This window comes from Lissotriton vulgaris, chromosome 3_1 (assembly GCF_964263255.1).
Source record: "Lissotriton vulgaris chromosome 3_1, aLisVul1.2, whole genome shotgun sequence".
In the NCBI taxonomy this organism is placed as follows: Eukaryota; Metazoa; Chordata; class Amphibia; order Caudata; family Salamandridae; genus Lissotriton; species Lissotriton vulgaris.
Genome location: NC_141689.1, coordinates 1882471463 through 1882615641, shown reverse-complemented (window position 1 = coordinate 1882615641; position 144179 = coordinate 1882471463).

Sequence of the window (144179 nt, the reverse complement as noted above, 5' to 3'; positions counted from 1 at the left end):
TGAGAACCATCTCCTGCTCAACACTTCCAAAACTGAATTCCTTCTCATCTCGCCTCAGACCCACATCCCTAAGCCAAACCTTTGGTTGAATCAACTCACGGCTTCCAACTGCACCCCCCACATTATAGACTCAGCCGAATTTTTGGGAATTACCCTGGACAAGCACCTGAACATGAAGAATCATATCAGCAAAGTGTGTAAGGGAACAACTCACTTGATGAGGACTTTTAGGAATATCAAACCATTCATTCCGCAACTTGATTTCAAGCACGTGGTCCAAGCGTTTGTCTTACCGAGATTAGTTTATGGCAGCGCTACGCTCTGTGGCCTCCCCAAACACACCCTGGCTCCTCTAAGGGCATCACTGAACGCTGCGGCTAGACTGGTTACAGGTACCAAACGAAATGTGCATACATCCCCAGTCCTAAATTCTCTCAAATGGTTCCCCTTCGAAGCTCAAATCGAGTTAAAGATTGCGGTTCTGGAGCACAAACCCTTCACTTCAAAACCACCAGGGATCTATCGCAAAAGCTTGAATTATCCTGTGGTGGTAGAGCCTCTAGAAGCACTAACACTTTCCTCCTGAAACCACAAATCTTTAACAAAAAGAGAACTTGCCATCGAGCCTTCTCCGGCGCCTCTCCAAAGATTTGGAACTCTCTGCCACCGGAAGTACGCAGAATCTCCTCAACGACTGACTTCAAACTGGAAGTCAAAAGATTCCTAATGAACAAATTCCTACCTTAATGTGGCTAGGCTCACCTGCTCAAAGCCATTGCCCCTACAATCACTTAACCATCATTGGATATTCTTTACTGCGTAATATTTCCCCCCTGTAGTCCGATATTTACCTGTTTATTGTATTACTCTCCTTTGACCCATTTGTAGTGCAATTATGCGATTATTCTTGTTTCTAATTGTACCTGATGTTGTTATTGCATTTATTACCTTCCTTCCATCCTTCCGTAAAGCGCCTTGATATCTTTTGGGATCTTGTTCGTGCAATATAAAACTTTATAAGTAAATATTGCCCTGACTATTTCAGTGTGAGTTTTATCAATAAAGTGATCATCATCGTCATCACAGGTCACAATATTGTTGAACAGTTAATCAGTGCTGGTCAAATTTTCTCTCTTTGGAATTCCATGAAAATAGATACATTAATGTAGCAAAACCTAGCCATTGGTAAGGGGCAGGCGTAGGAGAAAGCATACATTGAAGGTGTAATAGAGTTGTAGGACGAGTGAAATATTCTGCTATGGTACTTCACGGTGTAGAAGTCCAATTAAGCTCAGTAATTACAATGGAACTCCAGGATGGGGCACAGTAGCACTGCACCACTTCAGCAAAGGTGGACACATCCACTAAGTAGTCTTAGAATATCTGCCTTGAGTTGAGTTGACGTCTCGTACGTGGGTTGACATCTTGTACTAGTCTTACCTGCGTACAGTGAAGGATTTTCACCTCCACTCCATGTTAGTACAGGAGAGTACAGATCAAAGCAAGCAGAGCAATGGTGGTTTTCTTTAATCCAGCTCAATTAATGACTCAGGTGTTCTACAAATAAATTTTTCACGGTGTTGTAGGGATTGGCCATCTTTTGCTAAAAGTCATTGAGTCACTGGTTGCACCTTCAATTTGTGTGGTGTGTACGATGTTGTCCCGGAGCTTAGGAATTTAACCCCTTTGACGCGGGTGACAAAGCCAGCTCGTCATGGGCATTACCTGCGCTACGCGAACGACGAGCTGGCTTTGTCACAAAAGCCGCGATTTTCAAAATTCAGCGCACAGCGGGAAAACCCTCTAGTGCGCATGCGGTTAAATAAATCCACCATTTACTCCACCACACACACAACTATGAAGTCTATGGTTTAATACCTTACACAGCATTCGTTACACTTTCCAACTGAACTAACTGAGTGGTTTAAAGTAATTGGATAAATCAGAAAATTCACAATTGGGCACACAAGCGTAATATATTTTAATTTATAAACAAGCACAACACTTGAATGAGTGAATGATGGATGGCACAGGGCTCATAATATTTGCATTCTTTACTTGAAAGTGACAGCAACAGCAGGGAGCTATTTCAAGAAGCCAGCATTATTTTGTTTTTGGAGCAAACGTGAGAACGTGTCTGTGTGCAGGTCAATGTGCCCGTGACAAAATAGCAATGTCAATTAAAATGGTCATAGACTGTACTATAACCATACAAAGAACATTCTCTGCAATTATTAGACTAGGTTTGGTTAGATTTCAAACACGCTTTTTGATTTACAGGACATTCTGTAATCCAACCGTTTTATAACTAATTCAACTCAGATTCATCAAAGATTATGTCCAATGCAGCTAGCTCGCAAACATGCCATGTGGTATCCTATCCCAGGTAAGTATTCACAATAGTGCATGGAGGGCAGCACTGAATCGATAAATACAGCTCATGTATCGAGCTCTACAGTAATTTGCAAAAACAGGAAGGTAAATGTAAATTCATTTTAATGAGACCTAAGTCAGTTCCACTGGCCCAGGATCATAGGAAGAAGCACAATTGTTGAGCAGGCGCCCGCACAGCTGCAAAAGAGATTAGGATCATATGTAAACACCCTCTGAAACCCATTCATTGAAATGGCACTGCTGCACTTAATGTATTAGCCGGCTTAGCAGGAGTTTCTAAGTGGAGCCACCTCTTTAGGCACAATCCTCATCGTAAATGGTAAACTGGTCTATGTGGCCCTCTCCCAGTGAGGTGATTAGATTGCATAACAATAGAAGGCTTGCTAGCACCATTGATCCAATTATACAAACGGCTTTCGCTGATCCCAGTGTCTGCCAGTTACCTTCCTACTTGGTCGCATTTAAGAGGTTTCAAGAATGCCACGCTGCCTAGATAAATAAGAGGAAACAACAATAGAGAGTATGTCAGGCGGAAGAAGAAAAGGCAGCAGTCGAAAGGCAACGTAACCGAGATATTTATAAGGTACGTGGATTTTGCATTGTTGTAGAAATTTGAATATGAAGTCTGCTGCTATGTAACTGGGATTTCGGTGACTGTTTTAAGGGGAGTTATGGATAAAACGATGGTTGCCAACATGTTATCGGTAGTGGAATCAGCAGAATCGCCTCCGACTTTGCGCACGAAAAGGCTGCACACGGTTTCATCTGAGTGAGCGCAACTGTTGAATATACTCTCTCCTGCAAAAACGAAATGCATCATGAATTAAGATTAACACAACCCACGTTTAAAAGGAGCCATTTGAGCAGACAAGAATGCCATTTGTGAAAAATACATCTCAGAACAGCTAATTATCAAATTTGCCAGATGGAAAGGCAATTTGTGGTATATTTGGAACATGCACTTAATGTCGTTTTTACCAAGAACAAACGTCCACACACATCCTGGAACAGAACCGTCCTTGCTCGTTGGTTTGTGTAACTGACTTTTTGGCAGATATGAGTAGTTGACTTATGAAAACAACATATTGTTTTGTTTTTATGTTGGCATGAAAGGCAGCTCTGTCATCTTTGCTACATTATGGGCGATTTAGTTAAAGAGAGGTTACGTGTACATTCGCTCTTTGCAAGAGACCATTCAACAAAACGCAAAGTATGAGAGCGTCCCTCATGGTATGATTCTGTAAATATTTCAAAATAAATGGTACAGGATAGGCAGGATTCGATAGATCAAACTATTATTTTGAAAATCAGTACCCACCCCATTCTTAATTGGTGAACCTAGATCTTTCTTTGCCCTCTTCATGCTCTTTTCTGCCTTTCATCTTCAAGGGCGTACGTACAGGTAAAAGAGCCAAATCTAGGACACCCTTGACAGAGCCTCGGACTTGTGTTTGAGGAGTTAATGTCTTGCCGCAAAAAATAGCTCCATCTGGATTGGGTGATCAGCGTGACAGAACTGCCCCTCATGGATCATGGGATCCTTCTGCATATCCAGGTCATGGGCAAAGCAGGAGCTTATTTTAGACTCTGAACAATTGTGGTATCTCCTAGGTTCCAAACTACATAAGAGATTAAGTAAAGAGGAGCAGCACCCCAACATTAGAACTATTATGAAAGAGCAAGCTGTTTCTGTAGTGTCCCTGCTTCTCGGTCAAAAAATACAAATATTTATCTCAGGGCAAAACATAAAGTCCCATCTGATGCTTTTGCATAAACTCACACATATACAAAATAGGCACGCTTGATTTTAAGGAAATTGTATAGCTATATTGGCAAGAAGTTGTGTGCTCTGCTAAGCGCTTCGAAGGTGTGGGGTTGGCCTTCACCTTCCAGCTGTCTTGGGTGTGAGATGCCTCTCTCTATCCATGTTTCTAGTTGGAGACATTGGCCGTTGTATTTGATCTTACTGTTGGCCCATAGGGATTCCCATTTGGAGTTCCTTATTCTATTCTCCATCTTTGTCAATTTTTAGCAGGGCATTTTTCGTATTTTTGAGGATAGGGTTGGAGGCCTGCGCCAGCTTATTCGCTGTCAGGAGAACCAGAGGGTTGGGGTTGTTTAGTATGGCTCGCTCTACTAGTAGCCATCTAAGGTGTAGGGTTGTGGGGGTGTTAGCCATGCAGGGCATTGTTTTGCTAAAAATGCAGTCTGGTATGATCTAAAGTCTGCTAGGTTTACTCCTCCCAGTGTCTTGTCGAGTCTTAGTTTTTTTATGCTTATGCGAGCCCTCTCCCCCCGCCATAAGAAATTGGTGATTAGTGTATCTACTCTGCGGAGGAAGTCTTCAGTTAGTACCACAGGAAGCATGCTCACCAGATAGTTAATCATCGTGGTAATCATCATCCTGATTGTCTCTACCCTGCCCCACCATGTTATAAACTTGGGGGACCAGGACTCTAGGAGTGACATTATTTTCTCTAGCAGTCTTTTTTCATATTCATTGAGTGTGGTCATGAGGTCATTGCCGAACTGTATACCCAAGTATTTGATGTAGCCCTTCTGCCAGGTGAGTCCTGATCCACCCAACGACTCTCTTGTGGTGTGGATGTTACACTCTCCCTGGAAACCATCATCTAGAGGGATGTGGAATGCGCTCGATACATTCCTAGAAACAAATGATCCACCGTGAACCCACCAACGCCCCCTTTTAAAGGGGCAGACCACCCAACGCTGACCCCAACCCAGGCTAAGCATAGACCCAAACAACACTTCTTGCACACTAACTCTCCTCTTCTTTACTTTCTTTCTACACTTCTCTAGCTTTATTCTAACCTCGCCAGCATTACAGAGGTCTCCAGAGGGATAACTTAAAAAGCACAAGTTGGACTGTTGTTAACAGCAAACAAGCTAATATATAACTATTGCCCTTGTGTGATTTTCTGTGTGAAGAAATGTAATGCTCAACTGAGACTCTCAACTGAATTACGAATGTACTGTGTTTTGTACAAAAGTTAAAAAAATTAAAAATAAAATAGAACTTAAAAAAAACAAAATAGGCACGCTTAGTGACAACTTCTCCAACCAACCAAAGGCTATATTACAAGGGGCAAATGAATGCATGCGATTCATGGAGCACAAAGAGTGATACAGACACCCTGCCAATCTACTTTGATGAAAATAATATAACAACTATGCTAATTCTTACAACACCCAAGCAGACTGTTAACTGGGAATTTGAACACAAATTGGCAGAGGTCCCAAATTTGTGAAGTGAACACTATGAAGCTATGTTCTCATTCTGATAATGACCAGTGCTTAAGCTTAGAAAGTGTGTACATTCTAAGTGTAAATTAAATGCAAGTAGTGTGCCAACAGTACTGACTGTACCACCCACTTAAGTAGCATTTCAAACATGTCTCTCGCCAGCCACCGCAGCCTGCATGTGCAGTTTTTAAACTGCAATTCGACCTGGCAAATAAACCTTTTGCCAGGTCTACACCTTCGATTTTAATACATATATGTTACCTAGGGTATACCTTGAACAGGCCATAGAGCAGTGTGCAGTGTATTTTAAAAGTACAACATATAGTTTTAAGTTTTACATGTCCTGGCAGTAAAAAACTCTTAAATTAGTTTTTTAACTACTGCAAGGCCTACTTCTCTTAAAGGATAACATTAGAGTTACCTTATTACTTTTAATAAGCTGTAGCCTCCAATTGGGAATAGGTGGGCAAGTCAAATTTGGTGTCTAAAGAATTGTAAATAAAAGTCCTCTTTTATGGTAAAGTCAGATTTGTAATCACAATTCAGAAAATGCCACTTTTAGAAAGTCAGGTGAGAAAACTAGGACAATAGTCTTAGACTTCAGGTGCACAACCAATATCTACTCAAAAGAATGTTCTTCATCTTCATTCACAAGTGATCAGATATCTCAAATACATTATCAAAAATGAAAATCCAAAGACCACATTCAAATGTATACAAAGTCCATCATGAAGTACTCTCTAGAAGGATGACTGTAGCTCATTCAAATTTTTATTGAGTAGGCTTGTGCATACCCCGGGGCCAAACTTCATTCACATGCGTTGAATGATAATAGTATGAGTCACACGAGTTTTAACCAAATCCCAATGCATTTTGGGCATAAACAGCTTCCCTTCATCAGGGGAATCTACAAATAAATCATTTGAGCTAAGCTATGTTTTAAACTATTGTCTTAACTAGGTTTTAAGAATGTGTTACTAATGCTTTTATATAATATTGTGTATCTGAGATTTCTTTTTTTTCTTTATGCTGTGTACGATCATGTTATTGGTCGAACAATAAATACAATAAATGAGTATAATATCAGAATGCATTCTCAGTGAACTTTACGCATATACGTCCATGAGGAGAACATTTGGAAAGTAAAAATTGTACAAAAAGATTATAAAAAATTATAGCCAGAAATATTAGTGCCTGAGCTCATCATGTTGAAGAATGTATGAGCCCCAAAATGAGAAAAAAGGAAAAAAAGGAGAAAGAAGGCCTAAACCAAGATCATAAAGCCTTCACCAAGCGTGGATCCGATGTGGTAAGAACAGAAAACCATAGTGTGACACCAGCTATCGAGGTCCAAGAAGGAACCTAAATTTACATGCGGATGTGATGATACACCTAGCCAAATGGTTCTATCCCAAAGAAAAGCATGCAACCTTAAAAGTAAGCAGAGTGCACATTAAAAAACCACGAAGTGACAGCTGTCAAACACAATTACCTTGAGCCTACAATAGGAGATGACTGAGAATAATCCGAAAAGTTTCAAAGCGTGATGACCGCAATACACAAAGAACAAGCCTTGGCATAGCCAATAGGTCTCGCATTTGGGACCTTATAAGTGTTTATCCATGCAACAGTTGATGTAGTTGCACCAAGGATATTGTGCTGCATAACTATATACTTATAAGGTCCCAAAGGTGAGGCCTATTGGCTTTGCCAATACTTCTTTCCCTTTCTAGTTATAGTAATTTGTAAGTCTGAGCAGCTTGACCAATCCCATGTACACGCTCCCTGCCGTTGGTGGCCAATCCAAGCTCAGCTTTTGTTGGCAATGCGAAATCCGGAAGGGGGAGGGGTGGGGAGCAATAACAAAAGCATTTCAGTACTGACAATTTTAAGTGTCTGTGCAAGCTTTGCCTGTTTCTAATTTTATTGCTTCGGGAATTGACTCCTTGTTGTTTCTTTTGTGTTAGAATTCCACCATTTTTTTAATCACACTACATGTTGTGCTACTTTAGAAGCCTTGCAACGGGGCCATTTGATTGGTTACATTACCAGCACAGTTGCAGCAACCTCCAAGCAGTGGGATATTCAAGTTTAGTAAATGTTGTTCTATGTAAGCAGCTGGGAAAATCTCTGGCTGTGTGACTATGACATAAGACACAATCTGAAAAACGAGTATTTCTTTCTGCTGCTTTTAATTTATGTGTTTTTTCTGTGGCTGGTAATGAAATATGGGGCAACTAAAAAGCGGAACTGCTAAGGACTTTTGCATACCTGTGAAGCGTTCAGCTGTACTCGCTTGGTTAAACATATCTTTATAATTCGTTGTCCTTGACGTTCCAGTGTTCCTCAGAATTGGTCTGTTTTTCTCGTATGCCGTTGGGCGTTACTATTTTTAACATCTGGGTATCACACTATGGGGAGAGATTCAATTGAGGAAGACAGAGGCCAGAATCAAAAATTCAATAAAATAATAACAAGTTTACCTCTGACACCATAAATCATACAATGATTTTTGTCTGTCGCAGAAGTCCCTTTAATTGACTCTGCAAATTCTTTTTATTTTGTTGTATATTTCATCAATCAGCTTTATATCGTTTTAGGTTTCCCTTCACCTAGTGCAGTTAGAAAGCATTTGTGTCTTACACAAACATGTCTCACATCATACGTATTTACATAACCACAGATTGTTTAATAATTAATAACCAATACATACTAGACATATATCAAACATTTACATTAATACAAAAAACACATTCAGTTGTAAATACAATCTTTCCCGCTAACATAGCTTCTAGTTTTAAAGAGATGTCCTGCTTTAACTGTGCCAGAACTATATCACTGAAAAAAGCAACTGCCTTTCAGTGACTGGCGTGTGACCTCACACGCCAGTTGGGACGGACGGAGCAAGTAATCCATCGGCTCACACCTGAACGCTTGCTGTTAACCCCGAAAACCAACCGGAGCCAGAGAAAACAGGCGACCGGCAAGAATTGGTTTCCGGAATCTGAGAATAATAATAAGATCCAGCACCGTCACCATTTCTGACAAAACCGTAAAGTCATCTCTAACTCACGGTGGCCCCCCATACCACCCCAAGGCAGTGACTTTTGTCCTGTCATGGCACAGCAATTACAGAGATAGATTTTATGATGTCCTACATGATACACACCCAGCACTGAAGAAGACCTTAATCTTATTAATGGTCCAATCTTTCTAAGGCCGAAACACGTCGGCACTATTTAGGGGCCCAGAGTACAAGAAACTTTATAAGGAATGCTGTTTGAGGAATGCTGTTTGAATTCGGCAAGTAGAGCCCAATGCTTTGGACTCACAAAGACAAAATTGTAAAACAGCCTCGGGCCCCCATCAGGACCTTAACCATAGATCGATGCACAGAACAGAATAGGACATAGTTCTGGCACGGTTAAAGCAGGACATCTCTTTAAAACTAGAAGCTATGGGCCACCTATTAAATCAGCTATCAAAGCATATATATATATATATATATATATATATATATATATATATATATATATATATATATATATATATATATATATTTCAGTATACACATATTTAATGAATTAAGGCACACACACATTCGAGAGAGGCTCTTAGTCATAGTCATACACGTTGACGCATTAAGTCAACAGCCGTTTTAAAAACAAAACGCTTTGTTCTCAGCCCCATCCTGATGTAGCCTCTCTTAGGCAGTGTTTGGTTTGTGCTGGCCGGCTGCCAAACAAAAACAATTACGTGTAATAATAGCAAAATTAAGAGCCGAGTTTTACTGTTTTACAGCGGGGAACAAGACATATGTGGGGACCCTGCTGGACTGCACAAAGCACGACTGGGCGCCTTCCAGGTACGGCCGGTTGAATTCTATCTACTACAAGAGGGTAAGAGTGGGTTATAGTAAGCCTGTCTTAGTTTGGCAAATGTTATACAAATGTTTAATGTAGTGGGTCCGTGCAGAAACCTCTGCAAGGACCCAAACACTGCTGTATACTGCCCGATGAGCAGAGAACAACACACACTTTACACCGAATGTGTTACATTATTCCCACAAGTACAAATAAAGAGCTACAAAGAAGAGAGGATGGGGTGGAATGGGAAAAGCAGATGGTAAACTGAGATGCAGCAAGAACAGAACAGATAAGGAGAGTAATGGAGGACGAGAGAAAGAAATGCCAGAAAAGGTGCAAGAGTGAAGGGAGAGTAATAAAAAAAAAAGGCCTTTACGATTACAAGGGAAACAAGCATGGGAGTTGTGGGCACGCACACACAGAAAGGAAAATAAAAAGCACACGAGAGGTGTGCACATGCGCGGTGGCAGCAGCAAAAGTGAAAGTGATTGCACGCGCACCATGACGAAGGAGGAAAGCGAGAGGGCGCCTCGGCTTGTCATTGTGTGAGTAACCTCACGCTCTATGCCAGCCAAAAAGCTGTGGTAGGACTTTTAAAAGCCCACTTACTAAATATATAGCAGTGTAATGCATGCGCTGGTTCAGGCGAGACCGAAAAATGCAATGTCTCAAACTGTGGTTAACGTGCAAGTAAATGACTAAGAAACTCTACAAGGAGAATAGTGTGAATAAAACTCACTAGAACTCTGTGCAGGATTTTTTTCTGGTCAGAAATCCAAAGTTAAAGACTTTATGGACACTATATAGGGGGGGATGTTGCAAGTTATAAAGTAGTGAAAAACCGGGGGAAATTGGGCGGAAGCCTCCTTTGGTGATTGTAAGAATGTTTTTTTCCTCTTCTTCTTTTCTTCTTTTTCTTCCTCTTAGCTGGCATCTGGAATTTCTCCCCGAAATATGGTGATAACAGTTTACGTTTCAATGTCAATTGCCAGGAGGGGGGGGGGACACGGCACTCCATATATTGCAGGGACTAATGGTCCCTGGGCCTCATAAGGTGGGAAGAAAGGGTGGGTTGGTGGGAGGGTTGGGGTTGGTGGTATGACGGGGTGGGGAATGGGTTGGGCCCGGGACCTTGGTGGAGGTGGGTGAAAAAGACAGCAGCAGACAGAAATGGTTTAAAGCAGATAAGCCCTATAAGAATGAAAACACGCGAAAGTGGTTGCAAGGTATTCGAATTCAAGAAAATCGAATGTCTTATTTTGAATCTGTTTTTTTTTAATACTGCTTATGGATAGGAAAATAAAGATTTGCACATTAAATATATGCGGCCTTAATGAACCAAAGAAACAACAAGTTTTAGCTAAAATAGTGCAAATACTGCATATTGATATACTGTGTTTGCAGGAAACGCATGTTGCTTGGGCCAATAGAGGGTATTTCAGAAATTTGGGGATGGAGCTGGTAGTATGCTCTAAACAGACGGGTATTAAAAGAGGGGTTGCGATACTAAAAAAAAAAGGGGGTCGGGGAGTGTGTTAAAACTGCAGCTGACAAATGGGGACGCTGGGCTATTTCCGAGTTCAGGATTGGCCAAAACAAGTTTGCACTTTATTTATTTTATTTATTTTATTTAGAGTCTTGTTAAGCGCAGGAATTCGATCTCCGAAGAGATATCTCCGCGCTGTGTTGTACTGAGGAAGTGGAAGCAAGAGGAATATGTGACTTAACTAGGTTACTGGGTGGGGAACAGGTACGTTTTCAGATATTTTCTGAAGGTGGTAAGATTGGAGTTCTGTCTTATGAAAGGGGGTAATGAATTCCATAGAGTGGGACCTCTAAATGCTAGGGCTCGGCCTCCCTGTCTTTCTCTTCTGATCCTAGGGATTTGCAGCAGGGCTTGATTTTCAGATCTTAAGGATCTGCCTGGCTGATACAGTTGGAAGATTTCATTTAGGTACCTAGGGCCAGTACCGTACAAGCATTTGTGGATGGTACAACAAATCTTGAAAAGCACTCTCTGGCGAATTGGGAGCCAGTGTAGCTTGCTCAGTAGAGGATGTGAGGGAGATCTCGCAGGGGCATTAAGGATCAATCTAGCAGCAGTGTTCTGAACAACCTGCAATCTCTTTAGCTGTTCTATATTAGCGGATATGAGCAATCCATTACAATAGTCTACCCTACTCATGACTAGAGTTTGTACGAGTGTTCTCCGGTGATGGTCAGCTAGATATGGGAACACCCTTCTGAGTAGGCCAATGACTCTCATGCAGGTTCCTGTAACCTGTGTGGCATGGTCTTTTAATACCAGGGATTGATCTAACTTAACGCCCAGATTTTTCACGCTTTCCTTAGGACAAGGAGCTGTGCCCAATTCTGGGGGCCACCACTCAGGTGTCCAGAGGAGTGGTGCGTTCCCAAAAAGCATGACCTCCGTCTTGCCCACATTACACTGTAGGCAATTGGAGGTCATCCATCCAGCAATGGCTCTCATTCCAGCAGCAAAGGAATTCCTTATTGTAGGGGTCATGTTTTGGAATGGGAACAACAGCTGGGTGTCGTCTGCATAGGATATTGGTATGAACCCAAATTTCCTTGCGACCTTCGCCAGGGGGGCCACATATACATTAAATAATGTGGGGCTTAGGCATGAGCCCTGTGGAACCCCCTTGGTGAGCTCTCTAGAGATGGAGTAGTGAGAGCCCAGGCGAACATTTTGGGATCGGTTGGAAATTAAGCTTTTCAACCAAGAAAGAGCAGTTCCTTGCACTCCTACTCCCTCCAGACAATCTTTCCCGCTAACATAGCTTCTAGTTTTAAAGAGATGTCCTGCTTTAACTGTGCCAGAACTATATCACTGAAAAAAGCAACTGCCTTTCAGTGACTGGCGTGTGACGTCACACGCCAGTTGGGACGGACGGAGCAAGTAATCCATCGGCTCACACCTGAACGCTTGCTGTTAACCCCGAAAACCAACCGGAGCCAGAGAAAACAGGCGACCGGCAAGAATTAGTTTCCGGAATCTGAGAATAATAATAAGATCCAGCACCGTCACCATTTCTGACAAAACCGTAAAGTCATCTCTAACTCACGGTGGCCCCCCATACCACCCCAAGGCAGTGACTTTTGTCCTGTCATGGCACAGCAATTACAGAGATAGATTTTATGATGTCCTACATGATACAACCCCAGCACTGAAGAAGACCTTAATCTTATTAATGGTCCAATCTTTCTAAGGCCGAAACACGTCGGCACTATTTAGGGGCCCAGAGTACAAGAAACTTTATAAGGAATGCTGTTTGAGGAATGCTGTTTGAATTCGGCAAGTAGAGCCCAATGCTTTGGACTCACAAAGACAAAATTGTAAAACAGCCTCGGGCCCCCATCAGGACCTTAACCATAGATCGATGCACAGAACAGAATAGGACATAGTTCTGGCACGGTTAAAGCAGGACATCTCTTTAAAACTAGAAGCTATGGGCCACCTATTAAATCAGCTATCAAAGCATATATATATATATATATATATATATATATATATATATATATATATATATATATATATATATATATATATATATATATATATATATATATATTTCAGTATACACATATTTAATGAATTAAGGCACACACACATTCGAGAGAGGCTCTTAGTCATAGTCATACACGTTGACGCATTAAGTCAACAGCCGTTTTAAAAACAAAACGCTTTGTTCTCAGCCCCATCCTGATGTAGCCTCTCTTAGGCAGTGTTTGGTTTGTGCTGGCCGGCTGCCAAACAAAAACAATTACGTGTAATAATAGCAAAATTAAGAGCCGAGTTTTACTGTTTTACAGCGGGGAACAAGACATATGTGGGGACCCTGCTGGACTGCACAAAGCACGACTGGGCGCCTTCCAGGTACGGCCGGTTGAATTCTATCTACTACAAGAGGGTAAGAGTGGGTTATAGTAAGCCTGTCTTAGTTTGGCAAATGTTATACAAATGTTTAATGTAGTGGGTCCGTGCAGAAACCTCTGCAAGGACCCAAACACTGCTGTATACTGCCCGATGAGCAGAGAACAACACACACTTTACACCGAATGTGTTACATTATTCCCACAAGTACAAATAAAGAGCTACAAAGAAGAGAGGATGGGGTGGAATGGGAAAAGCAGATGGTAAACTGAGATGCAGCAAGAACAGAACAGATAAGGAGAGTAATGGAGGACGAGAGAAAGAAATGCCAGAAAAGGTGCAAGAGTGAAGGGAGAGTAATAAAAAAAAAAGGCCTTTACGATTACAAGGGAAACAAGCATGGGAGTTGTGGGCACGCACACACAGAAAGGAAAATAAAAAGCACACGAGAGGTGTGCACATGCGCGGTGGCAGCAGCAAAAGTGAAAGTGATTGCACGCGCACCATGACGAAGGAGGAAAGCGAGAGGGCGCCTCGGCTTGTCATTGTGTGAGTAACCTCACGCTCTATGCCAGCCAAAAAGCTGTGGTAGGACTTTTAAAAGCCCACTTACTAAATATATAGCAGTGTAATGCATGCGCTGGTTCAGGCGAGACCGAAAAATGCAATGTCTCAAACTGTGGTTAACGTGCAAGTAAATGACTAAGAAACTCTACAAGGAGAATAGTGTGAATAAAACTCACTAGAACTCTGTGCAGGATTTTTTTCTGGTCAGAAATCCAAGCTAAAGACTATATGGACATTATATAGGGGGGGATGTTGCAAGTTATAAAGTAGTGAAAAACCGGGGGAAATTGGGCGGAAGCCTCCTTTGGTGATTGTAAGAATGTTTTTTTCCTCTTCTTCTTTTCTTCTTTTTCTTCCTCTTAGCTGGCATCTGGAATTTCTCCCCGAAATATGGTGATAACAGTTTACGTTTCAATGTCAATTGCCAGGAGGGGGGGGGGACACGGCACTCCATATATTGCAGGGACTAATGGTCCCTGGGCCTCATAAGGTGGGAAGAAAGGGTGGGTTGGTGGGAGGGTTGGGGTTGGTGGTATGACGGGGTGGGGAATGGGTTGGGCCCGGGACCTTGGTGGAGGTGGGTGAAAAAGACAGCAGCAGACAGAAATGGTTTAAAGCAGATAAGCCCTATAAGAATGAAAACACGCGAAAGTGGTTGCAAGGTATTCGAATTCAAGAAAATCGAATGTCTTATTTTGAATCTGTTTTTTTTTAATACTGCTTATGGATAGGAAAATAAAGATTTGCACATTAAATATATGCGGCCTTAATGAACCAAAGAAACAACAAGTTTTAGCTAAAATAGTGCAAATACTGCATATTGATATACTGTGTTTGCAGGAAACGCATGTTGCTTGGGCCAATAGAGGGTATTTCAGAAATTTGGGGATGGAGCTGGTAGTATGCTCTAAACAGACGGGTATTAAAAGAGGGGTTGCGATACTTAAAAAAAAGGGGGTCGGGGAGTGTGTTAAAACTGCAGCTGACAAATGGGGACGCTGGGCTATTTCCGAGTTCAGGATTGGCCAAAACAAGTTTGCACTTTATTTATTTTATTTATTTTATTTAGAGTCTTGTTAAGCGCAGGAATTCGATCTCCGAAGAGATATCTCCGCGCTGTGTTGTACTGAGGAAGTGGAAGCAAGAGGAATATGTGACTTAACTAGGTTACTGGGTGGGGAACGGGTACGTTTTCAGATATTTTCTGAAGGTGGTAAGATTGGAGTTCTGTCTTATGAAAGGGGGTAATGAATTCCATAGAGTGGGACCTCTAAATGCTAGGGCTTGGCCTCCCTGTCTTTCTCTTCTGATCCTAGGGATTTGCAGCAGGGCTTGATTTTCAGATCTTAAGGATCTGCCTGGCTGATACAGTTGGAAGATTTCATTTAGGTACCTAGGGCCAGTACCGTACAAGCATTTGTGGATGGTACAACAAATCTTGAAAAGCACTCTCTGGCGAATTGGGAGCCAGTGTAGCTTGCTCAGTAGAGGATGTGAGGGAGATCTCGCAGGGGCATTAAGGATCAATCTAGCAGCAGTGTTCTGAACAACCTGCAATCTCTTTAGCTGTTCTATATTAGCGGATATGAGCAATCCGTTACAATAGTCTACCCTACTCATGACTAGAGTTTGTACGAGTGTTCTCCGGTGATGGTCAGCTAGATATGGGAACACCCTTCTGAGTAGGCCAATGACTCTCATGCAGGTTCCTGTAACCTGTGTGGCATGGTCTTTTAATACCAGGGATTGATCTAACTTAACGCCCAGATTTTTCACGCTTTCCTTAGGACAAGGAGCTGTGCCCAATTCTGGGGGCCACCACTCAGGTGTCCAGAGGAGTGGTGCGTTCCCAAAAAGCATGACCTCCGTCTTGCCCACATTACACTGTAGGCAATTGGAGGTCATCCATCCAGCAATGGCTCTCATTCCAGCAGCAAAGGAATTCCTTATTGTAGGGGTCATGTTTTGGAATGGGAACAACAGCTGGGTGTCGTCTGCATAGGATATTGGTATGAACCCAAATTTCCTTGCGACCTTCGCCAGGGGGGCCACATATACATTAAATAATGTGGGGCTTAGGCATGAGCCCTGTGGAACCCCCTTGGTGAGCTCTCTAGAGATGGAGTAGTGAGAGCCCAGGCGAACATTTTGGGATCGGTTGGAAATGAAGCTTTTCAACCAAGAAAGAGCAGTTCCTTGCACTCCTACTCCCTCCAGACGACTGATCATGGTGTCATGAGACACCGTGTCGAAGGCAGCGGACAAATCTAATAGCACCAGAATCATAGAACCTCCTCCATCCTGTGCCATTCGGATGGTATTGGTCACGGAAAGGAGAGCTGATTCTGTGCTATGATTTAGTCTGAACCCAGATTGAGAGGGGTCCAGACCGTCCGCTGCCTCGATGAATTTAGAGAGATGAATGTTAACGTGTCTCTCAGTCATCTTACTGATGTGCGGTAGGAGGGATATGGGACGCAGATTATTGAGATCTGACCAAGGTAGCGTGGTGTTTTTACGAATGGGGTTCACGATCGCCATTTTCCAGTCGTGGGGAATTCTACCTTCCCTAAGGGAGATATTGATCAGTGCTCTAAGGCTTGGGGCAAGAATGCTGCCCAATGACACAGCCACCGATGCTGGTAATAAGTCATTCGGTGATCCGGATTTAATTGATTTAAGGAGCACTTCTACTTCAGCATGACTAATTTCTGGAATTGAGGTCAGAGTGGGCCCACATATTCCATTTTGGATTGGTTCATCTTTGAGACTGTCTATATTATCTCTATTGTTATAAGAGGTTTTGGTGATTTTATCATAGATTAGGTCTATTTTTTTTTCAAAAAACATAGAAATGTCATCGCATAAGTTTTGATTGAAATCATCTGGGCTCTCACAAGCCAAAGGCTTGACAAAGGATTGTATGACTCTGAACAGTTCCCGAGTGGAGTTTCCTGCCTCCGTAATTTGGGAGTCAAGTTTATTCCTCCGAGCTTTCCTTATGTTTTTAAGGTAGTTGGAGTGGGCTTCTGAATAAAGAGTTTTACTCATTGGAGTGTGGGTTTTCCTCCATTTTTTCTCTAAATTCCTGCATCGCTGTTTTTCGACTCTCAATTCCTCAGTATACCAAATTTCTGATTTTGGTCTAATACGTTGTTTGTGTAATTCTAGTGGTGCAATTTGGTCAATGGCCTTTAATAGTGTTTTGTTAAATTTGGCCAAACCACTTTCAATGTTATCTTCTTCAAGATAGTTGGGTTCTTTCCATATATGTTGAAGTGCATCAGGGGTTATTTTGTGCCATTTTCTTTTCCATGTGGGTGGAAGGGTTTTTTGGATCCGAGGGTGTGATCCAAATAATTGAAAGGGCAGTAGGTAATGGTCTGACCAATAAACAGAGGTTGGTGAGCTACAAGTTAGCCTAGGACAGTTAGTTAAAATTAGGTCTAGTGTGTGGCCTCCTATATGTGTTGGGCCATTGTTTTGGATTTTTAGTCCTAAACTGGATAAATCATCCAGTAGGGATGTGGCATCGGAATTATTAGAGACATCAACATGAATGTTGAAATCTCCAAGGAGAATAAGATCTTCATTGGCTCTAAGGTATGGGGCCAGTAATTCCATAAGATTTAGAGAGAAATCCTGACAGGAGCCAGGAGGGCGATATAATAGTTCCCCTTTCCAGTGTGACTTGAGGGAGGAGGAGAATCTTTGTAATGTTTATGGGCCAAATTTGGATGATGCAGAACTTTTTAATTTACTGAATGTTGAATTGGCACAGTGGACGCTGCCAGTGTTAATGTGCGGGGATCTTAATATCAATCTTGAAGCAGGAGTGAATGTTAGATTTAATCATGTCTATACTGGAAGAAAGAAGCTAGTTTATAATGCTCTCCGGGGCGGGGGCGTGGCTTGAGCGCCGATGGTGATGGCGGCGTGAGCCCAGAGCTCCGTGCCTCTTCCCCTCAAAGATCCTGAAGAACTCGGCGGAGAGCCCGCGTGAGCCCCGGCGCTGCACGAGTACACGTGGTGTCCCCGGAGAGGCGGAGTGTGAGCGGCTGCGGAGGCTGTTTCGGTGAGCACGGCCGCCAAACATCGAGGCTGCCGGAGCGAAGGAAGGAAGACGGCACTCAAGATGGCGGCCGCGACGGAGCCCTGTGAGCTCGGGGTTTGGCCGGCTGCCCACACTGCCGTGGAGCTCTGATCGGGCGCAGCCGCCGACCTCGGGCATCCTGCGGCGGACCCCCCTGGGGCAGGAGAACTTCCCTTACACTGTGGGCTGCGGCTGGCATAGCGGGGAGGCCCGGCTGCGGTCGTGACGCAGAAGAAGGCGCTGTGAGAGGCGGCCGCCCGGACGTGCCTCTGCTGGCGGAGCTAAGAGGCTGCGTCCTATGCCGGGAGAGCTGGCGGAGCGGAAGTCTGAACCGGGCCCCCAGCCGAGCACGGAGGTGAGCGGGGAGGAACTGTGCAGCGGACCGGGGGAGGGGAGACGCTGATTCGGACGTCCCCGACCCACCAGCGCTAGTGGAGCCCCTTCAGGGAGGCTTGATTTCACTGAGGGGACCGGGCGGTGTAGCCCGAGGAGCTGCGGAGTTGCCCCAGCAGTGCCAGGCTCCCTGAGGCACGACAGAGCAGGCGCTGCAGCCGTGGCGGGGAGGGGTTGACTGTCACGGCTCCCAGAGGACGCGCAACAAGGAGGATCGGTGGAGAGCCCTGATCTCCCCCCTCCCCCGAGCCACGGCGGCAAGCGCAGGAGGAGTGCAGTGATTGCGCAGCAGGACCGCGTAGTTGCTTGGAGCTAGACTCACTGCGGAGGCCCGGGGGGGGGCACCGGCCATCGGACGGTCGCCGGAGACTAGGCCCTGCCAAAATGGGGAAGCCGAGAGCTAAGGCGGAGGGGGCGGCGACATCGGATGTAGCGGAGGGTGACCCTATTGAGCCAACGGACCTGCAGCGATTGCAGGATCGCATCTTGGACGCCATAACAGCCACGCGCGACACGCTCCATAATGACATAGCGCAAGTAGCTTCGGGGCTAGGCCTGCTCCGGGCGGATCACGACAAACTGAAGGACAGGGTCAAGGACACTGAAACCGCGCTTAAAGACCTGACGCCCGCACAAAAAGTGCTGGAGAGCAAACTTACGGAGGCCCTGGACCGCATTCACACCCTGGAGAAGCGAGCGGAAGACGCGGAAAATAGGAGCCGGCGCAGCAATGTTCGGATCGTGGGCGTGCCAGAGACGGAGGGGGTAACGGACATGGTGGCATATCTTGGTGAGTGGCTGAAAACAGTGGTGGCACCGGAAGGAGTATCGCCATTCTTCACACTGGAGCGTGCCCACAGGGTCCCGTCTGGACCTCCTAAGCCGTGGCTCCCACCCAGACCGATCATAGCCAAGTTGCTCCATTACAGGGACAGAGACCTGCTCCTGCAAAAAGCCCGGGAGGATGGACCATTTCAGATTGCGAACAGCAAGGTCACGCTCTTCCCTGATTTCACCTTTGAGACGCAGAAGCAGCGGGCCTCCTTCCTGACAATTAAAAAGGAAATGCGAACTGAGGGGATTTCCTATTCCTTGCTCTTCCCGGCCAGGCTCCGGGTGGTGGTGGACGACAAGACACTTTTTTTCCACGCAGCAGCGGACGCTTGGGACTGGTGGGAAACATACAAGGCAGGAACTGATGGCGCCAAGGCACAGGAGAAAAAAGAGAAAAGGAACGAGAGCGCTCGACTGCAGGGCTACGGAAATCGAAAAGGCTGAGGAAACGGAAGCAGGGGAAGCACGGACCAACGGCCTCCCAGAGTGACGCTGAACGAAAGGCCGCATTGCTTGAGGTGGAGAAGTTGGGGCGGGCTGGAAGCCCCGGCTCTAAACGTGGTACGGATTCGGACATGCATATATTGGCTTCGGGGTCGGAATCGGACCTCTCAGGTATTCATCGTGCGAAGGGCCACTGGTGACGCCGCAGACGGCGGAAGAGATCCTGAATGTTTGAACTGCCTGTGGTGAACAATGGGTAATGTTTGGGGCGCTAGGCGGCGACCCATAGCTCCACGCACACGAGGGCCGGGGAACACCACGGGGCTCGGAACCGGACTACTTCGGGGAATTGGGGAAGAGGTGAGGGGGCGGGCGGCGCAGCTCCCTTCTGGACGAGGCCGCGCTCCGTAGGCCCTTAAGGCACCCACGGCTGCGGCCGTGTAGTAGCAACCTGGGTCATTCAGGTGCGGGTGTTTGGATGGGGACTGATATCTCGATATTGGGGCCTGTTCTGGGGGAGGGGGGGGTTCCACAGTTGGGGTTTGTTTGCTCTCTTTAAAGTCATTGACCCTGGGTGAGCCAAGGGACGGACAGTTGGGAGGTTTTGTTTTGTTAGGGGGGGGTACCACCACCGTCGAGGTGCAGGCACTGAAGAGAGAATTCCGACAGGGTCATTGGGACTATGGCTAGTGCGAACCATTTGAATTGCATAACCTGGAACGTGCGGGGGCTACACACTATGCAGTGTAGACACAAAGTCCATGCCTTTTTAGTGCGGAGGGGGGTGCACATTGCACTGCTGCAGGAAACGCATCTCATGAAGCAGGAGGGGACAGCGCTACAGAGGAGGTGGAGGGGCCAGATCTATCACACCTGTTATTCAGCCTATGCAAGGGGAGTACTGATTTGGATTAGAGCAGGCACACCATTCCAACTCACGCGCCAATGGGTAGATCAGGAGGGGAGATATGTGGTGGTGGAAGGGAAGCTGGGGGGTAGAGATATTGTGCTGGCTAGTATATATGCCCCGAACACCGACCAACTGGCTTTCTTTGCGAGACTATCAGGGATGCTGGCTCACTCCCTGGCGGGCCCGGTCCTGCTGGGAGGTGACTTTAACTCCATAGCTGACCCCTCCTTGGATAGGTCCCACCCCCACTGCAGGATTCCCCGGTGCACAGACTGTCTAGAGGTAGAAGGGAGTGGCAGGAGAGCTGGGAATTCACAGATGTATGGCGAGGGCAGCACCCGACTGACCGGGATTACTCCTTCTTCTCTGGGCTGCACGATCTGCATGTCCGATTAGACGCGATACTGTGCTCCCGGAGTGTACTGTCGTCCGTCACTGGGTCGGAATACCTATCGAGAACGATCTCGGACCACAATCCACTCTTGGTTCGACTGGCGTGGGTAGCTGAGAGGCCCAGGGTCCCGACCTGGAAATTGAAGCCCGAGACTCTGGAGGACCCCCTACTTGGGGCGGCCCTGGAGGAGGGGATGGCCTTGTATTTCGCGGAGAACGAGAGGACGGCGGCCACTAGGGCCACAGAATGGGACGCCTTTAAAGTGGTGATGAGGGGTCTCTGTATCACGGAGTACGTAGGCACGAGGAAGGTGTTGCTAGGCGATCTGGATAAGGTGGATGCCAAGCTGAGGGAGGCAGAAAGGAGGCGGCCCGGTCACCCGGATCTCCAGGAGGGGCTTTGCTCGGCTAGGGAGGCTGTGGCGATCGAAGTGGAGCGGCTTCGGGCCTTTGATTATAAACGTTATGTGCTGCGATCCCATGTCGACGGTGATAAATCGGGCACCCTTCTTGCCTGGCTCTCGAACCCCACTAAGCGCTGCTCTCCTATACTGCAACTACAGGATGCAGCTGGCCTAGTGCAACACACTCAGCTGGGCATAGTTGATGGATTTCAAAAATATTATGAGGGCCTGTATAGGAGTACCCCAGGCGACCGGGGGGGACCAGCCGAGACCTTTTTGGACAGCCTGCCCTGCAGCGGCTGGAGGAGGAACAGGCGAAAGAGCTGGGGTCGGACATCGAACTAGGGGAGATTAGGAAGGCAGTGCGGAACATGGCTCGCAACAAATCGCCGGGGACAGACGGGCTGCCCATAGAGTTCTACAGTAAATATCTGGACATCTTGGCGCCGCGGCTCCTGATAGTTTACAGAGAAGCCAAGGCTGCCGGCCGCCTCCCGCAGTCCATGCGGGAAGCACTTGTGGTGCCACTACTGAAGCCCGGCAGGGAAAGCAGTGACCCCGCGTCTTATCAGCCGCTCTCTATGCTCACCGTCGATTATAAGATCTTGAGCTCTATCCTGGCGGCGAGGCTCCTGCCGCACATGCCGGGACTGGTGCACGAAGACCAGAACGGGTTCATACCGACCCGTAACACCACGATCAACATTAGGCGACTTGTCCGCCTCATGGACGGACTGGAGGGGGAGGTCGGATCTGAGTTGGTCCTCTCTGTTGATATCGAAAAAGCTTTCGACAGCCTGGAGTGGGACTATCTCTATGCGGTCATGGAACGATTTGGTTTGGGAACCGGCTATATCCAATGGACACGGGTTCTATACGCGGAGGCAGTAGCAAGGGTACGAGTTGGGGGGGCGGTATCCCACCGCTATCCAGTAGAAAGGGGCACCCGTCAGGGTTGCTCCCTGTCCCCTCTTCTATTTGCGCTGGCTATCGAGCCCCTAGCGGCTGAGGCCCGGACGGGGCAGCACTTTCTCGGGGTACGTGCAAGAGATGGGCAGCAGTTCATCTCATTATATGCTGATGATTTGCTGCTCTTCCTAAACGACGGGGCTGCAGATCTAGTGGGCACAGAGGCACTACTGGAACGGTTCGGAGCATTGTCGGGTTTGAGGGTTAATTGGCCCAAGACGAGCTTGTTCCCGCTACGAGAGGGAACTGCTCGGCCGAACCCCCGGCCGGCACTAGCCTGGGAGCCTGCCTGCATTAAATATCTGGGGGTCCATATTTACCACAAGGCGGCGGACTTGCTCGAGGGTAACCTAGGGCGATGCGTGCGAGGACTGAAGGGCTGTATGTCCTTCTGGGCCACGTTGCCACTCTCAGTGGCAGGCAGAATCTCCTTGTTGAAGATGGTTGCCCTACCGCGGTTATTGTACTACTTTCGCACGCTCCCAGTCTGGATACCTAGCTCCTTCTTCCGGCAGCTCCAATCCCTGATTACAGCGTTTATCTGGGGAGCTGGGCGGTGTAGGGTGGCGCTGGCAACGCTCTCCCGCCCGAAGGATGAGGGGGGACTGGCGGTGCCGGACTACGAGCTTTACTATTTGGCGGCCCAACTGCAGGTCTTCACGCAGGAGGTGGCGCGAGTATATCTGGGCCCGAAACACAGGAGGCTGCAGGGAACGCCCCGCCATGTATTGGCGTATATCACCCTTCGACAGCGGATTGACGGTCGAGACTTATCATTGGAACAACGCACATACCGTCAATGTTGGAATAGAGTCCAGAAGAGGACGGGAATTCGGCGCTTGTATGTCCCAGAGATCCCTCTGGGCATGCTAACGGCATTGCCGCATGGAGGTGACTGGTCGCACCTACAGCGATGGGAGGAGGCGGGTGTGCAGATGGTAGGGGATCTTTACGAAAATGGAACGTTACTCCGGTTCCAAGAACTGCTAGAACGCTTCGACCTCCCGAGAGGGGGATATTTACTTCACGCGGCAGTGAGCAGGGCAATACAGACCCACTGGGGCACGGGGCTAGAGGAACCTGAGACGGCAGCAGCGTGCCAATACACCATGATGTCGGCGGGTACAATTAAGGCGGTGACGTGCCTCTACAGTACACGTCGTTGAAGGCCAAGTGGGAGGTGGACCTGGGTAAGGAAATCCCTGACACGACGTGGGCGCAGCTAGTACGCAGGGCTCGCAACAGTACGAGAAACGCTAAGTTTCAACTTATCCACTACTACATACTACATAGGGCGTACATGACCCCGGGGAGGATTAAGAGGTACTTTGGAATGATAGAGGCGACCTGCCCCCGTTGTCCGGGAGAGGGGGTTGAATTGATGCACATGCTGTGGGCGTGCCCGGCCCTTCAGGAATATTGGCAGGCCATAGGTGACACCTTGAACGAGGTAACTGACAATCTATTCGAATTTGGCCCGGCGGAGTGTCTCTTGCATTGGTTTCCTCATACCCCCAAAAATAAACTCACGTCCAAGTTTATAGATATGGGGTTGATGGTGGCTAAACGGGAGATCACTAGGCACTGGAAGGCGAGGGTGGGCCCGACTCCCAGGCGATGGCTGCAAGAATTTTTGAAATGGGCGACTGCGGACAGCACATACAGGTACCAGTTAGCGCGCAGGACCCCTAGCCAGGGAGCGACTGAGACAGCGACATCATGGGAAGTGATGGTGCAGGCCCTTAGAGATAGCAAGGAGGATGAGGTGGATGAGGCCCCCGATGCGGAAAGGGGGGAGAGGTAAGCTGACGAGCCAGCGGCAGCATGAGTACATAATCGACAAAGAACGCACCCTAGAAACGTAGGAATGATCAATGCTAAGGCCCTTAGACAGGTGGTGGGGGGGAGGAGGGGTTGGGGGAGATTACCGGTTTTAGTTCAGGGGGTGGGGGTTGGGACTCATCGCGTTGGTTAGATGAGGCACAAAAAGTAGTCATGCACATACTCCTGTAGTTAACTACTCCTGCACCTTTAGCATCAGGCATGGGGGAGCCACGAACTTATTGCCGCCCGACCCCCGGGTTGTTGGCATGCAGGCTGTGTATGAGGCAACAGGAACTATTTCGCAACGGCTCAATGATTACTGTGATGCATATCTGTGCTTTGGCCTGTTTTGGCGTGACTGCAATAAAAATTATTTAAAAAAAAAAAAAAATAATGCTCTCCGGGGCCTGATTTTGGATCACGGCCTGCACGATGTGTGGAATTCAAAACATTCCAGCGATCCTGGTTTCACCTTTTTTTCCGCCCCTCACTCAAAATTTGTCCGTTAAGATTATTTTTTTACCTCATCTGTATTGTTGGCCAAAGTTAAAAATGAGATTCACCCCAAATTAGTTTCGGATCACAATCCGATTACACTAGATTTGGTTATAGACACAGCTGAAAAAGTGGAGTTCCAACAGTGGTCCTTTGATAGAAAATTGCTTTTGGATGAGGAGTACCTGCAGTTCATAGCTAAAATAATTCAGGAATTCTTTGTTATTAATAAAGGCACGGCCGCACAGGAGATAGTCTGGGACGCGTTTAAATCAGTAGTACGTGGAGAAACCCTTAGCTTCTCTAAATTTAAGCGGAAAAGGATGTGGATTAAACACCGACAGGAGTTTGATCAGGTCTATATTGCCGAGAAGAAGCTGGCAGAGTTAATAAGGCAAGGTGCAGAAGCAGACACAGTACAAGTGGTCCAAAGGGATCTTACTATAAAAAGGGCTAATGCCTATGCCATCATTGGCGATCAAATTGCTGAAAAGTATGTACAATACAAGGAAACAGCATATGAGTTTGGAGAAAAAACGGGTAGAGTGCTGGCAAAAAGGGCAAGGGAGAAAGCTGGTTATAGTGATATCCCTAGAATTATAAAGTTAAAGGGGGTTCTGCAAGAGACCAAGGAAGGCGTCTTGTCGTCTTTACAAGAATTTTATCAGTCGTTATATAGCGATGAGACCAGTCGGGTGGAAGCTGATGAATACTTAAAGGATGTGATTTCTGCAACATTGTCGAAAGCTCAAAAAACTATATTGTTGGCACCGCCAGATTGGTGTGAAATTGAACTAGCAATATTGGGCTTGGCCATGGGCAAGGCTATGGGTCCGGATAATATCCCTATGGAATTTTATAGGACCTTTAGGAACATGATGAAAACGGAATTGGTAGAAGTATGTCATCAAACCTTTTTGGAGATGGCCCCTCAGTCATTGTCAAATGCTACGATTGTTGTGTTCAAAAAGAAAGGCAAAAAGGACACTGAAATGGGGTCTTATAGACCCATTTCATTATTAAACTCAGATAGTAAAATGTATTCTAAACTTATAGCTAATAGGTTAAATGACATGATGCCAGGCTTAGTCTCTCTAAGACTAGAGGCACCACAGATCCTATAAGGCGGATAATTTCTTTATTGGACTGGGCACAGGGCACTAACGCCCCTGTCGGTGTGGCCCTGTTGGACGCTTAAAAAGCGTTCGACAGGGTCTCATGGAGTTTTATGTGGTCTGTTCTTGCAAGGAAGAGGTTTTCGCCGGAATTTGTCAGAGCTATTCAGACATTGTACTCAAATCCATCTGCTGTTATTAGGGTTTCCGGGAAAACATCAGGGAAGGTATTGATAGCAAGGGGGACGAGACAGGGTTGTCCCTGTTCCCCCCTGCTGTTTGCACTATATATTGTTCCGTTTATCGTCACCTTGGAGAGGAATAGTTTAATTAAACCCGTGCAGTTACTTAACCTTGATTTTAAAGTCTGCGCGTATGCAGACGACATCGCGATATTGACATCAGATATCAGCACTGCATTACCTAATATTATAGCGGAAGCTGAAAAGTTCGGCCGGTTATCCGGTTATAAATTAAACGTTGGAAAGACACAATTTATTCACTCAGAGACCGCACGTCGAGAGAACATTAAGTTTGTAAAGGAGGCAATTTATTTAGGCAAAAAAATTACAACTAATATGGAGGATATTATTCCTGAAAACTTGGATCCAGTCATAATCTCTTCTAATAAAATATTAGATAGAATAAACAACCTAAAGCTCTCACTCTTTGGTCGTAGCAATGTTTTAAAAATGCTCCTTTTTCCTACGTTTTTGTATTTATTTCGGGCTATCCCCTTTCTTATACCCAATTCTTACTTTTCCCGAATGGAGAGAATGTGCTCGCGATTTCTTTGGGGGTACCACCGGGCTCGGAGAGCATTTAAGAGATGTACACTGCCCCGAGAGAGAGGAGGCTGGGGTATCCCAAATTTTCAGATGTATCATTGAATTGCGATATTACAGCATATGGGTTTTCTTATTTTACCAGAAGATCCAACTGAAGACTTTGCTGCCCCATCTATCTATGAGATGTTACTAGGTGCTGAGGCAAAACAATGTTTAAATCGTATTATTGAACCAAGTTATTATTTAAAAAAAAAAAATTAAGATTCTTTATTCTGCATATGTCATTTGGAGGACAACTAAAAGAAGATTAGGAATTGGTCCAAATATTAACTTATATACTCCTATCCAAAATTGCTCTATTTTACCAGACATATTTAATGATCAGGTGATGTCGAGGTGGCAAAACTCGGGGATCCGCAAATTAGGGGATCTGTTTCAGGGCAATCATTTTGCTTCTTTTGATCATTTAAGGGAGGTGTATAGGCTGCAACGTACAGATTTTTTTAAATACCTCCAAGTGCGTAGTTTTTGCGAACAGAAAATATCAAAGAACCTGATTGTACTAGGAACATTTTTGATTTTTTGAGGCTATTGAAGATAGGCAAAAAATGGGGTTTCTGTATCAATTATTGCGGGAGAAGATAGTGGACGATTTAGAAGCCAGGGAAGCAAAATGGCAAAACAAATTAAGCACTGAGTGTGTCGATTTGGAGAGAAGTATAGAAATGGCCACTAATCTATTACTGAATGGATCATTGATAAGTCACCATTTTATGTCTGTTTTCGAGCTGTACTACACGCCAAGCAAATTGGCTAAATGGAATTCTGGGAGAGGAACAAACTGTAACCGTTGTGGCTTATACGCAGCCGATGCTGCCCATATGTTTTTTTTGTCCTAAATTGTTTCAGTTTATATCTGAAGTAGAGTCTTATTTGAATAATAACCTGGTCATTTTAGTAAACTTAACGGCACCACTGGTTATTTTTGGATGTGAAGAGTGCAATATTTATAAGATTTCAGTTGCTGAGGAAGGCTTTATTTTATATGTATGGCTGTATATCGCTCATGTATTACATTTCAATGGTTAGACGAGGGATCACCAAACTTTTTTAAGTGGCAAACCAAAATACTGTCTATCTACTATCTTGAGACTGCACTTTACAAAATCAAGGGCATAAGGAAGAAAACCTTTGGATATAAATTATGGTCTCCTATCACTAATTGGATAGCATCTTAAGGGAACTTACTAAATATCTCTGTTATTGAATTGTATTTGTTATTCCTTTTTCCCCCTTTTCTTTTTTGGTTTTGGAAATTTGTTTAGCCTAAAGTGTCCCTATGATGTAAGTTTATGAACGTTCTCAGAACAAAGCTGGGGTATGTTTATTGATATGTAAGATGTCTCCTTCTCTATTATTGTTCTCCTTATTTTTTGTCTGTTTGCTGTCATAAAATTCAATAAAAAAGAAGAAGAACAGAACAGATAAGGAGAGTAATGGAGGACGAGAGAAAGAAATGCCAGAAAAGGTGCAAGAGTGAAGGGAGAGCAATAAAAAAAAAGTCATTTACGATTACAAGGGAAACAAGCATGGGAGTTGTGGGCACGCACACGCTGAAAGGAAATAAAAAAGCACACGAGTGGTGTGCGCATGCGCGGCGGCAGCAGCAAAAGTGAAAGTGATTGCACGCGCACCATGACGAAGGAGGAAAGCGAGAGGGCGCCTCTACTCGTCATTGTGTGCGTAACCGCACGCTCTATGCCAACCAAAAAGCTGTGGTATGACTTTTAAAAGCCCACTTACTAAATATATAGCAGTGTAATGCATGCGCTGGTTCAGGCGAGACCTAAAAATGCAGTGTCTCAAACTGTGGTTAACGTGCAAGTAAATGACTAAGAAACTCTACTAGGAGAATAGTGTGAATAAAACTCACCAGAACTCTGTGCAGGAATGAACACAAATTCCAACCACTGCAAAGCACGCTCGCAATAACCAAAACAGAACTGGTAACACCCAATGCTGCAAAGCCATGACAGGCGCGGTCAGTGCAGAATGAGATGACCACTCTACACAAAAAGAAACAGAGTGCCTTTCAATATGAAGAAGTAATGGTTTAAACACTCTAAAAAGAGTACTGTGTGGATGAAACTTACTAGAACTTAGTGCAGGACTAAATGCAAAGTCTAACCACTGCCAGGCACACAAGTGATATTCAACATGGAAACAACAAATCCCAGTGCTGTTAAACCATGATAAACACCATCAGTGATACAACACTGATCTGAGCATGCACGTGCACGTGTTTACTACCGGAACGTTAAACCCCGAGCGAGGAACCGCCCAGTGCTAATTTAAAGGCGCAGTGCATGCATGTAAACAAAAAGGTCAGCAATAAAGAGAACAAGAGAAAAAAATAGAAAAGAGAAAAGGATCATGAGCAATAACCACTATCACCATGAATGAAAAAACTCAATGAATATGAGCAACGATCTTGGTAAATTAAATATAAAAAATAAGCATGTGTGATAATGTGCCCAACAGTACAGCTATGCCAGTGAAGTATGACAGGGTGCAGAAACACCAGCGTTTAACAAACTCAGAGGTGCACAGTATCACATACAATGTTGATAAAAATACATATCAGCGAAAATACACAATACAAACCCAAATGGCGACATCGAATCATGAAGTGACGATGAGCAAGTTCCATTAAATAGGACCCCAGATCCTGTGAAATAATGTTGTAACTAATACTATCTTAATGCATAATACTCAAACATTGATAATCTTGGGTGACAGCTACTTGCTAATACAAGGGTCCGTTGGACAGAAAGTGGCGATGTCAGAAACATTACTGAATCACGGATGGTGGCTAACATCAGTGTGACCCATCCATGCTGTGAACAGGTTATGATGACACCTATTGGACATAATGTGTAGCACAGGTCCATTATAAAAAAACAAATCCTGGCTCGTATAACAGATAAAACATGCAGTATGTTGCCCTAAAATACGCTTGGAAAACAACATGATCATGAGAACAAATGGTAGCTCACATACAGGATGAAACATACTTTGGTTAGCAAAAATTAAGACCAAATGACACAAAATGTTGTATGTGCAATAAATGAAAACAAGTTACTGGCTAGAGTTAACAGCATAATATCATGGGCACCTGATTAGGTGTAGCTGATTACTCCCAGACAGTGAGGCAAAGGAGACATAGGAGGTATCAAAATGGGCTGCTCTAAGTTAATGACGGGGAGGAGCTGTCGCCTACCACACTTGCACAGCACAAAGGCTCTGTTTGAGCATTCTCACAAAGGGTTCAACACTAGTCCATTGTGACCCCAGACAAGCTGTGGCTAGGGCAGGGAGGAATGGAATGCCTGACAGCTCAGGGGGGTGGAGACCTCTAAAAGATTTCTTCCCTTGAAAGAGAGTAAATAAATAATGGACCTTATACACCAACTCTTCAGTATACTTCTGGATCTGTGGACTCTGCCAGGAAGACGTGCTTCTGTGCTGCTGAATTTACTGGCATACTGCTGCTCTGAATGACTGCTGCCCTGCTTCCTCTTGCCTGGGGGAGAAGGACTAGACATTTACCTGTAGAACTCAGTGAGTCCTACCCTGCCAAGTGGTGCTAACCCAGTCCTGGACCTTTGGGCCTGATGGTGCTCTGCCAGTCCACCTGTGGATCCAGCAGAACCAGCGCATCTCCTCTGCTACATGGTGCAACTCGAGCAGCAACTATGCATTAACTCTGCTGTGTGGAGTTTCTTGGCACATGCCCTCACATCACAAGCTTCTCGTCGATGGGATCCTTGATGATGATGCAGGACCTTGCATCTCCTTGGAACATCTCATCGCCTCAGCTGGGCAATGCATCCTTGATGCTGGACTTCACATCGCAAGCCCTTGTCGATGGTATCCTTGATGATGACTCAGGATTTTGCACCACAGCATAACAGCTCCTTGGAACTGATGCATCACCACAGCTGTGCAACGCATCCTATTGCAGGACTCTGCACTCTTCGCAAGCAGGATTTAAGGTGCTTTTGTCCAGCGGGCATAGCTAGGTTCCTGATGCCGGTCAACATTCCATTGTGGTCGGCCTGACTTGCGACTTTGTCCTGGTCTAGCACAACCAGACATCCACATTTGACACTTTGTGTTTTTGGGCACTATATTCACTTGAAATGTTCAAAATGGTATAACTCCGGTGTGATTTATTGGGTTTTTTGTTGTTTGTCTTGATGTTGTGAAATTTTTCATGTGTTGTGTTTTCACTTTATTATTGTTTGAAGTGGTGCATGAATACTTTACACATTGCATCCAAGTTAAGCTTGACTGTTCTGTGCAAAGCTGTCAGAGGGTTGCACACAGGTTCTTTTTGGGTTTTCTTTTGCCTAGCCCTGACATGGATTGTGGTTTCTGCTTGAATAGGGGTTCACTCACTTCAATCAGTAACCCAATTTCTTACATAGATGAAGTAATATTTTAATATCCCAGAGTTGCTTACTGAGGTCATCCACTGAATGCCACAATAAATGTCAAAACCCCAGGTGGCATCATTAAACAAAACAACATTTTAAAATGCCTCTTTGTACATGTTTGCAACTTTAAGAAGCAAATAGGGCTCAGTTTTAGAATCCCTAAATTCTATGACAATGGGCGGGCTGAGTCAATTTACCAACTTGACACAGGTAATCTGGCAGATTGTAACCCATGAACCACATACTTGAGGATGGTGCATACAAGACAATGATTAGTCCTGTGACACTACATGATTATCTGTTGTGTTAGTGAATTACAAAAGTCCCAAAATATTTTTACCATGAATAGGCACATTCAAGAAATACATGCAACTGTTTAAAAGACTTTTTTCAAATTAATTTACTATTCTAGTGCAGATTATATAAATAGATGTGACAATAAAAATGAATGCCATTAAAGTGACTAAAAAATACAATATTCAAGAGAATTGGCACATTTTGATGGTATTTTAAATTTCATTCAATCAAATGATGAAATCAGCCTATGGTAATCAATTCCTTCCTTGCCATCCTTAGCTAAACTTAAGCATCCAAAGCGCATTTTTAAGTTTCTTAGATGGCCTCAAGGCAACCTACTTTAGCTGAACAGCCACATTGTTTGCAGTTATCTTCAATACCCAGAGAACATTACTCTCTGGTTCAGTTAGGGAATTCCCAAGCTTATCAGGGCCTGGCTCCAAGTAGCCAATGGCCATCGCTGTGAGCTTCCTGCTGCACAGCTTGCGCAAAGCTTCCAGGAAGTTGTTTAGATGTCTCTCTTCCAAATATATGTCTATATCGGGCTCAAATACACTTTTCTGATTATTAAGTAAAAATAAGACCTCATGATGAATGATGTTAAACGCAAGAATGAATTCTGTTGCATACACAACACATTTTATCACAGATTATAAATCCAATAATACATAAGCATGAATAGCTGGTGAGCTATCAGCATATAATGATGCAAACATTGTATATTGTACAAGTGCATTTAATACTAAATGAAGCAAGCAATCATAAATGAGAAATATGTGTAGGAAATTGGGTTACTGGTTTAGGGGGTAAAACCCTACTCAAGTAGCAACCACAATCTCTGTCAGGGATAAACACACGCAAACCCAAAATTAACCTGTTTTCAACCCTCTTGTAGCATGGCAAAAAAGCAGTCAGGCTTCACTTAGAGACAAGGTGTAAAGTATTTTTGCAGCACTTCAAAAAGGAATAAAGTGAAACAAGAGAAGAAAAATCCCACACCTCTATAGAAAATGTAGAAAAAAATTGTATAAATTATTTGAGACCAAAATGCGAAAAATCTAATCAGTAGGACCAGAGATATGAAATTATAACGATTTAGATGCAAATAGTGTTTAGAAGGACAAAGCGGCATTTGTAGCTAGCTAATTGCACCGGACCAGGACAAAGTCACAAGTACAGGCCAACCATGATGGAGTGTGTGCCGGATGCAGGTTCCAAGTTTGGCCTGCTAAACAACTTATCTTAAATCCTGGTTTGCGGAGTGCTGTGAGATCATTTGTCATAGATGCGCTGCGCAGCAGTGGATCTGAAGAAGCTGTGGGGCTGTGATGTGGAGTCCTGCGCTGTCATTGAGGATGCTGCTGATGAGGAGCTTGCGATTCTAATGCTTGCGTAGAGGATGTGTCTCACAGCAACGGTTCCGAAGAAGCTGCATGTCTGCGGTGTGAAGTCTGCGTCATCTTCGAAGATGCCGTTGGAGAGGAGCTTGCATGGTGAAGGCCTGCACTTGAGGATACGTTGCGCAGCCGTAGTAGTTCTGTGAAGGTTCTAGGCTGTGATGTGAGGTCCTGCATCAGGGATGCGCCGCACATCGGCAGTGCTGAATTAGAACTGCGAGGAAACGAGTTGCACTGTGTTGGTTCTGCCAACAGGACCACAGCTGAGCTGGCAGAACACCTTCAGACTCCCTTCCCAGGGTCCAGGACTGGGGTGATACCACTTGGGGGTACGACTCACAGCAAACAGAACTAAGGTGCTGAATTCAAGGTAATTTGAGTCTTTTCTTTCCCTGAGGGTCCGCTCTGGAGGCCAGCCGTTGGAAACACTCTGTGGGTGGTCAGTTCAAGATTAAGGTCCAGTCCTTTTCACTCAGGCAAAAGGACAGCAGACCAGTAGAGCAGCACTCCTTCTTGCAGAGCGGCACAGCAGTCCACCTTTAACAGGTCAAGTGGTGTACTGAAGAGTTTAGTCTGTGGGCCCATTATTAATCTCTGATGCTCACCTTGCAGTAAGAGAAGGTTCTTGAGGTTCCCACCCCCAGAGGTGCTTGGAATTTCCTTCCTTCTTGTCCTGGACCCAGCTTGTCTGGGGCCACAAAAGACTAGCGCCCACCTCTTTGTGAATGCGCTCAGGCAGAGCCTTTGTGATGTGCAAGTGTGGTAGGTGACAGCTCCTCCCCTCATCAAGTCAGAGATGGCGAATCCTGCCAACACCTATTCCCCTTTGCCTCACTGCCAGGAAGCAATACACAAAGGACAACTGCGAGCTACACCTAGTCATGCGACCCAGATACAGGCTGCAGGCACAAATAGGACAAGAAAATGCCAATTTTGTAAAAGTGAACATTTCAGAATTGTGACTTAAAATCCAATTTTATCATTAGATAGGATTTTACATTACATTTTTTTAGATACCAAACTCAACATTTCTACTTGCTCCCAATTGAAAGTTAGCACTTAAGAAATGTAATAATGTAACTCAAAGCTATCCTATGGGAGAGGTAGGCCTTGCAGTAGTGAAAAATTAATGTAAGAGTTTTTCAATACCAGGACATGTAAAAGTTTAAAGTATATGCCCAACTTTTTGAATGTGTATGGCCTAGGGCTAAATTATATGTCTTGAAAAGGAAGGTTTAGTTAGGCCTTTCAGCGGGTTTACTTTGTCAAGTCGAAATGACAGTTTAGACTGCACATGCAGGTTGTAATGGTAGGATGGGTTTTAAAAGGCTACTTAAGTGGGTTGCACAATGAATGCTGCAGATCCACTATGTAGCATTTAATTTACAATGCCTAGGTACAAGTAATACCACTTTACTAGGGACTTATGATGGAGCAAGGTTTCGCACATAAAGAGACTTGCTCGGATTCAACCCTCTCGAAATAACACATAATGCACTAATAAACATGTTTAGTATTACTAATAATGCACCACACGACATTTCTACTATCTAGGGGAAGAAAACCTAATCTGCCACCTCACTGTGGGGTTTACCACCAATTATAGGCCACTACAAATGCCAATCCTGCTCAGTGTGTGATCTTACCCTCAACACTAAGGAATTTGTCATGAGTGACCATACATACCAACTCAAACAATTCTCCAACTGCCACACATCCAACGTGATTTATGACATCCGTTGCCCCTCCAATTTACTGTATATCGGCCAAACCACTCAAATGATAAAGCAACGTATTTCTGAACATAAAAGCTGAATTAGATGTAACATCGAGACAGCTCCACTAGTCTCACCGAAATGGTGTGGCATGTCATCGACCACCTGGTACTTCCCCTCCATGGCAGTAATCTGCAATTGCTTCTGAATAATTGTGAGTGCCGTTGGATCTCACATTGTGACTTTGTCAATAATGGTCTTAACACACTTGATGAATGGAACACGACGATTTCTGTACATTGATTTTGCTTTTGAACCTCTTTGCAGTTATTCCTATATCCCTCACTCCATCCATACAACTGTGTATATATATTCATTATAATTTACTTTTTGTTGATCCCTGCAAATTCATTTGTGATGTAACATGTAATTGTAGTATCCTCTCATTTCTCTTTCCCCTTCCATTCCAGCCGGCCCCATCCTGCACCCCTCTTACCCCCCCCCCCACTCCCAAACCTCACTCCACTTTTCCCCTCCTCCTCTTCCCAATCACTGAAATGCAGCTATATTCATTATAATTTACTTTTTGTTGATGCCTGCAATTTCATTTGTGATGTAACATGTAATTGTAGTATCCTCTCATTTCTCTTTCCCCTTCCATTCCAGCCGGACCATCCTGCACCCCTCTTACCCCCACTCCCAAACCTCCCTCCACTTTTCCCCTCCTCCTCTTCCCAATCACTGAAATGCAGCTTATAAGATATACAGTATCCTGTTTTGATACCATGTCATGGCAATACCTGTAAACGTATTTACACTAACTATCAATGGATCATTCTGCCATTATCTTACTTGCTTTTGTTAACAATATAATGCAATCAAGTACGTTTAATGATGCCATGTCATAATAATACATTTAACCTACTCAACCTTTTCACTCAACAAGTCTGACTATCACCATCTGTCATTACTTGGTTCCAATTATTTATTTGTTTTGCTGTAAACCGTATGGTAACATTGACACACATTTCACTCATGGTTCCCTTCATTACTCATCTGTCTCGCAATCTTACTATTGGCACTGTGCTCTTTCTTGTCCCCCTGGGGCACCTCACACGGTAGTTCCCTCTCATACTAGTATCATGTGCACAAGTGACCCCGCCCTGTATTTCTTCTTCTGGCCCACTCTCGCCAGCTTTACACAGCACTTCTGGTTGACTCACAGGGCGCTTGACTCACCTGTCTTGCTTGCATGCCTTGAATTACCCCGCATGCCTATAAGGACAACGTGACCCCACCGAGGACCGCTGGCTATGCCGCAATGAGGTATATTTGCCCCACCCCATCCACATCCCCACCTTTTTCTTGGGAACTACCCACCAATGCGTTCCTCTCCTAATATCGCCCTTCCCCCTTCTTTCAGGTCTGATTACTGCGGACCCAGGTACATCGTACCACGTTTCTTCAACACAGACTTTCTCTGTCTGATTCCTCAAGTTCCTCAGGTAACTACTTCGCCACTGTCCCTGTCTTCGCTTAATATCTGCACCAGTTATTCTGGCTTGTTTCTCCACACAGCTACCCATTCATAGCACCCACCAGTGGTCCCTTTCTGGACCCTTCACTTCGCCTTCGCCATTGGGCTTTCCCTCGTCTGGATTAATTCACAACTACCATCAAAGGTAGTTATTTCTCCTTTTCTTTTCCCTCCTGCTCATTGAATCATTCAATCATTTATTGGTTTCCAGGGCCTCATTTCTCTTTTCTCCTTTGTACAACACTATACTGAAATCAGTAACCATTGTCCTGATGATGACCTGGAATTGAACAGGTCAAAACACCGTTGACTACTCAGTGTAAACCTTCGATTTGTCGTGGTCAACCAAATCAAATTTCCTACCTTGTATATAATTTTCATTGTATTAATGACCACTCAATTATTTGTATATTTTGCATTTCGTCGTTCACGCTGTTTTCTCACTCCTGTTTCACTGTGCCGATCACCGCCACTAGTACACTTGTGTTTTTTGGTTACTCATATAAATTGTACTGTAGTGCTGCTGCGATAAAGCATGTCAAGTTGCATTAGTCAAGCCATGAGTCTAACAGTTCATGATTGATGCCAGCCAACATATATTTTTCATGGAGCTTCGTTTGCATGGGTCTCTGTAGAGAAGGGGAGCCAACATTTTTAGCAGCAGCACTCAGTTGTAAGGGAAACTCAGAGCGCAAAAAACACAACCACACCAGTATTGAATATCAGAGTATCAAAGCATACATGTCCTACCATATCATCTACAACATGCTTTACAATGTCGGCCTAATAATTGAATTGTTTTGCTTTGTGCAAATTTACATAATAAACAGTTCAATATGCATGCACAGCGTACCAGGGGGCATATTACCAAGCAATAGCGATAATTATCGCTATTGCTTGGTTAGAGACAAAAATTTACCGCAGAGCTGCGGCGATTTTTATCGCAGATAAACCTTGGTATTACCAAGGTTTATCGCAAATGCGATAAAAATCGGCCGCAATGCATGAATATCGCTGAAAAGTAAGCAATATTCATGCATTACCGAGCTAATCCTCTTAGCCATGTTATCCACCTCCCATTGGATAACATGGCTAAGAACTGCTATGGGCAGGTGTTAGCTTTTGGAGATATTCGCGCTTAGCGCGAATATCTCCAAAAGTTGGTATAGGAGATGGCGATGTTAGAGACTGTTTCCAGTCGCTAACATCTTGGCACGCCCACCTTGCATGTCATTAGTGAAAAATATCACTGACATGCAAAGCGGGGCCCAAGATGGTCGCAATCTCCTACTAGCTGTCGCTAACTGATGTTAGCGACAGCTAGGTAATAGGGAGATAATTTTATCTCCGCTTTCTTGGCTTTTAAAGACAAAAAAGCGGAGATAAACCCCCTTGATAATATGCCCCCAGATTTTTTAAAAAAGGGGCCACTCTTGGCAATAAGAGCAGCCCCTTACACACTGAAACTGAAAGGTAGAGTACAATAGCAATCCTGGGTGGCGCAGAAGTGCAGCACTGCCGCATATGGAGTGTTGGTCATGAATGTAAGCAAATAGGCTAAACATAGCAGATGAAATGAAGTGCCCGTGAAGAATTAACAACAATGTTTTGGACGTTTATCAAGAAATGCAGCACCGAAGCTGCATACTTAAAAATAAAGTTCAGCATGCCACGCTGCAACAATTACAATTAAAGATAAAGCGCTTCAACAATTATAACAAGACCACACACAACGTAGCCCCTTCTACACAATACCATCTTGCATGTTAATAAAGAGTTACCCCACACAGCACAAAAGCAATAAAAGAATAGGGAAACTGTACTAAGTCTGTGCTGCTGAATGAAAAAACGGAAGTGTTATACATGTGATGCAGAACCAATTAGGAAGCAGCAAAGAAGACCTACACTAGCATATTGTAAGCAGCATGCAAGATTAGACTCATATAGTCAAAATAACATGTCTTGCAGCAGCACCTGTGCGCTGCCAGGCTCGACCTAAAGACTGCGCTTGTATGCATATTTGCAATACACGTAGTACAATTTTGTTCTGTTAACCTATGACATAGCCATTGAGCTCTGGGGTGGAGATCAAATCAAAAGTGTTTTATTGGTTGTCAGGTTGCATCAAGTATTAATAATAATAATGTGTAATAAAATAGTATCCATGGTAAAGTTTAAGATTTAAAAAGTTCTACAAAAACTAATTTGAATTAGCAAAGTATGACATGCATATTTGTAACCATATGAACACTGTTAAATACCACACTTTGTAAAATGGATTAGCCGCTGAAGGCAGACAGTGAAGATGAAACAAAACAATGATAAGCAACACGTGCCAATGGTACGAAATAGTCAAGAGTGAGGGAAAGGGAAAACATAGCAAATTACACCAATAACACGCTGAGATGCTCGAAAGTGTAGGTGTGTGTGAATACAGTGGGGATCAAGAAAAATAGATGGGGCACTCCTCCTTTACAATAGACTTAGAGTGGTCAATTAATATTATTTTCAGGACGATGCATGGACAGTGACTTGTGCAGGCATTAGAAGAATGTTGCAAATTATTGGGGAAAATCCACCTGTAAACCTGATTCAAATTCTCCAGTAAATAATGTTTAGTCCCGTATCTGTCAAATGGTACAGACTGAAACATGTTAGCCAATAGCATATGTTCTCCCTTAATTTACTTGGTCAGTTGTTGTAACGACCGGATTTTCGGACCAGATAGAATCAGACTAGAGCACCACTAACCCAGCCGAAACGTAACCATCTCCCTCCTCAGGACCTACTTACAAAAGGCACCTGTGTACCTACCTAAGGATGGGGAATTAGCAATATACAAGCTTAGATCTTCTACAACACCACACTCATACTTTATAGTCTTGCGGCAACAAGGGCCCAGACTAGACTACCCTGAGGCAGTTCCGATTATCTACCATTACACACTGGTAACCACCAGTGCTCACACAAGCCACAATCTGGTGGGTATACACACTGACCACAATCAGTGCTCTCGCAAGCCACAATCTGGTGGGTATATTACTTACACAAGCCACAATCTGGTGGGTATACACACTGACCACAATCAGTGCTCTCGCAAGCCACAATCTGGTGGGTATATTACTTACACAAGCCACAATCCTGTGGGTATACACACTGACCTCTATCAGTGCTCTCGTTACACACCAGGTCCTCCTGGTGCTCTCGCAAGCCCCAATCCTGTGGGTATGACGCCGCTACACAACGACGATCACTTTCCTATGAATACCTTCTCCATATTGGGGAACTCTCTCTCTCTCTCCTACTGGGATAATACAATGTTATTGATTATGGAACAGATAGATAGATCGATCCTCTCCCACACAAGAATGGCCTAATTACACTGTGTAAAGGTTATTCCCTATTTCGAGTGCTCCCTTGCTCAGTTACCATTTACCTGGATGGGAGTTGCATCCGTTCACATAACAGCATCTGACTAGAAGAAAGGTTAACTTTATCATAAGAAAGCAACGATTACACATTAGTTCACTAAGAACTGGGGTATCTTTATTTATTAATAACATCAACCATATAACACTACAATATTACACATAGCCTGAAAAGCAAAAGGAAAGGTTAGAATGTGTGTGCACACTAATAAGAAAGGGTGGACGTCACCTTATGAGTATGAAGTCTGGACTCGGTAGTCATCTGGGTTCCCTTCTCGTCTGTGTCTTGGCTCGTCTTGGGATCACCCCTGCAGTCACGGGTACACGTCTGCACCGTTATGCTCTGTCTCCTTCGTTCTCCTCCAAGTCACTGGAACCTTCTTCCTATTCTCTGTCTCGTCAACTGCTCTCTCTCTCTCTCTGCTTTGCACTACTTCTCTCTCCTCTCAATCACGGACTGTCTTCACTTTTCAGGTTCGATCTTATAAATCGGTTTCTACCACTCTGGTATTCGATCTCTCTCCTAACTGCTTCACTCTATATGCTCTGATCTTAATGTCAAAGCTCATCAGCTGCTCCAACTAAAATAACTTCAATCTTTCTAAGAGAGTATTAGCTTCTCTGTCTTTCTCGGACTTCAAGATGGCGACTGTCTGCCTTAAGATGATTAATCGCAATGATGCTAACGGCTAGCTGCCGCCTACGAACTGACTGACTCACTACCTCATGCTTTCACTAATATTGAACCTTGTTCATGCATGGAAAGTTACGGCCAGTAACCTGCCGCCCACCAAATTCTTGTACCTCCCCGTACCAAGGACACGTTCTCAGCCGGCAGGCCTGATGTTATGTCTTCGATACAAAGAAAAATACAGTTCTTCGATAAGGGCCAGCCAGAGCCGGTTCTCTCCAAGCGAACAACACCTCATAACTAAAACATTACATTTGACCTAGAAGCATCTCAAGCTGCCGAGGCAGAAAGAAAGATGGAGTCTCTCCCGTTCGAGGCCTACAAGGCCCGAAATAAGCATAACTCCATCAGAAATATACTAGCACTCTTACAAAAGGACGGATTAATACTAATACTAAGGAATCTATCCCTTAACATAAGTTTATAAGCCCTAGAATAAAAGAAAGGGTAGGAGATTGCATCAAACACCTTGTAAATAGGCACGGTCTAAGGTTCTAGTCCTCCTATTAGAATGATAGCAGACTAAAGTCACCTTCAATCACCTTCACTCACGGAAAAGGGGCAAAAAGTCGGTCAGAACACTTGTATATTGTTTATTTCTCTCAGTCATTCTTACTCACAATCCATCCTTCAATCCGTCCTCTTCCCACTTTCAGCCTACCTTCTGCTCTTCCTCTTTTCCACTCTGTTTATCTCCAACCCTTTGATCTCTGTTTTTATTTCTTTATTTCCTTCTCCTCTCTACTAGCTTCTTTCTCCTTTGCGTTGATCTTTCTCCCTCCCTGTCACCTCCATCTCCCTAATTTGGTCTTCTGTTCCTCCCTTTCTAGATCTCCATTTCACTCCTTGTCCCCATCTTCCTCATTCTGTGTCATTCTTTTTTCTCAGATGAGGGAAAATATGAAGTCCTGTATTATCTTTTTCAGGACTTAAGGAAGAAGTAGCCAAGCCCTGCGACCTCAGTACTCATTTACAAGGTTCCCTTGGAACAGTTCTTTGGGGCCCTTCTCTTGTCAACACATAAGTGGGGGAGACAACATCCAAACTATTTTCTGACTAATTTCACACAGACGTCTGCCCAACTCTCATGTGGACATCAGTCTTGTACTCCATCCAGGTAGGTTGTTCCAAAGTAAACCACCACCTCACCACCTTTATCAAATCTACTGGAAGCTGGAGCCGTGAAACTCCTTCACTCAAGTGGCATAATTCCTGCACCATTGCACTAGGGCTCGCAGAGCCATTAATGTGTTATGGGTTTGGATGGGATCTAACAGGAAGATACTGTATGAGAAATCAAATGTTTGAACCCCAGGACACAGAATATTCCTGGGTTCAGATCTACTATGTCAGTGGACAGGCATGCTCTTTTAAGCACCCCTAACTAATAATGATTAAGATATTTATGTTTTATCGATGCAGGATGCTGATGTCCCTACAGAAAAAAAGCAATACCCTTGTTGTTAGGTTGTGTTGTCCACTTATTGCCTGAACATTTACTCCTGGGTATTGACAACCACAGATCTGGAAAAACTTTCAGGCCCAGACCATAACCAATTGATATAAAAGAATCCCCATTTCAGTCTTTGGATTGTGAAACCCAAAATCCGAAATCCAGGAAAGCCTGCAGCGAAAGACCACTTGCCCTAGTAAAGAGAAGGGGGATGGGAGCACACTGCTGCACCTCCCAGCACAGTTTGCCCCTTTGCATCCTGGTAAATGCAGTTCAATATACATGCTTACTTGATGTTTTGCAGAGTGTTTCACCAAAGTTGATGAAGGTTAGTGCTGTTAATCTTTAGACAAATGTGTTTCTGGATTTTATCTTTCATCAGTAGAGATAAAACGAAATTCATCTGGGGTTTGCTGAGAAAGCTGCCACATTCCTCTCAGGTCTCTGTACCTCTCCCTGGCGCACAGGTGCATCTCCAAGTGCTCGTCAGCTCAGAGGCTCAAGGAAGCCTTTTCAAACAGAAGGGGGATGGGAGCACACTGCTTCACCTCCCAGCACAGTTCGCCCCTTTGCATCTTGGTAATTGCAGTTCAATGTATATGCTTACTTGAAGTTGTGCAGAGTGTTTCACCAAAGTTTGTGCAGGTTAGTGCTGTTAATCTCTAGACACATGTGTTGCCCCAGTAAAGGATAGAGTCATGATCACTGGGCAGGAACCTTCTACTCCACCTCCTAAAATTTCAGAAACAGAGAAGGACAAATGAGGGGAGCCTAATCAAAATTTCCAGGCAGCCCTGGCAGAAGATCCCATCCCCACTCAAGCTGCAACACGTCTCGGATCCGAAAAAAGCCTTCACAGGTAGGCCCTTATTTTCTATCAGAAAAAGGGCTATTGTTCATGAAGTTACCACAAGCAAGATAAAAATAAATTCTTATTTCTATTCCTTTTTAGAACCCTAGTGACGCAGTCAGTACATGGCAATAAGAGAAATGTCATAAGGGTGGGGAAGCACCACACAATACTTCAAGAACAATTTGCCTTGGTGTATGAGGCCGTCAGTTATCAAAACCCATCCTCTTACTGTAAATCACTTCTTCCCTTATCTGATACTGGTATTCCCTTTTATCATATAAGACTTGACATTGTGGGACTTCTGTTACCCTATTCTAATGGACATATTGTAGGCATTATTTATCCTGGTGTTGTTCCTCTTAAGAACAACAACCATTGCCAAGGACAATGATCAAGTTCTTTTCTCGGGTTGGGTTCCAAAGGAGATTCAAAGAGATCAAGGTAATCTAACAATACATGACAAACGGTGCCAAGTTGTTACCTTTAATCTTATTTGCCATGCATTGCAGTCCCCAAAGTATTACTTTGGGGCAGAAAACCTAGACCCCTCTTGGATACAGCTAGGAAGAAGTTGATGATGTAAGACAGTATGGAGAGACCACTTCTGAAATCAAATCAAGGTTAGGGAAATCGCAACTCGTAATATAGAACAGGCCCAGGTCTATTAGAAAAAGATATTTATAATCATAAGTAAACTCAGAGTTTCATCTAGGAGAAAAGTCCTTTCCCTCATCCCAACATCAAATTACTGATTACTGTCCAGTAGCAAAAGACGATATATTATTTATAAAACAAAATACACCAGTCAGATTAATTTTACAATATCTTTTACTCTGTGGAAACTGTTGTTCCACAGTAAAAAAAGAATGCTTTGCCGTGTAAGGGTCTCCTGAAGCATTGACTTAATATTGTTTGTGAAGCAATTTTCTTCTCTTTTTGCATCATACCACTCTAGCTTGCTTCTCGCACCAAAAGACAACCATTTTTTAATTCGCCCTTAGGTCCTTGCAACACTTTTCATTCCATACAATTCATAGGGCATACTTCCTTTCTCATTTCCCTTCCTCCACTTTGCCTTATTTGCAAGGCATAGGAGTGTAGGTTTCCTGCTGTCATCTTTTGAGTTTCTCTATAGCAGTGGGTGTACCTCAAGTAGTTCTGTGTAGTGTAATACCACAGAATTACTTAAGAATTCCATGAGATTACGTGGAATTATGCAAGAGTCATTCTGTGTTTAATGCAGGTTCATAGTGCAAAAATACACCCTAGCATCAAAAACAAACACAAAGATTTATTTTGCACTCAGAAATGCTAAATACAGCAGACCATAAATAGGCTCTTGGGGTAGAAATTTCCCCGAACTTGCTCCTGGCATTTAGCACTATTTTATGTGTGCAAAGTGCACCCTTGCATCCAAAATAGATGTGAGGGTGCATTTTGTGTTAAGAAATAGTGCTAAATGCAGCAGAACAAGAATAGCGAGTGCCAGCGGCCACAAGCCCTCGCCAACCATGCTCTCATGTTAGGATTTTACCCCCAAATTACTCTTGATTACATGAGCAGAAGTGATCACGTTATTACTGGTAACTCCATATCAAAATGTAACGTGGAGAGCTAGATGACGCCTGTCAGGGCCGGTCCTAGGATAATCGAAGCCCTGGGCAAAAGGGAATGTGCGAGGCCCCTGAAATTTACATAAGTGACACCTTCTGATCTCGGGAAGCTGCTTTGTGCAGACTCCACCTGGGCCACAGCTCCTCCTTGCAGCCCGCCAAGCACCTCTTGTACTGCCCATTTCGGACTGAAGGTGTGAGAATTGCTTAGAGGCTGAGTTAAACCTGTGTGGGCTAAAGTGCTGACAATGGGCGCCCTGCAGAGTCCCAGAATGGGCAGCCTGAGAGCTGTACCCCTCCCCTAGGCCTTCCCACAACATCCCTTAGAGGCCCCAGGAGGGGGCAACCGTCCCATGAGCCCAATTATAGAGAGAAGCATTTCTTTTACGCCAAGGGTACACGATGACCGGTGGGGTGTTGCCATTGTGCGGGCCCCATCCTAGCAGGCAGAGTCCAAGGCCCTGGGCAGGTGCCCACACTGCCAATGCCTAGCGCCGGCCCTGACGCCTATGTAGCAAGCCATGTCCGCCACACCTCCCTGCTCCAGCCATTTCGTGACTGTAGACAGTGGAAGAGAGAAAGAATTGAGGAGGCAAGCAACGGAACAAAGCTAGTAGGCTCTGTGGCATATGGGGATTATTTTGCTGGCATACACCAGTCTGGAGGCTTGGCTCCAGTACGGCAGAGGTCCCGGAGACCCTCACCTTAGGAGTTAGCATTTTCTGGACGCCCATACACGCACTACGGACAGTCAATCGTGCGCTTCTTCAGCATCTGCTGCTGTAGGAATTGCCTGGAAGAAGTCTGAAAGCTGGCAAGGAATGACTCGAATCTGGGGTGGCTCCTGTTCAGCATGGCCCTCTCAGCCTCGGAAAAAGAGACTGGAGGACATGGCAGGAACTAAATCTGAGACCCGGGGCCAGATACTAAGATGGCAGTACCACCTGTTGGCTGACTCACCCCCCTCAGTGCTACTGAGCTTTCCCTGCCACTAATTGGTGAGATTGTCACCACAACACCATCAGGCGGTCTGCAGTCTCCATCCACATAGACTGGTGCAGTACCAAAGAATCTGCCAAATCCAGTGCATAATTAAACAGAGGGGCTTGTGACTCGCTCTTTGGGGGATGCCGGAAATTGTTATAAAATCCCTTAAGAAGGAATAAGCACTTGCCCAGAAGACGCTCTGCAGACAAGTATGAGGCAAAGTAATGTTGAGGAGGCTGTTCTAGGACGGTTGCAAAAGGGGCTCTAGTCTGACACTACAAAGTGGGTGGCTTCTGCCTGTTTGCCTAGGGAAAACAAGGTCAAGGCTATCGAAAGTAATGCAAGTAATGTCTCACTGGAGGATCCCCTTATGGGTCCACAGGAATCCCAGTTTGGCTTAGATATGGCCCACTCTGCATTGGACGAGGGAGATACTCAAGCCGCTGCTGGGTCCCCTGATCAGGGGATACGTTTTTCTACCTAACAGCAGCAATATGTCTGAAGAGGGCAATGCCTCAGGGCCAGTTTCAGTAGTGCTCCTGGAGAGCCAGTCACAACTGCAAGGTGTAGGAAATCGCACAGAAAGCATAAAGAGAGGAGCTCAAATGGGTGGTCAGGATATGATTCTGACGTGAATGTCATACACAAAGTAAACTGGGATAACACTGCAACTCAACAGGTATCCCTGAATAAAGAAATGGGATGGACTTGCCAGGGGACAAGTCTCAGGGTGTAACCACAAACCACCCCTAGGCTTCAGCTGAGCCCTCTTTTGGCTTTTCCTCCACTCTATAAAATAACAGCAAGAGGAATCCCACAGCAACATCAGGGCCTTCATGTTGGTTCTCCTGAAAGGCTTGCGAATAGTTGGGTTATATCAACCAATTTCATAATTCTGAAGAAATTTATAGTGCACTGCAATGCAAAAAGAACACTTGATGGGAAGAATTCAGAACAATGGCATAAATTAACCCCAGTACAGAGATCTGGGCCTAAATCCACAGTTTATTTGCTCCCCGTGCCATTCCTGTTTGAACCCAGCCATATGCAAATCAGTCTTGACCCTGCTCCCTATGGGAACAGTCCAGGCCAAACTGCCAGGCCAGGTCATGCCTGGACTGGAAACAAGTATCCTAGGACCCATTTCAGGGTTTCACCCCTCATCAGCCAGGCTAGCTTGACTCCAGTGGCATGGTTACAACAAAAAGGTTGTGCTGTTCCTCTTAGGTGAGAGACGGTGCATGGAGAATTAGGGGAATCCAATATGTTGGATTGTAATGCCCTCACACACTCTGTCAGGTGTCATGTTTCATCATCGGGCTGCTCCTTGTCAATACCCGATGGGCTCCTTATAGTAGGGGCACTTTGACGGAGTGGCATGTTGCCATGATTTCGCTATGCAGTCAACACCTGCAACTGCAACTGCCAACTACCGTTGCACATCACGTGCAGTCAGGTACTCTAGCAACATGCTTTAATACCCCTGATAAAACCCACCCCTGTCCCGTGCATCCTGCACGCCATAAGTGTACGTATGGAAAGTGTGTTATGACTCTACCTGACGTATACTATGTATCATTGATATCACGGGTATTGTGTACATGCAAATCATGCCAAGTATGGCTGGTATCTGTATTACATTATTTGTTTTAAATCATTATGTCTTGGTTACATTTTGTACATATTTGTGAGGTAAAACGGTAATGTGCGCTTTACACAATAATGTATACTTTGGAAATACAGCAGCGCCTGCTTTTTGTCCCCTTTTTGCTGGGAAAATTAAGATTGGAATGATGAGACGCTGTACGTTGGTTGTGCGCTAACTGCAACTGCCTTCTTGGGTGAGGCCATGCTATAAATAGCCACACCCAAGTTCTAGAAGGAGCTTAGCCTTCCATAAACGCTCGATGAAACAACTGGCCACGGAATTACTTACCTGATTTTCAACGCGACTCACCGTTCCTGAAAAAGAAAAAGACATTGTGAAAACTAAGTGAACAATTTCTTTACCCTAAAGCGCCCATCGCAAGACAGCTGAACTTTGAGAGTTAAAGACAATTTCTAGAACACTTTTTTATGAAAGAAAAGCACTTAAGAGACTTAAAAAACGTTGGTCAAAACATAAAAGGACATTATTTAGTTGTTGTTTGTTTGCTACAGTATATTTTCCACAGAAGTACATGATGGAACAAGTAAATTGGGGAAAGTGCAAGAAAGTGATTAAAGGCAATACTGTATTGAGTAATTACTAGAGTAAAAGAATACGAGGCATGTAAAGGAAATTAATAACATGATTTCATGTTCTTTATTGTTGACTCACAGGAGATGTTACAGAACAAGGTATAAGACTGCACTTCTCGACGACAACACCTAACAACACCCCCCAAGTATGAATAGATGCCATCACAAGACTTCAAGAACTCTACGCCAAACTTCTTAAGATTGCAAGTAGGACACATATTGTTTAGTACAAAACTCATTGAGGAAAAAGACTTGGAAAGTTGTTATAACTTCCTTTGACACGTTATGAAACCGTGTTTAATCCCTACCTGTTGCCTCGTAGGTCGACAACAGGAAGACGCCAGCGCCCAGTATTCAGCCCTCCTCCCTTTAAAGCATGCACAGTTTACAAGGTAGGCTACAGGGATGTTAGCTCATAGCGTCTCTGCAAAACTACAATCAAGCACCCTACAGGTAAGAGTGCTTGTCTGACCTTGACACATGGAGAGTACTGGTACAACGTCCGGGCATTCCTGTCCCACTTAAGGGGACAAATGCAAAAAAAAAATTGATGGACAGAGTGAGGAACAATGTCATACATTAATCACAGTACAGATATCTGGGCCTAAATCCATTGTTTTTTTGCTACCCATGCCATTCCAGTTTGAACCCAGCCATATGCAAATCAGTTTTGACCCTGCTCCCTATGGAAACAGTCAAACCCCAACTGCCAGGCCAGGTCCTCCCTGGACTGGAACAAGAATCCTAGGACTGGTTTGGGGGTTTCAACCCTCATCAGCCAAGCTAGCTTGACTCCAGTATCATGGAGAGCAACAGATCCATGTCTGGGCATACCCATCCGACTCGGGGTGACAAATGCAAATAGAACAATTGATGGACAGAATGCAGAACAATTTCATAGATTCAGCCCACTACAGAGATCTGGGCCGAAATCCATTGGTTTGTTTGCTCCCCATGCCATTCCAGTTTGAACCCAGCCATATGCAAATCAATCTTGACCCTGCTCCCTGTGGGAACAGTCCAGCCCGAACTGCCAGACCAGGTCCTCCCTGAACTGGAAACAAGCATCCTAAGACGGTTTCTGGGTTTCACCCCTCATCAGCCAGGCTAGCTTGACTCCAGTGGCATGGAGAGCACAGGACCCACGCCTGGGCATACCTGTCTCACTCGGGGTGATGAATGCAAAAACAACAATTGATGGACAGAATGCAGAACAATATCATGCATTCACCCCAGTACAGAGATCTGTGCCTAAATCCATAATTTCTTTGCTCCCTATCTGTGTGTCTTTTGCTAGTACTCTGCAATGTTCATTCTTCACTATAAACCAGATTTTGTATAGTTATTTATCCTATTGAAAATCAGCACAAGTCATTAGAGTAGCTAGATTGTATATGCAGATTTTTAGGTTGAAGCCAAACACCCACATGTTTGTGATTGATATTTCAACTACTTGAGAGAACCCTCTAGCAATGACTTGAAGAACTATATTCCCCTATTGCACTTTCAGTATGCATGAAACACACCTACAAACTCAAAGATATAGCTTAAACACCCCGAAACATAAACAGCCAAAATAAGTTATCTAACTATACTTCTGCTTTCCAGAGAATAAAAGTTCCTATAAATAGTAGGGTGCGATTACAAACTTTAAAAAAATCAAGAAATATCTTGAAATTTGTAATTTTTACTCATTATTATAAACCAGCTTTGGCATATAATTAATCCTATGTAAAACAAGTGCAAATTATTAGAATAGCAAAAGTAAGTATGCAAAGGTACATACCAATGCCACGCCCCCTTGAGTTTGGGCAGGTCATTTGAAGCAGTTGCATCTGACTTGAGCCAGACTTCTATTAACATCATGTGGAACTGCAGTCTCATGAAAATATTTCAATGCTTTATAAAAAATATTTCATTGCTTTTGTAGTGGACATGTGAGGGGCAAGGAGTAAACACTAGCGCAACTGCAGCCTCATGTACACATGTTAATGTTTTTGACTTGTGAGGAACTCTTAGCAACAACTTGTAGAACTGCAGCTTCAAGAAAGAATTTTAGTGCTTTTGTTTGCAACTTTTGAGGTATGCCTAGTGATAGCTATTGGAGTTACAGCTTAAATAATTTGCATTTGGATTGTGAAGAGCACCTAGTAACACCTAGTAACGACTAGCCGAACTGCAGATTTTTGTAAACATTTCAATGCTTTTGCATTTGACTTGTGAGGGACGCTTAATCCCTACAGGTGGAACTACAGCTTGATGTAAGAATTTCAGTGCTTTTGAATTTGACTTATGAGGGACACCTAGTAATGACTTGTGGAACAGCATCTTCACATAAAGCTTTCAATGCTTTTGCATCTTACTCAATAGCAAAACTTAGTAGTAACTAGTGAAACTGCAGCTTCATGTAAATATTTCGTTACTTTTGCATTTGAATTGTGAAGGACACCAAGTAACGACATGTGGAACTGCACAATGCTTTTGTATATGACTCAATAGGGCCTTGAGGAACTGCAGCTCTGGGTAAAAAGTTTGAAGATTTAGTATTTGACTTGAGAAGCACTTTTACTTACGACTTGAGGAATTGCAGGTTTGAGTATGCATATACACACGCACACACGCACGTACGCACCTACACAGACACATACACTTACACATACACACACACACACACACAAACACGTTTCATAGTAAGCAAGACATTTATTGAAAGTTATGATTTTGATTCATCAACATATGCATATTTATTTATTTTATTGAAATCAATCCCCATATATTTGAGTAGCAAAAGTAGATGTGTACATTTTAAAGGGAAAATGCAGAATCGTTCCCTGGAATTTCATGTGCATCAGGTCCATATTTTTTTGTTTTCAGAATCTGCTGCACTAGGGGTTTGTTTGTTTGTTTGTTTGTTGGAAACAAAAAAAGTGGAGAAGTGGGAGCAGTAAACAAGCTCAACAATACTTAAGTGTCTTCAAAGGAGTCACTGGAGTGATGGCTCCACTCAGGGCACAGAGATCCCTGTTTATGTTGTAGGGTGGATGGTTATCCACCAGGGGAGTAAAGGGCATTTAATCTTGATCAAGCTGTTTCTGAATGAAAAAAATGCTTCAATGTATGTACAAATGCCAAATTAGGATTTGGTAACTTGTTGCCGAATTGCAATTAGTTTTAGTCATTCGGTATTTGTAAGGGGCGTGTTTAAGATGTCCCTTCCAAATACCAAATTACATTACTCAATTAGGTAATCGCTATTCCTAAGATCTGTACAAATAGCCCCAACTTATGCCCATTGTTTTTCAACTGCCCTTTTTAATACCAAGTTCTTTTCAATGCAGTAGTTTCCCTATTGCATCTACCTGGGCTAGAATGGTATCTTCATAACAAGAGAAACGGAAATGGAAATAAAATAATCTGTTTAGGTGTTTAGGTGTTTTCTGGCTGCTCAAATGGCATTCTAAGTGATTTATGTAAATTCAAAAGAAGGTTTGAGTGAGGAAGCAAAATCGTTTTACATACCCTTTCCCCAAAAAATGTTCTATACCACCCATATCCTCAAATTAGATATAGGGTTCGTGCAGAGAGCCGCCTTTGCTTTCAGAAGACCTCTGCTCGGTCTGCGTCTGGCTATGTCAGCCAAAAGGTTCCCATGTCCTATCAGAACAATACATTTTGTTGACATTTAATAGCATTTATTTGAAAGTCCAGCATTTGTGGATAATATGCTGCAGCACACATATTTGGTTGATGATTTAGTGACTAGCAAGAAAAGTCCCCTTCCACAGAACTAATGGGGCCGTTTGAGCAATATGTTTATATTAAATTGATAGAGATTTGAAGAACGCTGCATTCAGCTGGACTTGAACACAGAATTTCATTACAAGACCGGAGGCTACATTATGCATATTTCCTTTAATGCTGTCCAAGCAGCCTGTTGTACCGGTATTCTGGTTGTGGGCACTTTGATTGTAATGTTCTATCCACCATTCTAGTGTTGCTATGCTCCTTGTATTGTTTGTGCTTCTATACTCTCAGTTTTCCCCTGACTGCAGTACGGACACCAATGTATTCTCTGCGCTCTGAATATGTATTCTCTGCGCTCTGAAGGAAGCATCGTTATGGATACATTCTTCTTGTGAATATGGATTTGTGACTACAACACAGCTGCATACATCATAAAGCACAAAAGTTCCAGAATAAAACATTGACAAAAGATAAAAGGCATGAGACCATAACAATCCGCCTCTTTTAAAAGCGGCTCCAAGCAGTTAAGTTCATTTATAATATCCCTACTGTAATTTTGTAACACTGCTTATTTATTACGTAATACTGTATCCCACCACTTTTTATACTGCTTATCTGTTATTGGTTTTGCACTCTACTGTTCTTTCTTAACCCCATTTGGGGCCGTCACCCCCCCTCTACCTCTCTCCTTTCGTTTAACACAATCTCCAATTTACGGATATTGCCTCTCTCCCCGTTACTCATTCTTCCTTTCACGTTTTGCCTCAGTGCTAAACTCGGGGGGAGAGCCCTACCTCCGATCGTCAGCTCTTCCCCCCTTTTTTCGCCCCTATGCCCTTTCACTCCCCCACACCCTCACCTGTACCAGATTCTAGCTCCAGGATATTTATGATGCGCTATGCTTATCCGCTTCCTCTATGACTCATGCGGCCTTCCCCATGCCTCTGTCTTTTCAGAGAGTGCCGCTTTAGAGGAGCGCACCTTAGCAACAAGCTTGTCGCGTCCCCTCATTGCCAAGGTGCTTTAATTTCCTCTTCTAAGGCGAGATCTGGCTGAATTGGGCGCTCGAGCACTTTGACAGTTAATCTACCGTTAATCTACCTCCGACCAGCTGATTTCACCTGTTCTTTGCTGCATTTTAAAGTGCTATTGATTGCCCTTTCTATTATCTTTTATACTATCCTAAAAACAGCAGGTTACAACCCTTTTTAAATTTAGTACTGACTGTGGCTATATATATTTTACCGGCTGTCTAAACATAAAGCCCCCCTCCCATTAACCCCCGACCTATTAACTCCTTGTTTATAATCCTTAAAAAATATATATATATATAAAAAGGGGAGCATAACCTTTCTAAAGAAATAATAATAATAAAATCAGACAGACATTTCACTATGTCTGATATTGATTCTGATGAGGCTATCTCCCACATACCTAATATTGATAACGAGGCATTTAAAAGTTTGATACATAAAGGAATGAGATCCTGTATGTTGGAGACGTGTCCAAAGTTGATGCTTCTAAAAGATCACTTCCCTCTGAAGAGGATGATGTCATTGAAAACCAATATAACCCAACCAATGATGATGTCATTGAAGTAAGGGAGAAAAGACTTAGAAAAAATAAGAATATTGTTCAAACAGCCCTCAAGAGCACTGAAGGTCCTAGCACCTCAACTTTTATGGGAGGTCATTGCACCTCAAACACACTTGGTGTCCTTGGCGGGACGACTCTTAATGGTGTCCTCAGTGGCACAAACTATCAGGGTGTCCCTAGCGGCACAAGATATCGAAGTGCTCACAAAATTGATCTCCAGTTTGTAGACCACGATTTTCAAGATGATAATGCCTCTGATCTTCCAGATGAATATATTCTGGAACTGGATGAAGATGACCAGGAATTTTATTCTCAACCTTTTGAAAGTGAGCTCCCTTCTTCATCTTCTAAAGATAAAATCGTAGATCCCCTAGGTGAGAAGATTTTCTCACCCCTCAATCTGAAAACATCCTAGGAGTTCAGAGTGGTTTCCCCATGAATACATGAGTACATTTATTAAAAAAAGGATATGGTACCCTCTGGAGAGAGATACTCGAAACCTACTAAGAGCTGAATGCTCCAGACCTTCTATAGATGAGAAGGTCTGCCGAACTCCAAACCTCGACCCTGAACTTATTAAATATCACTTTAAACTCGGGAGAGACCAGAGAAAAGGGATGTAGAGGTCCCTTAAGAGCTGCCAAGACCGAGTCCTTGACATCCTGGGCCCACTGGCCAGGATTATTGATACAGCCAAACATAGCCACATAAGCAGAACACCCCTCAAAGTTATTAAGGGTCTCAGTCAGAGAGCCTTCATACTATTGGGGAATGCCAATGCCAGCCTCAATTCGGAAAGGAGAAGAGTAGTTCTTACTAAAATCTCTCCTAAATTGAGTGATCTGACTGACAAAGAGCCCTCTCTCAACCCCAAAGGACTCCTGTTTGGTGAGGATATTATCAAGACACTTGGCAAATATGTGTCTACCTTTACTGCTCTGGACAAAGCCCATCAAAACATGAAAAGGGTTTTCAACCCAATAACCTTTTTGGTAGGGCCGGAAGAAGGGGCCTTTCTTCTGGCCACTTCAATCGCAGGCCCTACTCCAGATCCAGAGGAAACGGCGGAAGAGGTTACCAACCCTCTAATACCCCTCAGTTCTACCCACAAAGAGGAAGAGGATTTTGTTCACGAAGCTTCAGATCACGTGGAGCATCCAACGATAACATTCTTCAAAGTGAGTACGATTTCACCTTGTCCTCCCCTTTATTTTTCCCCAAAAGTAGAAGGCAGACTCATGTTCTTTTTTCACAATTGGAAATTAATTACTCAAGACCCTTGGGTTCTGAACACAGTAAGGGTATTCATGATAGACTTTATAGAGACCCCCTCTCAAACTTTTTTCCCCAGAGATATTCCTCTCACTTTAGATCAAGAAAAACTAATAGAGGAAGAGATATCCTCCATGCTTCAGAAGGCAATTATAGAGGTTCCCATGGAGACTTTAAGGTTTGTAAGCACTCTCTTCCTCGTCGAGAAAAAAGAAAAAGGTTGGAGACCCGTCATAAATTTAAGGGATCTCAACAAATATCATGTGTACAGGCACTTCAAGATGGAGGGCATCCATCTTCTGTGAGATTTACTACTAGAAGGAGACTGGCTAATCAAACTGGACCTAAAGAGTGTCTATTTTACCATCCCTATGGCCAAAGATCACCAACACTTTCTTCAATTTATGTGGAAAAATCACATTTTCCAATTCCAAGCTCTCTCCTTCGGCCTCTCCTCAGCACCATGGTGTTTCACCAAAGGGATGAGATCAGTCACATCTTCCCTGAGGGAAAAAAGGTATTTGCATGATCATTTATCTAGACAACATGCTTATTCTATCACAAGACCATTCTCAGATCATCCAAGACCTGTGGACTGTAATAAACCTAGAGAATCTAGGCTTCATCATAAAAAGAGGGAAGTCCATACTATCCCCCTCCAGAACCATGGAATTTTGAGGATTTACCATAGATACCTTGAAATGCCTTCTTCTGCTACCTCCAAACAAAATATCCAAAATCAGGAAAGAGATAAGACACGTCTTGAAACAAGAGAACTTATTCTTGAGGGAACTAGCATGGTTACTAGGCCTCCTTTCTTCTTCAATCCAGGCTATCTTTCCGGGTCCCCTAAATGATCGCGCTCTTCAGAGAATAAAAGCAAGAGCTCTTCGTTCTGGCCTTTGGTACAGGGATCGTATTGCCCTGGACCCGGAGGCTAGACTAGAACTGACCTGGTGGTTGGAGAATTTAGATGCTTGGAACGGAAAAGCAATTTTTGGTTCAGCACCAGAGTTTGTGTTAGAATCCAATGTGAGCCTTCATGGATGGGGAGCCTGTCTCCTAGATCAGAACACATGCGGTGTTTGGTCTCAAGAGAAATCCTCACACCACATAAACCTTTTAGGCCTCACCGCCGGTCTGTATGCTCTGATGAGCTTCAAACACTCCCTTTAAGGCAGATCTGTCATTCTGAAAATGTACAACATATCCGCAGTTGCCTATATAAGTTGGCTAGGTGGAACACAATCTGCAGACCTCTCGAATCTAGCCAGAAAAAGTTGGATGTTCTATCTGGAACACAAGATATCCCTAATGGTCGAATATCTTACAGGCAAAACAAACATATCAGCCGATTGGAACTCAAGGTTCCTCTTGGACCACAGCGATTGGAAGCTCAACGTATCTGTCTTCAATTCTCTCAACAATTTTTTGGGTCCTTTGGAAATAGATCTCTTTGCCAGCAGATTAACTTTCCAACTGGAAAATTATTACAGCTGGATGCCAGACCCGGTGCTCTAGCAGTAAACACTTTTCTTCATTGCTGGAAGGGGAGCAACGCTTATGTCTTTCCCCCCTTTGCAATGATTCAGAGGTTTCTTCAGAAAGTGAGACATTAACGATGCTCAATTGTCCTAATCACTCCCTTCTGGCCATCTCAGGATTGGTTCCCCACCACCGTAGAACTGGCTTACAACCTTCCCTTCCTGATTCCTCCCCTAGTGGATCTTCTTACAGACATAGACGGACAAATTCACCCCCTAGTTCTTACAGGGAATGTGAACCTTCTTGCCTGGAGAGTGTCAGGAGATCCAATGATCTTGCAGGCCTTTTGTCAACAGCTTCAACTCTCCTCAGGGAATCTTGGGCCCCAGGTACACACTACCGATATAACAGCATTTGGAAATTATGGGTACGTTGGTGCTTGGAAAGGAACCTGGATTCCGTGGAGGCACCTATCGTTCACATCGTTAATTTCAGTGTAGAACAATTCTAAAGGGGCCTTAGCTATAGATCGATCAATTGTTATAGATCAGTGGGACATTCTCTCGTCAATGGTAAGTCAATCAGTAAAAATACAATTATTTGTAGGGTCCTCAAAAGTATTAGACTCAAGAGACTTCCTAAACCTAGATATCAGTCTCTATGGGATGTTAAGTTGATTCTTGATCTTTTCTCTAACTGGCCTGATAAGACTCATTTGAATAGGAAAAACCTATCCATCAAACTTGCCACTTTGCTTTGTCTTATATCTTGTCATAGAGTCTCTGACTTTAAAGCTCTTGAAATCTCAAATAGATCCTACAATATGTTTGGTGTCAAATTTGATTTATTTAGAAGAACCGAGACTATGTCTGATTCTATATTTACCCACGCTTTGCAAAAAACTTTGTGTTGTGGACTGTATGAAAGAATACGACTGCAGAGTGAATGCTCATCCTTTTGGTGTAAATCAGTTACTTATCTCCTTCATTAAACCTCTAAAATCTATTACTTCTGCTTCTATTGCTAGTTGGGTTAAAATTGCTATGAATTTGGTGGCTGTTGATTTAAATATCTACGCTCATGCAATCAGAGGTGCTATGGCCACTAAGTCCTTCTGGTCTGGATGACATCCTTAAAGCTGCCGACTGGTCTAATGCTAGAACTTTTGCTCTGCATTATTGTAAACCAATTTCTAATAGGTCTGATGTGGTCTTACAAAGTTACCAACATGCATAATATAGCCACCGGTCTCGTAATGAAATTGCGATTCTCCTATTACCATGACTAGAGAATCTGGATTTTATTAAAGACACGAAGGCTAACATTATCTCTCCCTTCCTTTCCCTCGGATGTTTTAAGCTTACAGTGTTTATATTTACTCTAAGATTTCGGATGTAATTTACATTGAAGGTTTTCCAACTTTGAATTGTTATACCTTGTTTGATTACATCTTTTGCCACCTCATTTTAGCATGTTTTATTCTGGAGTTACTTGTATCTTTCTTTCTCTTTCAGATAATCTCTCTTAACTTCAGGATTTTTGACCTTTGGCTCATCCATCATCCTGCCTTTCTTCGTTTGAAGATGACCTTAAAGAATCTTTTGCTGTTTGGACTCTAGTTCTTTGGATCTTATCCTGTTCTACACTGCATTTAAAAGATGCAGATTGTTATGGTCTCATGCCTTTTATCTTATGTCAATGTTCTATTCTGGAACTTTTGTGCTTTATGATGTATGCGGCCGCTTGGACTGCATTAAAAGAAATATGCATAATGTTAGCCTCCGTGTCTTTAATGAAGTCCATATTCTCTAGTCATGGTAATAGGAGAATCGCAATTTTCAGTTGATATCAGTGAAGTTGTTAGGTATTTACATGGAAGCATAATGACAAGGACTTGATTTACTGAACCTAACCATGTAATTGAACATTCTTTCTCATATCGCATTGATAATTTGTATGCAATTTATATCAAAATTGTTTATTACGGTTCACTGTTCATGAAATGTGGATACATCTCTTTTACTATAGAGAGCATATGTGGATATTTTTGCATACGTTTTGTGTTTGAAGGTGTGATTATATAAAAAACAGGAAGGTAAATCAAGAGAGGAAGTATATTCTCATGTTTTGTTTATAACTGCTATGTTAAACTTCAGTCCAAGAAGGGCGTATCCAGTAGAGATATTTGGGCTGTCCCCTGACTATGTAGTTAAGTCCTTTAAATCAGCAGTTCTTAACCTGTGGTCAGGGGATTCTAGAGAGTCTGCCGCGCATACACATGGGGTCCACAGCTGCTTAGAAATTAAATATTATCAACAGATTAATACAGTGTATAAAAATAAAGAAGCAAAATTGAAAATTTGAATAAGTAAATGTGAAGCAGTTTGAAACTGGAGGCTAAGAATTAAGTTGGTGTCCTCACATTGATTCGTGGGAGACATGCAAATGCATTAAACAGAAATGCTATTGACGTTAGGTGGCCTCAGTTGAATTTAGAAAAGCCCCAACTTCATTTATATTCGTTTGTGAAGTAAATGAAATATTTAATCATTTGTGTATTTGTTTGACAAAAGTTATTTTCTGTGTTTTTGTGTTTTGAGGTTCAAATGATCGAAATTGTTTAGCTGAGGTCCCTGGCTTCCATTAATGACCTAGTGGGGGTATCCGGATTCCAGTGATGATTAAGTGGGGGTCCACAGAAGTTAAAAGTTTAAGAACCAATGCTTTAGTTTGTTGCATGTTAATACATTTCATGTGGCTTGCCTGAAAATCTGCCATGTGTCCTTACTGGTCCTATGTTAGACACTTCTGGTTTGTAGCCTTATGTTCTTGACTTTGATTAAAATGTATCTTTTTGAAAAAGGCAGTGTGACTGTATCAAACCACTTATCAGGACAAAGTAACCAAACAACCTCGTTGTTTGTTTACTGTACATTATTACGTTATTGCAACTGATGAAATTTGTAACGCAATATTCCTCTGTTATAGCGCTCTGATACCTACAGGTCTAGCCAGCGCTTTATAATCATTTTGATGTACCTTCTAATGCAACATTACCCTGGTTATACGCTCGGATTCCTCTGGTTCTAGATAGCGCTCTATAACAGTCGCAAATCAAATAAACGAAACACTCTATTTTCCTGAACTGTGAGATCTAAGGTACATGGCTGATGACCGGTGGAGCTGCTTGACAGCTAATGAGTAGATTGGCCCTGGTTTCCCCCTTGACCTGTCACCTACCCAGCCGGACATTGGGCATAGTTCTTCCTCGCCTCCCCCTATTACTCCTTCCTCCCCTCCCACCTACGAATGATTGAAACATTGTTTATGTGCACTGTACCTTACTATGCTCTGGTATCTGATTTAACTTGTAATGCAACAATCCTAAATGTGAAGCGCTCTGATACCCTCTTAGGTCATGTTTGCGCTATATAAAACTTTATAAATAAATAAATTTCTGCTATAATCCTATTTAATGTTATTCATCAGCTGACTTTTCTTACAGGACAGAAGCCTTATGTTTCTTCAAATGAGCGGCTATTGAAAATCCTACTAACTTAATTGATCTATGGTGTCTCTGATTTCGACAACCAGTTTCCTGGGACATTTATTTATTTATAATGTTATATTTACTTATAATCATAAAAATTGCAACAGCTACCCACATAGGGTTTCCTGAGGCTAATCAAGAAGGTAAGGTGACATAGCGGCTGTTTAAAATAACCACTTCAAAATAACAGATGAGGGACAAATGCTGAACCAATCAAAAACTCACCCTCAGTCACAGATCTGGGTTAAATCCTTAGTTTTTGGCACACCACAACATTCCAGTTTAGACCCAGCCTTATGCAAATTGGTCTTGACCCTGCTCCTCATGGTAACAGTCCATTCTAGATCCTTCCTGGTCCGAAGCAAGCATACTGGGACTGGTTTGGGGGTTTTACCCCTCATCAGCCATGCTAGCTTGAATCTGGTGGCATAGTGAGCAAAGGACTCATGTCTAAACATACCCTTTCCACTTAGGGTGACAAATGCAAAAAAAACAGATGATGGACGGAATGCTGAACCAATCAAACAGTCACCCTCAGTCGCAGATCTGGATTCAATCCATCATTCTTTTGCACACCTCACCATTCCAGTTTAGACTCACTCATATGTAAATCAGTCTTCACCCTGCTCCCCATGGGAACTGCCAGGCCAGGTCCTCCCTGAACAAGAAGCAAGCATCCTGGGACCTGTTTCAGGGTTTCACCCCTCAACAGCCATCCTAGGTCAAATCTGGTGGCATAGTGAGCAAGGGACCCATGTCAGGGCACACCTTTCCAACTGAGGGCAACACATGCAAAAAGAACAGATGATGGACAGAATGCTAAACCAATCAAACATTCACCCCCATCATAGATCTGGGTTAAATCCATTACTTTTTTACACTTTGCACGCCTCGCCGTTCCAATTTAGACCCCGTCATATGAAAATAAGTTTTGACCCTGCTCCCCATGTTAACATTCCAGCCTGAACTGCCAGGCCAGGTTCTCCCTGGACCAGAAGCAAGCATCATGGGACCGGTGTCACCCCTTATCAGCCAGGCTAGCATGTATCTGGTGGCGTAGGGAGGATCTGGCCTGGCAGTTCAGCCTGGACTGTTCCCCTGAGGAGCAGGGTCAAGTCTGATAAGCATATGGTTGGGTCCAAACTGGTTTGGCACTGTGAGCAAAAGAACAATGGATTAAATTCTAGATATCTTGACTGGGGGTGAGTGGTTGACAAGTTTCAGCACTCCATAGGTCATCTTGTTGTATTTACTGTGTTCGCCCTAAGTGACCAAGTGTATGCCGAGACATGGGTCCCTTGCTGAATAAGCCACTGCATTCAAGCTGATAAGGGGTGATACCCCGAAACCGGTCCCAGGATTCCTGTTTCCGGTCCATTGAGGACCTGGCCTGGAAGTTCGAGCTGAGCTGTTCCGGTGAGAGCAGGGTCAAGACTGATTTGCATATGACTGGATCCAAACTGGGGTGGCAAAGTGAGCAAAAGAACAATGGAATAAACTCAGATCTCTTGACAGAGTGGAAGTGGTTGAAAAGTTTCAGCACTCCATCCATCATCTTGTTGTGTTGACTGTGTTCGCCCTAAGTGACCAAGTGTATGCCCCGAAGTGGGTCCCTTGCTCGCAATTCAACTGGATTCAAGCTAGCCTGGCTGCTGAGGGGTGATACCCTGAAACCCATACCAGGATGCTTGCTTTGGTCAGATCCATTGTTCTTTTGCTCACCATGCCACCCCAGTGTAGACCCAGCCATATGCATATCAGTCTTTTCTTCAAAGCCTGAGGCTATCAATTGCATATTTCATCCTATGTTTTTATGCTGATTCGAGTCATAACAACATGACACGTACTCAATACTCACAATTTCCAATGTAGCGTATCTCATATACTACTATTAGTGGAATTGCTAATTTAAGTGACATCTTGTAGGTCTACACAGTCGCTTGAGCATGGACTGTGACTCGTCTATCTTATATGGGCAAGTTGAAGAAGGTACTTCCATTGCAAGCATCCTTAAATCGTATGTTTATTGTCCGCTCAAAGCTCCGAGCCAATTTCACCCAAATGGAAGACTCCTTGGTCTCACCACCTAAAACAGCTGATTCTTCATCTATTGCCAATGTTTCCTCTGCAGTCAATAAAGCATCAACTAAATGTTTGAAAAAGGATCCCCCTTATCCACTGAAGCAATCCTCATCTGTCTCCATTGATCTTCTTTTGGAGGAAACCTGTGCCCTGCGACCATTTGTCAAAGAGATACATTCCAAAATACAAATCCTAATGGATGGGTGGGAAAAATTAGAAGAAAGAGTTAACAAGGTTGAACATAACGTTGAAGCGCTAGGTGCATCTTACGTTGAAGTTGAAGCTTTTCATTCCCAACTTACATCTCTACAAAAAAAGTTGAAAACCTTAAAAACAGAAACAGACTAAATAACCTTTGTATATATGGCTTATCAGAAGGCACAGAGGGGCCTGACCCTATTTATTTCTTTAAAAAATTCTTGCAGCCTATACTAACCTTACCTGAGGACACTAGTCTCAATATTCAACATGCTCATTGATTGGGCCCACCGCATCCAACATCCTCAGGCACGAAAAGACTGAGAGGAGTCACATTGTATTTTCTGGAATACACAGATCTTCTCAAGGTATTATCAGCAGTTAGTCTCCTGAAACGTTTAATTCTCAGAAAACCAATTGTTTTTTTTTTCACAAGACTATGCTACATCCACAGTGGACAGATGCAAAGAGTTCCTTGCCATGCGACCAGAGCTACGTTCTGTTTGAGCACAGTTTGGATTATTTCACCCCTGCTTGTTTAAGGTCCCGCTTAACAACAATACCATGACTTACAAAGATCCAACAAGGCTGAAGAGCTTCCTCAAAACACAATGCCCAGAACGGATGGACACTTCCAGTACACACTATAAATTAACCTTTTTATTTTGTCCACTTACGTAAGTTTCAAATATTAAGTATGTTGCTTTACTTGCAGGAGTATACTTTGGAGTCTGTGGCAGTAAACTGGATTGTATGTTTTCATTAACTTTTCCATTTCAGGTTGTAATTTTGTAACATTTATTTTCAGAATATGAAATGCCATGATATATCTTGATAATACTGATCAATTCTTCTTTCCACAGGTTCCAATCGTGTGTGCCTGACCTGTTCGTCTTGTATGTTGTTTACATCCTAAAGTCTCCCTTGCTTTACCTCATGGAGTCTGGACGCGTCATCGTTCCATGTGGTCTCGTCGCCCCATCCCTTCATTGTTTTGACTTTTATGTAAGTATGGTCTTTTATCTTCTAATATTCTCTATAGTTTTCACTTGTTCGTCTGTATTCCTGTTTTCTTCTTTCTATCATGCATTATTTTATCATATACCTCTTTTTCCATTCTTGTTTCTCTATTTTCCCTATCTTTTCTATTTTCTCAAAATTGTTGTTATAGTTTGTGCCTTTCTACTTATTATAAAGTTCACTCAAATGGTTTTTATAGTTCATATCTTAGTGTTTATTACATGCTTTATATTTCATAATATGTAGAGTTATACTGGTTCATTTCATATTTCATTACCTTTATTGCATTTATGTTTTTGAAAATTGTCACTTGGAATGTCAGAGGCTTAAATTCCCCTATTAAGAGACAGAGAGTTTTGTCCCAACTTTCCAAGCTAGATGCTAGTATCGCCTTATTACAAGAACCACATCTTACAGAGAGTGAATCACTTAAACATAAAAGGAGTTGGGTTGGTGAAATCTTCTTTTCCCTATGAGATGGTAATTGAAATGGTGTTTTAACTCTGTCTCATAAAGCATTGAACACCAAACTCATTTCTCAAGAGTCTGACACGGAGGGTAGATGGCTTATCACCAACTTATTGTTGGGCAAAACTCCATTATCGGCGTGACTGGTAGGGCCTTAGCCTGGGTGGCCTCCTTTCTTAGCGAGCGAACCTTTCAAGTTTTCTCCCCTAAGGCGGCATCAGCAGTCTGTTCATCAGCGCGGGGTGTCCCCCAGGGGTCCATACTCAGCCCCCTATTATTCAATCTTTATGTAAAACCCTTGGCTAACATCGTAGAGCAGGCGGGGCTGACCCTGTTCTCTTACGCTGATGACACCCAGATCGTCTTCTCCCTATCAGGGCGAGACGAGAATAACCCCTCTGCACTAAAGTCGGGCCTCATTCTTGTGGCGGACTGGATGCAGAGGAACTGTCTCAAACTGAATGGGGAGAAGACAGAGGTGGTCATTCTGGGAAAAAATAAGAACCTCTGGGGCCCTCAGCATTGGCCAAATGAGATGGGTGCACTTCCTGTACCCACACATGCTGTACGTAACTTGGGCGTTCAAATTGACGACAAGTTAACAATGAAGCAGCAGGCCACTAAGGTCGCAGCAACCTGTTTTTCTACTCTCAGGTGGCTACAAAAGATCTTATGGATGCTTCCCATTCCTTCCCGTAGAACGGTTGTCCAGGCATTGATAACATCTCGCCTGGACTATGGCAACATACTATATTTGGGTGCTGATGTAGCCACTGTTAAAATATTGCAGGTTGTACAAAATGCAGCCGCGCGACTCTTGAAGAATGTCCCTAGAAGAACTTCTGCATTATCTGCCTTGCATGATCTTCATTGGTTGAAGATCTCCAGCCGCATAAAGTTTAAGGCATTATGCTACATGTTTAGGATCAAGCAAGGCATTGCACCTACTTACTTACAAAAACTGGTGCAACTTTACAGGCCCAAACGTACCTTACGATCCTCGGAAATTGGCAATTTCTCTAAAACCAAGATTTAAGCTGGCAAGGATGGGGGGGACGTTCCTTCTCCTATCTTGGTCCCAAATATTGGAATGCCCTGCCCACTGCCCTTAAATTAGAGACCAGTCTTCTTCGTTTTCGCAGAGCACTGAAAACGCTGTTGTTCACATAAGTAGTTGGTTCCTGTATGCTGGCTATCTGATATCTTCTTCGCCAGTCTGTCCCTAGCGCCGGGAAACCCACTGTGGGTAGCTGTGCGCGGTAAAAGTTTAAATAAATAAATAAATTATCCCAGCTCAACATATATGCCCCTACCAGCGGTGATGTTTTGTTTTGAACTCATATCTCTCAATTACTCCTAAAATATTCATCAGAGAATTTCCTCCTCACTGGATATTGTAATCTAGTGATGGATCCTTTTATTGACCAAAATTCAAACTCTCCCTGTATTGCAAATACAACACATAAAGCTTTTTTATGTACTAATAAACAATGGAATTTAATAGATGCCTGGCGACTTTGTAATCCGTCCTTCAGAGAATATTAATTTTTCTCTCCCCTGCATCAAACACAATTAAGAATAGATCATATTTTCATCTCACACAATATAGCCCAATCCCTACGTTCAGCTGACAAAGGCCCTCTACTTATCTCCAATCACGCTCCTGCTTTGATTCAATTGGATATTTTACAACAACCAACACAACCGAAAAGGTGGCATTTTATTAATTCTCTGCTTCTTGACCCTAATTTCACCACCTCCTTTATTTCCTTCTTCCATGATTATTTTCAACCTAATCTAATGGGTGATATTCCCTTTCATACAATTTGGGATACTTTTAAAGCTAATGTCCGAGATGATGTTATCAGATTTGTATCAAATAAACGCAAAATGTTCCGCACTCTACATACCGCACTCCTCACTAAGATTAAAAAACGTGAACACTCTTTTTTACACCTCCAGGTCAAAGGATTGTCTCAAAGATCTTATCAACGCAAAGATTTCTTTTAATGAAACTTTTACTGAACATGCATACCTATATTTATTCAAGACTACGGCAAAGTACTATGGTGGCCCAAACAGATCAGGCAAATTACTGCCCAACTATCTTAAGACTAAGCAACAGAAGCTTCACACTGATTCTATTATCGATGATAACCAAAACCCAACACACAAGGATCCAAAAATACTCCAAGAATTTGTAAATGTTTATACCTCTTTTTACCACCAGAAAACCTACCTTCAGATGAAGATCTTTCACAATATTTCTCCACATCCAAAAACAAACTAGCTCCCAAACAAATTTAGACCTTTTGGAAATTACACAAGTAGAATTGCTAACTCCATAAAAGACTCTTAAAAAAGATAAAGCTTCAGGGCCCGATGACTTTACTGTTGATTTTTATTTGTACTTTGCCCAAATGCTTCTCCCTCACTTGCATGTTCTTGTTTCTTCTTTCATAACTTCCTGTCACTCCTCGGGCTCCTTTTCGGAGGCCTTGATATGCCTAATACTAAAAGATGACAAAGATTTACGATATTGCAAACAATATAGACCTATATCCCTAGTGAATTTGGATTAAAAACTTTTTTCAAAAACATTAGCCCTACGACTAGAACCACACCTTCCCCTGTTGCTTGGCAAAGAACAATCAGGCTTTGTCAAAGGTCGTAACATCACAGACAATACACATTTATTCTCTGACATCCTGTCCAAGTCGACACACTACTCAGACGCACTAGCAGCAATTGTCCTTGATGCTGAAAAAGTCTTTTATAGGGTATATTGGCCATTCATCTTTCATGCCATTAAATGGTTTGGATATGGACCGAAAATTACCTCCTTAATTGCTCTAATCTATTCTGAACCCAGAGCTGCTATCTTTATTAATGGTCTCACATCTTCCTACTGCAGTCGTAAAAGATGGGTGCGTCAGGGTTGTCCCCTATCCCCTTTTCTCTTTAACATGGCATTGGAACATTTTTTGTGCAGAATTTGCCAAAATCACTCTATAACAGGCTTTATGTCTAGTTCTGAGCACATTAAATTGGCAGTTTACGCTGATGACATCTTAGTGTTTCTTTCTCAACCACAATCCTCACTTACAGTATTCTTAAATGAGGTGGAAGCCTACGGATTGGTTTCTGGTTATAAATTGAATAGTGGGAAATGCGAGATATTACCCATAACCAAATTCACTTTTAATTACGACTTTAAGATATCTAATTTCACTTGGAATTCTAAGCACATAAAATACCTTGGTTTATGGTTCTCTCCTTCTGTGAAGACATCCATCTCTCTTAACTTGAATAAGTGTATAGACAAACTTAAAACACACTGCAAAATGGCATCCCCTTCACCTTTCTTGGTGGGGTCGCTTAGAAAACAATTAAAATGATGCTTACCCCCATAATACTCTACATTATATCTAATATACCAATATCCATTCCAGTTAAACTTTTACATAAGATCAATTATATCTTGATATCTTTCTTATGGAATACTAAATGATCAATAATGGCATTACAGAAACTGCAAAGGCCAAAATCAGATGGTGGTGTGAACTTTCCCCATGTCTTTAAATATCATAAAGCTTTCCAGTTAAGGCAATTCTCGAATTGTATTTCGGACCATTCAACAGACCAGCCACTACGGGTTGATTTGGAAACCTCAATTTTAGCCTCGTTTTCATTTCAGGAATATCTTTCATTTACCCATAAGCCACAAAGAACTTCTACCACAATATTCAAACAGTTTTGTAAGTTATTAGATGCTACCCTTTGTCTCCTCCTGCATGACCTAGATACATTTCTTAAGTCCACAATCTGGCAGAATACACTTATTCTCATTAACAATAAACCTGTATACTGGAAGGTGTAGAGAAATATAGGTTTACTTAGGGTACATCATCTATTTGACCCTGGCGCACATATACAATATACACAGTTGCAGGCCCTTTATCATTTACCTTCTTCTTTTCAACCTACATTTTCAATTTTACAAGATGCAATACTTAGACCCTCTGCTAAATTTACAACTATGCCTTCCTCGCCCTCCCAATCTGAACATACATGGCACAATCTCTTACGCATACATCCCAAAGCTTCTACCATGTATTCTTGCTTAGTGAACCCTCTCATGAATCAGGACAAAACCAAAATAGAACTTTCCTGGGAAAATGAATTGGAAATAGTCTGGCCTGTTTCTCTATGGAACAAAATTTGGTTACAAGTCAGGAAATCATCTAGAGCGGCAAGCACAACACAAACAATTATTTTCATATATAACAGATAATTTTTCACACCAGCACATAAGCACAAGATACATAATACAAATCCCGCTACTTGTTGGACATGCTCTTAAGATAATGCAGATTTGAAATATATGCTTTTTACAGGCCCACATGTATTTACATTTTGTGGACAGGTTTGGTCCCAAATTAATACCATCTTTCACACTAAAGCTCCCCTATCTTGTACGAACCTTTTTAGGTCTCGGCTAAAAGACGCGCGTAAGCGCGTCTCCGCCGAGATCTTATGTCAGGGACGATGCTTCCCAGGAGACAGGGTCTGTCGCGCGCTTTGCCTCTCTGGAGGCGATTTCCGCTGGCCACGCGCTCGCGAACGCGCTCAGCTGCTGTCTCCTGGGAAGCAGCTACACCACACGCGCATGCGCAGAAACAGCGACAGACACACACGAGCGCTCATGCACGCACGCACCCACACATACAGCGAACCCAGCGTCGCATGCATACACACACACACACACACGTGCACCGAGCATCCCCCCCACCCCTCCGTTGTCGCACCCCTCCCCTCCGCCGTCGCACCCCGCCCCCCACCCCTCCGCCGTCGCGCACACACACACGCAGACATACAGGCATTCTCTCCCCCCCCCCCCCGCTCCGCTCACCGGTCAAAGGCCCTCCGGACACGCAGACATACAGGCATTCTCTCTCCCCCCCCCCCCCCCCCTCCGCTCCGCTCACCGGTCAAAGGCCCTCCGACCGCGGGGCTCTCCCTCGGTGCTCCTCCAGGCACTCCGTGGGCGCGGGCTTCACAAAACGGAAGTCCCGCCCCACGATAGGTTTCGTTTTCTCAGTCCCGCCCCACGTTAGGTTTCGCTTGCAGCTCGTTGGGTATAAAAGCTTGTCGATCCAAGTGTGTGTGTATTGCAGATGTTATCCCTTTTTACAACAAACCTTGACCTCACCAGAGATTCGTAATTGTCCAAACATTCCTCTATCTTGGTTAGTTTTTGTGTAATAGGAGATAGCAAGGTAGTTAAAATACTCTCAAATGTCTTCCACTGTTCTAAATCACAGTTCGAGTTAATACCATTTCCCGCTGCATAATTGGTATCACCATCAACCAAATCGGCATTAATTATAGGACTGCCCTCCTCGGGTGAGACACTGTCACGGGTTTTGTTCGACCTTGCCACTTTTGCTCTACAAGGCTCTACAAGGCCTTTGTGGTCCTCCTCCCCGCTTCCTTTTTACTGCCGGTTCCAGAGTTAATCATTTGGTAGAGGTTTTTTTATTTGGGGATGTGGCAGATGCACGTGTAGAGACGCTGGCTGTAATGTTACTTTGGGTCAGTGGCGATTTTGGGGAATCCTCTAGTGTTCCAAGGGGATATGGAACTTCAACGCCAACCTCAATATTAGTCGATGGTATAATAATGATTACATCTTGATGAGCTGGCGAGCGAGCTGTAGCTATAGTCCCTAGGGAAGATCTCCTATTTAATAACTGGACCAGAGACAACAGATGCTCGGTACAGAGGTCCCCTAAGAATAAACTGATCAAGCGTCCCCACCACGCTGCCACCATGAGAAGTACCTAGGTATTTCCTTTCCTGTTTGCTCATCTTTAATAACTTAAGTGAACTTAAGCCAACTGGTAATGCAGAGTAGTGAGTAGTGAGTGCAGAGTGGTAATGCAGAGTAGTGAGTGCAGAGTAGTGAGTGCAGAGCAGTGAGTGCAGAGCAGTGAGTGCAGAGCAGTGAGTGCAGAGCAGTGAGTGTAGAGTAGTGAGTGCAGAGTAGTGAGTGCAGAGTAGTGAGTGCAGAGTAGTGAGTGCAGAGTGGTAATGCAGAGTAGTGAGTGCAGAGTAGTGAGTGCAGAGTAGTGAGTGCAGAGTAGTGAGTGCAGAGTGCAGAGTAGTGAGTGCAGAGTAGTGAGTGCAGAGTAGTGAGTGCAGAGTGCAGAGTAGTGAGTGCAGAGTAGTGAGTGCAGAGTAGTGAGTGCAGAGTAGTGAGTGCAGAGTAGTGAGTGCAGAGTGCAGAGTAGTGAGTGCAGAGTGCAGAGTAGTGAGTGCAGAGTGCAGAGTAGTGAGTGCTGAGTGCAGACTAGTGAGTGCAGAGTAGTGAGTGCAGAGTAGTGAGTGCAGAGTAGTGAGTGCAGAGTAGTGAGTGCAGAGTAGTGAGTGCAGAGTGCAGAGTAGTGAGTGCAGAGTGCAGAGTAGTGAGTGCAGAGTGCAGAGTGCAGAGTAGTGAGTGCAGAGTGCAGAGTAGTGAGTGCAGAGTGCAGAGTAGTGAGTGCCGAGTGCAGAGTAGTGAGTGCAGAGTAGTGAGTTCAGAGTAGTGAGTGCAGAGTAGTGAGTGCAGAGTAGTGAGTGCAGAGTAGTGAGTGCAGAGTAGTGAGTGCAGAGTGCAGAGTAGTGAGTGCAGAGTAGTGAGTGCAGAGTGCAGAGTAGTGAGTGCAGAGTGCAGAGTAGTGAGTGCAGAGTAGTGAGTGCAGAGTAGTGAGTGCAGAGTAGTGAGTGCAGAGTAGTGAGTGCAGAGTAGTGAGTGCAGAGTAGTGAGTGCAGAGTGCAGAGTAGTGAGTGCAGAGTGCAGAGTAGTGAGTGCAGAGTGCAGAGTGCAGAGTAGTGAGTGCAGAGTGCAGAGTAGTGAGTGCAGAGTGCAGAGTAGTGAGTGCCGAGTGCAGAGTAGTGAGTGCAGAGTAGTGAGTTCAGAGTAGTGAGTGCAGAGTAGTGAGTGCAGAGTAGTGAGTGCAGAGTAGTGAGTGCAGAGTAGTGAGTGCAGAGTGCAGAGTAGTGAGTGCAGAGTAGTGAGTGCAGAGTGCAGAGTAGTGAGTGCAGAGTGCAGAGTAGTGAGTGCAGAGTAGTGAGTGCAGAGTAGTGAGTGCAGAGTAGTGAGTGCAGAGTAGTGAGTGCAGAGTAGTGAGTGCAGAGTAGTGAGTGCAGAGTGCAGAGTAGTGAGTGCAGAGTGCAGAGTAGTGAGTGCAGAGTGCAGAGTGCAGAGTAGTGAGTGCAGAGTGCAGAGTAGTGAGTGCAGAGTGCAGAGTAGTGAGTGCCGAGTGCAGAGTAGTGAGTGCAGAGTAGTGAGTTCAGAGTAGTGAGTGCAGAGTAGTGAGTGCAGAGTAGTGAGTGCAGAGTAGTGAGTGCAGAGTAGTGAGTGCAGAGTGCAGAGTAGTGAGTGCAGAGTAGTGAGTGCAGAGTGCAGAGTAGTGAGTGCAGAGTGCAGAGTAGTGAGTGCAGAGTAGTGAGTGCAGAGTAGTGAGTGCAGAGTAGTGAGTGCAGAGTAGTGAGTGCAGAGTGCAGAGTAGTGAGTGCAGAGTGCAGAGTAGTGAGTGCAGAGTGCAGAGTAGTGAGTGCAGAGTGCAGAGTAGTGAGTGCAGAGTGCAAAGTAGTGAGTGCAGAGTAGTGAGTGCAGAGTAGTGAGTGCAGAGTGCAGAGTAGTGAGTGCAGAGTAGTGAGTGCAGAGTAGTGAGTGCAGAGTAGTGAGTGCAGAGTAGTGAGTGCAGAGTAGTGAGTGTGCAGAGTAGTGAGTGCAGAGTAGTGAGTGTGCAGAGCAGTGAGTGCAGGTGCAGAGTGGTGTGTATTGGCAATGTAAATGACAATGCCATTTATTTATGATTTAAAGAAAAAAAAGAAATGTCATGAGCAATGCCAATTGCTCTACCTTTAATGATGCCGAGACCATTGCATTGCAAATGCTTGTTTTAGGAAGCCTATCTACAGACTGGGATAGCAGACATTCACAGAAAAAACGTGTAGATTTGTTATTAGCAGTTGCCTTTCAGCAGATAACAAAAAAATGGAAGGACGCTTCTAAACTGTCTTATCTAGCTTGGTGGTATGCTGTTTGTCATAATCATCAGCTCTCGTATATCCCATATCTCTTGCTAAAAAGCTATTACAATTATGGTGTCCTATTACCCATTTCTCAGATGACAATGCAAAGACATCCTCTTCCCCTACCTCATTAATACAAGAAGTTACTAAGCCTCCTTGACTTCCTACACTTTCACTATGACATAGTTTCTTTTACAATTTCAGCAATATGTATAGGATTGTATATTTTTAACAAGCATTCTTATGTTATAACTTTTATGAGCCAGATATTTGTACTTTGACTGTATTTATACTCCTTATTATATTCTCTATACCATTTCAACTGTAATTGTATATCATCAATATTGTTATCTCTTTTTATTGTATCAATGCAATATGTCATGGATACTTGTACGAAGCACTGTTACTATTATTTTATTGAATTTCTTAAATAAACCTATTCCTGAAATTTAAAGGAATGTCTTAGGAAGACCGATAAAGTAGTTGGAGGGCAAATGCACAAATGGTCAAGATCACACCCGTTTACCTGTCCTATCTGAGCAAGGTTTAGATTTTTTTAATATAAGAACTGATCACAAAACCTATTGAATTTCTAACATTGTAAATCCAACACTTGTCATAGGACTCCTCAGTTTGAAGGTTTGTAGGAGACTAGAGGACATGGCCATCCTAAGTCAAACTGAAACTAATTGTGATTTAGGTGGGGAGAGGTTAACAGTACTAGAAGTGTGTTGACATGGGCAATGAGGAAACCACTTATAATCGAAACATGAACAAGTGGCTGGATCGAAGATGCTTACCTTGAATTGCTGCTGTGTTGCTGCCCCAACCTGGCCAGCAATCAACGTCACCTGTTAGCCCCTTTGTGCTGGGAGAATGGCCTCAGGCATTGCAGAGAAGCTTTGGACCTGTGTTTCTCCACCAACACACCTCAGACCATGGCAAGTCTGGGGAAATTCTTGGACATTATATGATCCCCACTGCAAATCACAGCAACAGGGTAAGAACTGCCCAGACACTGAAGAGAAGCACCAGTTAAAGTCTCCCTAGATACTTCTGGTTGGCCGGGGACACCTGCAGATGTAGATCAAACCTCATGCAGAGTGATTCTGAGGTGTGAATACCCATACTCCTTCCAGCTTAAGCACTTTACATCTGAAACAAAACTAGCCAAGGTGACAATTGACAAGAAATAAGACATTTTAATTTTAGTAATGAATGGACTGGCGTAGGCTTACGAAACTCCCAGATGGCCAAGTTCAAAAGCAAGAAGGGTTCACGATCAGTAGGGCTAGGGTTCACGCGTTTTGTATAATAATAAGGAAGTTTAGGTTACTCTCAATCAATCCAGGAAAGGTTTATTTGACTGCATTTTTTAACAATCATAAAAGCTAAAAACATTCATAAAAATACATGCAATTCCTAATGTTATACATAGAAAAGTAAAAAAAATATAGAGTTCAATATAAACTTAAAAACAACAGTGATAAGAATTAATCTAAAACATGGCGATTTGCCCATTCTATAATAATTCATCATAGTTATAAATCATAACATATCATACTTTGTCTAAAATGCAGTAATTCCTTCAGGAACATTGCCATGCGCCAAGCTACATATTCGTTCTCCAAGAACTGGAGTTTGACCAAGGCCGGGCAGCATTACCTTAGCCCCAGTTGTTTTAAAAGTGGAAGAATGCACACTTTCCTTAATGCTATATAAAATTTACATAATAAAACTATGTGTATGGTGAACTGCTCAGCCTGATTGTCACACGGAGAGGGTTGCAATGTCCGTGACCAATCATTCTTTCTTGGAAAAGTCACTAATTTATGAACAGTACCCAGCCCGAACCAAGTTAAAAGCTGCCTATCAAAATCATCCAGTACAAATGTTAAATGTGGTTCAATGTTAAAAGAGGTTAAAATTAATTGATGTTGTTTTACGCTAGGCTTTAAAATCTCTTCTGACATTCTTAATGTGCCCAGGTGCTGGAGACTCTCCTTTCTTAATTTCTGACTGGGGATGTCTTGCATTGATTTTGGGTCGGTAAAATATTCTGCGTGCTGTAGATCGGTCATAAAATTACGCATGTACCTACCCCAAGGAATTTTTAAAACCCCCTCTAATTTCAGGCAGTCTTGCAGTATCTCTCTATTTAACTTGGTTTCCTCCTTTAGACAAATCCTATGCCACAGCAAGATGGGCTCTGGGCTCAAGTTTCATGAGATCAGAAATAAACGGAAGACCCAGCTCGTCATGGCAAGCAAAGGAAGGGGTACTAGCTGGGACTGATAGAAGATATCTTAAACATGAATTTTCCACCACTTGAATCGGGTGGACAGTAACACAACCCCAAACTCTCGCCCCATACATTGCTGAAGTAATACATTTGGCTTTATATATCTGAATTAGCTCTGCTAGGGGTGTCCTGCCTAGCTTCTTAGAAAAGGAGGTGGGGCAGCTGTTGTCTTTGCAAAAAACAACTTTTTTGTTAATAGTGCTTGAGCCCATGAATCACTTTGAGTAAATAGGATACCAAGGTACAACTCTTGGTTGTAGCTAACTGCTGCCCGTCCACATACATGCCCCTTGGCCTTATTCTACTCCCACCGCAGTTCATAATGTATGTCTGCAACTTTTTAATTGAGATAACTATATCCTTCATAAAGTCTATTAAGCTGTCCAGGGCCCTCTGCAGACCAATTTGAGTTCTACATATTAGTACTGCGTCATCTGCATAAAGGAGAGCAGGTATGAGTCGGCCACCTACTAAGGGGAAATCCTGATTATTCCTGAGCAGTGCTTGTTCCAATTCATTAATATACAGGTTAAAAAGAAAGGGGACCAGTAGGCAACCTTGTTTGACCCGCCATCTAATAGGAAAAGAGGCTGTGCGCTCATCCCTATACCAAAGCGCACATTAGCTGAGGCACCACTATACAAGTATCATAGGAAAAGGATAATATGGAGGTCCATCCCTTCAACATCAAGGATCTCCCACAGTCTGCCGTGTCTCACAGAGTCGAAGGCTGCTGTGAGATGCACGAATGCCAAAAATGAGGTGCCCTTCTTTACTCTGAAGTATTTCCCCACAAGTAATGCAAGGTTTACACTCTGCTCAATTGTTCCAAGAGCCTCTCGGAAGCAATACAGTATTACAGTATATCTGATAGGACCTGACTATCTTCTGCCCATAAATGGAGGCGATCCAGTATTACTCGGCCCGCATCTTTTACCAAGGAGTCCAGCAGCGAAATAGGCCGGTAACATCCGAGGTCATTACGGTCCCCTTTTTAAAATATTGGAACTATTATCGATTCCCGCCAGGTCTTTGGCATCTCGTCCTCACAACTGGCATTAAAAACCTGGGTTACTATAGGCCCCCAAAGAGCAATGTTTGACTTAAACAAGTTCACAGGTACTCCATCAGGGCCAGGAGCTTTGCCTTCCTTGCTCCCTGCAATTACTCTCTCCACCTCCTCCAAAGTGAATTTCAGGTCTGCTTTATCCACCTTCTCTCTTGGGATAGCAGGGTAAGTTACATTAGTGAGCTCCTGCCCGTCATAAATCTTTTAGTAGTGTCTAACCAGCATTCCTCAGGTATGGCGATTTCTATTGAGGGACCCCCCTGTTGGTTGTAAGAATGGAGTTTTCACTGCAAGCCAAAAGGTGGCACTGTCTTTCTGTCGTGCCGCCCTATGAAGGGATTCCAAGGCTTCTCTTCTCAAAGAGCATTTTCTTTCATTGAGGGCCAACCTGTAATCTGCTCTTGCCTTCTTAACATTGTTGTTGGTTCTGGGCTGCCTATGTAGCTCATTTTTGAGGTTGGTATAAGCTTGCGTGCATTGTTTGTCGAACCACCCATGGCTCTTAACTTTATTCCGATGTTGGACGAGTAATAACTCCCTTACCCCGGCTGATAATGTCTGAAACTAAGCTAATATGCTATTTGGTGGTGCTGACTCACTTAAACAGGTGTTGAAAGAGGTTTTATACTTAATTACTAGTTTTTTTCATAACTGCTTCAGAATCGACCCTAGACCACCACAATGTGTAACCATTCAATGTATCCAGTTTTACAGTTCCTGGGTTCCAGTTCGAACCAGAGCTGGAGTCCTAAAAGTTAAGACTACACAATCTCCATCTATGGACTTTTTAAAATTACCTACCCAACCAATAACCATCTGAACCTCTGGGAATAGCGGGTTTGTAATACCTGTTCTGCCACTGAGTAAATGCAAAGACTTATTCCTAAGTGACGACCAAAGGCCCAACTCCCCCGCTAACAGGTGGGGAACATTGGCTAATACGATCATGTATGGTCTTGCTTCGGGAGGAAGGTGCAAATTAATACGGTCAGCTAAGTGACCCCTAGTAAGGTTCTGGTGTCTTGAGTCACTTATGGTCTGAACTCCTGTTTATAATTATCCCTGGCAGGGAGGATCTCTTTTTGTGTATTTCGCGCCTTCTCGCTTCCTTCATTCAGACCCTGTACAGGCTGTGGCATCACCCTTCATCAGCCTGGAATCCAGTGGTGTAGTGAGCACAGGACCCACGTCTTGACATACGCTGCCCACTTAGGGTGGCATATACAAAAGAAACAATTGATGGATGGAATGCTGGATAATGCAAACATTCACCCCTAGTCACATGGATCTGGGTTAAATCCGTCATTCGTTTGCTCATTGCACCACCCCAGTTTGGACCCAGCCACTAGTAGCATTTAATTTACAGGCCTCTGGTGCAGGTGTACCATATACTAGGGACGTATGCATAAATTGAATGTGGCAATCACATTTAAACAAGTTTACCAGGTTTAAAAGGGAGAGCACAATGAATATACAATTTTACCAGCTATAAAAGGGGGAGCACAAGCACTTTACAACTGGTTAGCAGCGGTAAAGTGTGCAGAGTCTTATGGCTAACAAAATACAGGTTCAGCAAAAGAAGGCAAAACTTTGGGGTAAAGTCACACAAAAGATGGTCATTTCCAACAGACACCATTTACTTTTTTTTAATGAATGGATCCAAGAAAGTATACAACACTTGGATCGTAAATAATAAAGCTGAAAGTTTTCTTTCACAAATCACTTCTTGCAATGCAGAGCAGCCCAGCAGCAAATGCAGTTAGGCCCTCCAAAAAAGCAACATTAAACAACAATAATTCTATTGAAAGGACCGTGAGGGGTGGTTAAGCAAGGCGGTGGGGGTGAGGTAGTAACAGAGGTGCTTGAGCCTGGGCCCAAGGGAGAAAAAAGATAGATTATGAAAACATAGAACAGTCATGCATTGGTGGTGAAAGCAATTGACAAGACTGGGGGTGGGAATAAGGAATGTGCATGTAGAGAGTTGTTTGGTGGAGGAAAGCAGCACATGAGGGAGAGAATGAAGAAACACTGGAATCTCATGGAGTACAGAAATAAAAGGGAAAATTTAGTTATTTGATTGTTCTGAGCTGGGATGGTGCAGTGAGCTAAAAAACGGTGATGGATCAAGCCCTGATCTCTTGACTGGGTAAGAGTATTCTGCATCATTCAGAAACTCTGTTCCAAAATCGTTATTTGATTGTGAACAGTGTACAGATCCAGGTAATCCAATCAGAAGAACAGAAAAGAAGCTCTAACCCCACTCTAAGTTTTTGGTATGATTCACAAGAGATCTTTCACACATATCAACACAAAAGGATGATGGACGGATTGCTGAACATTGTCATACATCCACCCCCAGTCACAGTTATGGGTTAAATCCATTGTTTTTGTGCTCACCATTCACCATGCCACCCCAGTTCGGACCCAGCCATATGAAAATCAGTCTTGACCATGCTCCTCATGGGACCAGTCCAGCCCTAACTGATAAGCCAGGTCCTCCCTAGACTGGAAAACAAGCATCCTGGGACATCTTTCGGGGTATCACCCCATATCAGCCAGATTAGCTTGAAACCAGCGGCATAGTGAGCACGGGACCCACTTGGCTAGATCAAAACTGGAATGGCGTGATGAGCAAAAAAATACCATGGATTTTGGCCTAGATCCCCGTACTGGGGGTGAGTGTTTGACATTGTTCAGCATTCCATTCATCATTTGTTCTTTTTGTGTTTGTCACACTAAGTGGGATGGGTATGCCCAGACATGGGTCCCTTGCTCACCACATCACTGGAGTCAAGCTATTCTGGCTGATGAGGGGTGATACCCCAAAACCGGCCATAGGATGCTTGTTTCTGGTCCTGGGAGGACCTGGCCTGGCAGTTCTGTCTTGAGAGTTCCCATAGGGAGCGGGGTCAAGACTGATTTGCATATGGCTGGGTCTAAACAAGAACGGCATGGTGTACAAAAAACGATGGATTTAGGGCCAGAACTCTGTACTGGAGGTGAGTGTTTGACATTGTTCAGCATTCCATTCATCAAGCATTTGTCTTTCACAAACAGACATTTAAAATCTGTCCTCTATACCAGACTTAAACACATGAAAAGGCAGATACCTTCAAATGTACAGCTAGATGTAAACGAGATGGAATGTGTGTGTTAGACGGACCGGGAGGGTCGGCCGAGGATAAGGGGAGAGGTCTCCGGGGAGAGCCGTCTCCAGCGATCGTACAGACAAGTAACTTCCCCCCCACAGACGGACACCACACAAGGGTAAAGTTCAACGAGACTTTATAGGCAATTCTCTAAGTACGTTGGAATGGTACAAGGAGGTCTGGACTCAGGGGTCCCCTCGATTCTGGTCTCAGGTTTGGGAAAAAGGGTAGCGGGACAGTCTTGTTATCAAAAAGGTGGAAATAGCTCTCAATCCTCGAGCTCGGCGTTCTAGATGATCGGGCCGCGGCGGAGCCAGCAGGTCCCGAGATGGACGAAGGAAACGACGGTCCGCGGCGGAGCCAGCAGGTCCCGATGAGATGATGGTTGCAAACGGTCCGCGGCCACGCCAGCAGGTCCCGACGACGATGGAGGATCGGAAGGTTACGAAGGTTGTGGCAGCGCCAGCAGGCAAGACAAAGGTGCACAAGGCAGAGCTACGGCAGCGCCGGTAGTCCGTCAAGGATGAGTTCTTCTTTGCGTCTCTCGACTCCAAGATACAACTGCCCTCCTGCTCTGGAGCTGCCCCAGTTATAGGACTGATGTTCTTTGATGTCCGGACCCTCGCACCTGGAGGTCGGGAGGTCCGGGATGAGGGTGTCCCGACACCCAGCAGGGGGGTGGAGCCAGCGCCCGGGGAGGCGATGGCCGGGCGGCACTTGGCGGGGGAGAGCCATTGACACCTCTTTCTCCCATTGACTTGCCAAGTAGCCCGCTCACCTCCTGGGTGGATGGTGGTGCCGGGATGTCTGAGGCCTGGCTAGGCCCAGGGTTGAGGTCGATCGGGGGCCAGGCGGCCTCGTGGTGGAGTGTCCAAGATGGCGTCCCGGATGGGCGCGCGGGCCAGCAGTGGATCGGGCCCACGAGGTCGATATGTTCGAAGGCAGGGGTCCCTGAGGGGACGGAGGACGTGCAATGGTGGTGTGTGGTACTTGCGTGACCGGGCTCGGGCCTGGTCGGGCCGGGGGAGAGCGGCCCTTCATGTGGCCTGTCCAACATGCGTCCCCCCCAGCTGAAGGCGGGGAGAGTTACCCATCCTCTTGGGGACTCTCCTCGTCGAGGCGGAAAAACCGGGACAGGCCATCCGCGTTGGTGTGATCTGGCCCAGGCCGGTGTTCAACAGTGAAGTCCATCCCTTGTAGGGAGATGGACCAACGTAGTAACTTCGGGTTTTCCCCCCGCATCTGCATCAGCCACTGCAGGGGTCGGTGGTCGGTCTGCACCCGAAAGTGTGTGCCAAAGAGGTAGGGCCGGAGCTTCTTGAGGGCCCATACCACAGCGAAGGCCTCCCTCTCTATGGTGCTCCATCGTTGTTCTCGTGGTAGGAGTCGTCTGCTGATGAAGGCCACTGGCTGATCCAGGCCTTCGGTGTTCACTTGAGACAGGACTGCCCCAATGCCATGGTCGGAGGCATCCGTCTGGACGACGAACTCCCTGCTGTAGTCGGGGGCCTGGAGCACAGGGGCGGAACACATGGCGGCTTTCAATTGTTCGAATGCTGTTTGACAATCTGCGGTCCAGTTGACTTTCTTGGGTTGATTTTTGGACGTGAGTTCTGTGAGGGGCCCCACTATAGTACCATAGTCTTTCACAAACCTTCGGTAATAGCCCGTGAGGCCCAGGAAGGCTCGTACCTCGGTCTGGGTGATGGGGGGCTGCCAGGACTGGATGGCGGCAATTTTGAGCTGCAGAGGGGCCACCAGGCCGTTTCCCACCTGGTGTCCGAGGTAGGTTACAGACCCTTGACCAACTTGACATTTGCTGGCCTTGATCGTGAGGCCAGCTCGCTGAAGGGCTTGTAGCACTGCTTGGAGGTGGTGGAGGTGCTCGGGCCAATGGTGGCTGTATACAGCGATGTCGTCTAGGTAGGCGGCGCTGAACCCTTCGAGCCCCGCCAGGACCTGATTGACGAGCCGCTGGAATGTTGCGGGAGCATTCTTCATGCCGAAGGGCATGACCTTGAAATGGTAATGGCCATCGGGGGTGGAAAAGGCAGAACGTTCTTGGGCCCGGGGTGTGAGGCCGATTTGCCAGTAGCCCGCCGTCAGGTCGAAAATACTGAGGTAGCGGGCAGCTCCCATGCGGTCAATTAGTTCATCTGCCCGGGGGATGGGATGTGCGTCTGTTCGGGTGACCGCATTCAAGCCCCGGTAGTCAACGCAGAACCGGAGTTCCGGTGTGGTGCCTGGTGCGGCCGCTTTGGGGACCAGTACTACAGGGCTGGCCCAGGGGCTGTCTGAGGGTTCGATGACCCCGAGCGCGAGCATTTTTGCTACCTCTTCCTGGACGCAGGCCCGTACCCGATCTGGCACGCGGTAGGCCCGGTGGCGGATAGGGGGACTGTCCCCCGTGTCCACATCGTGCACACACCAGGAAGTGACACCTGGGGTGAGGGAGAACAGGCTGGCGAACTGTGATAGGAGGACTCGACACTCCTGGCGTTGCTCTCGGGTGAGGGCCTCTGAGAGTCGGACCCCATCCACGGAGCCGTCTTTCTCCCGAGTCCGTAGGAGGTCAGGGAGGGGCTCGGAGTCTTCTTCAGCCCCATTGTCTGTGGCCATCAGGAGGCTGAGTTCTGAACGCACAAAGTGGGGCTTCAGTCTGTTAGCGTGGAGGACCCGGAGGGGGTTCCGGGAAGATTCCATGTCGATGAGATAGGTGGCAGGACCCTTGCGCTCGACTACTTTGAAGGGCCCTGTCCACTTGTCTTGCAGGGCGCAGGGTTCGGTGGGGGACATAACCCATACCTGTTGCCCAGGTTCAAATTCGATGGAGGAGGCATTCCGGTCATACCACTTTTTCATGTCCTCTTGACTGGCCTCTAGGTTGGCTTTTGCCAGCTCTCTGAACCGCCGGGTCTGGTTGCGGAGGGTTAGGAGGTACCGGAAGACATCTGGTGGGTTCTTGAGAGGGGGCATCTCCCAGCCTTCCTTGACTAGGCTGAGCGGCCCCCGTACTGGGTGTCCATACAGCAGTTCAAACGGGCTGAAGCCCAGGGACTTCTGGGGGACCTCTCGATATGCGAAGAGGAGGCACGGCAGCAGCACATCCCACTGGCGACGGAGGGGCTCTTCCAACCCCCCGATCATCCCTTTGAGCGTGCGGTTGAACCGCTCAACGAGTCCGTTTCCTTGAGGGTGATAGGGGGTCGTGAATCGGTAGGTAACCCCGCACTGTTGCCAGAGGGACTTCATATATTTAGAAATAAAGTTCGTGCCTCTGTCGCTGACGACTTCTCGGGGGAAGCCCACACGGGAGAAGATCCCCATTAGAGCCCGGCCGACTACCGGGGCTGTCACCGTTCGCAGGGGGACAGCCTCGGGGTAGCGGGTGGCGTGGTCCACTAGCACCAGGATGAATCGATGGCCTTGTTTTGTACGCGGGTCCAGGGGCCCCACGATGTCGATCCCGACCCTCTCGAACGGGGTGGTGACCACGGGAAAAGGTTGCAGGGGGGCTTTTAGTTTGCGGCCGCTCTTTCCACTGGCTTGGCACGTGGGGCAAGATCGGCAATGCTGGTGTACATCGTTCCTCATTTTGGGCCAGAAGAAGTGGGTCACCAGACGACTGTAGGTTTTATCTTGACCCAGGTGTCCCGCCAGGGGGACGTCGTGGGCCAGGTTTAGCAGAAAGTCTCTAAAACGGAGGGGCACCACTAGTACTCGGCTGGCCCCCAGCTCCGCGATTCTTTGCTCACTGTACAGCAGATCATTGTCCCAGTAGATCCAGTGTGTTCCGGAGGTATCCCCTGCGCTTTGGGCGAGTGCTTGCTGGCGGAGTCCCTCGAGGGAGGGATAGGTCTTCTGTTCTTGGCGAAATTGTTCTTGCGTGGGCCCCCCTCTTGAGGCCACTGGTCGAGGTTAGCGAGGTTTGGAGGTTGAGCTGGTTCTGGAGGGACGTCACGGTCGGTGGTTTCGGCCGGGGCGACCGGAGGCGGCGGTGCCGGCCATTCGGGTTCCTCTGGGCGGGGGTTGGCACGGGCGGCCATAGACCGGGTGGTGACACACGCCCAGTCCGGGACGCCTAACATCCCCAGGTGTTCTCTTCGTTCCACGGCTGCCCACGGAGAGCTTTCAAGGTCATTCCCCAGGAGGCAGTCTACGGGGGCATCGTCTCGGACCGTTACCTTCAACATGCCGGTGACCCCTCCCCATTCGAAGGGGACGCAGGCCATCCGGCACAGACTTTCCGAGTTATCGGCGGAACGTACAGGGCAGAGAATGTTTGGTAGATACTGTTCTGGGGTCACCAGGTGACAGCGGACGGCTGTTACACTGGCCCCGGTGTCACGAAGGGCTTCGGCCCGGCGTCCATTGATGCTCACCCATTGGCTGTACTTCTGGGTGTTAGCGGGTAGGGGGACCCGCGGGACCATGTCTTTCCCCCCTAAGCAGGCTAGAGCCATGGCGGCTGGCTCCCATTCTTGATGTTCCTGTTCATATTCCTCTTGTTCCTCTGAGATCTGTTCCTCCCCCAGAGCAGCAGCGGCTTCTTGGCGGGGTCTTGGGCTCTGGTACTGGGGGCAGTTTGGGTCGTTTGCATAGTGGCCGACTCGTTGGCATCGATGGCACGTAACATTGGCTCGGTATCCCGGTCGCGCCGGGGTGCTGCCCCGGTTGGCCGGGGGGGTGGTGCTGGTAGCGGGGGCGACCGGGGCGTTGTCTCTTCCTCATCCTTGGCCCCCTCCTCCTCCTCGGGGACGGTGCTGACCATTGTTGTTCCGGTTCTGTTCGTAGGATCCATTCCGGCCCACTCTGGTGATTTCCCACCGGTCAGCTTCGGCTGCGAGCTGCCGGGGATCCGTTAACTTGCTGTCGAGGAGGTGCTGGCGGAGTTCAATGAAGCAGTTGTTCGACAGGTGCTCCCATACCATAAGATTGAACAGTTGTTCGTAGGTTGTGACCTTGCTTCCTTTGATCCAGCCCTCGAAGGCTCGGCTAAAATAGTTTACATAGTCCACCCAAGTTGTACCCGGGATGCGGGTGCAGTCTCGGAACCTCTGACGGTACATCTCGGGTGTGAGGCCATAGCGCGTGAGGAGTGCAGCTTTCATATGGTCATAGGAGGTCATCTGGTGGTCCGGGAGCTGTAGCAGGGCGTCGCGGCCCTCATTGAGGAATCTCCCCCATAGACCGGCTCCCCAATCGCTTCTATCGATCCGGTGTGCAGTCATAGCGATTTCATAGGCCTTAAACCATTGCTGGATGTCGTCCTCTCGGAAGTATTCTCGAACGACATCCTTGGGGATGTGTACCTTTTTCTCTGTTGCCCCTGGGGTGTGGGGTTGCTCGGACACCCCTACTTCTTTATTCTGCTTGCGTAGGTCGATCTCAGCTAGTTTTCGCTCGTGTTCATATGCCAGTCTCTTTTCCTCGAGCTCCCTTTGTCTCTGTTTCTCCTCTCTTTCTTCTCGGAGACGCAGGTGCTCTAAGTTGATTTTTTGTTCGGCCAACTTAAGTTCAATGTCCATTTTGAGCCGGGCCATTTCCAGCTCGTGTAGTCGGGTTTTTTCTCGTTCCTGGATCTCGTCTTGCGAGAGACCCGTTCTTCGCTCTTCAGGGGCCGTGGTGGTTTTTGCTGCGATGCTTTGATCAGGGGTTCCGGCAGCCCCGGTTTCTGCCCAAGATTCCAGGGCATGCTTAAAATCGTCTTTGGTACTTAGTCCGGTGGTAGCGATACCTAGTTCGATGCAGAATTGTTTTAGTTCACGATGGCTGTACTCGTCCAATTTCTCCATCTGGAATTTCTCGGTTGCTCCGCTTTCTTTAGTCGTCATCGTGATTTCGTCGTGGGGTAAGCTACTCTCTGTACGATTATGCGGTGATTCGGATCGCGCCGCTGGCCACCAATGTTAGACGGACCGGGAGGGTCGGCCGAGGATAAGGGGAGAGGTCTCCGGGGAGAGCCGTCTCCAGCGATCGTACAGACAAGTAACTTCCCCCCCACAGACGGACACCACACAAGGGTAAAGTTCAACGAGACTTTATAGGCAATTCTCTAAGTACGTTGGAATGGTACAAGGAGGTCTGGACTCAGGGGTCCCCTCGATTCTGGTCTCAGGTTTGGGAAAAAGGGTAGCGGGACAGTCTTGTTATCAAAAAGGTGGAAATAGCTCTCAATCCTCGAGCTCGGCGTTCTAGATGATCGGGCCGCGGCGGAGCCAGCAGGTCCCGAGATGGACGAAGGAAACGACGGTCCGCGGCGGAGCCAGCAGGTCCCGATGAGATGATGGTTGCAAACGGTCCGCGGCCACGCCAGCAGGTCCCGACGACGATGGAGGATCGGAAGGTTACGAAGGTTGTGGCAGCGCCAGCAGGCAAGACAAAGGTGCACAAGGCAGAGCTACGGCAGCGCCGGTAGTCCGTCAAGGATGAGTTCTTCTTTGCGTCTCTCGACTCCAAGATACAACTGCCCTCCTGCTCTGGAGCTGCCCCAGTTATAGGACTGATGTTCTTTGATGTCCGGACCCTCGCACCTGGAGGTCGGGAGGTCCGGGATGAGGGTGTCCCGACACCCAGCAGGGGGGTGGAGCCAGCGCCCGGGGAGGCGATGGCCGGGCGGCACTTGGCGGGGGAGAGCCATCGACACCTCTTTCTCCCATTGACTTGCCAAGTAGCCCGCTCACCTCCTGGGTGGATGGTGGTGCCGGGATGTCTGAGGCCTGGCTAGGCCCAGGGTTGAGGTCGATCGGGGGCCAGGCGGCCTCGTGGTGGAGTGTCCAAGATGGCGTCCCGGATGGGCGCGCGGGCCAGCAGTGGATCGGGCCCACGAGGTCGATATGTTCGAAGGCAGGGGTCCCTGAGGGGACGGAGGACGTGCAATGGTGGTGTGTGGTACTTGCGTGACCGGGCTCGGGCCTGGTCGGGCCGGGGGAGAGCGGCCCTTCATGTGGCCTGTCCAACAGTGTGGATGGTAAAAACACACCCATTACTCACTAGAATATTTGATATACAATACTCAAGATAATACTTGGGTCCCACACTTTAGGCATTTTATAGCGGCACTGATAAAACATAGGTGTTCTCCACATGGCAGATTGGAAACTGCTACTGCTGTGTACCTTGTTACTGCAAGTTCGCCCTACAATCCGGGGTGTTTCAATTTTCAGCCCACCCCATGTCACTTGAAAAGTTTGCCAGGCAATAAAAATCACCTTACCGAAGGCACACCCTACCTGCAACTGACCATCAATCAATATTTACTCTCCCCATTCTGTTTTTGGGAAAAGACAGTAAGCCTTCAAGAAAACGGTCAGACGAAACACAAGTAAAATCTTGAAAATTACAGTTTGATGTGCACCGGACATTTCTTTTATTACATTGAGTGTGGTCACTTTTCTTTTTATGCTCTCTTTGTGCTTTATAGGTAGCAAGGGTGCAGCCTGATATAGCACCCACATATATGAAATTTGAAAATGTATGTTATTTTTTGTCCTCATTTACATTGCCAAACACCGGCCTGGATGTTTGGTTACATTTGACCACTGCTACCAATGGAAATAGATACAGGCTCAAGTCACTGTTATTATAGAAGCGATGGTATAGAGATATTGCAACAGTATTCTGTTTTTAGTAAGTTCTTATTGTTGCATTCAATTGCACTGACTTTTTTTAAAAAAAGTTTAAGACCTGAAATACATACAGGAAAAAAGATCTGCTTGTTTACAAGCCCCAAGCACTGCCGATACGTCACTTTTTATGACGCACCGGTGGCGTAGTGTGCTGCCCTATATTTAGAAGGACACATAAATCCACCCTGCATTAGTTTTCGTATCTATGTAAATACGGCCCCTTTTCACTGACCACTTTGCGTGAAAGGGGCGTTCCATGGGTGTTGCTGTGGTATGTTCCCATGCAACACCCATGGAACCTGACACATTCCCAGATTTACGAGAAATCATAAACCTGTGAATGCGTGAGAATAATACGCCTTCCCAGGGGAGGGGTAGGGAGGTGCAACACAGATGAATGCTTTCATTTCACCTCTTTTTTTCCTCTTTCTATGCGTGCTGGATTATGCAGCTCTCATAGAAAGAGGAAACACCTCCTATGATTGTTTTTGTGCAGGAAGGTGTTCCTTCCTGCACAAACAAATCTCCCCACAATGCAGGCACTGTGGTGCAAGGGTGCCTGCATCGGCATATAGCAGCCAATTGTGCGCCAGCACAGGGGGAGCAAAGGGATCCATCATATTGTTGTAGATATGACGCATCCCTGTGCTTTTAAAGTGACTCAGTGCCGGGCAGCAAAATGGCTTGCAGCACCGCACTAATTCACTTTCTCATAAATAAGGGCCTAGGTTTTTGGGTCATGAACTCTACAGTTTTAAAGAGGAGGAAAACATCGGACACGTTGGAAACCTTCTGGAAAGTTCTGTTATGATAAACAATTTTAATTGCGAAGGTCACAAATTATCTTCCTTCCTCTCCCAGTTTATTAGATCCAATCTATTGATTTCCATCTAAATTAGAAGTAATAATTTGGAACAATTTGATATCCAGATCTTTATTCTCCTTTAATCTATGACCGATATTGCTCTCACTACATCCTTTCTTCTTTTCACCTCTCATCTCCTTACAACCTCTTTTGCCCTTCTCACCTCTTTACTCCTCTCAGCTTCCCGTTCCCTCTTCTATTCACGTATTTCTTCATCTATGGAGGTGTAACTAAGGGTCACCACACCTCATTTGGTTACCCACTCTCAATTTTTGCAATACTCCATATCTCAGGTCCCATGTTTCTACTCCCACCTTCCATATTCAAAGAAATCTCTCACTTGGGCTTTTCTGCTATCAACTATCCCACACCTATGTGCTATTGTCCTCCTCCGCACCGCAACCCCTTTTTAATTTATCTTGCATTTTCCTGTATCCTAGAATTGTCTCTTACCTTTTTTTCTAGCTCCACTCCTACTCTCCCGATTACATTTCTGACTCTTATCCAGTTAATCCTATTTCCTGCCGCCACTAGTCTCCGACTATTTCTATCTCAACAAAATCCCTTCTTTCTGGATCCCTCACATGCTCATAGGCTGCTTAGAATCTATCATACCAGTTACCCTGAGCCATCTCCTGAATCAAACTTGGTGAAGATGATTCCATCTGCCCATTGGACAGGGGATGAATCTTCTTATTAGTTTGGACAACTAATGCGTCTCATTAATAGAGCTAGATCACTCTGGTTCACATGACACATCCAAACCACTCACTCTGAGCTTCCTATTACTGATTATCATATTTATCATAATTCTGAACTACTTGAGCTATATTTATGCTCGTGACACTCCCGGATTTCCCATGTTTATTACATAATTGCAGGACATCTGTTATTTGCTCATAATTCTTTTCATGACTATCTCCTCCACCTTTGGATATGTGGCACATACAGAAGCTCTCATATTTAATAGGATGAATCAAGTTTCCTCCACAGTTTTGCTTCAGTGCTGTTCAGCATTCCAATGGCCTCCCACCATTTTATAATGACACCAACAGCAACTTGTTCCTAAGACCTGCTTGGAACATTATCCCAACATAAGCATGCCTTTCTTTACAACAAGGGCATGCTTGCCCTCATTGACTGTCATGACTCCTAGAAACTTTCAGACCTATCAAATCCTTTACTGACTGCATTGCTAACATATGTGCGGCTGCTTAGTCGGGCACTTGAGGCCTCAGAGAGGCAAGCCCCAAATGTTTTACTCGGTTTTCCTCATTTTAAATGTAGCTGCTTCTTTCGTATTAAATAGCACTTATTGAACAGCAGATAATAGTGGGTAGTGTTTGCACTGATGGTTCTCCTTTTATTCACTTGATGACTGGAGACGCCATTTTAAAAAGCGTCTCTCTCAGTTGTTAGACCAAGTGGACCTTTGCAACCATTAGGCCTGCGAACTCGCCATCTGACTCCAATGTGTGCCTAGATAGCATACTGTTCTGCAGCCCCCTGGGTCCTGCTTCCTTATCCTTAAATGCTTCATTTTTCGAGCTTACAAATTCCCCCACAGACCTGCAGTGCTGGAAAGATCCATTGTCGGGAAACCCTGCACTTCTATCCTCTAAATGTACAATTTCAAATCTATAAATTAAGACCCCTATAAACCATGCCCAGTACAATTGGCAGAGGCTATCATTTCCAGTTAAAATGTTTCATTTTAAGTCCATTGTATTGCACTACAAATTCTTGCAAAAGAAAAACACTCTAGGGATTTAACAATGGATTTCCCAAAACTGCCATCATCTTGCAGTGACTCGTCCATTGTGGAAATATGAGTCTCAAGTAGTTTATGCAGAGGTAAAAGCATTGTTCGTTTCCCGTTTCAGTGTTCGGTCTGTTGTGTACTACGTGTTTATAAAGTGCTTTATTCCTGTTGGATATTATACAACAGGAAATATGTGATATGCTATCTTCTTTGGTCGAAGATAAATAATGCATTTCATTTTAAGGTCATTGTTATTTAGGAACTAAAAATAATTTACATTCACCGCGACATACTGGAGTTATTTGACCTTTGAATAGGAAACCCATTGTTATACACAAGCACCTCTATCATGATTTCAATTGCAAAGGGACGTCAGAAAACTAATTAGCAAAACACTGAGGAACAGTGAGTGGCTAAGAGCACAATCATCTGCGGTTCTATGTAGTCTCTGTTTCTAGCAGAACACTGAATAGAAGTCTGGAACACAAGTGCCTCTACTGAGGCCAGGAGGAAAGTTTCATTTTGAATTTGTAAAATGACGGGGTACTGCTGTGAACAGTCTTTTTTTCAGGGCAGCAGATCCAGATGAGAAGTATGAAGAAGTTAACAATGTCTTTGACTCTAAAGTTGAAAGGGTCCAAGCGCTTCTGCTGTCTCTGTCTAGCTTCGCCTGTCCTGCAATGACCAGAAAATATCCAGAACTACTGGTCTCTGCAGAAATATATTAAACTGAACTGTTCTGCATTATTTCCAGTTGTAAGCTTACTTTTCCAGCGTTATCAATCTTTCCCTTAAACAAGGAGTGTTTTCAGATCGACTAAAAGTGGTTACATTTTCACTACTCTTAAAAAACCCTGCTTACCTTAAAGATCTTAGAAATCCCTACCAAGCTATCAGTGCTACCCTTTCTCACAAACATTTTGGAAAGCTGTGTGAATAACCAATTGAAACATTTTGATGCTGACAACAATCTCCTACATTATTTCTATTGTGATTTCAGTATTTAATCATCACCTTGCAAATTTTTGATGACTCCTATTATTTTGGACAACATGGAATCAGTGTTTGCTGATGCTTCTGGACCTATCTGCAGCCTCTAATATTTTCAACCATGATATCCTTATATGCACTTTAAAGGAAGGCATAGGTTTTGAATGCTGATATAACTCCTACATAACCGATCAATTCCAAATGACCAAATGTATCATTTGGTCTCCACCCCTGCCTAATTCCACTGCATTCCTCAGGGAACCGTTTTGGCCCCTGCTCTGTTTATTCTTTATCTCAAACCTTTGGGTGACATTATTAAGAGGGTTTGGCATCTTCTTTTAAAACAAATATGCTGATGACACCATCTTTATCTGAATATCTCTTCTAATTCTGCTTTGGTAGCGTTGACTCTTTTCAACATGCAATCTTGGATGACTTTTTTTATTGATGGCAACAAAGTGCAAAATGCAGATAATTGCGATTCTCCTATTAACATGACCAGAAAATATGGATTTCATTAAAGACACGGAGGCTAACATTATGCATTAATCTTTTAATGCAGTCACAAGCAGCCGCACTTACATCATAAGCAAAACAGTTCTAGAATGCAGTGACAGCAACTAATAAAAGGCATGAGCAACAACAGAGCTGCCTCTTTTAAATGGAACAAAGCAACAAAGTTCATAAGGTTGAGATGCAACTTGGTCTTGAGAGCGAAGAAAATACTGAATTAGGAGGAAGGAAACGAAGAGAGGAGGATTAGAGGAGATGAGGACAATCCATTAGGTTGAGTTATCTGAAAAGAAGAATGAAAAAGTTAAAAAGGTTCAAACCTTAAGTAGTAAAGTCAGAAAAAATGCATACAGTAAACAGTAAAGAAACAAATGCAAATGATCAACAATATATAAATAGATACTCCGTCCAAGGGAGGGACGGGTGGAATAATGTTAGCCTCAGTGTCTTTAAGGAAATCCAGATTCTCTGGTCAGGTTAATAGGAAAATCGCTATTTCATTACAAGACAGGAGGCTACATTATGCATGTTGGTAGCCTTGAAGCACAACATCGGACATATGTTCAATAGGTTTACAATAATGACAAGCAAAAGTGAAGCATTGGACCAATCAGCCGCTTTAAGGATATCATCTACCTTCCCACCAGACCAGAAGGTTTTACTAGCCATAGCACCTCTGAGAGAGTGGGCTTGGAATTTAGAAAGGTCAATACCAGCGCAGTTCTTAGCTAATTTGACCCATTTAGCAATGGAACAAGAAGAGACTGGCTTCAATGGTTTAACAAATGAAATAGGATGTTGATTAGCATCCTGAGGGCGAAGGTCTCTCCTTCTGGAATCATATTCTTTCATACAATCAACAACACAAAGTTTTCTGCAGTAATCAAAACGAGGGTAAAAAATAGAATGTGACATAGTTTTAGTTCTTCTAAGGATTTCAAACTTAACACCATACATGTCATAACATCTATTAGAAATATCAAGTGATTTAACATCAGATACCCTACGACAAGAGATCAAACATAAGAGAGTAGCAAGTTTAATGGAAAGGTATTTCCTATTAAGGAAAGGATTATCAGGCCATGAAGAAAAAGGTCTAGGATAAGTCTAACATCCCACAAGGATTGGTATTTGGGTCTAGGATGTCTTCTTAGTATAATAGTTTTCAGAACTCTACAAATGATAACATTCTCATCTACCCTCTTACCGTTGACGAGACAACGTCCAGCAGGGTATACACCTGTTACAACGCAACTTTTACAACTACCTACCATTACAACGCAACTTTTACAACGCATACCATTACAACGCATTGCGCTGGGGGGCGCTCTAGGATAGGGAATAAGTTTAATTTACTATCCAACACCTTCCCTAGTGTCCACGGGGACTGGAGTTGGAATAGTAAATTATACTTACCACTATCCAGCACCTCTAAGCGCTATGCGTTGTAATGGTATGCGTTGTAATGGTCGCGTTGTAATGGTAGGTAGTTGTAATGGTATGCGTTGTAACGTCATACATCCGTCCAGCAGAGATGCAATTAATGGATCTATAGGAGAGGGCATTGTCAAATAATTCAACAAGAAAATTAACTATGCTGACAATAGGAGCCTCCTCTGGATCCAGGTTCCTCTCCATGCACCAACAAAACCATTTTCTCCAAATGCTATTGTACCTGTAATGTTTCCCTGGTGCCCAGGACTCTCCGAAGATAGTGAGAACTGATGACGAAAGTCCAAACAACTTGTTAGATTGCCTGACACTTTCCAAGCAAGAAGGTTCAAATTCCCTGAAAGGATTAGGTGGTGATCGTCTCCGTTTGCGTTTGAAACCAGATCTTTCGTTGCAGGAATTAGGAAGGGGATGTCGCAAGACAGTTCCAGGGTTGTTGGGAACCATGCCTGAGAAGGCCAGAAGGGAGTTATCAGAACCAAGAAGCACTGGTCTTGTCTCACTTTCTGCTGAACCCTCCGGATCATGGGAAAGGGAGGGAAGGCGTAAACTAGAAGGTGAGACCAGGACTAGAGAAAGGTGCTCACCGCAAGAGCGCCCGGGTCCGGCATCCAGCTGAAGTACTTCGGCAGTTGGAAAGTCAATCTGCTCGCAAATCTGCTGACAAAATTTGACTTTCCCTGGAGATAATCTGCCTTCAGGGAAAGGTTGTGTTCTAAACAAAACATCCAGAGTTTCTTGGCTAAATTGGAGGGGTCTGCTGATCTGGCCCCGCCATGGCGGTTGATATAGGAGACTGCGGAGATGTTGTCTATTTTGGGGACAACAGATCTGCCCTGCAGTGAGTGTTTGAAGCTCATTAGGGCATATAAACTGTCCGTAAATTCCCAAAAATGTATATGGTGGGGGGATTTCGCATGAGACCAAATACCACCCGTGTTTTGGTCGATGAGGCGAGCACCCCAACCGTGAAGGCTGGCGTCTGACTCCAGGACAAAATCCGGAGTTGAGCCGAAGATAGCTCTCCCATTCCATGCATCCAAATTGTCCAGCCACCAGGAGAGTTCCGACCTGGCCTGCTGATCTAGGGTTACAAAGTCTCCATACCAAAGACCAGACCTGAGGGCTTGGGCTTTTATTCTCTGGAGAGCACAGTAATTCAGTGGCCCCGGAAAGATGGCTTGAATAGAGGAAGAGAGTAAACCCAGAAGCCTGGCTAATTCCCAAAGAGTTAGAGATTGTATTTTTGAACAAATCTGATCTCTTTGCGAATCTTGGCGATCTTCTTGTTGGGAAGAAGAAGAAGGCACTTCGAGGTATCTACGGTGAACCCGAGGGATTCTAGTGATTTTGAGGGGGTAAGAATAGATTTTTCCCAATTTATAATGAAGCTGAGACTCTCTATAAGATTCATGGTAGTCTTGAGGTCTTCCAAAAGTTGAGAGTGGAGTTGGGACATGATAAGGATATCGTCTAGATAGATAATTAATCAAATGCCTCTTTCTCTCAGGAGAGAGACAATAGTTCTCATGATCTTGGTGAAGCACCAAGGCGCAGATGAGAGCCCAAAAGGGAGGGCCTGAAATTGAAAAAGATGATTGTCCAGGATGAATTAAAGAAAGGGCTGCTGTTCTTCGGCCATAGGGATGGTAAAGTAAGCGTCCTTTAGATCTAACTTGACCAACCTGTCTCCTTGTAGAAGGAGGTCTCTGAGGAGATGAATACCGTCCATTTTGAAGTGTCTGTAGACCACATACTTGTTTACCTCTCATAGGTTTATAACTGGTCTCCAATCTTTTTCCTTTTTTTTGAACCAGGAAAAGGTTGCCCACGAATCTCATTAGAGACCAGGGCACTTCTACAATAGCGCCTTTTTGAAGCATGGAGGAGATTTCCTCTTTGACATTCTCTTGATGTTCTGTTGATTTAATCAAGGGTTTGGGCGTGTGTGTTTGGGAAGGAAGATCTATAAAGTCTATTTTGAAACCTTGAACAGTCTCCAGAACCCACCGACCTTGAGTTAAAGATTTCCAAGCGTGATAAAAGTAATTGAGTCTGCCTCCGACCTTGGGAGGGGAAGAAGATAGAGGAAGACTTACTTGGACGGTTGCTGTTGGGAGCTCCATGGGAGGAGTAACCTCTGTTTCAAGAGCCTCTGCCTCTTTGTCGGTAGAGCTGGCGGTTAGAAGGGTAAAATCCTCTGCCTGATGATCATCTGCCTCTGAAGGATGAGAAGGGCCGGTAGTTGGGCCGGACGGAAGAACAGCCCCTTCTTCCAGCCTGTCCAAAAACATTACTGTTGAAGACGCGCCTCATATTGCTATGGGCCTTGTCTAGGGCAGTAAAGGTGGAAACGTATTTTCCTATGGATTTAATCATGTCCTCACCAAAAAGGAAGACTTTGAGGTTTTGTGAGGGCTCTTTCTCAGCTAAATCACCCAGTTTAGGATTGATTTTTATTAAGGATGGTCTTCCTCTTTTCAATGTTGAGACTTGAGTTTCCATTACCAAGCAAGCAAAAAAATGGCCCTTTGGCTCCAACCTCTGATGAGGTTGATGTTGAGAAGGGAGTTGGAGATATAGGAATCTTCGGCTAAATCCAAAATCTTGGTGAGGGGGTCGAGAATGTCAAGGAGATGATCTTGGCAGTTCTTGAGGGCTTTTTCAAGGCCCTTCCTAGGGTCTTTACCTAGTTTAAATAAAAATGTTATCAAATCAGGGTCAAGGTTCGGGGTCTGATAGACCTTCTCTTGAATGGAGGGCCTCGGACATTCTGACCAAAGAGTGTTACACGTTTCCCTCTCAGGGGAATTTCTGAGCCATCTGGTGATACATTTTGAAACATGATCTTGGGGAAACCATTTGGAACTATTGGGGTTGGAGATGTTGAGGGGAGAGAACATTTCTCCACCCAGGGGGTCAAGGATAGCATCTTTAAGGGAGGGGGAAGAGTCAAGCTCAAATTGATTATTGAAGCTGAGATCTTCATTGTTCAGGTCAAGGAAAAACCCGTCATATGGAATATAGAAGACTTCATCCTCATCAGAGTTGGTACCTGCATCATCGTGGGCACTATTGTAATTCATGTCGCTAGGGACACCCATCAAGTTTGTGCCACTACAGACATCCATCCTATTTGTGTCGCGAGAGACACCTGTATCTTTTGAGGTGCGTGGGCCTCCCAACAAGTTTGAGATGCTGCGACCTCCCAAGTCAATTGAGGTTCCATGACCTTCCATACTGCCTTCGCAGTGTTTGGACTTCTTACTGCTCTTGGTGTGTAAGAATTGAGGATCACAAGGAGAGGTGTCATCATGTTCAAGAAGAAAGGGTCTCTTAGATGACATAACCACCTTTAGCGTATCCATCTTGCAGGACCTCATTTCTTTCTGTAGGAAGTTTTTAAAAGAGTCACTTGTGTGATTAGGGGAACTGGCAATGGCATAGTCGGACTCCATGTCAGACATAACAGGCACTTAGAAGAGAAAGATACTGTTGTTGGATATGGACTTATGAACAACAGGTAAGTAAGGGTTAGATTAACAACAAAAATAAGTGCTGAAGACCTATTTATTTATTTTTTATATATTTTTTATAATTTTTAGGTTTTTAGCAGGAGATTTATGGGTTAATAAACTGACATGTGCTAGGTATATATTTATAAATAATTTTTTTACTGACCACAAGGGCGACCCTAGAACAAGAACCAGCGGTAACATACACTATAATCCAAACAAAGGTTCTCGAGCTACATTAACATACTTAAAACTAGAAGAGAATAAAAAACTCTATATAGCAAAAAAAGTGAAAGAGAAAGCCTATTAATGTCCCAATGTCACAAAGAACCATGTACATGGATAGTTACATAAATGAGTTTAATGAAAAACACAATGGGCGCTCAAACAATTATACTCATACTATACATGAAAAGGACATAAACATGTGTAAAATCAAAAAACAGGGGCAGAGAAAAATAAACATATAACAATAAACATAGTACACAATCCAAAAAGAATGTCATCTCTGATTTGAGCCATGTTAGAGGCGTTTCAACCCGAAATTGCTTTAAGGGTCATCATCAGGACAATGAGCTTCAAGAGTTAAAGCGACCACTTGATTGAGTTCTTAACAATCTTTCTGCATGTAGCAGGACTCTTCCCCTATCCCACCAAGAGACTTTTCTTCTAAAAGGTTTAGAGGGGAGACCTGTCAATGTATAAAATCCCACTAAATGGATAATATTTTATAATAAAATTGAAATCAAGAAAATCTTGCTAAGGCAATATGGAGCCAGAATCTCAAAATCTTTTGAAGTCACTGAGGAGTCAGATAATTCATAAATTCAGAACCTTGTGTGCTCTTATCGCGTCCTCCTTCAAACAGCTGGCTCTTTGTGTTTTTCATTAAATTCATGTATGTAACTATCCATGTACATGGTTCTTTGTGATATTGTGACATTCACTGGCTTTCTCTTTAACTTTTTTTGCCATATATATTCTCTTCTAGTGGTTAAGAATGTTAATGTAGCTTGAGAACCTTTGTTTGGATTACAGGGTATATATTTATGACTTTAAAGCCAGCACCAGTAAGGGTTAATAAAATGGTAGTAAAAGCTGTCTTCCCAATAAAGTTTGTTTATGCTTTTCCCTTTTTTTATGGGAATCAGTAAGGACCCTTTATTACGTGAGGAGAAACAGTATCGGTAAGATCTCCGGCTGCAGCTGGGGAGTGCGTATAACTGACGTGCTCGAACCAGCCGCTGCCGGAGAATTAAAGGAAAGGCCTTAGGCAAGCGGGGGACGCGACGCCACCGTTGCCAAGGGCCATTCCTTGTTAGGAAGGGGAAAGATGCGCTTCCGAAGATGGAGCGAGTGAGCACGTCTTATGAACGGTAAAGCCTATAAAGGCTGAACAAAACTAAAAAGTGGGTTGAATAAAGACAAGGAACAAGAATGAAGAAGGAGGCGTTATTGAAGGCAGATTGTAGGCTAGAGCGAGTGCGGGCCCACCCAAAAGCACTTTGGTGAGGAAAGGGGGGTGGGATCGTACTCGACGACCGTAAATTGGAAGTCGAGGGAGGGGGAGGAAAGGGTTGTCGGGAAAACCGGAGATTCAGAATGAACAGAGAGGTATTGTAAAGCACAATAAATAACAATCAGAAATCATTATTAATCAATATTAAAGATATCAGGTAAAAGCATTTAGCATAATAGATAAAGGTAAAGGAATATAAGTAGAGAGCAAGGGAAAGTAACTTATCTGCTTGCGAGCAGCTTTTAAAAGAGGCAGCTCTGTTGTTGCTCATGCCTTTTATTAGTTGTTGTCACTGCATTCTAGAACTGTTTTGCTTATGATGTAAGTGCGGTTGCTTGTGACTGCATTAAAAGATTAATGCATAATGTAGCCTTCTGTCTTGTAATGACATTTATGCTATCTAGGGTTATCTTTTTTTGCAATGGGAAATGGAACTGTGAAATGTCTAATGTTCGGGCCAAAATGACCTTAAGTGTGTATGGTGTCTTTAAGTTTGCATCTAAATTAGGGGATCCCCGTATTAAAGACATAGTCTATATCTATTAAGCTAGATGCACCTCTGTTGCATTATATGGGGCAGGTGTATGGGGACACCACCCAAGTTACGATTTGAAAACGGAGGAAAACTCCTTTTTAAAAAAGCTTTTATATCTGCTGTCTTCAGCTTCCTCTGAACTAATCCATCGTGAAGTGAAGCTTAATTATCTGTCAAACTTAATTGCAATGATACCCCTACTGTTAAGGAGATCCATATGGTCAAAAGAGGAGACCACATTTACTAAATCAAATAATAATGACTGCCTGCAATTAGATAATTGTCTTAAGATCCCCTGGTTTAAATATTTTGTTAATATCTATAGAGAATTATTCAATCAGATGATCCTGGAAAATCCAAATGATGTATCAGGGATGTCTAAACAGGAGATAAAGAGTACTTTCCTGTATCATAAGAAGGAATGCAGGCTGAGATCAGTAGGGAAGCAAGCCACGTACCAGCTCTACAACCTGCATATTGGTGCCTACGGCTTTCAAACGTATTTATCACTTGTTACGAGACCTTCCCACCGCTATGTTTTAACAAGAATGAGGCTGGGTCTTGCCCACCATTTAGTAGTGTTCCCTACAATGAAACAGGTTCCAGTCTCCCCATGCCCATGTGATGGGCACACTAAGCAGAGCACCTTGCACTTTTTACTTTTATGTGATCTGTATTTGAATTTTAGAATTGTTTATCTTAAACCATTGTTTAAAAAATATGATGCCAAATCCACTAATGCTGCTATGAGCCTACTGTTTATGCTAAGAGAACCGGAAATTTGTTTTTATACCGCAACTTTTATTTTAAGTTCAATTAAAGCTAGGAAAAGTATGATGGTCTAATGAAATGTTGTTCTGAAATTGTATCGAATAGAATTTCCAGTTGTTTATGATGAATTTGAGAAGTGGAGCTGCGACCTGCCTTCCCAAGTTTGGGGATGGTCCTATTAATAGATCACTTTGCACATTCTAAGATATGTAACCTGATCTTGACCCCTATAACTGTTTACGCCACTCAATTCTTTATGAAATGCTGCTATCACTTTACTGTTTACACAAAGAGAATCAATGTTGTGCCATCTATTTTAAGTTTATTTCGCTGGGAATTGTACGACGTTTTAAGGAAATAATGGAAAGTCAGAAGCAAACCCTAAATTAACCTGTGTTCAACCCTTTGCACAGAGAGGTCAGGCTTAACTTAGAGGCAATGTTTAAAGTATTTATGCAGCACTTCAAACCGTAATAACATGAAATACCATAAAAGAAGGAACCATCATTCACATCAGAAGAACAGAGTGATGTTTAATAAAACAAGATCAAAACAACAAAAATCCAATCAGTAGAACCGGAGATATGCAAGTTTATAGATTTCCATGCAAATCGCGCTAAAAAGCACAAAAGGGCAACTGTGGATATCTGGTCGCGCCAGGACAAACTCACAAGTTCAGGCCAACCACGATGGAGCATGAGTCGGCTGCAGGGACCCAGTTAGGCCCACTGAACAAGAGTACCTTAACTCTTGCTTTTGGAGAACTGAGAGCTCTAGCGTAGAGAATGCGTCACGCAGCCGGGGCGATGTGAGTTTGGTGCTGGAGATGTATTCTACAGCTTCAGTTCCGGGGAGTTGTGAGGCTGCGATGTGAGGTCAAGGATGCCATCAACAAGGGGATTACAATGCAAAGTCCAGTGTCAAAGATGCATTGTAAAACGACTGGTTCCACAGAAGTTGAGGTGCTTGCTATGCAGAGTCCTGTGACATCCTCGAGGATACCATTGATGAGGGGCTTGCGATGCAAGGGCCTGTGTCAAGGATGCATTGTGCAGCGCTGGTTCCAATGATGCTGTGAGCTGCGGCAGCTACGTGAAGTCCTTGCAGCAGGAAAGTCCACACAGCAGAGGTGATCCATCGAATCTGCTCAGGGTTGTGTCGCACAACAGAGGAGATTTGTCGGTTCTGCTGAGCTTATATATGGGCTGACAGATCACTTGCAGGCCCACTTTCAAGAGTCCAGGACTGGGGTAGCACCACCTGACAAGGTAGGACTCTTAGGTGCATAGCCCAGGTGCAAGTTACAAGAGACTAGCCCTTGAGTCACTCTGGTAGTCCTTGGTACAGGTTGCAGGTCCGGTTCTTTTCACCCCAGCAAGAGGGAAGCAGGCCAGCACTGCAAGACAGCAGTCCTTCTTCCTTGCAGTGCCTTCCACCGCTCAAGAAGTTTATCGAAGAGTTGGGTCTAGGGGTCCAATATTTATACCTGGTGTCTACTTTGAAGTAGAGGAAGCCTCTACAGGTTTCAACCACCCTGAGGTGTCAGGAATCCCCTTCCTCCCTGTCCCAGATCCAGCCTGTCTGGGGTCACAATAGATCAGTGACAAACCTTTTGTGAGAGTTCTCAGGCAGAGCCTTTGTGATGTACAAATGTGGTAGCTGACAGCTCCCATCCTTTGTTAACGCAGAGTGGCCCATTTTTCTTTCCTTTGTCTGACTGTCTGGGAGCAATATACAAAGTCCAACTGCCAACTACACCTCGTCATGTTACCCAGGATCAGGCCACAGGCACCACATGGTTAGGACAAGAAAAGGCCAGCTTTCTAAAAGTGGCATTTTCAGAATAGTGACTAAATCCAGACTTTATTATTAAACAGTGCTTTTACAATTCTTGAGAAATCAAACTGAGCATGTCTACCTGCTCCCATTTGGAATTTACAGCTTCCTAAATGTAATAAGGTAACTCCAATGTTATCCTATGGGATACACATTCCTTGCAGTAGTTATAAAGGGATTATGTTTTTTTTTACTACCAGAGCAAATACAAGGAGATGATGGACAGAGACGTCTGAAACTTTTCAGACACTCACCCCCAGTCATAGATCTGGGTTGAATCCATCATCATTCGTTAGCTCACTTTGTCTGTTCCATATTTTTTTCTTTCTTACACATCTTGTACCCAGTCTTGTGGTGTCCTGCCCACGAGCGTGCTGAGAGACACTGGAGATGGGGAGCTTCTCAGCCAGATTGGTAAGAGTGTTAGTCAGGATGGGTTTGTAGGTGATAGGTTTGTGTGTGATTCAGCAGGCTTTGAAAGTGGAGCAGCTAGCAAGGGGAGCCAGTAGATTTCCATTAGGCTAAGGTGATGTGGTAATATTTCTCCAGGCCATGGATTAGGCTGTCTGAGGAGCAGATTTCTTCCATATGAGAGGTATGAAGCTCTGTATAAATTCTATGGTCTAATACAGTATATAGAGGTGTGATTTAGAAATGACATAAACCACCATACTATTGGCAACAATAAAAATATGCAAAAACATCTTGATATTATATCCACTGAATTGATCTGATCCTTACACACATCTAGATAGAGATGTCTACCACAACATACATTGACGTATATGGAATTCATTGAAAGCCAATATGTGCAACAGAGTGTTGCCCAACACCAGCCATTTGTCATGGACCACAGTGATATACATATAGTAATGCACAGCTTGCACTGACATTTTATTGAGCCCATGAGTTATCTTTAACAACACTTGTTAAATCACCTTCTAGTTTGTAGGTGTTATGTTTCCTTGGTTAGGTGAGATGCAAGACACTCTTTCCTTATCCGGAGCATAAGCCTCCAGCTCGCCTCCGTACAGCCCACCCAAGTACATTAGAAGCTTTTGATTTGCTGAATTAATATATGTAGCAACATTGAAACATATGTATTCAAGAAGAAAATGTGTCTATTTTTAGAAATCATAAGGTGAAGTTTGGAGAAAAATAGCTGAATTTTCAAAAATATTTTATGGATATTTGAGTGATAAATTCATTGGGGAGATATATTACTAATATTATTACCTTTTTTTACATTACTGCTAGCATCCTTGCCTGATTCACTATGGTGATCACTGCTGGTAATCTTGCATATGGTGGTTACTACTGTAATATTGCCTCATGTGGTCGATATTGCAATACTATTAGTAGCTCAGGATGATGCTCATTGAACATAAATAGCTCTTATTATAGAAATAGTTGGAGATCCCTGACCTAGCATAAGACATTCATCAGTAGGTCCATGATCACTTCATTTTAAGAATTCAAGACAGGTGAAAACCTCCACAAGCACTTTAGGGATTAAGCCACTTTTTGACCAAGCAATTGTGTATTGTAATATCTATTGAAAATAATAACGTCCAACCTCCTTGTTGATGGCTAACCATAATGAATCATGCAAAGGCATTGGATACATCAGTATGTACATAAATGGCCAAACAGAGGGATCTAGTCTGACAAGTTAAGTGCAGTTTTCTAACCGGAGTCATTACCATTGTGTCTCAGATAACCGGAAAAAAAGCAAGTCATGTTTTAATCATTTTTAAATGAAATTCATTGGTTCTTTAAATGTTGACATACTCTGGTCTTATAAGTGTTCCCTTCACTTTTAATGTTGTGAGTGAAGAACAACTCAATCCTTCGACTTTCAGCATACTAGTGATCACAGATTCCCATGCAGAGTAGGTCTTGTATTGTTAGGTGTGTGAAACGCCTTGATAGACACTTACTAGGCATTTAGGCCATTAATACTTAGTATGTTAAACCAGTTAACAAGATGGATTAATAAAGACAGTATTGAACATGAAGGCTCTCAACATGGTCCTAATATGAGATATAGCCTGCATCTGTGAACATTACCATGGAGCATCAGCAAAATAGGAAGGATGTTCACAGTATAGGACCAGCTGTACAAAAGAGTTTTGTGATTGCAAAGACAAAAATTTGAAGAATCACAGGCTTTGAAAATGCAAAACACAGGGCACAAAGCAGTTGGTTTACAAAAACACTGACTGATTTGCAACCCGACCAATAGGTCCTTAGTTGTTTTCTGTGATGTTCAAGGCATTTTATTCAATTCTTTAAATAGACGGTGATGTTCCAAATTACCATTGTGGCGTACATTTGTATATTATCAATGAGGTAGTAGCCACAGCTTCATCTCTTACATTAATCTGTGCCAATTCCATTTCCTGACAATAATGAAAAACAATCTGCCTCAAAGAGATTATGCAATTGACAAGATCATTTGTCTTTGGATCATCTTGTAGGGATTAAAGAGTCTATGTTATTCTTTTTCTTAAGTGCATTAATTAAAGTTTATTTCAGAATTCTATCTGATAATGAATCTTTCTGTAAATAAACATTGGTAAAGCCACACTGAGTAAGTTAAGTTGTTAAGTAGTGCTTTGCATGACAGTTAGTAGTAGATGGCCTTTCCCTGTTAGAGCTCTATGTTATCCACGTGCCCCCATCCAGCTCTTGAATGGCTCACAGATGGTGCCTTCTTCCGGGCATGTGAGCAGACCAAGCCTCCAGCCTGATACCCTGTTCTCAGTGCCAGGCATTGTATCACGGCGGCCGCCTTATGCTGTGGCCTATGCCTGGTAGCTGCTCATGACGGTAACAAATTACCAGTAGGGAGATGTCCCACCGACATCACCACAAGGCCTACTCTGTATTCAGCTTGCTGATTAATCAGGAGGTCCTGATTGATCATCTTAGCCCGTTTCTCCAGCGGCCGTTTGAGGCGGGATAGGCACCATGCAAGAAGGCGATCAAGGTGATAGGGCCAAGGATTTTGAGGTCCACCATGAGCAACCAGCACTATGGGGCCCAACACCCACCTAGGGACCACAATGGTGAAACCTGGGGCAAGAGCGGGATTAATATTACAGGTGCCTCAGGGCCCATCCCTCCCTAAGATAGGCACCCACCTCTCCCGCATATGTGCCCAACCTCCTCAATGCTAATTCAGTTCCAGGGGATCACACCAAGGGATTCTGGTTGGGAGTGCTCCCTACCCACTGGGGGGCTTGAATGTTGTTTCCTGTCTGTTATCTATAAGACATAAAAGACTCTTTCATACCTCCCTTTATCCAACACTCTGTTACCCTCTAATCTTGAATAGACTGTTGTTCTGGGAAACAGTTAACTCATCCTTCCTAGAAAAGGAGAAGGTTCCCGAAATTACATCTCATGTCAGTAGTAAGGCATGGGTTGCACATTTCTCTAGTATTTTTAACCCAGGAAATGTAACTACAACGGATTTCGGAGATCTAGGTATCTGGCCAATTTTACCCCTAAATATCACATTAGCGGAGGTAGAACAAGGAATTAACAGCAGCAAGGGAGGGAAAGCACCTGGCCCGGATGGTGTTCCAATAGATGTTTATAAAGCCATACCTGCTCTCTGGGGCCCCAAATTAAATTGAGTTTTTAATGCCGCTGTAATGGAAGGAGCCCCCTCTATGTGGGGCGAATTAATAATTATTCCCATATTTAAGAAAGGGAACAGATCTGAAGCTAAAAACTACCGGCGGATTTCTCTGTTAGATTCGTCAATCAAAATTATGAGTAGGGTCCTACTTGTTAAGTTAGAGGAGTGGGCTGAGGAAAATGGGATTTTAACACAGTCCCAATATGGTTTTAGGAAAGGGCAGGGAACCCTTGAACAGTGCATTAATTTGGATTTAATATTTGGAAAATATACACGTGCAAAGCAAGGGTCCCTTTTCCTATGCTTCGCTGACCATAGCAGCGCATCTGATTTAGTGGATCATGCCTTGTTATGGCCGATTTTACTAGGTCTTGGTCACCCAGAGACTATTATTTTCTTTTTAGCAAGGCTTGATGAAAAATTATTAACATCCGTGCGGTATGGCCAAAGGGGTGAGTATACCCCCAAATTTGAGGTTAAATCAGTCATCCGGCAAGGCTGCATCCTTGCTCCACTGCTCTTTACACTTTTCATAAATGAACTAATGAAGTAGACGCAGCACTCAAACTGTAAAGTTGGATGCACCTCAGGCGGAGGGTCAAGACGTGCCGGTTCTGCTTTATGCAGATGATGCCGTACTTTTATCGAGAACACCTATAGGCCTACAGAGGTTAATAGATAAGTTTGTTGACTTTAATAAGGGTAGAAAGTTGCAGATCAATAAGACTAAAACTTATACTATGATTTGTGGCTCGAGGCCCGGGAGAACTAAATTCTTTTTAGTAGAAGGACAGAAAATCCAAATAGTAGACAAGTTCTGTTATCTAGGGATAACTTTTTCTGATAACGGTAAATGGTCGCAGGAAACGATGAATGTTAGGTCCAAATTGGTAAAAAGTGTGCACAGGGTTTTTAGGTTTGCTGCCAAACTAGGGGACCACCGAATTAAAGATATGCTGCACATTTATCAATTGAGATGTACCTCAATCACACTTAATGGTGCGGGGGTATGGGGTCATCACTACCATGGTGATTTGCAAAATGTGGAAAATAAGTTTCCTAAAAAGCTGCTCTGTTTCCCCGCTTGTGCGTCTTCCGATTTAATACATAGCGAAGTGAGGATTAATTACCTGACAGACCTAATTTGGTTAAGACCATTGCTGATATGGAGATCTATATGGGTGAAAGAAGAGACCACATTCAATAGAAGCATTATTAAAGATTGTCTCCAACTAGTTAATTGTTTAAAGATTCCATGGCTTCACTACATAGTACAAACTTTCAAGGATCTATTTAATATAAATATCTTGGAAAACCCCATTGGAGCAAAAGAAATTTCTAAAACTGAATTGAAAAATACGTTTTTGCGGGAGAAAAAACATGAACGTCAAAAAAGGAACGGGCATTTAACAACTTGCCAGTTCTATTACTCATATTTAGAAACTGGGGGATTCCAAGCATATTTAGTCAGGTAACTAGATCATCACATCGATTGTTCTCACAAGAATGAGATTAGGCCTCGTCCATCACCTGGTAGCATTTCCCTGTGTAAAAAAGTTTCCGGCTTCTCCCTGCCCATGTGATGGACATACAAAACAGAGCACTTTGCACTTTCTCCTTATATGTGATTTGTATTTGAACCTCCGTATTGTTTTCCTTAAACCATTGTTTAAAACATATCGCACTTTAACTATGAATGCTGGTATGATTCTGCTGTTTACAATGCGAGAGCCCGATATTTGTTTTTAAACTGCGACATATATTTTAAGATCAATTGATGTAAGGAAAAGTATGTTGTTTCAAACTGTATCAATAGTTAAGATTGTATTCCATTGATTTAATGAATTGTATAGGCTTTTAACAATGTTTTAAATGTGATTTTATGGTTGCTTTATCTGAACCGAATAAAGCTTATTAAGTTGAATTGAATAGACTGACTGTAAGGACGAGGGTACATATTGTTGACATGTCCTGTGAGCAGTGCCCCCCTCTAAGTATGGGCGGAAATTTTGTTCCGCTCGCGGAATTAGCGAATTTTTGGCAATTTCGCTATCCGCAAATCATGATTAATTGCCCAAAAATCCGCCATTCGTGAGTTGGCGGATTTTTTTTCTTGTTCATGCTTCAAAAATACAATCTTGCGCGTGCGGCATTGACTTACCATGATTCTGCGTTCCCTGATGAGTTTTCCTCCCTATTCGCGTGCTCTGCGAGATTTTGGTAGCTGGCCGAGCAACGCCGCGATCGCGAACAATTCATTGCGACCCAAAACAGGAAATTGCAAACGCGAACACGTCATTGCGACCCGAAACAGGAAAAAGGCATCGCCAGCAGGCTGGTTAAGTGGAAACAATATGTTCACGACCATTGCGACTGCATGCGCAAGTTCTCGTTCCCGAACTGGTAAAAAAATCTCGCGAACTCGCAAAAAAAAAATTCACAAGCTTGCGGAATTTGGCGGATTTTTGCGAATCGCAATTACGAATTCGCGCAAATTCGCGTATCCCGAATTCGCAAATTCCGCCCATGCTTACCCCCTCCACCAGAACTCTGGGGTATTACATTCCAGGAGGAGATGCGGAGTGGGTACCCCTGCTCTTGTTGGTAAGATATCACACCTGGTTGTGTAGAGGCCTACACAATAGCACCTTACGTAAGTGGCAACATTTTAGTTGGGCATGGATTCTGATGGAGATAATCTAAACGTATCAACTGACTCGTTCTCTGCATTGTCTAATTGTTATAAATAGTTTTTCATGTTGACAGAGGTATGCACCCTGTCCAAGCAGGAACCACAATTCTAGTCAGGGTAACTCAGGTACACACCCTTAATTAACTAGTGCTCACCCCCTCATAGATTGGCACAACGCAGTCAGGTTTAACTTAAGAGCAAATGTGTACAGTATTTGTGCATTACTTCAAACAGCAAAACAGTGCAAACACCACACAAAAGAGACCACATCTGGTTAGAACAATATAGCTTAATTTGATTAACAAAGTAAGACCAAAAAAACAAAAATCCAAAAAGTAGAACCGTAGTTATGAATTTTTAAAGAATATCTTGAAATGTTGTGCTTAAAAAAGCCAACTGAGGCTATCTGGTTGCGCTAGACCAGGTCAAATCCAGACGTTAAGGCCAACTGCGATGATGCACAGGTCAGATACAAGATCCAGCTTTGGTCCACTGTAAAAGGCTGACCACAACGGAATGTAGGTCGGATACAGGGACCAGCCTTTGCCCGCTGAAACAGTATCTTGATTCGCTGTTGTGTTAATGTTGAGGATGGGATGCGAGGAGCAAAGGAGGTGATGCGTCAGTGCCGATCCTGGGGATGTAGGTGATGCATTGACTCCGAGCCATGCAAAGTCAAAGATGCGTTGGAAATGAAGGCAATGCGCAGCACCATTGGCGATGCAATGCACTCGATTCTCGCAGCAGTGGGAATGCATCAACGGCGAGAGAGATATGCCGTTCCAGGTGGCGCAACAGTGTTGCTGCGTGGAATTCTGCTGGAATAGCACTCTATACCCACTTGGCAGGGCAGGACTCCCTGTTGGGAGAGTCCAGGTCCTATAGCATGGTTGTAGAGGGACTGGGAGTCTTTTGTGTCCCTGAGACTTCAACAGGAGGCAAGCAGACAACACCTTGGAGTCACTCTGGGTTCAAGTGGTGGAATTCCAGTACTTCTCACTCAGGCAATGAGGGCAACAGGCAGGTCAGCACAGCAGAGTGGCAGTCCTTCTTCCTGGCAGAGTATCCACAGGTCCATAAGTGTACTGAGTTTGTAGGGTCAGAAGTCCAGTTCGTATAATTAGTTGTGCCTTTGAAGTGGGGGGGGACTTCAAAGAGGGACTTTGAAGTGCACAGAGATCCACGCTTCCTGGTCTGGCTCCAGACTCACTACAGGGGGTGAAGCAGTCCTTGTGTGGGGGCAGCACCCTGCCGATTCAGGTGTGCCCAGTTCCTCTCTCCCATCCTTCCCAGGATGTCCCATCAGGATGTGGATGACTCTTCGGTCACACATGAGCTCCCTTTATGTGTGATAGTTCAGAAGGAATACACAAGACCCAGCTGTCAACCACTCCAGACCTATTTTGCAGACAGGCAGCAGTAACACATGGCTAAGAGCAGAAAAATGCCAACTTCCAGAAAAGTGGCATTTTTAAAGTTTTAATCATAAATTCAACTTTGCCATCAAATAGGATTTATTAATACTAGTCCATAGGTACCAAACATGACAGATCTATTCTCTCTCAAACAGGAATTTTGACTTATTAGATCTAATAAGAACTCCCAAATGTTGACATATGAAAGGGGTGGCCCACACAGTAGTGAAAAAATTATTTTTGGGTTTTCACTACCAGGACATGTACAAAAGTACATGTACTACCTTTTGGTAACACAGCACCCTGCCCTATGGGCTACCTAAGGCCTACCTTAGGAGTGACCTAAAAGGGGAGTTTGAAGCTTGGCAAGGGGTTTTTAAATGCCAAGTCGACATGGTAGTAAAACTGCACACACATGCTCTCCAGTAGTAGACCCAGGACATGTTTAAAGGGCTACTTAAGTTGGTGGCACAATCAGTGCTTCAGGCCACTAGTGGCATTTAATGTACAGGCCCTGGGCACACACTGTGTACTTTACTAGGTACCTATAAGTACATTAAATATGCCAATTGTGAATAAATCAATGTCTCTACTAGACTCAGAGAATCCTGACTTCTTCTTCATTTCAGAGACATGGCCCCACAAATCTTCACAACCTGACATCTCCGTAGCCCTCCCTCATGATTATCAGCTGACTAGACTGGATAGAAAGGATACAAGAGGTGGTGGGATAGCTATCACCTTTAGAACAAACACTAAATTAAATGCCTTAGAGTCCTACTAGGCAGAATGAGGTGAAATCTGTATTTTCACAATAGAGAGCACCAGCAAGAAATCCTGGAGAGGTGCACTTCTCTATCGGCCCCTGGGAAACAGAGCCCACTTTTCCAGCAACCTAATAGAGGCAATCGCACCGCACGTCCTGGCCGCTGACAACTTTCTCTTACTAGGTGATTTTAACTATCACAGAGAACTCCTATTTTACCCTCATTCAAATGATCTTACCTCCAGTTTAAAAACTTTAGGTCTAAATCAACTGGTGATAGGTCCCACCCAAAGCGCTGATCACACCTTAGACCTACTATTCACAAACTCCCCCCAAATAAAGATTGACCAACTACTTCCAGTCCTATATTCCGACCACTATGTAATAAGATTCCATATTCACAAAATACCGACTGAACCTCACCCTACGAAAAAATCTACATTAAGTAGGTCCTGGAATAAGATCAATTTAGAGTCCTTCTCTGCACACTTTGTCCCCCTTTCCCCGTCGGAACTGGCCCAACCCAATGAAGCAGCCAAGTGTCTTGAACAATCCATTTACCACGACTCTAGACATAATTGCTCCTAGGGAAAGAATCAAATGTCCAAACAAACTCTCCGATGGATTAAACCCAGATCTGTGACTGGGGGTGAATGTTTTGCCATTATGCAACATTCTGTCCATCATCTTGTATGTTTTGCAAACAAACTCTCCCCCTGGTTTTCTCCAGACCTAAAAATTGATAAGCTCACTATTAGGAAGGCAGAACGCAAATAGAGACAAACAAAAGATGCAACTGACAGACAGCACTACAAAACAACACACTGGCTCTATATGGATCATATAGCCACAGCCAAAAAAGATTATTTAGGCAACAGAATAGGCCAGGACACCAACTCTCACAAAGAGCTGTACAAGATTGTGAATGAATTCACCAACCCCCCTCCTGCGAACTACCGCACATCGCTTCCAAGGAGTGGGTAGACTCTCTTTCATCCTTTTTTGTAAAAAAGATAAATAACATTCACAAACTCTTTCCACAACTGACTGACACACTACCAATGAATGAAATGAAATGAAATGAGTCTTATAATGCGCAACTAAGCCCGAGGGCGTCAAGGCGCCTAACAAAAAAGTATAAACAAATGAAAAGTATCTACGGGTACGCCTTTGCGAACAACCAGGTTTTCAGTGCTTTTCGAAAAGCGGGGACGGAAGCCTGAGATTTTATGTTGCATGGAAGAGTATTCCATAACTTAAGGGCAATTGAAGAAAAGGCCCTTCCACCCCATCTACTCTTACGGAAGCGAGGGACCACCAGCAGGTTCTTAGTGGAGGAGCGTAGAGGTCTGCTTGAAACATAAGGTAGCAAACGTTTCTTGACCCCCCCCCCGCACCCTTCCCAGAGAGTGCACTGTGGGTCAGGCAGAGCATTTTGAAAGTGATCCTCGCTTCAATGGGAAGCCAGTGTAAAGCCTTCCTGGCTGCCGTTGATGAAGCCAATCTAGGAGCGTCAAGAACAAATTTGGCTGCCGCATTTCGAGCGGTCTGAAGATGTTGTATTAGGCTCTTATTCATGCCGATGTATAGGGCGTTACAATAATCCAGTCGCGATGCGACAAGTGCTACCGCCACTTGCTTCCGCGCCTGAGGGGACAGATAGTGTTTTATTTTGTGGAGTATTTTAGTAATGCCCCAACAGGTGGCGACAGTTCTATTAACCAGCAGGGTCATGGAGAGGGCAGGTTCAATCAGCACCCCCAAGTTCTGCGCTGATCCCGAAGGAGTGGGACATGACCCCAACGAGGACGGCCACCATTCAGGTGACCAGATGTTGTTGTTAGAGCCAAACACCAAGATCTCAGTCTTTTCCCGTTCAACTCTAGAGAATTGTAAATCATCCACAGGGACACTGCTTGCATGCAGTTCCTAAAGTTGGCTGGGGACGGGTCACCAGAGTGGGAGAAGAACACCAAGATCTGAGTGTCGTCCCCATAGGAGACTACCTCCATCCCGAACGATCTAATTAGCCTGGCAAGTGGAGTCACGTAGATGTTAAACAGGGTCGGACTTAGTGCCAACCCCTGTGGGACCCCACATTGCACAGGTAGGGATGGAGATAGAAACTCTCCCAGCTTGACCCTCTGTACCCTCTGGTCTAAGAAGGAGGCCAGCAGATTCAAAGCGGCCCCTTCCACCCCTATCTCCCTCAGGCGAGATGTTAAAACCGAGGGAGATAGGGTATCGAAGGCGGCTGTGAGGTCCAGAAGGACCAGGACGTGGAATGTCCCTGGTCTACCTCCATATGGATGTTATTCAGTACGACCGTGAGGGCTGACTCGGTGCTATGGTGTCTCCTGAAGCCATGTCCGGATTGGTCTAAGAGACCCGAGGAGTCAAGAAATGCCGCCAGATGATGATTCAGATGCGTCTCCCGCATCTTTGCCGGCGCAGGAAGCAAAGAAATAGGGCGGTAATTCTTAAACACCTCGGGATCTAGAGTAGGCTTCTTTAGAAGTGACGTAACCACCGCGCTCTTCCATTGGGATGGAAAGATGCCCTCTCTCATGGCCCTATTCATGATATCAAGCAGGGGGGGGAGAAGGGGGTCTGTGCACTCCTTCAGGACTTTCAAGGGGCAGGGATCTAATGGAGATCCCGACCTCGTCTTATTTAAGAGCAGGTCAAGCTCCTGATGGGACAGCAATGGAAACTCTGACAGATTTTTAGAGGTGTTGGAAGAGATCTCCTCCATAACAGGAGAAAAAGGGACAGGCGGGGTAGCAGATCACAAAAGAGAGACACACTGAGAACCCCCCCCCCCCCAGCATGCCAACTCCCTCCGAGAATTTCACGCAGTCACAGAGGAAGAAGTATCTTCCACCCTAAACCAGATGAAATCCGGTTCACCGACCGACCCTGACTCTTCCCAGATTCTATCTAAAATTGGACCTGTCCTTCTCCCCAATCTAACCAAAATCTTTAATCATTCGCTATCGCAATTCACAGTACCTTCACTCTGGAAAGAGGCCATAGTCAGACCCATCCTGAAAAAGCAGACACCCGACTCCAAACAGCTTTCTAACTACCGACCAATCTCTCTCCTACCCCTGTTTGGTAGAATCATGGAATAATTTGGTCAATAGCCAACTATCTAAAAACCTAGAAAGCAATAACCTGCTGGACCCATCTCAATCGGGGTTTCGGGCATTCCACAGCTCCGAAACTGCCTTATTAGAGATGGTCAATAACATCAGGCTCTCTCTTGATGCCAGACAATCTTCCATCCTGGTCTTACTTGATCTATTGGCGGCTTTTGACACCATCTCTCATGGCATCCTTTTGGATCGCCTATGGGAGTTTGGTGTTGAGGGCTCCACACTGAACTGGCTCAAGAGCTACCTGACGGACCGATCATCCAAGGTCCAAATAGGAGACTTTTCCTCCAAGAGCCAGCCAATTGACAAGGGCGTCCCACAGAGATCCATCTTAAGCCCTACAATTTTTAATTTGAATGTGTCTCCCTTAGTCAAGATAATCAAAATCTATGGCATGACACGCAATTACTAATAACCCTAGGACCCGATCCCACCGACACTAAACAAAGATTCAAACATTGCATGACGGCCATAAATAACTGGATGACAATCAACCATCTTCTACTCAATGCTAGCAAAACAGAAATCATGCTATTTAGTGCTGCACAGAAACTATGGACAAACGACTGGTGGACCCCCTCTCTGGGTCCTTACCCCTTCCCAAGACGGCAGCCCGCAACCTTGGAGTGATAATAGATTACAAACTCTCCATGTCGGACCATATTAATAATATAGTCCGCACTAGCTATGGTGTAATGCGCAGTCTTAAGAAAATCTTCAAATGGATTCCTTTATCCTCCCGCATACCCCTAGTACAGGGACTAATCATTAGTCGCTTGGACTATGGAAACTCATTGCTTGCATCCACAAATGAACAGGATCTAGCAAAATTCCAAGTCCTGCAGAATACTGCAGCCAGGCTGCTCCTAAACCTCCCCTCCCCCACTCACCCTCGGCGCCCAGTATGAAGACCCTCTAGTGGCTCTCCATCAGAAAGCGGATTAATTTCAAACTCTGTTGTCTTGTACACAAAACACACTAACCAGTAAGAACCCTTTGTTCCACCAGCAAACAACTCCTAAAGGTACCTAAGGTCCGCACAGTCAGGAACACTGGTAGATCCTTTTCCAGAATTGCTCTTGAAATATGGAACACACTGCCTTTACATCTCCGATTTGAAATCGATCACAAGAAATTCTGCAGATCCCTTAAAACCTGGCTTTTCTAGCACTGTCGCTCACCAAGTCTGGTCTCCTCAAGCCCGCCAGTTCAGCACCCTGTGACTAATTATAGATTATGCACTACGCCACCAACAAAATAGAGACTACATCTTGGCAGCCAAAAAGCTAACTGAACCTTTTTGTATTGATGGAAGTTATATCTCTTTCTCTGCATACATTTTTGCAGCTACCAATTTCAAGCGCAAGATGTTTCTAGCTCTCTGCAGTCATTTGAAGTGAAAAGATATTAACTAGGGCCAAATAGAACCTGCACGAATGGAAGTGAAAATTAATGGGAAACGCAGTAGTCAGGAGGTAATACAATGGACACCACTGTTGGTGACCCATTGGCACTTCTGAACCAGGAGGATCTCCTCCCCTCCTGGGAGACCCCTAGATATCACCCCAGGCACCTCCGTTCAGGGGTATCACTGAGGAGAGAATTGGATCAAGCTGGTCTGCATCAAGTGGTGGAAATACCACACAAGGACAGAGACAAATCAAGGTCTCCCCAGAAGCAGGGAGTGAGCAGCGCCAGAAAGGAGAGACCGGAACATATCCATTGCCTGCTTGTCCTTTTTGGTTCATTGTGTAGTGATGATGTTCCTCACATATTGCTCTCTTTCCACATTAAATTCTATTTATGCCAGGTCAACTTCTTGTGCCATGTCTTCCACTTTCCTTGTATGCCCCATATAGTCTCTATAAGCAAACCCACTAGGGATCCAGTCCCGGATGGGCACATTAGACTGAACTGTTCTGGGTCCGGGCAGTGGGTGGTTTGTCTTGTCCCATGACTGTCCTGAGTGTCTGAACCTCAGCCCTGAATGCTCCGATATATTTCCATGGTCCCCATGCTGAGTTATACAGGGCCTATTCCCACCTGCATGAACCTTATCTTCTTATCTTATCTTATTGTTTTGGTAAAGCGCTACAGCTGCCCCGGCAATGAGGCGTCCCGGCGCTGGAACCCAGATCAGATCCTGAGCGTGGAGAGTCCATGAACAAAGGGAGGTTTACAGGCAAGGGAATAGAAAAGTTTTCACTGCTTTCCGGAAAGCAGATAGGTTATCTATCGAGCGAATATGATGTGGTAGTTCATTCCACATCTTGGCTCCCAGGAACCTAAAGGAGCGGCCGCCCATGCGGCAAAGTTTTATGCGTGGGACACAAAGAAGGTTTTGGTTGGAAGATCTTAAGTTCCGTGACGGCGCATAGGGAGTGAGAAGGGGTTGAAGCAGAGAGGGGGTGTTAAGTTTGAGAATTTTGAAGGTCATGATGAGGGTCTTGAACTTGATTCTGGAGTCAACAGGGAGCCAGTGCAGTTTTCTGATGGTTGCTCTGGCTGAGCATCTGCGGGGAAGGCCGACCAAAGTTCTAGCGGCCGAGTTCTGCACACGTTGGAGTCGTGCTAACTCACATTTATTGGCGCCAAGAAGGAGTACATTGGCATAGTCTAGACGCGAGAGGATGGTGGCTTGGATGATGAGTTGGCGGGTCTTTGCGTCGAAGAAGCCTAGCATGTGGCTAAGGCTTCTCAGTAAGCCAATGCAGGTGCCGGCAACTTTCTTGGTGTGGGCTCGAAAGTTGAGTGAGTCGTCCATCCAGACACCCAAGTTTTTCACTAGGGTTTTGGGGGGAGGGATGGTACCAAGGGAGGATGGCCACCAGTGCTCACTCCAAAGGCTGGTGTTTTTGCCAAGGAGAAGCACCTCTGTTTTTCCGCCATTAAGTTGGAAACAGTTCGTGGTCATCCATTGGGCGACCGCAGAGAGTCCATTTTTGAAGTTAGAGGAAAAGTAGGAAGGACCGTCTGAGAGGGCGATGGCCAGTTGTGTATCGTCAGTGTACGATACCAATGTCAAGCCCCATTCTTTGGCCACTGCCGCCAGAGGCTGAACATAGAGATTGAAAAGAGAGGGGCTTAACGCAGAGCCCTGCGGGACTCCCTGTTCAATAGGGTGGGGTTTAGATAGGAAGGGGGGGGGGCAGAAACGCGAAAGGACCTATTCTCAAGGAAGGATCTGAACCACTCCAAGGCATGACCAGTTACTCCAAAGGTCTCCAGACGCTTAAGAAGGATGACATGGGATACCGTGTCAAATGCCGCGCTGAGATCCAGAAGGATCAGCGCAGCACTTTGACCGGCATCCAGGATCGTCCGGAGGTGCTCTGTGGTGGCTAAGAGAGCAGACTCAGTGCTATGGCCAGGTCTGAACCCATTTTGTGATGGGTCCAGAATGTTGTTTTTGACCATATGCTGGGATAGAGTGCTGTTGACATGCGCTTCAGCGAGTTTGGAAAGCCATGGAAGCAGGGAGATTGGACGAAAATTCTCCGGTTTAGATGGATCTAGGGTGGGTTTCTTGATGATAGGCAAAACCCACGCTTGCTTCCAGGCAGATGGTACACACGCTGTAGTAAAGGAGAGGTTCAGGATGGCGGTTAATGCTGGTAGGAAGAAGTTGAGTGACTCTAGGAATTGAGCCGGGCGCATGGGGTCTGCGGGGGAGCCAGATTTGACTTTATTGCATAGTCTGATGAGGATGTCTTTGGAGATTTCTGGGATGCAGGTCAAGGTCGAGTAGCTAGGAGAAGCAGAAGGAATGCTGATAGTATTAGGGTCGTGCTGGGGGAAGGAGGTGTATATTTTCTGTACCTTGTCAACGAAGAACTTGGCAAGTTCTTCGCATTGTTGCTCAGAGGAAATAGTAGGGAGGGGTGTTTTGCTGCTCTGTAGTTCTTGTACGAGTTTGAAGATTTCTTTCGCGGGGGTGGGACTAGATTCAATTTTGTCGGCGTAGAAGGCGGTCCGTGCAGCACGGATGGCTTTGTGATACGTTTTCTGTAACAGAAGGTATTTGGTTTTGTCTTCTTTGTTGTATTCCCTACGCCAGAGGCGTTCTGCCTTTTTACACTCTTTCCGTAGATTTTTGAGTGTGTCGTTATACCAGGGGTTAGATGGCGAGTTACGACCTTTTGTCCATTTTTCAGGGATGAGACTGTCTAGTCCGCCCGTAATCCACTCGTGAAACGAGCTATAGTTAGCGTTGATGTCAGAGTTGGAGTCAAGATGGAAATTCCCTAGTGTCTTGTGTAGGTCCTCTTGAGAGAGTTTATGCCATGGTCTTTTTAGACGGCTGGTCGATGCCGTATTGTGCCTGCTTTTGTTGACCGGAAAGGCCAATTTAATAAGGGAGTGATCTGTCCATCCCATAGGAAGGGGTGGCTCTGAGGTGAGTTCTTCTAAGTTAGAGAAGACTGGGTCTAGGATGTGACCACCTAGGTGAGTTGAAGTGGAGATGAGGGGGTTGAGTTGTAGTGCAGAGAGGTCTGCAAGGAGTGTTTTGATCGTGGGGTCGTTAAGTGGATCAAAATGGAGATTAAGGTCTCCCAGAATAGTAAAATTGGGGTTTTTGGTTATTAAAGAGGTTGTTGACTCAAGGAGGGCCTCGATGAATTTTGAAGAGGGGCCAGGTGGGCGGTAGATGTAGAGACCCGACACGGTGAAGTTGGGAGTTATGATAATTTTGAAGTTGGCGCATTCAGAGTCTGACAGATCTTCCTTGACAAAAGAACAGGAGAGTGTTTTTTTGTAGATTATAGCGAGACCACCTCCTCTACCCTCTCTGTTGATGGCCGACATCAAGTAGTCGTCTGGTAGCGTAAGATTGGGAATGGTGGAGATGCCATCGCGAAGCCATGTTTCACATAGGAAGAGGATATCTGGATTTTCATCCAGTATAAGAGTGTTGACCTCAAGATGGTGTTTGGCTAGTGATCTAACATTGAGGTGGAGTATCGTGATGGAGGTGGTTTTGTCCGGACCTAGAAGCTGTTGGATGGCGTGGGGTTTGGTAGTGGAGAAACTGCAGGTTTGGCATTGTAGGCAGGTGAAGCCGGGCTTACCTGTAATGTTAGCGCAAGATTTTCCGGGGTTCCAGCTATGAAGCGTCTCACTATCGTAGGCAAGGGGTGGTGATGGAATTAGGCCAGGGGGTCTGGTGAGAGGCGATGACTTGGCGATGACGGGCGCAGACGGGCTTGCCTTAGGCGCTCCCGCTGCGCTCGTCCGCTGCGCTTCCTATACAGGCACATATCAAGGAAAAGAGGGGGTGTGGCCTGAAGGGGGCGGAGTCAGCGCGCACGCCTGGGAGATTGGCGGCAGCTGAGAAGCGCGAGGTGGGCGCGTCAGCTCAAGGGCAGCTGTGCGCTGAGAGCAGTGAAGGCGCTTAGGTGAGTGTTGTTTTTCTTAAACCTAAGATGGTAGGCCACGGTGAGTCCAGCTCCATACCAATAATTCTTATCATCACATCTCCTTTCAGGAGCAGATGGGGTAGTGTCCCAGCACCAATGGTACGGGATTGAGTCCAAACCGAAAGTTCAGAGAAATATGTTCCCTGTGGTCCATAGCCCACTCTACCCTCACTAGGTATTCATCACTCCTGCAAGTCTCAAATGTTCCCTCCCTCCCTCACAGTAGCATATCACTAACCAACCATTTATTGGGTGGAACCTGCCCCTTACAGCTATCAGGGAAAGCACTAACTAGTTTGGCACATCATTCCCCTCCTCCTTCACAACCTCTGTGGGCTTGATAACACACACTTTCTTCCCTTTTCCGGGTGGGTCACCTGCTTCCTCTATTTTGGGTCTCCACTAGTCATCTCCAGATTATACCACATACTGTCACATGTTGCCCATGCCATTGACCCTGATTTCAATGAATATAAATAGTATGTCGAGCCACATCAAACGGAAGAAAATCCTGCATTACCTCCATTTGAAACATGCAAATATTGCCCTGTTGCAGAAGACCCATCTATCTCAGGCAGAATCATCAAAACTCAAAAAGGGAATGGGTTGGCACAGTCATCAGCAATGGCAGATCAGCCAATAATCAAGGAGATGTCTTGTCCTAGAGGAGTTGCTTGAACAAAATGCAGAGTGGTGTCGTGTAGTTCCTATAAGACCTATACAGGATACAGGATCCGCGCATTCGGTGTCAGACTGATTCTATACACCCCCGTTATGTTGGCGTTCTGTATCAGCTAGCTCACACTGCCACTACAATCTCCTCTTACCAAGGAGAGAATAGTTCTTGGCAACCATCGAACATGACATCCCTGATCCCTCAGGATCGTGGAAACAATATACTACTTTTCACTGAGTCACTCGTGCTTACTTAGTCTCAGAGAGATACATAGAATAAACGGTCTGGACATTTTCATTAAGTATTTATTGAACAGTTGTTATTCTGGTGTAAAATAGATGAACTGCAACAACCATTAAGAGATAAATGATTAGAAGCACTGTGAAAGTAAATGGATGGTAAAGTTCTACCATTTTGCAATATTCATGAATACATACGAGTATATAAAATGCATGATCATAAAAAGATGCGTACTCCTACAATGCCTCCCTAACTAGATGTACCTAAGTGTACCTAGCATGTGTGTAAGTGTTACGGCAAGAATCCCTCTAGGATAAAGCCAACCCCATTACTTGAAGTGAGAGACGGTGGGACCCCGTCCTGGTCTCAGGTTGGACACCCTTCAAAGGATGTTAGACCACTGCGAGCTGGAGTGTCTGCATGCAGGAACCTCAGCGTCTTCACGTCAGTGGTTTGGCCGGAAAGTCCTGGTCTCCTCTATCTGTCTTAGCAAGATGTGTTGTATATATACCCAAAGGTCTTCCCAGGGGTCCTACCTCGCTGTATTACTTTGTTGGACTTAGGATGAAGTTGTGAATATACAAAGATATTATACAGGAGATGGTAGTCCTGCTGTGCTTGCAAGAATCCAATGGGATTTCAAACTAAGGAAACCCCTTTCTTCTGAATGCAATGTCGGATCTAGGTAAAAGTTGAGTCCCTATAAACCGTTCTCTATGCAATGTAGGAGAGAATACAGGTGAAGGGTTACGATGTTACCTGGGCCTACATTACGGTACCTATCTGGAATATACCACCCACTCCTCTACCAACTGGACAACATAGTTATATTCTAAATGTACTATTAGGCTGACTAGGTACTGGTATGCAAATAACTGCAGTAAAACAATAGCTGTGTTAAAAAATGTTTAAAAAATTCTAAAAAAATCTTTATAAAGGAAATTGTCACTTAAGCCATAGCTCTAATGTGTCCCTAGGTGTAGTTTGAACTACTACAATCGTTTGAAAGAAATGCATGCACATGAAAAGTGTCAATTTATTTTGGAGTTCCAATTTTTATTTGTTTTCAAAAAGTCGAATTTCTCCCAGCACACGACAGGCCAAATGAGTCAAATGTTTATGCTTCCTGGCGGGAAGACGCAATATTATCGTTGCCTGCCTCCGTAGATGACGGTTCCTGTAACACCTCTCAGATTATGTCAATTGAGCACAGATGATTTTCCTTACTGTCCACAGCCGATGCTGGGGCAGCCTGTGCGCCATCCAAGGCCTTAGTGTCAGAGGATGAGCCAATGTCCATACCAACAGGAGCCGATACTACCTGTGGTGGCTCCAGGCATGCTGCCATCAACACTGGGATATGATGGGGACACAGCAGAACATGGGCCTTTACCGAGTCCAGTAAAGCATCAACGTCCGGTTGCCCACATGATGGGAGTGTCAGACAGAGATCCAACACACAGTCTTCTCCGCAAAACAGGCATCGGAGGACAGGTAAGATGCAGTCCATCCAGACCGGTCTAAATGACAAGAACCAAGAAGAACTTTGTTCCCATAGACGGGGTGTGCCCATATGTTGTACCATGCGATCATAGTATTTTCGCTCCAGTGGTGCTGTTTCCATCTCCTTGATGAAAATTACGACCAGGATACCTGCTATAAGGAACAGGATCAGCGGAAGTCCTCCAAAAATGCTTCCTAATACAGAGTGTATAAAGTTTGGTATAACTTCGAGTACCGTCTGAAAGGTGCTTATTAGTCCTGAACGTATGGTCTTAAATAGGTGGACAATGCCCTTCGTATCAGACATATTAAAGATACTATTTACCATTTCTGCGAAATGGAAGGGACAGTTTGTACAATATGAGGGCCTGTATTTCAGCTAAGGGCCTTGCGATCTGGAGATCAAACGTTTTTTGAGCGGAGGTTAAGGGCACTGTCTTCTGTAGAAGCATGGCTTTCATTCTGCTCAAAGTATCAAACCGTATTAAAGAAACATTTAGTGAAGGCCATAACGGCTCCTCCCTGACTATAGCAAGTAACACTGGAGTTCACGATTACCAGATATGTGATGCCCGGAAGCATCCCACAGCAACCTTGATCGTTCAGCATCAGGTAACTCCCATTTAAGAAAGTAACCTGGACACTGGAGTAATCACGTCTGCCGGGGTACCCTTCAAGTGACAGGATAAGTTTGCTACTGAACCATTGCAGGCCCCATGCAGTAATATATCCTAGCATATGAGTGAACCACTTAAAGCGCTCTCACAGTTTATACCACTTAGAAACACTTCTTGATCCCCACTCCGGCATCAAAATCTGTATGGTAATTCCCAAGATTCCTAGATAAATTCCCTACCCATTTCCTCATATCTGCCTGTCTGCTTTTGTTCTAGGCTGTATTGAAACTGGAAAGTTTTGACCTGTAGAGTTATATGGCCATGGATTAACCATTCTTTGGACATTGACTCTGCCACTGTAAAAGCTAATCTGTCCAGTTTTTCAATACTCAGCATTGTATATTTTGCTCCCCTTTGTGCCATTTGCATCTGTTTTTCTGTTAGATTGTATGCAGACGTACTGTTGATGAAAGGCACATAGCCTGCACACAAAGATTTCAGCGTCCCGCTCAATAATATAATAGAATGCAATTGTGATTGCCCATGCTGTAGTACAGACAGATCCTGTTCTAGTATAACTATAGCAGAAGATACAATGTTGCCCAGTGAATATGTCCTGGAGGTTAACGTAGTCATAACATTGTCAACTAGGGCTAATGCTTTTTCTAAGTTAATCCTATCTATATCCCGTAGTCTCTCCGCTGTTTCTTGTTGGGATATTTTTTAGATTTCATTATAGACAGCATATAAGAAACGTTTTAGAATTGGCTTTCTGATAAAAAAAATCCCAAATGTCCACATCCTATGTAAGTAAGGATAATTGTAGTTTCACCTGTGTCAGTGTTGAGGTTTTTAGCCGATCGAGCCATAACTTCCCAACACTGTATGACGTCACTACTGCTGGATGTTCTCTTTGTACATAGCGAGGGTCTGGTCTGTGAATACTAAGCCCTTTGGCTTTACCCTAGAATCTTTCCTGACATACATTGGTGTCTGTGGGCCAAATCAACCATCCCTTCCAATTGGGATCGGACCTATTGTATTGCATGATGTCCTCTAGCGTAATCACTTCCTGTGAATGTATTGTTAGCCTCTGTGTGTGTTGGTGTTGGCAACTGAGATGAGTTCAAATCCTTGCTCTTGGCTATTCCAAGCAAAACCAAAGGGGATGATGGACGGAGTGTTGAACATTGCAAGCACTCACCCCCAGTCAACTGTTCTGGGTATAATCCATCATCATTCTTTAGCTCACTCCGCCACCCCAATTCAGACATGGCCATATGCAAATCAGTCTGACCCTGTGCCTCATGGGAACAGTCCGGCCCGAACTGCCAAGCCATGTCTTCCCTGGACCGGAAACAAGCATCCTGGGACCAGTTTCTGGCTAATTAGCTGTTATCAGCCAGGCTAGCTTGAATCCAGTGGCAAAGTGAGCAAGGGACCCACGTCTGGGCATACCCTGCCAATTTAGGGCAAACAAAGCAAAACCAAAGGGGATGATGGTAGGTAGTTTGTTGCACAGTTTAATTCAAAAACATGATTTGCTGAGGAATAAGGCATGCTTGAAATAGCACTTTTGGTCCCTGGACCTGCCTGTCTCTAGTACCCCAGACAGATTTGAAATCTATAGTGTCCTTCCATAAGTCGAAACCTTATTCGGACAACTGGGTAATAAAAGAAGCAGAGTAAATCTGTTTGGTGTTTGTCAACATATTTTTCTGCGCTGGTGTTAGTGCCTTCTGATAATATGAGGCTGGGTCGGATGTGTTAAACCATGAAAAGGATGGACATTTCTGTACAAATGTTTTTGAACTGCTTTTCGGAGTTGTTGGGCAATGTTCCCATTGTTGGTATGTAAAAACATTTCTGGGATTAGCAGATTTATGCAGAAAATGATGACCATATTATTGATAGTAATACATTGTTTCAAAATCTGATGTGTCTTCCAAAATTTCACTATTATAAAACGCAGCAGATTTTTCTAAATCAGACAACACATTACTTAGAGTCTCATAATCCCAATCATCGGAAAATGTACTGAAGGTAATGATATCACTCATTGATATTCTATATAAATCTGGTATTTTTAATAGTTCGGCCAGGCCAAATATATCATAATTAACCTTGTCCAAAACTATACCATGAGGTATAGGAACCTCTGTAATGTCCACTGATGACAAGTCTCTTTGTTCTCGATGTGATGGTAGGTGAGGTATGTCTTTTTAAGAAAGATAAGAAAGTCTTTAATCTGCTGGTGACAAGTCTTTTGGGCTGGCATTATTTCTGGTTCACTTGGATCCAATGAAAAGGTATTGAAGTCGATAAAATAGCCAGATGCAGTTCGATCAATTTTCGGTAATTCCGCAGGTCTTGTGGAACCTGTATATTGCTCTTGCTGAGGCATGTTGATGTAGGCATCTGTGTTTGGTCAAATAGCAATTTGATTTTGAATTTGAGTTTGAACTTCTGTTTCAAGAGGAACTAGTTCCATGGCATTATTGCATAGTCCATCATTCTGTGCAGGGGAATCTTCAAACATGATGAGTCATTCTGTTTGAACTTCCTGTATAGTAGAGAGAAGAGAGCGCCATCTACTCAGGAGTCCACGAGGCCTACTATTCCGTATCGGTTACATAGTGTGCCTTGATCAGGTCAATGGAGACTAATCTTTTCTCCTTTTTCCCGGAAAGAGGTGGCAGAAGTACAGTTCTTGTTTCTTCAGCGCCCAGAACAGGTACAGGTTTCCTATACGATGGCTCAAATTCCTTTTTGTCCGCTAGTTTCTCTCTGATTAGATCCCTGACTTTAGGGACCCAGACTGGTCTTGCCTTGACTGTCTTGACTTTCCCAGTGGTGGTCCTCTTTACTTGGACATTACTGTATAGTGCCCTGGATTCCTTTAGATCCTGTAAAATAGCCAAACGTTTATGGATGTTTAAAGGTTTTTCATCCACCACTGTGCCCACGCAATAAAGATCAGATAACCACATTCTCGTCCCAAATAGGTCCCTATAAGAAGTGACATCCCCTACAAAACTTCTTGGCATGTTGTTCAATGGTCTTTGCACTCAATACAAATGTTTTACCCAACCTCCACCCGAACCTAATACTAATAAAATAGCTGTTAAAGATTGCTTTAAGTCCCAGTTTTTCCTTTCCACTACCAAATTTTTCTCCGGATGGTACAGAAACGAGTACCACAATGCTACACCCAAACCTCCCACGGTTTCCTTGAAAGCCCTAGAGTTAAACACAGGGCCACGGTCAGAATGTAATGTGCCAATTGTGTATGTCCCTATAAAGACTCACAAATCTTTTATAACAATATGAGCGTCAGCTGAGTGCTTGAGCCTCAAGCATAGGAATCTAGAGCAGAAATCCACTGCAACCATGATAAATCTGTAGGCCCCATCTGTTTGTGAGGGGCTGCAGTGATCCAAATAAACACACCCAAGAGGTTTGTCTGATATTAATAAAGGTCTCTGCGCCGGTCGTGTAATGGTGGAGCTTTTCATCTGCTATCAGACATCGTATTTCAAGACATAATCTTCAGTTTGCTTTGTTAGACCAGGCCACCAGTAGCTTTGTTTCAGTAATGAAACAGTCACTGTAACCCCTGAATGTGCAGAACCTAGACCCTCATATGCTGCTAGAATTAAACCTAATCTGCGATCCATGTTTGGTATTACTATATCCCCCCCTCCTAGAATCTGAGCAAACGGAATGGTATTGGTATCTAACTTGTAGAAGTATCTGAATGGAAATGTTTTCGGTAGTGCAGATTTATTGCTTTTAGCAATAATTGCAACCATAATCTCACCGTCTATTCTAATTTTTGAATGAGTGGTTGCAGCTACGGAAGCCGTACGTACAGCCCCTTTTGCGGCTTCGCCAGCCAGTGAATTCCCTTCAACTTGAATGCCATCACGTTAATGGCTCAATGTTTGGATCACATGAGCCCTTGGTAGTTCATTTTTCAACTCCACTACCTGTAACCATAGCGTTATGTGCTTAATTGTGCCACCTTTTGCATCTTTGAATCCATTCTGTCCTCAATGGTGTAAGTGCTCATTGTATGACTATACACAGTAAAACAAATCACACACAATTAGTGTGGGAAATTCTCGATCCATATTTACAAGTGCCAGTAACAGGGCTTTTAATTCTGCCAGCTGTGCCATGCAATCTCCTAGAGACTGAGTTTTTGTACAACTCGGATACTATTTTTCATCCTACATGCGAACTTTAACGATTGCGTATGCGGCGCTGCATTGCTGTTTACTTCCAATGGCCGGCTGAGCAGATCCGTCAGTGTAAATTATATATTCATACTGATCTAGAGGAATTATTTCATTCGGGAGAGGATATTCTTGTTCGTATTGTAGGAATGCTTGTATTTTTAAACTTTGGTTGTACCAGTATTCTACGTCTGTTGCAGTGAGAGAATTAGCCCATTGTATCCATCTCAAATGTAAGGGACGCTTGCCTTTGTTGCAGCCTCTAAGGCTGATATGACAATTATTCGTTTCCCCTGAGCTAGTGTTCTTTCTCTCACTACGGCAGTCTGCACCGCTGTCAGACTTTTTTTGTTGATTAGAAACACATCTCAGCCTTTGTGTACAAATGTGATTTGTATGCTATTGGTATTGTTTCACCTTTATTATAAGTTAGGTAGGTGTACCCTGATTGACCCGCAACTATACGGATCACCAGGTTGTGTGCATTCACACATGTTTTTAAGTGTTTTGAAGCTATCATGTCAGCTTGTAGGGAACAGAGAAATCAGTGTGATCCTGTGTCCATTGTCTAACTGAAAAGTCATGTTTTATTAAATCATAGAAAGGTTTAACCCTTTTTGAATAATCAAAATGTATACTCTCCCCAAGTTGAGGAATCCCAGGATTGATTGTAAGTTTTTCAATGATTTTGGAGGTTGGAGCAGTGCACACTTTTCTAAAAAGTTAGCTGTTAGGCTATTCCCTTCACTCAGCCTCTCTACCCCCGCACCTTCCCCCACCTAATCCAGCAAGGGAACAAAGCCTCTCACCATCCGCCCATGACAGGGCTCACAACACAGGTCGACAGAGCCCTCTACTATTTATCCAGCGCTTACCAACTGTGACGTGCCCCTAACCCTGACCTCCAACCTACATTCCCATCCCTCTCCTATGGATAATTATACCCCCCTTGGCCCAACCCTCTAGACGTCCCAGCCCGTCTACCAAGCCACCAGCACAAGCCATCAGAAGTCTCCCCAATCCTTCAACCTCAAATCCTCCCTCCCGCAGAGATGTTGAAGCTCATGACTCTGGTCGACTTAGCTTCATTACGAGGCCTACTGCACACTCCACCTGTTCCGTCCCCATACCATCAACCCCCTACCCGCAAGAGCACCCCGCTTTAGGGAACACTCTCCACCACAAAGCTACCAAATTAACCTTGAGCATCCATAATTCCATTAAGGACCTAAAGATCCTCCTGCACCTCACCAAGCTCTCTATCTTGAATATCAGGCTTTCGCAGAACTCTACCCCCCCTCTTCCTCTTCCGAACCCCTTCTCTACCAATTCCCGGTAACTCTGTGACACTTGAGCCCTTGCAGACAGCCCTGCCACCTCGCAGAGGAAGAAGTACTGGCACTCCTCCAAACCTACAAACCTACCCCTGCAACGACTAGCCCTCTGGAGCTCTCGGAGGAAGAAATTGTAGACCTCCTCGTTAGCTATGAAACCTAATGCCCTTCTGACCCAAAGAATGAACAACCTATATGTACAGTTGCAATCAACCCCTACAGATCAGCTACTCTCCGCAACAGAGGGGTAGTCAACAGTAACCTAGCGCTAGTCCTAACCTCTGCCCTTAGTCACAACACGCATCCCGTCCCCCCTTTATCCGGTCTCCTTATCAACTGCCGCTCTGCAGGAAAGCATGCCTCTGATGTCGCCAATCTCATCCTGAACCTAAACGCAGACTTAGCGATCTTGACTGAATCCTGGCTAAATGAATCTTCATCACCCTGCTAAGACCTTCTAGTCCCACCCAACTATCACATCGTAAGGCTGGACAGGTAATCAAAAAGAAGGGGGAGGCATTACCTGCATCTACCGCTCCAACCTTCTTATCACTGAACTTCTGGCCAAACCTACAGACTCTTGGGAATATCTTGCTCTCTCCGTCTGCAGCAACACCACCCTTCAGTGCAGACTGCACATCTTTTACCACCCCCAGGCAAGAATGATACCTTCACCGACTACCTCATGGAAATCATCACAGCCAAGGCCTCCCATAACTCCAATGACATTTTTCTTGGTGACTTTAACTTGCACTGGAACAACCGTAAGGACCTGGAGGTCAACGCCATCAGAGACTTCTTGACCGACCAAGCCCTTACCCAAGCATTCTCTCTCCCTACTCACTCGAAAGGCAACATTCGAGACTGGATCATCTCTAAGGAATCTGCGGTCAAACTCACCTCCATATATCCTTGCGACTGGTCTGACCACCATGCTATCACCTTCCTTCTGCCTGGCACTCACAAGATGTGGACACCGCAACCGGTGATCCCCAAAAGATGGATCAGAGACACCAAAAACCTTGACCACGAGAAATTCGCTGCCCATTGAGAAACTGACCTCCCCTCCTCCAACTCTCACCAAGGTTGACAACCTCACTGAACATTATTCCACAACTATATCCAACATTATCGATGACCTTGCTCCACTAAAACTAAAAAGAACCCAGATCAAAGACTGGAACCCCTCGTTCAACGGATACCTCAACAATGATAGGAGGTCCCTCCAGCAAACAGAACGGAAATGGAAAAAGCACCCATCAGACATTGATGTGGGCTATCTTCGATTTTTAGGTCTCGCATAGGAGGACTTTTAGTCATCGCTCTGGTAATTTTCAAACACACAGCCGTGCTTGTGGCGGCATCCACCTTATGGGAGCGAACAGGGGAGCGTCACAAGCACGAGTGCACTCTCAGGATCTCTCTCTCTAGCTCTCTCTCTTGCTCTCTCTCTCTCCTCTCGCTTTCTCTCTCTCTCTTTCTCTCTGACTCTCCCACTCTCTCATTATCTCTCTCGCTCTCTCTCTCCCCCTCTCTCGCTCTCTCTCCCCATTTAATAACTCTAATATGTTTTTACAAGATGGTCACCTCATCCGGGGTCACCAGCTTGGTCTAAGGCGTTACAGCACGTCAAAGAAAAGGGCAACAAGTGAACCTTGGTCCGCATCTGCTTTCAATAAATGCTTAGCTTTGCATCGCAATATCTACCACTGCTCTTGGATAACTTTACAGTAAACGGGCTCCAGAGTACTGTTTACAAGCTATAAATAAACACCTCGTGCTGCCCCTGTAGCTGCTGTCTGCATCCTTTATTACCTTCCATTTCCGTGCCTGAGCAGTGCACTCTTTTGTGACCTATCCGACAGAAAACACTAATGGAATTTTCCAATCACCCAGGAAAATACAGGTGTGGAGCTGCGGTCTTAGATGTCTTACATTAACAAAAGGTCTACGTTATCTGTGAAGTGAATATATTTAAAGACAGATCTATAATCATTGCTTGAGATTTCTACACTCTTTTTGTATGTATAGTAAACAAAATTGTGCTGGGATTAGGGTTCATTGTATTGTCTTTTTTTTAGGTCAGCGCCCGTCGCTGCTCACAATTTTACTTAATCTCCCCATACAGTGCCGCCCACCACCCCATCCAGCCCGTCGCTGCTTGTTTCAACAATGGCAACTATTTGGTTTGCGAAAGGGGGCATATGCTGTCACCTTCCCGTCTGTGTTCTCCACTCTATGCTAGTAACCCTAGCCTAGTTCGTGATTGGACTACAGAAAATAATCACTAGATAAAAGGTACTGTACTCAGCGTTACCATTTATTGGCACTGCCGGTGAGTTTTCGTCTGGTATATGCTGGGCTGGAGATAATTACTTCATGGTTCGCTGACTGTCTGTTCTGTCGCTCTCCTCCCAACAATTGGCTTCCTATATAGCCACATGCCCCCTGACAGCAGGTTTTATTCTTCAAGTGGGGGTGTTTGGCAGCGGAATTGTATGGCTGGAGCAATTCCCTGGCATTGCTGTCTGGCACTAGACAGCTGGATATGAAGAGGTGGCTACCTGGAAATTAATCCTTTGATTTCATGACAAGCTCAGCTGTTTCCGTTAACCTGCCCTTGCTGCACTACTGCCTGTTGTTTATTGAGTTTTTTTGCACCAGGCAGGCAGCAGATGTAGAGGTTGCCACCTCTTTTGAAACATGACACTGGCAGGCACAGCTTGTGGTTGTCGGCCTGTCGTTTGATAGGTCCCTGTTTCGCTTCCTTGTCAGGACATGACAGGGAAATTATTTCGACAAGTTTCCTGTCAATAAGCTAGAATGTGCAAGCCTCGCTTGTTTCAGTGATACACACACGTTTTGGGATTTCTACAGATTTCCACTTTAATTGTGAGAATGATACAGCCATCTGTTCATGGTGAAGATTAATTGCACGTCAGAAGGAACATTCCTCTTTTCCTGTGGGTTATTTTAATTGTTTAGCTAAAAGCATTTTCTCTCTGAAGTCCAACCTGTCAGATGAAATCGCCGCCACTGCTATCCAGAGACCAGCACGAAAGGAGCTTTGGAGAGCGAGGGCACCACGTCTGTCCCCAAACTACTGCTGTCTCCACACCGCACCAGTATATTTCCTGTCTCCAAACCCAGCATCACCCGTGCGCCCCAGACCCCCGCTCACTGTACTATGAAATCATCTCCCTCTCTCCAGCCCTGTGCTTTTCTTATGCGAATCATTAGATCGCTCACACTTGTACTACGCAGTCAGGAATGGCAGCTTCTATGACTACAATTTCCAGAACACATTGGGTTGGTGAAGAACTCACTCCATGTCAACCTGCAAGAATCTTCTTTCTCTACATCTCTCCTGTTGCCTCTGTTTCTGTGTAGCTGAGTGACACACGTGCTCTCTCACTGTCCCGTACCTGCCTTTCTGTGTCCCCCTCACCGTCCCTTCTCTGACCTGCTCTCCTTTCTCCGTTGGTTGATCTTTTTTGTTCCTCTAGGAATGTGGCCATTCTTGTTTATCATAACTTTTCAACATGCTGCAGAGCAGCCACACTGCTCTTCTACATAGCTTAAAAACAAAGGCCAAGCCAAAACCTCTTGCTAAGCACTTATAAGGTCCCAAAGGCGAGACCTACTGGCTATGTTTTTAATTACATTTGTAGCCCTCAGAGGCAAATCCCAATATTATGGTATTCACTCTGTTCAAGTGTTCCTCCAGGTCATCATCTATTAGATAAATGTCATCCACATAGGACAATGGCTCTTCATCCAGATTTCGAAGTAATTCAGTTACTTTGGCCTAAAATAACCCCGGGCTGTTCTCATACCCCTGGGGGAGTCTACAGAATTGACTCTGAGAGCCTAACGCATAAAATGCAGTTAAATACCTGCTTTCAGGCGTTATATTCTGGCAGACAAATCCATTTGAGATATCTGGTGTTGTTTTGTATTTTTTCCGCACAATGTTATTCATTAATGCATCACTGTGTGCCTTTTGTACTGCAAATGTTTTAGTGCAAGTGTTTAAATGTCTGTAATCTAAAACTAGATGGAATGAGTTGTCAGGTTTCATGACCGGAAACAAAGTATTATTTATTTAAGAGGTGCAAGTTTCAATCACCCATTGGTATTCAATTTGATCTAAGATCTTCCTGACCTGTCTTTAAGTCTCGCCTAGGCAACGCATGCGCTGTATCTCCAAGACTTAAAGTAATCTATATTGTTGAGTGAAACTCTGCCTATTGGCGTCTAATATGTCCTGCTGCTTGCCATTTGTTTAACATTGCATTGATCTTCTTTATATTGTTTATGGTTGGCTGGCCATGCAAAAGGTCATTTCCGTTTTGTTTCCGTTTTGCAGGAAGCAGCACCGACCAACTACTGTTTAGTTACGCTGCTGGGCTGTTATTATTCCATTTAGGGACTACTTCTTTGTTATCATTCAGATAAACAAGCCAGCAGCGTAACTACACAGTAGTTGGTCAGTGCTGCTTCCTCTCAGTGCGGCTTCCATTTCACAGCAGCCGTGCTAGTCAGCAACTTTTTTCCTCCTCGGTCTCACCAAACTGCCAGTGCCCGCGACAGTCAGTTGTCTTTTGGGGATAAAAATATTCTCTACCAACGGAGCGAGGCCCAGCGATTTCAAGCAGACCTTTAGGGAGGCGGAGACATCTGCTGACGTAAGAGGCCAGCGGCAGTAGCGACTCAGAGCAGCAGCTGGTGCAGGGCAGGAGCGGAACTCTCAGCAGCACTACCCCGGGGCTGGGATCCCGGGGCCCATTGGGGGCAGTGGAGGAAGGGGCCTCGTCCGGCTGCAACAGCATAGCCAGCTTGGGTACTGCCAGATCAGTCAACTGAGTGAAGACCGGCTCCGCACAAAACAGTGAGTGTGATGTAGCTTGGGGTAGGAGACAACATGCAGCCTGGTCCATGTCTCTGTAGCTTCCCGGCATTCGAGTGTGCCCTGCCTACAGCCCTTGGTACGTCCTCAGTGTGCCCCAAGAGCCACCTGTGTTGTGCTGATCCGCTGTTGCGTCCTCCGATAGGTCCCGAGCTGTGGCCTTCCTATGTCTTTAGTGTAACTAGTACTCTCCTACCTGCTCTTCAGTCATATTTATAGTGCCCATTCACTCTCACTTAGTGGGCTTTTCCTCCAGGGACCATGGACACTATTTATTAACCAATTTGAAATGGTAACCTTGAAAGAGGTGACAAGTATGCCAATTCCTTTCAGATAGTTCTGTTTCTAGCCTCTGTACAGGCGCCAAACACCCATTGGGCTCACCGGGCAACTGAATCTCGGGTAGTGTAATTGCTGAATCGGGTTTGTATATAGCTTTAACATCTCATTTGGGGGCCTGAAAGTATCACGTAGTTATGAAGCCAAGTACGAGTGAAAAATGGTTTGGCTACAAAGCATCCTCCTTGTCCCTGCTTTCTAACTATGGATGTTGGTGGTTTGAAATGGATCAGTCGGAGCGTTACCGGCACAGATCACACACACTGAAGTAACCTGAGGCCCGGCTTCCCAACAAAAGCCGGTCTGTAGGCGCTGACTGGCTATTTTTGACTGGAAACCACTCCTTCAGAAACAGGCTGTTATTTTTTTAACTTACAGCTGAATGAATGGATTTTTGGAAAATGGCACCACTTTAGATTAATTTGATTGGGGTATTCTAATTCCCTTTTTAATTGGCACAGAATTTTATGAAAACGTATTCATGACATGGCTGACATTTAAAACAGCAACTGATTTATCTACAGTATGTAGACATTTGTAGATAATTTTGACAGATTGGGAAAAACTGTCAACTTGTATGATCGCCGGTTCACAAATAAAAGAATTAAAATATATGGATGTATTCTAGAGTTATGCAGCACACATCTGTATCTGTAGTCATATTTAAAGTACAGGATATCCCTAACTGCAACTGTGTCACACATCTAATTTTCAGATGACTCTTAATACTGGTTTAGTGTTGGGCAGCATGCATGTCTCGCTCTCGTTTCAGTGAATTTATGCACGACTTATACAAGATACTTTGTGAAGCTCAGCTCGGCTGTTCTACATGTGATCAAATCTAGTGCTGCAGCGATGTACCTGATGTGTAAGTACGCAAGCGCCATGTTTGCTAAAATGGTAATCATATCTCTGTATAAACGCAGAGCAAGAAGAAAGGAGCTTTACCAACTCAAGTGTCCTCATTTGCCACGAGTCACAGATAGTTGGCTTCTTTTTTCAGCAAATGTAATTCATAAGTGGGCTGTAACCTATTTTAAACTGCTCGCAGGACTCTTTCCCCTTACCTTTCTAGAGTGTCCCACCATCTTTGAACGCCTAATTCACCAACTTGCTCCTTTTTTCCTCACATTTAAAAAGTAATTGATTCAAATGCCTGCCCTCCTAAAAACCGAAGGGTACTGAACTGAAGAAGTCTGTAAATTTCATGCTTTGCTGCAATTTAAAAGCAGGTTTTGGGCCTCAGGGGTTAAAACAGTGGATTTTGCTTCACTACCAATCCTTCTGTGTGTTGATAAATGAGTACTCTCTCCTTTTGAATAATTATTTTCCTTCATTGTCACGTCCATAGAGCTTGCTAGCTGTTTCTCCTAATGTTCAGCCGATCAGATTTACTTAAACTGTGATGAAACTGTTTGCGAAGGAATCCTGTCCATTCTTTGAGGGGAAGGAGGGTAGTTCCAATACCTTAAATGACTTGGAATGGCTCCTATAAAGAGTCTACGTTCAATTAATCTGGCCATTCGAGAGGATTTGCTACGATCAGAATGGTCTCTTACTCTTAGCAATTCTGGTTTGCATTTTCGGTCCGTTGAGGCATAGGGAGTCATCTGTCTTTCAGGCCACTTGAAATAATCGTGCAGGGTTCCCTTCCTTTTTATTGGTGCACTTTTGTAGACACTGTCCGTTAGAAATGCTGTATTCAGTCTATGGCTGCATGGATAAATACTTATAAGGTCCCAAAGGCAAGACCGATTGCATTGCAAATGCTTGTTGAGCTTCTTGCTTTATTGGATACTGTCTCTATGGAGTAATTTTTAATGGAATCATGTGGTGGGTTGAATCCTCATCCCATCCAATGATGGTTTCGGTATAATGTAGGGGATAGGGCTACCACCCACTCCCGTGCATATGTGTATTTTAAGTATTTTAGAACAGGGTCGGCAAAGGCTGGTAAAATTACTGTTTCTCCCCTGGAGCAATTCATGATGAATGCTGGTGGCCAATCTTGTTCAGCTAAAAGGATGTCATAGCCAAACAGCAGGTTCTCCCAAAAGAGATCTTTTACTTTCCTAGGCTTGTCCCCCTTCATCCGGAGTGTTAATTTATATAACTTATGCAGGACACTTACCCTAGTATCAGTTGTTTCCACCATGATATAATCATTCAAGTCTGCTGTCACCAGAAATTCCATCAAGTTCTGGTGAGCTATTGTTACTTTTGTCGCACTGTCTAGCATCGTAAGAGTCCCATTCCCCGTTCAGTAGTTGAGTCCTCAGGATTCTGGGCATGTCTGATCTTTAGACCTGCAACCTTCTTTTTTGTACTGAGGTTTTGGTTTGACTTTATCTTCTTTTTTGGAAGTATAGTCTTGAGCATGCTGCTTGTCTCTGGACTTTGTATGCTCTTTGTGAGAAGTTGGCCTGGTATATGATGTTCACTATTCTAGTGAGCACCTTTCACCAGTCAAAATAACCCTTATGGTGATGGTTGTAAAGTCAACCTTATAGACCAGCTATCCTAGGGGTAGCATGGACAAAGCAGTCTAAGGCTAAACTCAAGAGGGCATGTGAAGCCAGCTGTTTTACCATATGCAATCCCTTTAATATCAAATGAAAGGACACCACACATGATATATATTCAAAATGTATATGTATTTATTTCTAAACAAACCCCTGAACTCTTTATGAGCACAGAAGCACAAGCGCAAAACAAGTAACTTAATAGAATAGACAAAAGTTGCACAATTATGGATAGGGCCGGGTGGCCCGGTAAACCATATATTAAAAAAGTGGTATAAGTACCACGTCATGAACAATGGTAAGGCCTAGGGCCTTTAGAATCGCTGGGGCTACACTGGACTAACAATGGTAAGGGAGCAGGAGGCCCACGGGATGCGTGTGCAGTGTCTAAAGGCACACGCGTTCACACATAGAAGTCAATGGGTGCGTAAAAGTTAAAAGTTAAAGGTTTGGGAGTCTTCCGACTGGACTAGAACTTAACCACTTGAAACTAGGAGTGTAAACCTTTACAGGAGCACCGTAGTACTCGCGTTACCTAACCCACAGGAAGCGGGTGCATAGGTCCCAAAGTGTGTCGGGTTTCGTCATGGAGATCTATGGAGCCTTGGAAAAAAGATGCTGCAGGCGGCCAGAAGAGAAGAGTCCGGGTTGATCCAAGGGTGGATTGAAGATGTCGAGGACCTGAAAGCAGAGGGGACAGAGTCTGGGTCACTAGCCAGTGACCAGGATGGAACCAGGATGGAACCAGGTGATGTCGCGTTGCAATCAGGTGCTGATGGGAAGCTTGTCTCTGCAGCCACATAGACCAGGAGGCGTCGACGACAACCAGGACACAGGCACAAACTGTCCCACAAAGGTTCTTGCTGTCGGCGGTGTCGGCTTCAAGATTGGGGCCAACAAGCTTTGGCAAAGGCAACCCACACAGGAATCGATGTAGGCTTCTTATTCAGACCAGCAAGGTCTGAGGGGCTGCTTCTTTTGAAGGAAGCAAGGGCCAGTCTGGAGCAACCAGACCAGTAGTGTAGTTTCACAGATTCATCGCCAAGATGGCCACTAGCCAATGGGAAAGTGACCGGGAAGACGCGTTGAGCAGGAAAATGCAAAATGACCCCACGCAGAACTCGTGGAGTGTGCAGGGCTGATCCTTGGTGCAGATACTGCTCGTGCCTGGGCCTTCTCAATCCCCCATGCACAGCTTCGAGGAGGCCTCGGGGGCTGCACAGTTAGCAGGTTGCAGACTTTTCAATATGCCCGGTCTCACGTCTCTCATCGCCTCCACGGATCTCAGCTTTGCAGGGACTGTGGATCAGGCTGTTGGATGTCTGGGAATCTGGTTCTTGTCAGGCTCTGGGCTCCAGCTCCAGCGGGAGGTGGCAGCAAAGCAAGTTGTCGATCGCTGGATGGTGCCTGCTTGTGCAGGGTAGTCACTCCTTGACCACAAGGGAGATTCTTCAGTCGTCTTCTTCCAAAGTAGAGTGATGAAGGTCCAGAGTTTTGTTTCAAAGTTTCAGTCAGGATAATCTAAAGTCCTGTGACTCAGCTCCTACCTATATACCAATCTTAGGGGCTGGATTACCTGCTGGGTCCCTCCTATGGGTGGGACCAGGGAAGAGGCGCCCCTTTCCCTTTGTCCAGTTTCGTGCCAGAACTGGGGCTGGAGTGCCCCAGCACCAGTTTGAACTGGCCTATGCATGGGACACCTTGTGTGCCCCAAGCAGTGTCTCAATCCTTTCAGCCCTCCCTGTCCCAATACACAAAATCCAGTCTGGGGTGGTGCTAGCACCTCCCAAGGCAGGAAACCTATTGTCTAAGCCTCCCTCGCTGGAAGGACTCCCAGCAGCAGGAGGTCAGACTTGTGTCTGTGGCAGCAGCATCCATTTTGTGATGCTGAGGCTCTGGGTAACTTTAACCGGGAATAGTAGGAACAACATGTCTTCTCCCTCTAGAAGGGTGGAATGCTACCCCCGTCGCCGGAACTGGAGAGGGGGTAGTATTCCAAATCGTATGACACCTTACTCGACATGTTCTGATAAAGCCAAACCATAGTTAGCATTTAACCGGGAGGTTCATAATGCACTTAAGAGTATATGATATGGCAATATCCTAGAACAGCTATAAGGACATGGTTCCCAAAGCTGCAGACAGGCTCAGCTCATGCTAAAGCACCATCTCACATAAAACCAAGCACTCTGCCTTCAGGATTGTTAAGGCCTGCCATAGGAGTGACTTATAGGTGTATAGGTGTCCGGACATAAGGTTAGATATAGGTATTAAGTATGGGCGAATTTTGCGAATCTCGCGTTCGCGAATTTTGCGGATTTGCGAACTCGCAATCCTCAAAATCCACGAATTCTCGCGAATTTGCGGATTTTTTTTGGTGTGTTCGCAAGGATTTCTGCCAGTTCGCGAGGGTTTCGTACCAGTTCGCAATTGCGAACTTACATTTCGGCTCGCAACGGTCGCGATTATGTTGTTTCTACGTCTGGTTCATCATCACAGGTTCCCAGCACCCTCTGTTTCACCACTGCAACCCTCTGTTACATCAATGCCACCCTCTGGTTCATCATCACTGTAGATTATGGGGGGGAAAAGCAAGCACACCAGCCCTGCTTCAACTGACATGAATTAATTTGGGGTTAGTTTATTAATTTGTCACTGTTTTAAAATTCCAGTCTGGCACCTGCTTCCTTATCTGTAATTTGCTTTCTGTTGCAGTGCATTTTTTTTTTCCAGGACCTTTGTGGCCTACTTGTAGCTATTCTATGAGCCTGCTGTGAGGGTCAGAGCAGGGTCATACAATTGTTGCAACTAGCAACTGAATTCTGGAGGGGCCCCAGTCAGGAAGCACTACAGGGAATTGTTACTAATGATGAGTTTGAACTCTTGCACCTGCCGAGTGCTTTCAGTTTTGCAAAACACGTTTTACTGCAATTTCGCGGGATTTGCGGGACGCGAACACTCGCGAGATCGGATTCGGAAGCTGCGAATTTGTGCGAATATGCAATTTGTTTTTTTGCGGCGTGTTAGTTCGCAAGGTTTTGTGCGTTTTTGCGAGCCGCTCGTAGCGCAAGGCGCGAAGTTACCCTCGCGGTCGTTCAAGGGCGTGGCCATCTTGTTTGCCTGACGTATTTCCGTTTCCGGGCGCGAAGTGTAATCTCGCAAAGTGTGTGGCTCGCCAGTACAGTTTCGCGAGTGTTCGCAAGGAAAATCTCACGCAAACTTACCCGCGCGGTCGTGAACGGGCGCGGCCATCTTGTTTCTCATTCATTGCTATGGTTCTGGGCATGGTCTTTGTATCCTCTGTCAATCTCTGCCATCCTTTGCTTGTTTGAAGTTTTTTTTAATCTATTTTACTTATTATCTATCCCTCTATTTTTCTAGCCCTATATTTTTGTGATTACTGCTACTTTTGGTTAATTTTAAACTACTTTTTTAAACTCTTTTCTTTTCTTCTCTTCCCTATTCTATTTTCTTTATTCCTTTCCGCCCAGACCATGGTGAAGGGAGCTGGGAAGCATCCCGAGAAGGGGAAGGGTCCCGCACCCCGTGTCCGGCTCCCGTGCGGGCGTTTGAGGGGGGAGGAGGTCGTGCCCAGGGAGATCTTTACCCCGGAGGAGGTGGGCCAACTAATTTTTTATGTTCAGCGCCGCCTCCCCAGGACCATCATGGGAGGCGGCAAGATCAGTGCCGGGTACGGGGTCCGGGAGCGCCGGAAGCTGTGGGAGAAGGTGTGCCAGGCCATTTACCACCACTCTCGGGTCTGGCGCACCTACAACCAGGCCACGAACCGCTGGACGGATGTTCTGACCCGTGAGCGAGATCTGCTCGACCTCCTTGGCCTTGAGATCCCCGGGCTTGGTGAGTAGTAGTAGCTATTTCTTTACTACTATGTTTTCTCCTGCTGTGTTATTATATTGCAAATTTTTGTTTTTTACCAAGAGCAATAATGCTGCTCATTACATTGTAGGTAAATTATATTTCAAAATCTTCTGTGCATTTCAGGTACACTGCTCTCCTTCTTCTCAGTAATGTTGCTACTATGCTTATTTGTTTTAGATTTTATGTTCATTTCATTGGCCTGTGAAATTATGTATGAGTGTAGTTTAAAGAACTGCGTAATGCTACACACTAAGGTTCAGATTTTTAATTACCGGCGCATCCCTGCAAAGTAGCAGGGATGCGCCAGTAATTGTGCGTCACGCCACCATCACCCATGGTGCGCCGTATTTACAATGCGGCGCACCATGGGCCCAAAACGTCACCAAAGCGTTACGCATCTGTGCCGTAAAGTCGGCGCATTGCTGGAGTTGCGTCGCAACGATGGTGCAGCTCCATCAATGCTCTGGGGTGCCCTATCTCCCCAATGCTGCGTCAAGCCGTACGTCTGCTTCAAGCAGGCGCAGGGTTTGAGTCACGCATCATTGTCCTCAAAGTGACTGATTGAAATCTTGTAGATTTCCCTCAGCCACATTTAGGATGCGTTCCTGCGCAGAAACGCCCTCCCTTGCGCCTGAATGCCCCCTATTGGCGCAGGGCTTTACAACGTGATGCATCTCCCATATGCGTCACGTTGTTAATATACGCCGCACCATTGCACCTCTTTTGTGCTGCCGCTGCGTCACAAAAGTCATGCAACAATGGAGCAAAAGAGCCGCAAGGGGCTTTTAAATCAGCCCCTACAGACTCAAGTCCAGTCCTTCCATTGTACACATGGCGATAAGAAGAAATAGTGGTGGTGGATTGATAGTTTGAGTATTTTAATGACTGGTTAATGTAGTAGGAAACTTTAGTGTTGTCGCTGATCTTCAATCACTATGGACTTTGGCTGTCACTTCGCGTGCTGCGGACTGCTGCCTGCCAATCCTAGGCAAACCTTTATAGTACTTTGTTTAGTGAATTACATAAGGTAATTTCCAATTCGACGGTCCGCAAATCAAGCAATACTAAAGTAATAACGTAGTCAACCACATGAGATTGGTCAATAATATATCCCGTGGAGTAGTTGTCTATTTGCTATTTCGCAAAAATATTTTGTTAGTACTTTTGAAATGTTTGATTTGGTTGACAAATATCATCCATGTTTTCTGTTTTTCTTTCTTTCATGTTGTACATCAGCTTCCCCCAGGGGCAAGAGGAGGACACAGGAGGAGGAGGAGGGTGCTGTTGACGATGCAGGCCAGGACCGGGCAGGCGAGGGCTCCTTTGCTGGCCCCAGTAAGTTTTAATTTTAATATAGAGTACTTATTTTTTCCTAGCGTTCCTCATTCGATTTTTTCTAAATCGTCTTTGATCTTCTTGTAGACAGGATCTAAATTCTTATCCTGCCTCGACTATGACTCCGTGTGGTATTACTAGATTATTCTTATTAGTCTGTCTGTGTAGCTAACTAAGATTGCACATTTGGCATTTCCATTGGACTCCCATTCTAGTCAGCAATAGCTCTATGCACTGAGTGCAGTCCTCTGGGATTGTCCATAATGTCTTTTCAAGTATTCTAAATGTTTATGCTTTGACAATTGCCAACAATAAAAAGGTGAATGACCACCAAGAAAGAATAAGATACTACTTTACTTTTGGTTTGGATAGGAAGACAATCCATTCTACTACTGTTGCAGGGACAAATCTGCACAAACAGAACTATGGACACTAAATAATGCATTGCTTAGCTTATCAATTATAATAGGTGCTGTTAGACTTTCCACATACCTCAGTGATAACAGACTTTGTAGTTGAACCCCCAATCTCCTTACTGACTAGATAGTGTGGCAGAGTAATTTAGCTCCCAAAGTCACCTATGGCAGAGGCACGGACTTATGCTTGCAAAAATTCCAAAACCTTTAGCTCATCCACTCTAGTCTGGAGGATCAAAAACCACAGAGTCTATTTGAGTTTAAAATCTTTATTAAAAGTAAACACATGTATTGAAATCAAGTTTGTCATAAAAGTAAACGTTTAACTGGAAATGGAAAAGTGCTTAGTGCTGACGATTAATTGGACACATTTCTTGTGGTCGAGCCGAGCTCTCACCTGGTTTGAACTTGATCCTGCTCGTGTTCTTAGAAGTCAAGCTTCTGTCTGTTAGGAGAAAAAGTGGTGCGTGTTAAAAATAAAAAGCAAGCATTCATCAGTTGTGCCAAAAAGTGCAGCAAGACAACAGCCTTCCCTGGAAAAAGGGACATTTTTACTTTACAGTAGACAGTCACAAATTATTAAATTGTATACTGTTTTTTTCACATTTCTTTCTTCCTCCTAGACCAAATATTATATAGTAGTGAGTGGTGTATTCTAACAATATTAAATGTACTTTGTAGGTGGAACATCTGGAGGCGGGGCCAGCGTCGAGGTGGTGGTGGCATTGGACGAGGACAACTCTGGGGAGGAGGCGGTGGAAGTGCCAGACAAATCTGTGGGGATGACACGGTGGTGGCGGGCAGAGGTAAGCTATACATTCCTTACTCATTTGAGATTGAAGACTGCAGAGTGTGCTTTCTGCACGGGTGTATTATAAATAAACCAGGTAGTAGCCTCCTCTAAATGTACTTCGACTTAGCTGTGAAGTTTTTGGCGAGAAGAATCCCAATCAGATCTGAGGTGAACTTGATGGAAGGGATGAACGAAAAGCGAAAGAAGGGTGTAAGTAAGTGTGGAAGGACGAGAAATGTAATGATGACTGGCAAAGAAGAATGATATGTGTTTGCTTGGTCCCCGAGGTGGCTGGGAAGGAAAGAATATGGTATGGCGCATGGCTGGGTAAATGATGAAGCAAGGATGGGTGTAAGGAGAACAGCCTGGGTGGGTGAAACAGAAACTGTATGTGTGCATATACTTTGAATGGATGGATGCCTGGATCATTCATGGTACTATCTGACTCTTAGATAGCATATGTGTATCTAGAGAGAGTAGACGGTCACTGGATGAACTAAGTGTTACTTTGAAGAGCATGTAACACCGCACCCGCACGTCCGTTCCAGTGTAGGAAAGGCAAGGAAAAGAAGTTGTAATTTTGTCCAAATACTACCATGAATAGTAGCAGTAGTTTGTATTTCAACTGCAAGCACAGCATATATCCGGTTATTACGGTGGACACTCCCTACCTCTCTTAATAACTTTAGTTTAGTAGTAGTACGTCATTCATGTGTGGGGGTATCACTGTTCACTCAATAATAAGCAAAGCACCTAAAGTCATCCCATATGTCATCAAATACATCCCATGTGAAGTGATAGATAATCATATTATTTAGCTTCTTTATTTTCCTTTTCTAATGCTAATTTGCACAGTAGGGTGAAAGCTAAATTAATTAAGCAGTAGCCCTTTTAACAGAGTATTCTCAGTGCCACCCATAATAGAAAAGTAAGAGCTTCACCACCTGCATGTACTGGACCGGTACAGTAACGCAAGTCTGTCTCACTCACCATGGTGTGCGTCTGTTTTTCTCGGGTGCAAGTTCACTGCGCTGGCATTATGCCGGCTTGCATAAGATAACGTACCAATTTTCCTAAACAAGAGAGAAGAAGAAGAATAAGACTGGTGTACTGTCATAGTCTACTATCCTATAAGAGTCACCATCCTAAACCACGGAGGGACAATTTACCCTATAGTCAATTTTTACGTTTAAAACGGAACTGTACAAAGACAGATGACTATAAAGCCCAAGCGAAGGATCTGTGCACCAAATTAAAACAGAGAGACTATACGCAGAGTACCATCCAGAAATGCATGAAACGTGCGAACAATCAACCAAGGGAATGCCTCCTACAAAACTATCCAAAAGACCCCATACCGGATCTTATGACCTGTGTAACCACGTTCTGCCCATCCACCTATGCGGTCCAAAAATTGGTAAATAAGAATTGGAAAATCCTCAATACTGGGAAATTTAATTGGCCAAAACCACGTTTTGCCAATAGGAGAACAAAAAATCTGCGAGACACACTGGTTCATACACGGCCACGACAAATACATAATCAAGAAACTATCAGAAACATCTCTATGTCCCCAGTCAGTGGTCACTACCCCTGTGGAAATTGTACAGCCTGCCAATTTACCACCCATTCTAAACAGTTACAACTATCAGAGACTATAAATTGGACCCAAAAGCAACACACGAACTGCAATTCTTCCTGTGTTATTTACATGGTCAACTATCCATGCAAAAAACTATACATAGGTATGACATGTCGCAAAGTTAAGATCAGAATAGGGGAACATCGTAGCAATATTCGTTTAAAGAAAACAACGACCAAACTGTGTGCCCATTTTTTAGAAAAGGGACACTCTTGTGATGACATCAGATGGACTGTCATCGAAATGCTGACGGAGAAAATACCTAACGCAGAAAGAATTCTGCATGAAAAAGAACAAAGGTGGGTGGACCGTTTGAAAACTAATATCACTGGCATGAATGATAACGTCCCCTGGCACCAATTTGCGGTCCACTGAACATACACTGTCTACCATCATTCAGGTACACTGTTCACCTTCATTCAGATACAATGAGGTTACTGTATTTTCAATTAAGTTTAATATCCCTCATACCTCGAGATAAATATTGTCAAATTCACATCTCACATACACAACTTCACCAGTCAGTATGTATAATTTTGACAATGAGATATTTGTCCCTATTGTGTCTGGTAGCCTTCGCACCACAACTAAACTAACCACAACCATCATAGTAATATAATACCTTTACCGCGTTGTTTCAACTATGAACTTTGACTAACGAGCATAACGTATGTTTATACTATTTAGTATGTTCAGGTCTCTGTGTCTTATCTAAATAAAGATGGGCTCTTCAAAATTCTCCTTCAAAAACACTCCCCCGGATGTCAGCTCGACATCCGGGGGCAGAGTCAGCACAAGCGGTGCAGGATCCCACACACGCGGGTAATGGCGGGACGAGTCTCTTAGGGAATCTTTCTCTCGCCGCGAGGTAAGGTGTTTCTGACCTTCTTTACCTCTTCCCCACAGCTCTGGGGCCTCCCCGATGACACCTTAAGACTCTACATTAGGGGTAAGTCCGATTCTAGACTGCCATTGTTCGCGCTATTTATCGCGTTGAAGTCAGTGACTCCACTGCCATTGTTCGCGCTATTTATCGTGTTGAAGTCAGTGACTCCGCTTGTTCTTTTTCGAGCGCAATAACTTTTTCCATGAATCCCTATTCATCTAGATTCACTAGTCCGCCCTGACTAGACATTGGGACTATTTTAAGTTATTACAGAGTTCACTACTCAGTACGAATGACCGGTACCCCTGGGGCCCCTTTTGCATGAATAATTTATACTGCCAGTATACACAACCATGCAGCCATCTGACTCGCTCTTGCCTCTCCCTCTCTCCTCTACTCTACCAGGGGAAGCTCCACTGTTTAGAATTAACGTGTAAATTCTTTGCTAACATGCATTTATGTGATAGTTGAGACTAATGCTTACTACTGTGCCTACCTTCACTCCAGCAGTATTGTGAGAATGTAAATCACCTTGCACAATGTGTTTGTGTGTATTGTCTTTTTCAGGTTATTAAGATTTGAGTGGCTTAAAGTTGACCCTCACTACTTCCATTGAACTCCACAAAATTAGTGTGAGTAAAATATCTATGTTTGTCTGTCTTTATGTCCTGACGAAAGCCCCATAGACTCCGTTGAGCCAAAGGGGGCTGAAACATGTCGACATTCCTGTAAATTTGCACTTCTAGATCCAATAACTTGATCTAGGACAAGTACCCACTTGTTTTTACTATAAGTTCTCCACCATTCCATTAAAATCTTTATTGGTGTAGACCTTATTTTTAACAGTTTTTTGACCTTTTCTTTGCACTAATTTTTCATCTCTGGACACTGCAACCTAGACCAGAGGAGCCTCTGGATGAGGCAGGCACCCACACTCCCTATGGTATCCAATGATAACTGCCGAAAAACCACAATGTAGGGGCGGATGAATCGATATATACCGCAAAACCTGTTCACATTGGGTCTTTTGAGGATACCATAGTTTTTCTAACCAATGGTCTAGAATTGTCACAAGTGTCCATTTTTTCACTTGATTAACCTTGATACTACCTGGGGAAATAAATGGACATGTATTCCTCCTCCCCCTTTTGATTACCCCTGTACTGTCATAGTCGACTGTAATGGAAGTCCATAGTGCTTGTAGAATTTGTTCCTTAAACTCCCACTAATGTTAGAGCAAGGGTGAAGAAGTCAGAGATTACATAGATACTGTCCTCAATAGTTATGTACTGTGCTTTCAATTTGCTACTTGTACTGTGACAACTTTCTGCTCAATCATTTTGTGTTAATCTTAAGGAGCATTGGTTACAGACTATGTCTTTCTTTCTTCATGTAGTTGCTCCTTCCAAATCCAAGACACCATCAAGGAGGAAGGAGCTGGCTCGAATGGCCCGGCAACGGAGGCTGGATGCCACTGTCGCTGAATATCGGCGGCTGGTGGCCCTGGAGGAGGAGGAGTCAGTCTGGTACAACAACAACGTCCACGGGGACAGCTGCATCCTCCTCCGTGCGGGCTGCCAGCCAGCGCAGTGCTCCAGCGGTACGGAGCCGGGCTACCAAAGCCAAACGCCAACGCCGAGTAGCAAAGACAGCAGCTGCCCCCCAAAGGATTTGCAAGGCACACCAGCGCCGCTTATCCCTCAGACTGTCCTACCTGGAGCAGGAGGTCCTGAACTATAAGAACTTGGTGGAGGGCCTCCGCTTCGAACTTGCCACCCTCCACAAGGAGCATGATGCCCTGGCTGCTAAAGCCAACAGCACCCTGCCATAGTGTCCCTTGCCCCTTTTTTAGAGACTTTTGGGGGGTGGTAATTGGGAGTTGGGTTTTTTGGGGACTTTTGAAGGACAATCGTTGGGGTTAGGGAGGGTCTTGCGGGAGATTATTTTGTTAGGGCTATAAAAATATAATTTTTTAAACTTTATCTGACCTTACCTGTTTTTTACTGCTTTTGAGTCTGGTGGGTGGGGGTTTAACAGTAAGTTTGTTTTCCTGAATAGTCCTAGGACTTTAGTAGTACTACCGTCAATCTCTCATCTCTCCTAATACTCCATTATACTACCTCCAACCAAACGCCTATCTTACCTGTAATTTCTGTTTGCAAGTAGGGCTAGGCCCAGGGCTGGCTCCACGGGAAACAGCGAATAAGGTTGGCAATCCTGGGCGGATAAAATTTCCTCATAGCGGTGGTACTAGTGGTGTGACACAGTGGCAGTTGCATGCCTATGAAAAAAAAGAAAATGAAATCTGGTTTGTCCTCCTGAGCAATACAACGGTACAATAGAGAATATAGCAGGTGACAGTACACTAGAACAGCGCCACATTGTAGCCTAACAAATGGTAAAGTATAACTCCTAATTCGGTTGAAGTTCTTTGACATTAGCCATGGGTCTTTGTCAAGCAGAGTAAGAATATATCCTCGGATTTCTTCACCAGCCTGTTGGTATCACCTTATCCTCCCCAGCAAGTGTGTGGATTTATTGCTGTAATTTAGTCACACATCAATCAAAACCACACAGCCCGGGGGAAGAGGGTTAGGGTTTGAAAAAAGGATGGGTACGGGGGTTTTTGGGAAAGGTTTTGTGAGACAAGAAAAAATAGCACAGCATGGACAAACAATTGTGAACATAAACAAATCTTTGGGTACAAACCTATCCATCAATCTTTGAAAGTGCATGCACTACTGCATGCATGTCAGTGAAAAGTAAGTAGTACTTTCGACAACTGTGGAAGAAAGAATGCGACAGTACAGGAAATATTGATAACTATATTCAAGATAAGGTCTCTGTTGCCAGATACCTGAGAGCCTTGCTGGTCACTATAAATCCATTCACAACACTCAATGGGGTTGGTCTGGAAGGTATAGTAGATAGAAAAGGAGAAATTGCTATTTTTCTAGGTGTCCCCTCACTCACCAGGGTTGCACCTTG